General features: G+C 40.7%; 1 protein-coding gene, 2 long non-coding RNA genes and 2 gene segments (V, D, J or C); 1 reads left to right on the top strand and 4 right to left on the bottom strand.

The window, feature by feature from the left end:
* Window positions 1-63089: 63089 nt before the first annotated feature.
* LOC115114382 (uncharacterized) lies at window positions 63090-81821 on the bottom strand. The gene is made up of 4 exons (XM_065013605.1): window positions 81340-81821; window positions 80913-81216; window positions 63655-63818; window positions 63090-63536 (listed from the first exon to the last, which is right to left on the bottom strand). The coding sequence occupies exons 1-4, from the start codon at window positions 81383-81385 to the stop codon at window positions 63163-63165; spliced, it is 888 nt and encodes a 295-aa protein (XP_064869677.1). The 5' UTR covers window positions 81386-81821; the 3' UTR covers window positions 63090-63162.
* Window positions 81822-87057: 5236 nt separating this feature from the next.
* On the bottom strand, window positions 87058-105349 carry LOC135565712 (T cell receptor alpha variable 13-1-like). The segment is given in 3 exon segments: window positions 87058-87209; window positions 104642-104869; window positions 105334-105349. Coding segments are annotated over 3 exon segments (396 nt in total).
* Window positions 98776-101869, top strand: LOC135565685 (uncharacterized). Its single transcript, XR_010461783.1, has 2 exons — window positions 98776-101287; window positions 101380-101869. It is a non-coding gene; the product is annotated as an uncharacterized LOC135565685 (long non-coding RNA).
* Window positions 99032-101364, bottom strand: LOC115114838 (uncharacterized). Its single transcript, XR_010461784.1, has 3 exons — window positions 101167-101364; window positions 99296-99706; window positions 99032-99118 (listed from the first exon to the last, which is right to left on the bottom strand). It is a non-coding gene; the product is annotated as an uncharacterized LOC115114838 (long non-coding RNA).
* Window positions 105350-124468: 19119 nt separating the features above from the next.
* LOC135565711 (immunoglobulin kappa variable 3D-11-like) lies at window positions 124469-125709 on the bottom strand. The segment is given in 3 exon segments: window positions 124469-124605; window positions 125023-125193; window positions 125699-125709. Coding segments are annotated over 3 exon segments (309 nt in total).
* Between the last annotated feature and the right edge of the window lie 18470 nt (window positions 125710-144179).

Genomic DNA, 144179 nt, shown 5'->3' with positions numbered 1-144179 from the left:
CTTAGCTCCTCCTATTCAGTAAATGGACCCACATTACATTAACATTATAATCTGTGATGAACAAATATGACTTAATTGATGGATAATCATGAACATGATCTCTGATTGGATAGGGGGGAACACATTGATGGGACAGTAGTGGAGAGGGTAGTAAGTTTTAAGTTCCTCGGCATACACATCACAGACAAACTGAATTGGTCCACCCACACAGACAGCATCGTGAAGAAGGTGCAGCAGCGCCTCTTCAACCTCAGGAGGCTGAAGAAATTCGGCTTGTCACCAAAAGCACTCACAAACTTCTACAGATGCACAATCGAGAGCATCCTGTCGGGCTGTATCACCGCCTGGTACGGCAACTGCTCCGCCCACAACCGTAAGGCTCTCCAGAGGGTAGTGAGGTCTGCACAACGCATCACCGGGGGCAAACTACCTGCCTTCCAGGACACCTACACCACCCGATGTCACAGGAAGGCCATAAAGATCATCAAGGACAACAACCACCCGAGCCACTGCCTGTTCACCCCGCTATCATCCAGAAGGCGAGGTCAGTAGAGGTGCATCAAAGCTGGGACCGAGAGACTGAAAAACAGCTTCTATCTCAAGGCCTTCAGACTGTTAAACAGCCACCACTAACATTGAGTGGCTGCTGCCAACACACTGACTCAACTCCAGCCACTTTAATAATGGGAATTGATGGGAAATGATGTAAAATATATCACTAGCCACTTTAAACAATGCTACCTAATATAATGTTTACATACCCTACATTATTCATCTCATATGTATATGTATATACTGTACTCTATATCATCTACTGCATCTTTATGTAATACATGTATCACTAGCCACTTTAACTATGCCACTTTGTTTACATACTCATCTCACATGTATATACTGCACTCAATACCATCTACTGTATCTTGCCTATGCCGCTCTGTACCATCACTCACTCATATATCTTTATGTACATATTCTTATCCCCTTACACTTGTGTCTATAAGGTAGTAGTTTTGGAATTGTTAGCTAGATTACTTGTTGGTTATTACTGCATTGTCGGAACTAGAAGCACAAGCATTTCGCTACACTCGCATTAACATCTGCTAACCATGTGTATGTGACAAATACAATTTGATTTGATTTGATTTACATATGCTTGCCTATTACATGGTGTTACTAGTAGGACTTTATTATAGTCAGGTTATTGTAGTGTTTCTGGGTTTCCTGTCACTGTGGGCCTCGGACACAGTAGTACAGAGCAGAGTATGTCACTTTACCAGAGGAGATCCATGCAGGTTCTCTCCTTGTTCAGTGTAACAGACAGTAGAAAGTCTTGCGGATCACCTCTCACTTCATATGGATTATTGTTAGTTGTTACGAAGTAAAGGAATTGGAGACCTGATCCAGAGTACTGTCTGTACCACAGCAGAATATCTGATTTTACTGTATAGTTACAGGAGATCTTAACTCTGGTACCCTCTAAATAATACTCCTCAGGACTGGTTGGAGTAATATCATCCTCTAAAGTATCACCTGTGAAGGAGAAGAAAACAAGCATGAGACTAAACATGAAAACCTCTTATTTTATATTTGAACGCATCAACACTTATTTTAGATTCAACATAACACCAATACAAATTGACAGATTATAGAGTACTTACATGCAACTACTAAAAGCAAAATAAATGTAGGTTGACATTATGGCTGAAACTGGAATATCCAAAAAATACAGATATTTTTGTTTTCATCTTTATAGGTATAATCTACAGTCTAAATCTGCAACACATTCAGATACCCAAATTAGTTTCTGTCACTTTTTAATTTGTTCATTTGTTTCAACAAATAATTCACTATCCATTTCTACCCTACATGTATATGTCTGCGTTTGGCTTTCAAGTCTGTGTCTTTGGGTTATCAAACGCGACAAATTCCGTCTGAAATGCAGCCAAAATTCTAGGGGATGCGCATCAAAACTTCAAAATTACATATTATATGTAGACTACACTGGTCATACTAAGTGCAGAATCAAGCTTTAGGATGTTCTAAACGTGCAAAACAATTCTCAGCTTGAACAGACAAACTGACATAGTTTGGTGAATCCTGGAACAAAGAGAGCTCCAGACCCGACGCGCGCATGGGAGTACATGTATTTTCGTGTGACCCGAAGCTTTTAGCCCGCCAAAGGGCGAGGGAGTGCGCGATTCTCACAATGAAACATCCCATTGAAAGGAGACATCGCTGAAGAGATAGAAACTGTTCCCAGATCCGTAGCAGGTTGGGAAGGGTGGGGGCGATGACGTCAAAGTTGGCCCAACTTTCCTGATGACAAGAGAGAGTTTGGGAGAATGGCTGCCCTGAGAGTTCTGCTTTACATACAGACATAATTTGAATGGTTTTAGAAGCTTTATAGTGTTTTCTATTCAATAATAATTATTATATGCATATATTAGCAATTTTGGACAGATTTTGTTTCTGTTTACTATGGGCACGCAATTCCTCCAAAGGGGGCAGTATTCAGCCTAGCCCTAACAGGTTTTAACCTCTCTAGGGTATGTGGGATGCTAGCGTCCCACCTGGCCAACATCCAGTGAGATTGCAGAGCCAAATTCAAATACAGAAATACTCATTATAAAAATTCAGAAAAGATACTACTATTTTACATAGGTTTAACGATTAACTTCTTGTGAATCCAACCACGGTGTCAGATTTACTTGCTTTACGGTGAAAGCATACCTTACGATTATTTGAGAACATAGCCCAGCAGACAAATCATTACAAACAGTAACCAGCCAAGTAGAAGAGTTAAACATGTCAGAAATAGAGATAAAATTAATCAATTACCTTTGATTATCTTCATATGGTGGCACTCAGAAGACATTCATTTATTCAATAAATGTTCCTTTTGTTTGATAAAGTCTCTCTTTATATCCAAAAACCTCTGTTTTGTTTGTGCGTTTTCTTCAGTAATCCACAGGCTCAAACGCAGTCACAACAGCCAGACAAAAAAATCCTAATTGTATCCATAAAGTTCATAGAAACATGTCAAATGATCTTTATATTCAATCCTCAGGTTGTTTTTAGCCTAAATAATCAATAATATTTCAACCGGACAATAACGTAGTCAATATAAAAGGCAAACAAGAAAGGCACTCTCTCGGTCGTGCGCATGAAAAGGCTCTGTGACACGGCAGGATCCACTCATTCAGACTGCTCTTACGCCCTCATTTTTCAGAATACAAGCCTGAAACAATTTAAAGACTGGTGACATCTAGTGGAAGGCATAGGAATTGCAATTTGAGTCCTAAGTCAATGGATAGTGTAATGGCATTGAATAGAAAACTACAACAACAAAAAATCCTACTTCCTGAATGGATTTTTCTCAGCTTTTCACCTGCCAAATCAGTTCTGTTATACTCACAGACACTATTTTAACAGTTTTGGAAACTTTGGAGTGCTTTCTATCCACATCTACTAATTATATACATATCCTATCTTCTGGACCTGAGTAGAAGGCAGTTAATTTGGGCACGCTTTTCATCCAAAATTCCAAATGCTGCCCCATACCCTAGAGACATTAATCCTCTAAGGAATCAAAACAACAAAACAAATGTCTGGTGAAATTGTCAACAAATACCTGGTGAAAAGCAAACATTCCAGAGGAAGAACTTTATACCCAATGGTCAAGCATGGTGGGGGTAGTGTGATGGTTTGGGGATGCTTTGCTGCCTCAGGACCTGGACGACTTGCCTCAATAGAAGGAACCATGAATTCTGCTCTGTATCAGATAATTCTACAGGAGAATGTCAGACCATCTGTCTGTGAGCTGAAGCTGATGCACAGCTGGGTCATGCAGGAAGACAATGTTTCAGAACATATAATCAAGTCTACAAGAAAATGGAAAAAAATGCAACACTTTTGAAGTTTTGGAATGTCAAAGTCCAGACCTAATGCCAATTGAGATTTTGTGGTGGGAATTGAAACGAACAGTTCATGCTTGAAAACCCACAAATGTTGCTGGGTTAAAGCAGTTATGCATGGAGAGACGGATCAACAACTACAGGAAGCTGGGGTCATTTCAGCTAAAGGTGGCACAACTAGTTATTGAGTGTAAGGGGAAATTACTTTTTCACACTGGCGCATTGGGTATTGCATGACTTTGTTTATGAAAATAAATGAAACAAGTATTTTGTTGTTGTGTTATTTGTTCACTGAAGTTCTCATAATCTAATTTCAGGTTTTGGTTGAAGATCTCATAACATTCACTATAAATGTTTTTTTTGCAAAAGTAGAGAACATTTTAGCAGCGGCAAATACTTTTTCACGGCACTGTATTTCCCCTTAAATATGCAATATGTAGAAATCATTCTGCCATTTCCTGGTTGCTAAAATTAGAATAGTTTGCCGAATTTCAGTTTATGTGACAAAACAAGCAATCATTGTGTAGAGTACCATCTAAATCACTGTGAAATATATTTTATATAACCAAAAATATTGTATTTTCAGGAGTTTGAAGCTGGTGTACAAAACCGAAAGTAAAAGATGCAAAAACTAACGGGGAGAATAGAAATAGCGTACATAGAAAAGATTTACCACTTCTTAGACCTGCTTTGAATGAGAATGACAGATCTATAACTCACATTTCTATGTGAATAAGACAACAATCGGCCCCATCAAGTGCATTTGGTGTGTCATCATAGTGGTCTCTGATTCTGACTTGTGTTCGGACTCACTCAGGCAGAACAAACTTAAACTTGCGCCATTTTTCAATGCTGAATTGAATGTCATTAAGAAAACAGAAAGGTGTCATAATGTAGTTCTTAATCTAATCTGGTTACAATATTTTTCTGGTAATGTAACTTATTACAGTTACAGTTTTTTGTAATCAGTTACTCCACAACCCTGGGGGTGGTAGACAACCAAATGTGTTGGAGTGTGTCCCTTTCAATCCTTACATTGTAGAAGTGATGCTACAAATACACTCCATTCATGTTATAAATGCATTATGAAGACAATGACAGTTGATCTGGAAATGAAGCCAGGGTTAGGGTTATGGCCAGGGTTAGGGTTGATCCGGGGTGTGTACAGGAAGCTGTGTTTTGGACATATTCATTAATGTGCCTGTTGATAACTTTCTCACCTTAATCAGATGTTACATATCTTTGTACGGTGTGTCTAAGTTTCCTGTCACTGTGGGTCCTCAGAGCAAAGTAGTACAAAGCAGAGTCTGTCACTTCAGCAGAGGATATCTCCAGATACACAAGTTTGGCCTTTTTATCATGTTCCAGAGTAAACTCTGGTGTTTTGCAGACATTAACTGGATGTACCAGAAGAGATCAGGAGATGGACTACTGGTAGTGTAGTTACAGCTGGGTGTTACTAGTCCTCCGATAAGGGCAGTAACATGTCCACTCTGCTGGTCAACAGACTCTTCACATCTGCACTCTGAAAAAAAAGTTATAATAATTTTGTTTAATAATCAATCATATGTAATAACTTATTAGCTAAAATTCTGACAAAGAGAATAGGAAGGAGAAGCAGTATACTGTACCAAAATAGCATGCAGCCAGGATAAGAAAAGTATTCCCAAGCCAATGTGCATTGTGATATAAGGATAGAGGAAGAATAGACTGTTATAGACTTTATGTTCCATCCACTGTAGCTGAGAAGTCTCATAATTGTGGGGCTCTGCAGTATGGGAGGAGCTTATTGTATATTCAATTGTTTAGTTGAAATGTTGGGGGAAATGATACCATACCAAAATGTGCAAAGGTATGCCGAGTGCATCATTTAACTTTGGGTCATACCATGGATCATTAAGCTATCTGATTTGGAATTTTTGAACCCCTTTAGGTATACAAAAATAACAAGATGTTTTGATAGCCCAAATGGTACGCTACAAACAGAAGTTGGCACATCGACAGTGAGAGTCTCATCTTTCCATAGAGTGGTCACATACATATTTTAGGCAAAACCGTTCGGACACTATCAGTTCCTCTTGTCATGTTATTCATTGCATACCTTAGAGAGCTATTTATAACTTGTCAGCAAATGAACAGATCAACAAGCCCATGTCAGCTAAGTTTTTATTATTATGTTTTTTAGCCCATTCATTTTTTTGTCACTCAAATATCACATGAATAAACATCACGTGATGTTCCACAATGCTGGAATGGGGTCGCCGATTGAAAATGTTTGGGATCCCCTGCTAAAAGAAGCAAAACAACACCACAAATGTTCTTCATTCTGTATTTATTCAGACTAGTATCTTTGATCATGTTATATCAAAACAGGAAAAAAATGTCAAGTATTATTTCCTCAGTAATATTTAAGTTAAATGTGTTTTCTTGCTTCTTTTTCAATTAATGTGGATATTCAGGAAAAAAATGTATGTATTAATGTACTCTAAATAGTAACTGATTGATCAAAATACAATGCACTGTTCACCCTCAAGTGTCTTGTCAGGTTTTTGTACAGTGTGTCTGGGTTTACTGTCACTGTGGGCTGCAAGGCACAGTGGTACAGAGCAGAGTCTTCCAATTCAACAGAGGAGATCATCAAGTCAACACGGGTCTTCTCTTCATTCAGTCTACCAGTGTGTCGTGGAGTCGTTATGGATGTATTCTGTACATACATGCTGCTTTGTTGGATCCAAAGAAAACATTCTGGTCTGGATCCGGGGTATTGACGGTACCATTGCAAATTGAAAATGTTGCCCTTGTAGTTGCAGGAGAGAGTGATGTCTGTTCCTTGGAGAGCATTGACTTCAGGCTTCAATGGAGTTATTTTTTCCTGCTCCACACGATCAGCTGCAACAACATAAGTATTGTCATTGTGTTAATGTTAATTTCGAAAGAGAAAAAATATGTGGATTAGGTGCCCATAAAGTATAACAAGAGAAAGAATTTAAACTTTCCAATAAAATACCACTTAGTTTGCAATGCAATCATTCATTGAAAAAGCAATGTCACTGTATTCAAAAATGTTATTTGGTTTAACCTGAGTATTCAGCACTCACCTATAAACGCTGAGAGGAGCAACAGTAATATGAGTGACATCCTGACACAGACTAGATAAACTAACTGAGAGATAAGACAGTGAGAAAGCTGAGTAGATCCTCTACAGAGACATCCTCATGGTTGCAGGTATACCCAGCCTATACCAGTGTTTGACTATGAGGCCCCTCCTCTGATAACTGGATATGTAACTCTTCTTCTGTGGTTTGTGGTTAAGGGTTTTCAGTTCCTATTGGCCTCCTCCTTAGATTATTTTAGACCTAAATCCAATCTGAAAATGTCATATTTTTGTTTGTTTTTTCAAAAGATCCACAAAACTATACAATGCTATACTATATATATATATATATATATATATATATATATATAGCCATAGAGCCCACAGTGACAGGAAACACTTCCTCCTACAAAACTCTGACAGCCTGACACAAATTATATATATCTGCAAATTTGTGTCAGGCTGTCAGAGTTTTGTAGGAGGAAGTGTTTCCTGTCACTGTGGGCTCTATGGCTCTATTGCACAGTAATACAGAGCAGAGTCTGTTACCTCAGCAGAGGACATCTTGAGATCCACGCAGTCAGTTTGAACCTGAGCTGACATGTGAGGAGGGACAGGTTTCTGGACATATCATGATTTTGTGATGAGAATCAGGAGCTCTCGTTTAGACCTGGGATACTAACTATACCACTGTAGATTGTCTACAGAGCCAGTGTAGCTGCAGGATAGTGTGATGGTATCACCCTCCACACCACCCACCATAGGCCTAGTGGGTTTGTCATCTTCAGAACTGCTACTTGTCAAGAAAGAAAAAAAGATGCTGCTGTTTTGCTAGCTTTTTTGACAACTATCAAATATATGCTGGAGTTAAATTAAAATGATGAAATTTAATCAAATCCAATTATTGGTCACATACACATGGTTAGCAGATGATAATGCGAGTGTAGCGAAATGCTTGTGAATACATCACTGACCCAAAAATACATCACTCACCAACAAGGACTGAGAGGAGGAGAAATTATGAAAGCAACAACATAGCTGATAGATAAAGTATACAAACGTTTCTAACACAAAACAGGCAGAGTTGAATATCTCTCTCTTTAGCTATCTTTCACCATTGATGATTGGATACAATGTTGTAGCTCCACCCACTGCCAAAAACGGGTTGGTGAACAACCGCATTTCGTTATGTGTGTGCCATGCAATCCTTACCTTAATCGTAGGATTGATGCATTCATTCATTTTTAACCTCATAGTCCACCAATACCGTATGCGGGTTCGTGACTAGGGCTCAAGCTCATTAGCATAACGCACAATGCGAAAAAATATTCCTAAAAATATTTAACCTCCACACATTAACAAGTAAAATAGCTCAAATGAAAGATAAACAAGTTGTTTATCTACCCAGCAAGTCAGATTTCTAAAATGTTTTACGGCGAAAACATAGCACATATTTATATTAGATCACCACTGAAATAAAAAGGCAAGCGGCGGCCATTTTGTCCCAGAAAAAATAAAATTTAAAAGTAGGATTAAAAAATAAATAATTCACTAACCTTTTGAAAATCTTCATCAGATGACAGTAATATTACATGTTACACAGTACATTTAATTTTTTTTCAATAATCTGCTATATAATATCCATAAATCTCGGTTGACAACATTTTTAAAAAAAACATGCTACTCAAATGTCAGGAGAAATGATGATAGCTCCGACAGATAACGTCAGATAACAAGCAATAAACATGACTAAATATACATGTTCTACATATAGTTACAAAGATACACTTCTTCTTAATGCAACCGCTGTATTACATTTATTTTTAACGTTACAGACATCGTTCACTTGGCTATACTAGGAGTCGGCGCTCCGATATTAGCAGTACGTTTGGAGTCCACAGAAACCCAAAATAACCACATAAATATTCCCTTACCTTTGATGTTCTTCCATCAGAAGACGTAGAAGGAGTCATACTTACCCAATACATTGTTTGGTTTCACGTTGTGTGTCCCTGTATTAGCATATGCTAACAGCTTCAGCTGGAATGCATCAAAAATGACTTCTGGTCCAGCACTCTGCGCATTAAAACTTCCAATTTACATATTATATGTCGATTAAACTGGTCAAACGATGTGCAAAATCGAGCTTTATGATGTTTTTAGCATGTAGAACAAAGGACAGCGCTAACAGACAAACCGGCTTCGAATGCTGCATGTTGGAAAAAGACGTACTCCAAATCGGCCGCGCTCAATAGAGTGCCCGGTTTTGAGAGGCACACGCGGAATTTCGAGCCAAAGGTGCAGGGCTCGTGCGATTCTCACAGTGAACGCGCCATTTGAAAGCAGACATCGCGCTGAACTGACAGAGACTGTCCATGGATCCGTAGCTGCCTGGGAAGGGTGTTGGCGATGACGTCAAAGTAGACCCAACTTTTCCATTGTTGACAGAGTGTTTGGGAGAATGGCTCTCCTGAGACTTCTGCATTACATACAGACATAATTTAAACGGTTTTAGAAACTTTAGAGTGTTTTCTATTCAATAATAACTTTTATATGCATATATTAGCAATTTTGGGTAAAAATATTTTCAGTTTTCAGGTACGCACTTTCTCCAACAGGGGCAGTATAGAGCAGGAGTTCTAAGAGGTTAACAATGCTACTTCATTCATGTTATACTACATTGTGAAGAAAAAAAGGTTCAAATCAATACAGTGCAATTGTTGCTGTGTTTTGTATTTTATTTCATTTAACTTTGTTATTTTGTTACATTTATTTCTTATACTTTTTGTTACTTATTATTATTTTTAATGAAGTTTGGGAAAACTTTTAACTTATATCTTATGATATCTTGTACACTTCTTTTTTATAATGGTTTGTGAACGCTTTTAACTGATATCTTGTACACTTCTTTTTATAAAGCTGCTTTTGAGTGTTCAGAGATAAAATACTGTAGATCTTCTGACTGTCATGGAAGTGACTAGTCTCCAGAGGTGTAGGAGTATGAAACGAGGATATTTGATAAAGTGGTACTCCATTCATGTTATATGTCATTATGAAGAAACTAGTTAAAATCCCCAAATACTTATAAACTATACAATAGCCAAAACATTAAGATAAAAGAAGGACAGGAATACAGTAATTTACAGAACAGAAAGTAAAATAACTCAGTAGAGAACCATTATATTGTAGCTGAGGTTATATGCTGGAGTGAAGTCCAACACAGTTTTTTTTACAGGATAACTGATTTTCTTGAAACTACAGTAGGACGCACCCCCCTGCACAGAGCAGAGTCTGTCACTTCAGCAGAGGAGATCTCCAGATCCACACAGGTTCTCTCTTTATTCAGATTAACAGACAGTCGAGGGTCATCAGGTTCAGCTCTACATACAGAGGGCTTTAAGGTGACTGTAGTTTAGAGCAGGAATTGCGGTGCTGATCTGGGATATTGACGATACCATTGAAAATAGTCTACTGAGTCAGAGTAGTTACAAGACAGTTTAACATTGCTTCCTCCATGCCATGTTCTGTCTCTGAAGTTGGTTTTATGTCATTCTCATAACTGCCACCTGTAATAAAGTTAAGTTTAGATAAACATGTTCAGTTCACGGGACATTATTACATACTATGTGTCATCTTCAAAACAAGTGAAATTATAATCAGTCATTTGCATTTCTTCTAGGAAGTGCTATTTTCAAATGACACTTGACAGTTACATTAAATAAACTAAAAATATGTCATGTAAGACTAGGTCCCACCAACAAGTGCAGAGAGGAGAAACACTGGGTAGAGAAACATGGTGATGGGTGTAACAGTGTGTTATCAGGAGGCAGAACTGAAGACATCCCACTGTTCCAGTCAGTTAGAGGAGAATCATCTCTCCACCTCTCATCTTAGCTCCTCCTATTCAGTAAATGGACCCACATTACATTAACATTATAATCTGTGATGAACAAATATGACTTAATTGATGGATAATCATGAACATGATCTCTGATTGGATAGGGGGGAACACATTGATGGGACAGTAGTGGAGAGGGTAGTAAGTTTTAAGTTCCTCGGCATACACATCACAGACAAACTGAATTGGTCCACCCACACAGACAGCATCGTGAAGAAGGTGCAGCAGCGCCTCTTCAACCTCAGGAGGCTGAAGAAATTCGGCTTGTCACCAAAAGCACTCACAAACTTCTACAGATGCACAATCGAGAGCATCCTGTCGGGCTGTATCACCGCCTGGTACGGCAACTGCTCCGCCCACAACCGTAAGGCTCTCCAGAGGGTAGTGAGGTCTGCACAACGCATCACCGGGGGCAAACTACCTGCCTTCCAGGACACCTACACCACCCGATGTCACAGGAAGGCCATAAAGATCATCAAGGACAACAACCACCCGAGCCACTGCCTGTTCACCCCGCTATCATCCAGAAGGCGAGGTCAGTAGAGGTGCATCAAAGCTGGGACCGAGAGACTGAAAAACAGCTTCTATCTCAAGGCCTTCAGACTGTTAAACAGCCACCACTAACATTGAGTGGCTGCTGCCAACACACTGACTCAACTCCAGCCACTTTAATAATGGGAATTGATGGGAAATGATGTAAAATATATCACTAGCCACTTTAAACAATGCTACCTAATATAATGTTTACATACCCTACATTATTCATCTCATATGTATATGTATATACTGTACTCTATATCATCTACTGCATCTTTATGTAATACATGTATCACTAGCCACTTTAACTATGCCACTTTGTTTACATACTCATCTCACATGTATATACTGCACTCAATACCATCTACTGTATCTTGCCTATGCCGCTCTGTACCATCACTCACTCATATATCTTTATGTACATATTCTTATCCCCTTACACTTGTGTCTATAAGGTAGTAGTTTTGGAATTGTTAGCTAGATTACTTGTTGGTTATTACTGCATTGTCGGAACTAGAAGCACAAGCATTTCGCTACACTCGCATTAACATCTGCTAACCATGTGTATGTGACAAATACAATTTGATTTGATTTGATTTACATATGCTTGCCTATTACATGGTGTTACTAGTAGGACTTTATTATAGTCAGGTTATTGTAGTGTTTCTGGGTTTCCTGTCACTGTGGGCCTCGGACACAGTAGTACAGAGCAGAGTATGTCACTTTACCAGAGGAGATCCATGCAGGTTCTCTCCTTGTTCAGTGTAACAGACAGTAGAAAGTCTTGCGGATCACCTCTCACTTCATATGGATTATTGTTAGTTGTTACGAAGTAAAGGAATTGGAGACCTGATCCAGAGTACTGTCTGTACCACAGCAGAATATCTGATTTTACTGTATAGTTACAGGAGATCTTAACTCTGGTACCCTCTAAATAATACTCCTCAGGACTGGTTGGAGTAATATCATCCTCTAAAGTATCACCTGTGAAGGAGAAGAAAACAAGCATGAGACTAAACATGAAAACCTCTTATTTTATATTTGAACGCATCAACACTTATTTTAGATTCAACATAACACCAATACAAATTGACAGATTATAGAGTACTTACATGCAACTACTAAAAGCAAAATAAATGTAGGTTGACATTATGGCTGAAACTGGAATATCCAAAAAATACAGATATTTTTGTTTTCATCTTTATAGGTATAATCTACAGTCTAAATCTGCAACACATTCAGATACCCAAATTAGTTTCTGTCACTTTTTAATTTGTTCATTTGTTTCAACAAATAATTCACTATCCATTTCTACCCTACATGTATATGTCTTGTCTATTGAAGGTAACCTAATAATGAACATGTTTCTCTTAGGGGATGTCAGTATTTTCAGTTCACATTTTTGTACAGTGTGTCTGGGTTTTGTTTCATTGTGGGCTTCAGGGCACAGTAGTACAGAGTAGTCTGTCTCTTCAACAGAGGAGATCTCCAACTGTCAGCTATAAAAGGCTAAACCTTTCCTTTACCTCAATTAAATAACAGCTCCCCTTGGCTTAAAAAACGGCACGCAACAAGTACTGTACACACGCACCCATGTGCACACACTGTTTTGCAAGGGTCCTGTGTATACCCTGTTGTCACAGTGGGCCTCAGAGCACAGTAGTACACAGCAGAGTCAGACAGTTGCAACCTCTGAATCGTCAAGGGGACTGATTGTGTTTTGGCATAAAGACTTGCGTTGAATCTCTCCTTGAACCCTGCAGCATTGTCTCCAGATCCAAAAGAATAGTCTCAGCATATGTTTAGGGAAGTCATTTGCTTCTTGTTCGTAGCAATTTAGATATGCATTATTAGCAGTGGTGTTATATTGACAACTCAGTGTTACCAGTCCTCCTTCGGTAGCAATCACACCTCCTGGTTGCTGTTGAACATGGTCTCCTGTACACTCTGGAAGACAAAAAAAGATAAAGTGAGTGATAATGAAAGATAAAAAAATCAAAAATGAAAATTAGATAGATGATTATTATATAAACAAATGAGAGAAAAGGGTCCATCATACCGAAGCAGAATACATGAAGATCCAGCCAGATGATCAGACAGAGTAACGTGGTTATGCAGATCACACTGAGAGTGACTGTGAGTTACAGTAAGAGGTAGAGATCCTCTCTCTCTCTTCCATGTCCATCTCAGCCTGTATATCACCATCAACTGACAGACATGAAGGAGGAGCCTGTTTAGAGAGAGACAAAGATTTAAAGACATGTATTGGTCAATATTACCTCATCAGTATTAGATATAAGCACTCTTTGCAGTTCATTAGTCAAAGTAAAAAGCTCACATGAAATGAAAGTAGCTTAAAGCAATTGTCAATTACATAAATGTTCCATGAAGTGAGTATGATAAACATATATTTTTTTTAGGTGAAAAAGTACTCATATTGTATTATAATTCAGGTCTACTTGTCACGCCATGACCTTAGAGATCCTCTTTATGTCTCTGTTGGGGTGGGCATTCTATGTTTTGTGTGCTTTGTTTTCTATTTCTGTGTGTTTGGCCGGCTGTGGTTCTCAGTCAGAGGCAGCTGTCTATCGTTGTCTCTGATTGAGAACCATACTTAGGTAGCCTTTTCCCACCTGTGTTTTGTGGGTAGTTATTTTCTGTTTTGTGTGTTTCTGCACCAGACAGAACTGTTTTGTGTGTTCCGCTTTGTTATTTTTTGTTCTAGTGTTCAGTTTTATTAAAAATCATGAACATGTACCACGCAGCACCTGGGTCCTCTTCTTCAAACAGCCGTTACACTGCTAATGTACTTAAAAGTAATCTGAAATACATATTGTGCTTTGGTCCCAATTTTTCAGTGGTTCTGTACATTTCTATGGACACATGTGAAACATGTGTAAGGAGCCTGTTTATCCTGTTGTCACAGTGGACTTCAGAGTACAGTAGTACTCAGCATAGCCAGACAGCTGCTACCTCTGGATTGTCAAGGGGACTGACTTTGATGTAACGATTGTCGTCGGGAGAAGGAGAGGAGGACCCAAGTGCAGCGTGGTACGTATCCATAATACTTTAAATCAAGATGAATACACGAACAAAACAACAAAACGACCAACGAACAGTACTGACAGGTGCAACAAACACTAACCAGAAAATAATCACCCACAACTCAAAATGGGAAAACAGGCTACCTAAGTATGGCTCTCAATCAGAGACAACAATAGACATCTGCCTCCGATTGAGTACCATACCAGGCCAAACACATAGAAAAAGAAAACCTAGACCTACAACATAGAATACCCACCCACATCATACCCTGACCAAACTAAAAATAGAAACATACAAAGAAATCTACAGTCAGGGCGTGACATTTGCTGTGAAATTCAGTCTGGCATCAAATCTGTCCTTGAACTCAGTAGCAGTTTCCCCAGGTGAAAACGTATCCCTTCTCAGCATAAACATGGGCTAGCCATTTGCTATATGTTTGTACCAGAAGAGATATGGTGATTGAGAAGTGTTAGTATAATTTAATTATGCCAATGTGCTTTCATCAATTGAAAGCCCTTCATCTATTTTATGAGAATTTGTAAGATTTCTTGTTGCATAAAATAGACGCAGACCAGTCTTTAAATAATAGGTAATAGAATTTATTATCGGAGCGCGCTCCCACTCAAAGCAAAAGCATCAGTTTAAATACAGATCATGACGTCATTTCACTGTCTTAAACGAAACCCCCCTCTCGACAGGACAAAGTAAGGTGAAAAGTTAATTCTAACTTACTAACACACTCCCAGATAACTTAGGACCCCTCAACATTATCGATCACCACTGAACTGACAGGTTTAATTAACAGAAACCCTAGGAATGCACCCTCTGCCTAATCTAAAAACCCCAGAGCTAAGTTTCAGGTTGGGTCAACCATAGGCTAACGACCTTATGTGTTTACACAGTCTACGACCCATTTGTTCCTGCCCAGTTGGAATGGTGTTCATTAACATTCTATTCCTCCTTGTCCTGTCACACAATTTCTTCTTATGAACTCATATTGTTAATCAGATATAATATAACAGAGTATAAGTATACTTACAGTTCCATTTAAAATGATTTGTTCAGTCATATTAATCATAATTTCCAAACAGAAGTTTTATCAAATAGACAAGTGAGTGTTGTTGGGTGTCCTTCTACAGCCATTACCTCTTCTGTTGACTGTGCTACATTCTCTTCTGCACCCTGAAAAGAAAGATACATATATCTTCACAACATATAATGATAATGTATATAAATCAACTGAACAAATGCACAGAAAGAGACAGATGAACAGAGTGATGTTATACCAAAGCAGCGTGCAGCCAGAACATGCAGGATCAGCCAATTTCTCATGACTAGTCAGTCAGTTTGAAGTGGAAAAGGTAAGGAGCAGAACAATGCTGATCTATCACAGAGCTTTGACACCCTCTGTCCTACTGTTGATGCTTCATGTTGTTCTGTATTACATGCAGTAGTAGACCAGGTGCCTGTCTGTATGGCATCCTCTAATTCAGTGGTGTGTGCTTTGTTAGATTTCCCCCTCCACGTTGAGTCTCATACTACACCACCAAGCCATATTGTTCCACTTAATCATATTCCCAAGTGATTATCCAGCCAAAATGTTTTAAAAAACTGCCTACGGTAAGTGAAATTGAAGACTACTGATTGAAGAGTGAAGAATACATATTTCTCACAGTGCATTTAATATGACGACAGAGAAACACCAGACCACCTGGTGATTGAACACAGCACAGGTGTGACCACAGTTCTCTGATCTCAACTTTTGCCATCATGACATCAAATGTGGTTGATGGTAAATTATGATTTCCACTTCATCAAAGCCTTTTGGTCTGCAGGTTTTTGTATGGTGTACTATGCACTATGTATCACTGGGTATAATCCCCGAGAGCACAGTAGTAGAGAGCTGTGTCTGCCAGGGTTAGACTTGTTATCATCAGTTCAGTTGATTCCCGGGATGTTGTGGATTGATATCTCTTATCAGGGATGTGTTTAATGCTCCTTGATCTGGCACCTTTATACAGTAGAAACTGAGGAGCCTGGTTTGGATAATGCCTGTACCAGTAAAGGGAAATATAATCGCTGCTTGTTTCATATGTACATCTCAGAGACACTGATGATCCCTCAGTGGGGGTGTACTCCTCCTTGTCAGGAGTCACACTATCTCCACATACCATTCCTGCAGAGGAAAAATGCATAATTAAGCTGATTGATAACATGCTTTTTTAAATACTTTTTAGAAATCAACTTAGTTATTCTCAATTAAATGACTTTACTTCAACAAAGATGTTTTACTACCAATACCATAATTTTATAATGTGATAAAGGATGCAAGGAGTTCAAATGTTTAGGTATTGTTTACCTGTAGTCATAATCAGAATGATCAATACACTGATTGATTTCTCCATCTTCAGACTGATGTTTGCATTCATTCACTCTCCTCTGAAATATCCTTCTGTGTGTCACTGTGTGAGGTGTACAGCCCTGCTAACATCACACCCACCACAGATGTAAGGCTTGCATTTTCTGTAGGGGGGCTGTACATCCTGTTGTCACAGTGGGCCTCAGAGCAGAGTTGTACACAGCAGAGTCAAACAACTGCGACCTCTGGATTGTCAAGGGGACAGAGCTAGAAGTGAAATTCAGCTCTTCTTAAACTCATCAACATTGCTCCCTTCTGCATAACTATCTCTTCTCAGGACATACTGAATGGATCATTCAGCTATTTGATTTGGAATTTTAGAACACCTTTAGGTATAAAGTATATAACAAGATGATTGGATAAAATATAGAATGTGCTATAATACCAAAATCCCATAGAAACGGATATAATAACACGTTCATAAATGGAAAAAAATGAAGTGTCTGTCCTTTAACTCTGAGATATAAGAAAGCTCAGGAAATATATATATAGTTTTTTACACATTTAACCTCTTAAATTCTCCATCGTGTTCGTGAGAATCTACCCTTTCCACAGCGGGGTCACATTAGTGGTACGCCACAAACAGAAGTTGGCACATTGACAGTGAGAGTCTCGTCTTTCCATAGAGTGGTCACATACATTTTTTAGGCCAAAGCGTTCGGATGCTACAGACATATTTGTGAGAAGATCGATTTTCATGATGTCTCATGGTCTGACAAACACCGCTGCAGCTCGGCCATCTTCCCCTGCCGATGCAGAAGACCGCCATAGGCTGATGTGGTGCATTGAGACACAGCCCATGAAAAACCTTATATCTCCAGCTGAAAGGAATAGAAGCAACCTATGAGACTCTACTGACACATATTGACTCTCACTAGTAACTTGCCCTTGAAAATACAAGTAATGTCAAGGTTTCACCTTGTTGGGCAGAATGTTGAACACTGGATGGAACTATTGTATCATTATTATACATAGAAAAACCTTGTCACTGGACTTCATAACTGTGGAGGGCAGTCTATAGGAGGATAACAGACACAGAAGATCTGTCACAAAACTTAACCTCTTTGTTACGAATCCCTTTTGGCCCGACGGTCTAGGGGGGATGGTAATGAGACGCGTAACATAACTCATGCAAATTATTATTGTGACAAAGTAAAAGTGTACACGAAATAACCACGACAACAGAAATCTACCGTCAAACTCTAGGTTTATTTATAAACGCACGGTAATGGGGGGAGCAGGAAAAGGGGCTGAGCTGGACCCAAGGAAAGAAACAATAAGTATTCAAAAACACCCCTAAGCTAGACTAGCCTACTTTAACAACAGCTAACTAACTAAAAATACAGTGGGTGGTCCGCCCAGTTCTAACTAGTGTATTTAACAAAGTTCACCTACGGGTAGTGTATGCCCATGGGCGACTTGTCTTGGTTTCCCCCTTTTCCCACCAGTAACAAACAAACACCATAACCAAAAACAATACTCACAGGTGATGACAAAGTGCTATGGAGGTGCTTAAACAAAAGAGAGGTTAAGACACAAAGCGAGAGTGAAACACAGAGACCTACAGATATGGCATTTACAGAGAGATTGAGCTAGAGATTGAGCTCTAGAACAAACAAATGATGGGGTTTTTAAACCATGGGGAAGGAACTGTGATAGGGTAGGAAATAGGAGGAGGTGTGTCTTCTGATTGATGATTGATTGTTGACTGATTGGGGAGTGATGGTTTTCACCTGTGAGGGGAGAAGGAGAGAAATGAAACACACACAGGATACACACACACACAGGATAACTGTACCGTAACACTCTTACAGCTTCCCCCCTACTTTGTGCAATTTCCGCCTGAAGACATACCCAAATCTAACAGGCTGTAGCTCAGGCACAGAACCAAGGATATGCATATTCTTGGTACCATTTGAAAGAAAACAAAAGTTTGTGTACATGTGAATTGAATGTAGGAGAATATAACACAATATATCTGGTATAGATAAAACAATGGAAAAAACTGACGGTTTTTATTTTTATGTCATCTTTAAAATGAACAAGATAAAACAAACATTCAGATAGGATGATGGGGACAATTTCAGTGAAAAATATAAGAGGGCAACAGTACTTGTGCAAAGTTTCAGAACGATAACTTCCAAAATGAGTGTGCTACATGACATTTATCATGAAGTCACCCAGCTGTCCCACACAAGTAGCCCAAATGTACCCAAGTGGCCAAATTGGTGAAGGTATACATTTTGAAACAAATAACTATATACAAAATACCAAAATGTTATTCTAACACACCCCCCCAAAAAAAATTGAGAAAAAAAAGTAAAAAAAATATTGATTTAAAAAATATGGAGAAAAAAAAAATATATATACATTTACAAAATAACATGGGTAACTATTTACACACTTTCAATATCTGGAAGACCCTCAGTCCTCTATCAAATCAAATCTATTTATATAGCCCCAGCCTAAAACCCCAAACAGCAAGCAATGCAGGTGTAGAAGCTCGGTGGCTAGAAAAAACTCCCTAGAAAGGCAAAAACCTAGGAAGAAACCTAGAGAGGAGCCAAGCTATGAGGGGTGGCCAGTCCTCTTCTGGCTGTGCCGGGTGGAGATCACAGTGGTTGTAGAGGGTGCAACAGGACAGCACCTCAAGAGTAAAAATGAACAGTTTAGGGTTCTATAGCCGCAGGCAGAACAGTTGAAACTGGAACAGCGGCAAGGCCAGGTGGACTGGGGACAGCAAGGAGTCATCATGCCAGGTAATCCTGATGCATGGTCCTAGGGCTCAGGTCCTCCGAGAGAGAGAAAGAGAGAATTAGAGAGAGCATACTTAAATTCACACAGGACACCGGATAAGACTCCCATTCGGAGTCAGTGTCACTGTGAAAGAAAATGTTCAGTTAGAATAGTTTCACATATGAGCCCTGTATCAACAGGTATAATAAACAGGTATATATAGAGAGTTGAAGGTTGAATATATTAGGTTGAATATATTATTATTACCAGCTAGAACTACTGTCTTTATTATATTAAAACAGACCAGCTGTATCTACTGTCTCCATTTCACTTTGGCCATTGATGTGGTCCTGCCCTCTCCTCAACAGCCTCAAATAGGCTATTTCATGTGGGTTGGGGTGGGGCGGCAGACACACGCATCTCACATTTCATGATATTACATGTTTATATATTGCTTCTAAAATAAATAAAAAATCACAAATAATATTTTATATTATTAATTTCAAACAAGGGCATTAGCATGATAAGAACTTACCAGTCCAAAATGATGTCCTCTCCCGTTCAAAAAATATTCCTCCACAATCGCTAAATGAATCGTCCTACAACAATCTCTGTCTCACCGTCCCAATCAATTTATTCTAAAATTGTGTGTACATCTGTATATCTAGACTAAGATTTAGCTTCCCCTGACTTAGTCGCCATAATGATTGATATATAAACAGCTGAATCTGCGTGTTCACCAATCAATGCAGTGCGTAATATGTGCTTCTCCTTCCGGTATGAAAATTCAATAGCGAATGACTCTGGTTACGCTGGAGCTTACTACCTGGGTTGGTCTTGCAACACATGAACATGGCATATTGCCGTTTAGCTCAGCTCATTGGCTATCTACCCAGCTAGATTTCAAGATGATCAGTGGTCATTGGGTTAAAAGACAGTCAATCAACGAAACAGCGGGCAAATCATTGGTGCACAATGTCATGACTTGTTGTCTTCAAATCGGTTTCTTTCAGTCAATACGTCCCGCGAAATGGCCCATCATTTTTGATTGTGTTACAAACAAACCCGTTGATTGCAGTGAAACCAAACATGACTGGAAAAGTCACGTTCTGTGTGGGTTATTTACCTGGAATGTGGCGTCAAATGGAATGAGACGGAATTCACGACACAAGCGGTTCACAAAATGTTTCGTGTTAGGCTATAAAAACGGATTTTATCAAACAAAGATCATTCATTGTGTAACAATGAGCATTTGAATTGCAAACAGACGAAGATCGTCAAAGGTAAACTATTTATTTGAATGCAGTTTGTGATTATGTTACGCCTGTGCTGGTTAAAATGTTTTTTTTTTATGGGGCTCTATGCTCAGATAATCGCATCATATTATTTTGCAGTAAATCCTTTTTTAAATCTGACAACGCAGTTGGATTAGCAAGATTCTAGGCTTTCGATACATGTGAGACACTTGTATTTTCATGAATGTTTAATATGACTATTTATGTAGCGATCACCGTATGTTGTGGAATCAAGGTCCTAAACGATATCTTAACCGCCATCGATAAGAAACATTACTGTGCAGCCGTATTCATTGATCTGGCCAAGGCTTTCGACTTTCGTCAATCACCACATCCTCATCGGCAGACTCGACAGCCTTGGTTTCTCAAATGATTGCCTCGTCTGGTTCACCAACTACTTCTCTAATAGAGTTCAGCGTGTCAAATCGGAGGGTCTGCTGTCCTGACCTCTGGCAGTCTCTATGGGGGTGCCACAGGGTTCAATTCTTGGACTGACTCTCTTCTCTGTATACATCAATGATGTCGCTCTTGCTGCTGGTGAGTCTCTGATCCACCTCTACGCAGACGACACCATTCTGTATACTTCTGGCCCTTCTTTGGACACTGTGTTAACCTGTTACGTCGAGCAATCCCGTATCCGGGAGCGTAATTATAGCCTCAAGCTCATTACCATAACGCAACGTTAACTATTCATGAAAATCGCAAATGAAAGGAAATAAATATATTGGCTCACAAGCTTAGCCTTTTGTTAACAACACTGCCATCTCAGATTTTCAAAATATGCTTTTCAACCATAGCTACACAAGCATTTGTGTAAGAGTATTGATAGCTAGCATAGCATTAAGCCTAGCATTCAGCAGGCAACATTTTCACAAAAACAAGAAAAGCATTCAAATAAAATCATTTACCTTTGAAGAACTTCGGATGTTTTCAATGAGGAGACTCTCAGATAGAAAATGTTCAGTTTTTCCAAAAATATTATTTGTGTAGGAGAAATCACTCCGTTTTGTTCATCGCGTTTGGCTAAGAAAACAAATGAAAATTCAGTCATTACAACGCCAAACTTTTTTCCAAATTAAATGGTCAAATACACGCAGCTGGAGATTACGCAATAATTGCAACGGAGGACAACAAGCGGAGCACCTGGTAAATGTAGTCTCTCATGGTCAATCTTCCAATGATATGCCTAAAAATACGTCACAATGCTGCAGACACCTTGGGGAAACGACAGAAAGTCTAGGCTCATTCCTTGCGCATTCACAGCCATATAAGGAGACATTGGAACAAAGCGCATTCAAAATCTGGGGCATTTCCTGTTTGAAATTTCATCTTGGTTTCGCCTGTAGCATCAGTTCTGTGGCACTCACAGATAATATATTTGCAGATTTGGAAACGTCAGAGTGTTTTCTTTCCAAAGCTGTCAATTATATGCATAGTCCAGCATCTTTTCATGACAAAATATCTTGTTTAAAACGGGAACGTTTTTTTATCCAAAAATTAAAAGAGCGCCCCCTATATCGAAGAAGTTAACAACCCTCCAGGCAAGCTTCAATGCCATACAACTCTCCTTCCATGTCCTCCAATTGCTCTTAAATACAAGTACAACTAAATGCATGCTCTTCAACCGATCGCTGCCTGCACCTGTGCCCGCCTGTCCAACATCACTACTCTGGACGGCTCTGACTTAGAATACGTGGACAACTAAAAATACCTAGGTGTCTGATTAGACTATAAACTCTCCTTCCAGACCCACATCAAACATCTCCAATCCAAAGTTAAATCTAGAATTGGCTTCCTATTTCGCAACAAAGCATCCTTCACTCATGCTGCCAAACATACCCTTGTAAAACTGACCATCCTACCAATCCTCGACTTCGGCGATGTCATTTACAAAATAGCCTCCAATAACCTACTCAACAAATTGAATGCAGTCTATCACAGTGCATTCCGTTTTGTCACCAAAGCCCCATATACTACCCACCATTGCGACCTGTACGCTCTCGTTGGCTGGCCCTCGCTTCATACTCGTCGCCAAACCCACTGGCTCCATGTCATCTACAAGACCCTGCTAGGTAAAGTCACCCCTTAACTCAGCTCGCTGGTCACCATAGCATCACCCACCTGTAGCACGCGCTACAGCAGATATATCTCTCTGGTCACCCCCAAAACCAATTCTTTCTTTGGCCGCCTCTCCTTCCAGTTCTCTGCTGCCAATGACTGGAACGAACTACAAAAATCTCAAACTGGAAACACTTATCTCCCTCACTAGCTTTAAGCACCAACTGTCAGAGCAGCTCACAGATTACTGCACCTGTACATAGCCCAGCTATAATTTAGCCCAAACAACTACCTCTTTCCCTACTGTATTTTTATTTTTATTTTTTTTGCACAGCATTATTTTTATTTCTACTTTGCACATTCTTCCACTGCAAATCTACCATTCCAGTGTTTTACTTGCTATATTGTATTTACTTTGCCACCATGGCCTTTTTTTTGCCTTTACCTCCCTTATCTCACCTCATTTGCTCACATCGTATATAGACTTGTTTATACTGTATTATTGACTGTATGTTTGTTTTACTCCATGTGTAACTCTGTGTCGTTGTATGTGTCGAACTGCTTTGCTTTATCTTGGCCAGGTCGCAATTGTAAATGAGAACTTGTTTTCAACTTGCCTACCTGGTTAAATGAAGGTGAAATAAATATATATTTTTTTTTTAAAGACTAGCCTGCTGGCCCTATGGAGTCGATAGGAACATTAGCCCAAGCTATTTAGGAGGGATATCACACCTGGCACAAATTATTGACTAGTTCTGTTTTTCCTGCTGAGGGGAGCCCTATACCTGCGCCGAGAGGGGAGTAGTTCAAAGCCCAGGTACAGGGGGTGGCTTGGGTCTAAAATTATTTTGTGAGCCTTACGGAGGGCCCTGATCTTAAAGATCTCATCCAGGCCTGACTGTTTGACTCCAAGTACCTTGCTTGCTGTGGTAATAATCCTTCTCAACATGTTTCTCTGGCTGACAGTGGCATTGCCAAACCAACAAACAATACAAAAAGTTTAAATACTCTCAATAAAAGATTTGTAAAACAGTCAATATAGTACAGTCTACATTAAAAGATCCCACCTTTTTGAGAAAGTAAGTCTCTGTTGGCTCTTTTTGTAGATCACGTCTGTACATTTAGTCCAATGAAGCTTATTGTCCAAAAGGACACACATATTTGTATTCCTCTACAATTTCTATATTCTGACCTCTGATAGATATTGTAGAGGTAGGTGTTGTACGCTTCCTGAAGTCTATGCACATCTCTTCGGTTTTGTTGGTATTGAGGACCAAGTGTGATTCCTCACACCACTCTACAAAGTCATCTAGGACCGGGCCATGATGTTCCTCGTCATCATGCAACAGGCTGATCATGACAGTGTCATCAGCGAACTTAACGAGACGTCTGTCAGTATGGGAACTAGTACAACTATTAGCGTACAAGATGTACAGGAGTGGGGACAAAACACATCCCTGAGGAGAGCCTGTGTTGGTTTTTCTGTATATCCGATACGCAGGGACCTATTTTGACTCGCTGTGAGCGTTGGCTCAGGAAGTCCAACAGCCACAAAACCAGCCCCCCATCTAAGGAGAAGTCACGAATGAGTCTCTGTGCAAGAATGTAAGGGTGGATTGTGTTGAAGGCAGAAGAAAAGTCAACAAACAGAACCCTGACATGGGATTTGGCACCCTCTATAGACCATGTTAAGGAGGGTAAGAATGTCATCATCAAACTGTCAGACGAGACCCCTCTGGTGTGATGTACAAGAGGAATTCTGGTCTGGATCTGGAATAATGACGGTACCATTGTAGTTGCAGGAGAGAGTGATGTCTGTTCCTTGGAGAGCATTGACTTCAGGTTTCACTGGAGTTATTGTTTCCTGCTCCATACTATCACCTGCAACAACATACTTATTGTCATTGTGTTAATGTTTATTCCTAAAGAGAAAAAAAGACATGTATTAGGTGCCCATAAAGTATGACGAGAAAGAATTGAAACTTTCCAGTAAAATTCCACTTTGCTTTTTAAATGAATGATTGCATGAAAAACTGTCACTGTATTCAAAATGTTATTTGGTTTAAACTGAGAATTCAGCACTCACCTACAAACGCTGAGAGGAGCAACAGTAATATGAGTGACATCCTGACACAGACTAGATAAACCAACTGAGAGATAAGACAGGGAGAGAGCTGATGTCACGACTCTTGTCGTCGGTGGAAGAAGTGGACCAAAGCGCAGCGTGTTAAGTGTTCATAATTTATTGTCAAAACACTTGAACAAAATAACAAAGAACAAAACAACAAAGAACAAAACAACAAAGAACAAAACAACAACGAACAAAACAACAACGAACAAAACAACAACGAACAAAACAACAACGAACAAAACAACAACGAACAAAACAACAACGAACAGTTCTGTCAGGTGCAGAAACACAAAACAGAAAATAATCACCCACAAACACAGGTGGGAAAAGGCTGCCTAAGTATGATTCTCAATCAGAGACAATGATAGACAGCTGTCCCTGATTGAGAACCATACCCAGCCAAAACATAGAAATACAAAACCTAGAAATAAGAACGTAGAATGCCCACCTAAATCACACCCTGACCAAACCAAATAGAGACGTAAAAAGGCTCTCTAAGGTCAGGGCGTGACAGCTGAGTAGATCTTCTCCAGAGACATCCTCATGGTTGCAGGTATACCCAGCCTATACCAGTGACCATGAGGCCCCTCCTCTGATATCTGGATATGTAACTCTTCTTCTGTGGTTTGTGCTTAAGGGTTTTCAGTTCCTATTAGCCTTCCTATTGGCCTTCTTCTGTTTTTGCTGTAGTCTTTGTTTTTTTTGTTTTTTAATAGATCCACAAAACTATACTATACCATATATACCATCTGAAAATATGTATCAGACTGTCAGCTTTTTGTATGAGGAAGTGTTTCCTGTCACTGTGGGCTCTATGGCTCTATTGCACAGTAGTACTGAGCAGAGTCTGTTACCTCAGCAGAGGAGATCTCCAGATCAACGCAGTCGGTTTGAACCTGAGCTGGAAGGCGAAGAGGGACAAGTTTCTGGACATGTCCTGATTTCGTGATGAGAATCAGAAACACTGGTTTAGACCTGGGACACTGACTATACCACTGTAGATTGTCTACAGAGCCAGTGTAGCTGCAGGATGATGTGATGGTATCACCCTCCACACCACCCACCATAGGCCTAGTGGGTTTGTCATCTTCAGAACTGCTACTTAGTAGTACAGAGCAGAGTCTGTCACTTCAGCAGAGGAGATCTCCAGACCCACACGGTTGTTCTCTTTTTCATGTATGAGGGTCCATTTTGTGCTTTCAGTGTTGGTTATGATCCCAGAGTAGTCCAGTATGAGGAACTGTGGAGAGGATCCAGAGTGCTGGAGGTACCATAAGAGACTGTTGGTTAATTAATGAGCTGTTGTATCTACAGGAGAGTTTAACACTACTACCCTTATAACATCCACTACATCTCTGTCTGGACTAATTATGTCTTCAACACTTGTACCTGTAAAAACGAAAAACATGTATTACTGAGTCAATGTAGACAGTGTACAGTATATACACACTTGGTGTTTCAAAGTGTATTACCTCTTGATATTTATAATACCATATTGTAATGAATACTTAACAGTGTACATTCTGTTAGTACACATTCGGTAAATGGAGAGTGAATTCTTACCTACAAGTGCACATAAACAAGACTGGATAGAGCAGCATCATAGTCTCTGGGTGTTAGACAGACTTCTCTGTAAAATGATCTTGTCTTGGAACATTCACTCTCTGGTTGAATCAGTTCCACTCATTACATGCTATGTGTAACACTAAGCTCCTCCTCTTGACATAATATAATGGGTGCATGTTGACTCCACTTGATGGCATTATTGTAAAAAAAAACTTGAACTACAGAGCAGAAATGTTCTCTCAGGCAATGTTAGGTTTTTGTACAGTGTTTCTGGGTTTCCTGTCACTGTGGGCCTCAGAGCACAGTAGTACATAGCAGAGTCTGTCACTTCAGCAGAGGAGATCTTCAGATCCATACGTTTGGCATTTTTGTCATGATTTAGAGTGAACCCTGGTGTAATATCTGTATATTCCACAACCAGTAACCGTGGTGCTGATTTGGGATGTTGTCGATACCATTGAAGAGTGTCACCAGAGGTGTAGTTACAAGAGAGAGTAACTCTGTCCCTTTCTGAAGCCACTTCTACATCAGTGTAGGGTGTTAATTCCTGTTCAGAACTGACACCTGTAAAAACATGATATTGTATATATTACTTTAAACCCACATGGAAGATAAAATTAATTCCAAATGCAGTGTGAAGATGAAAAGTATTCAAAGTAAAAAAACATGTATCCTCATATTGTGCATTATCTTCATGATTTTTGATTTGAAAAATAATACCTCTCAACATAATCACACTCAGTTTGAATGAAAATGTAATTACTTACCTATCAAGTCAAAGAAGAGTAATAATGAACAGAACAACATTGTAGATGGCAGGATGTGTAGAAGAAGCACCAACTGCTGATGAAAAGCACAACATCAACTGGCTATGATCTTCATGGTAGTATCATGTCTTATCTTGAGGATTCATGATCTAATCCTGAGTTTTATACTCTAGCTCCTCCTACTGACAATTTAGAATCAAATACGTTTCATATGGGGCGGCAGGGTAGCATAGTGGTTAGAGTGTTGGACTAGTAACCGAAAGGTTGCAAGTTCAAACCCCCGAGCTGACAAGGTACACATCTGCCGTTCTGCCCCTGAACAGACAGTTAACCCACTGTTCCCAGGCCTTCATTGAAAATAAGAATTTGTTCTTAACTGACTTGCATGGTTAAATAAATATACATTTGATTTATTCACTAGAGAATCCACTTGATGGCACTGTGGTCTAATAGAAGACTGCAGATGCTTGTAAATCCATGAAATTCAGCTCACTGTTGAGTCAATAAGATATGCAGTGCAGAGTGTTGTATGGTTTATGTACAGTGTTTCTCAGTGTCCTGTCATTGTGAGCTCTACAGTACAGTAGAACAGAGCAGTCTCTCACTTCAACAGAGGAGATCTCCAGATCTACACAGGTCTTCTCTTTGTTCAGTTTAACCACGTGTGTTCGCTTGTTTTGTTCTGTTCTGTAGTTTCGACACAATGATTCGTCTGACAAACAAAGCACTTTGTGTCCTGCAGGCCCAGGCATGGATCAAACCTGGCGAGATATTCAATAACGTCATCTTCACAAACAAATCAACCGTGGCCCTTGAGCAATTTGCTCAAAATTGCTACAGCTAAAAAAGGAAGAATATCAAGAAGATTAATGAAAGCATACAGATGTTGATGAAGAAATGCTGTTTTGAGTTAGAAATGTAACACTTTAGAGTACTTAAGTATCGAATACATTTCAAATTAGCACACATATGTAGACCTAACCACACCCACATCCGTTCCACACATCGAAAGGGATTGGAGGCGAAGGAAAAACAAGTGCTACCAAATATAACAATATGCATTTCATAAATATTAAAATAAAGTGTATACATAAAACGTATTAAACACTTCTGTAAAATTACAATGAGAAAATCAACCTACCAAGCAAGTTTTCATAGATCACTGTAAGAAAAATGTCAGAGTAATTTGAAATAGGGGCATAATTCATGTTCAAATTTACAACATAACATACATAGGCATTTCATCATTAATACCTTTAGAAAATCCCAAAACATTCTCTTTTACTCAGAGTTTTATTTATATCACCTCCCCTGTCTGATATCTTAACTTTCTCTTATGTCACAAAATCTAAAATGTAGAAATGTCATGTTTTAGGTCATTAAAATGTACTGCAACTGGATAATCTCTATCATTTCTCCTAATTTAATTTTTATGTTCACTGATTCTCTGTTTTTAGAGAACGAGACGTTTTCCCACACAGCACAGCCCACAAGGACATTTAATAATGTAAATAACATGGGTGGTGGAGCACGTAATAATGTCATATATTTGGAACTGTTTTCCTGTATGTGGGTGGCAGAAATATTTACACTTAATCCTTTTGTTGTACTGTGTGTACCCTCTGCATTTATAGCTTGGAAGATGGCGTGAAAGAGCCTGGCAGATTTTCTTTTGAGGCTGGCAGTTGGCATGGACCAATTTATTGCATCAATTGCGACCTCTCCTATATACAATAGGTGGTGGATTCCTAAATTCAGCAGGCAAAACTGGGTCAGATGACAAAACATGCCAGTGTTTCTTGATGTAGTTGTGAACATTACAGAGTGTTCTTTAGCTTTAGCGGGTCTTTTTTGTAGGAGTTAATCTTGTGTTTTCTTCAATGCCAAATTAAGAGCTTCATCCACATATTTTGGAGAATAGCCTCTTCTTAGAAACCTATTGCGTGCTGCTTTTTCTAGATAGTCCTGAAAATTATTTGTTGCAAGTTGGGGAGGGGGTTTCCACAACTAGCTCAAGTTGGGGAGGGGAGGGGGGGTTCACACCTAGCTAGGCTATTAGTAAAGTTTGAATAGTCTATTGTTCAGCTAATAGCCCACCTGTTATGCTTGTGAAAAACAAATAATAATTATTTTCCCCTTTCCACATGTTAAAGATTCCAATTGATAAAGTGTTTTTAACCACAATTGTCCCCAACCCCAATTAATACATTTGGTTTACAGTCGGCAGCGTGCTGGACTTCGGGCTAGAATGTTGAGGGTTTGAAACCTGCTCCCTGCTTGTTTCATTAAATTATTATGCCAGTCTCAGAGCAAATAGCCAGGAGCAGGAGTGGTAAACACTGTTGAAGTGTATTGGATAAGGCTGGAATAAAACTTGCTAAATAGCGATTTTTCGTAAATGAACTTTGACAAAAAAATGGCAATTAACTAACATACTCCTCTCAATTGTACATTTTTTTCTTGAATCGGTATGATGTTATAATTACTTACATTTGCTTCCCGTAATGTTTTGTAAGCCATCTTTGCTTAAGTCACCAGGGATGGGTGGCCCGCTTCAAATTCGTCATTGGAACCACTCAATATGATTGGTCATATAATACCTTGCGATCATATAATACCTAACTCCCCCTTGTGGTGGTCTGGAGCAATGAGGCCGTGATGTTGGGTACCTCTAAGTTCCGCGGTGTAAGCTCGCAACTTTTAAAGGAGGAACCACTGTATAATACGAAAGTCCAAAAAACATGCCTCTGTACAAAAGCTTTAAATCACAGTGAATTTTATTTCACCATGTCAGCCTGTTAAGCAAGAGTCATAGCTTAGCTACTTCAGAGTAACCAGTAAGTAATTACCACTAGTAAACGAGTAGGCGGCACAGTGACTCACTGCTCTCTGCCATCTTGTCAATGATGTCATTTTTGTCAAGTCCCATAAGAATATCCTTCTCTGTTGCCATAAAAAGGAACGCTTCTAGGTTCTCAAGTGAGGGAGGTTCATAGGTGGTTCTTCACAAATTTCAGGGTGGAGAAGGTCCTCTCACAAGCCACCTGAGTGATGGAAAGGTTGAGGAGGAACTTGTAGCCCAAACCAATGATGTGATACTCATCCGTGAGCAGATTGTACTGAGACAGGAGAAGATAGCAGCATATTGGGTGGTTTTTACATGAGGAACAACTTGTGCTCACCATCTCCACACTTTCATCAGGATCCTCAAAGCCTTCCCCTGATTTATCACTGGCGACGGCAGCCCTGGTGTTGTACTCCATCAATGCTTACTGTTTCAGTCTTTTCCACTGTTGTGCAAGGCTGATCAGTTCAGCCTGCAATGCCCCAACAGTGGCATGTTCATCAAATTCCAGTAAGCATTTGCTGAGCTCCTTCATGGCTGTCTTTGGAAGGCCCTTTTCACTGATCTCAGGAAAATGATTTGAATTCATGCAGGAGACATCTGCACACAGCACTGCATTTGCTGCATAATGGCAGTGAATACTTTCAACAACAGTGTCCAGTACCACATTGTGGATCTTGAATTTGTAATCCATGTCTGCATTAAGAATGGGCTCATCTTCTGCCAACTCACCTGGTTTTCTCTTCTTTTTTGTTCTCTTCTCTCGGAGAGCAGTCTGAGCTTTGGCATCACAGTCCTACTACTCCTCCAGAATGCCATTGGCCCACTCAACAAAGTTGTCTGCTGCCCTCTTCACACCCTCAAAGTCTTGGGCACACTTTCTCAGGTTATCCTCCATTCCCGTTACCAAGTGCTGTGCTGTTATGATATCCATGCCACTTGTTTGCAAGTATTTAGAGAGAGGGGACTTCTGCTCAAAAACCCTGAGAAAAACCTCAGCTGTAAGTAGTTTTAGGAGAGCATCCCTGTACCCTTGGGCCTTGCCACGGATGGTAGGTTTTAGGGTCACATCCTTTTCAATTATTTCCAAGTGATGACTACATCTGTATAAACTGCACGGTTAGGCTTTGCAAAGCTTCCAAATACTTTCCTCAAATCCTTGTCTTTGGCCAAACAGCGTGTTTCACCAATTTCATCAAGCCGTCTGTGTCTCCTGTCCTCACTGGTTTCCTCCCATAGCTTCATGCGCTTGTAGGAATCTTGAGCGAACACTGCAATGTCATTACACGTATGTAAACCATGACCATATCCTCCCACTCATGCACTGTGCAGTTTTCAGAGCCATCCCCCCTAAAGTACACTGGCTCCCTGAGAGCCCTGGAGCTGCATGCATTCCCCATAACATTGTTCCCAAGATGTCCAACAATTGCCTTTGACTCCAAACAGGAGGCAATGTTTTCCCCAATGGAATGACCTGTACAATCTGCTGTACAATGTCTGCTATGAAATCCATGGATACCTCGCCACTCCCTGTATTTGGCAAACCTTTCATTCACATCCGTGGGCGTTTCCATGGGGAAAATATCATCAAAACTCCCAAAACCCTCCATTTTAGGCATAGGTGTAGAAGCAACTTGAATTTTGGCTGAACCCCTACCAACAGATGGTGACAGATTAAATGTCAGGAAATCTCTAACTCTCCCAACACCTTGTAACTTAAAACTTCTTAACCTCTCTGAGCACGGAACCCGGTAGCGGGCTGAAATTCCACAACATACGGTGATCGCTACATAAATAGTCATATTAAACATTCATGGACATGCAAGTGTCTCACGTTTATCGAAAGCCTAGAATCTTGCTAATCCAACTGCGTTGTCAGATTTAGAAAAGGATTTACTGCAAAAGAATACGATGCGATTATCTGAGGATAGAGCCTCATAAAAAAAAAACTATTTCAACCAGCACAGGCGTAACAAAATCACATACTGCATTAAAATAAATAGTTTACCTTTGACGATCTTCGTCTGTTTGCAATCCCAATGCTCATTGTTACACAATGAATGATCTTTTGTTTGATAAAAATGTGTTTTTATAGCCTAACACAAAACATTTTGTGAACCGCTTGTGTCGTGAATTCCGTCTCATTCCATTTTCGACGACACATTCCAGGTAAATAACCCACACAAAATGTGACTTTTCCAGTCATGTTTGGTTTCATTGCAATCAACTGCTTTGTTTGTAACACAACCAAACCTGATGGGCCATTTTGCGGGACGTATTGACTGAAAGAAACCGATTTGAAGTAATGACATCACTGTGCACCAATGATATGACCACTGTTTCGTTGATTGACTGTATTTTAACCCAACGACCACTGATCGTCTTGAAATCTAGCTGGGTACATAGCCAATGAGCTGAGTTAAACGGCAATATGCAATGGTTGTGTGTTGGAAGACCAACCCATGTCGTAAAATCCAGCGTTACACATAATACGCACGCATGTTGCGCACAGCATTGTTTTCGTAAACGTGCAGATTCAGCTGTTTATATATCAATCATTATGGCGACTAAGTCAGGGAAAGCTAAATCTAAGTCTAGATATACAGATGTACACAATTTTAGAAGAAATTGATCAGAAAAGTAAGACAGAGATTGTTGTAGGACGATTCATTTAGCGATTCCCAAGTGGAGGAATATTTTTGGAACGGAGAGGACATGTTTTGGACTGGTAATTTCTTCTCATGCTGATGCCCTTGTTTGAAATTATTAATATAAACTATTATTTGTGATTTATTTCATTTTATAAGCAATATATAAAAATGTAATGCAATGAACTGTGTCTGCCGCCCCACCCCAACCCACATGAAATGGCCTATTTGAGGCTGTTGAGGGGAGGGCAGGCCCACAACAACGGCCAAAGTGAAATGGAGACAGTAGATACAGCTGGTCTGTTGTAATATAATAAAGACAGTAGATCTAGCTGAAATGTCATAATATAAAAGAGACTAGATCTAGCAGGTCAATAATAATATATTCCACCTTATGTTCCCTTTACTCTATATATACAATGGGGCAAAAAAGTATTTAGTCAGCCACCAATTGTGCAAGTTCTCCCACTTAAAAAGATGAGAGGCCTGTAATTTTCATCATAGGTACACTTCAACTATGACAGACAAAATGAGAAGAAAAAAAATCCAGAAAATCACATTGTAGTATTTTTAATGAATTTATTTGAAAATAAGTATTTGGTCACCTACAAACAAGCAAGATTTCTGGCTCTTACAGACCTGTAACTTCACCTTTAAGAGGCTCCTCTGTCCTCCACTCGTTACCTAATGGCACCTGTTTGAACTTGTTATCAATATAAAAGACACCTGTCCACAACCTCAAACACTCACACTCTAAACTCCACTATAGCCGAGACCAAAGAGCTGTCAAAGGACACTGAAAACAAAATTGTAGACCTGCACCAGGCTGGGAAGACTGAATCTGCAATAGGTAAGCAGCTTGGTTTGAAGAAATCAACTGTTGGAGCAATTATTCGGAAATGGAAGACATACAAGAACACTGATAATCTCCCTCGATCTGGGGCTACATGCAAGATCTCACCCCGTGGGGTCAAAATGATCACAAGAACGGTGACCAAAAATCCCAGAACACACGGGGGGACCTAGTGAATGACCTGCAGAGAGCTGGGACCAAAGTAACAAAGCCTACCATCAGTAACACACTACGCCGCCTGGGACTCAAATCCTGCAGTGCCAGACGTGTCCCCCTGCTTAAGCCAGTACATGTCTAGGCCCGTCTGAAGTATGCTAGAGAGCATTTGGATGATCCAGAAGAAGATTGGGAGAATGTCATATGGTCAGATGAAACCAAAATATAACTTTTTGGCTAAAAACTCAACTCGTCGTGTTTGGAGGACAAAGAATGCTGAGTTGCATCCAAAGAACACCATACCTACTGTGAAGCATGGGGGTGGAAACAAACTGCCCCAAAGCATGATTTCTGCCAAGGGACCAGGACGACTGATCCGTGTAAAGGAAAGAATGAATGGGGCCATGTATCGTGAGATTTTGAGTGAAAACCTCCTTCCATCAGCAAGGGCATTGAATATGAAACGTGGCTGGGTCTTTCAGCATGACAATGATCCCAAACACATCGCCCGGGCAACGAAGGAGTGGCTTAGCCAGTCTCCAGATCTCAACCCCATAGAAAATCTTTGGAGAGAGTTGAAAGTCCGTGTTGCCCAGCAACAGCCCCAAAACATCACTGCTCTAGAGGAGATCTGCATGGAGGAATGGGCCAAAATACCAGCAACAGTGTGTGAAAACCTTGTGAAGACTTACAGAAAACGTTTGACCTCTGTCATTGCAAACAAAGGGTATATAACAAAGTATTGAGAAACTTTTGTTATTGACCAAATACTTCCACCATAATTTGCAAATAAATTCATTAAAAATCCTACAATGTGATTTTCTGGATTTTTTTTCTTCTCATTTTGTCTGTCATAGTTGAAGTGTACCTATGATGAAAATTACAGGCCTCTCTCATCTTTTAAGTGGGAGAACTTGCACAATTGGTGGCTGACTAAATACTTTTTTGCCCCACTGTATATCTGTTTATTATACCTGTTCCTACTCACTTTACAGCAGAAAGAGACTGCTATGGCACCTGGCATCAGCAGCACAATATTGTTTTGAGCTTTGGCAAAGTGGGTGGGGTTATATCATTCCTGTTTGGCCCTGTCCGGGGGTCTCATCGGATGGGGCCATAGTGTCTCCTGACTTCTCCTGTCTCAGCCTCCAGTATTTATGTGTCGGGGGGCTAGGGTCAGTTTGTTATATCTGGAGTACTTCTTCTGACTTATCCGGTGTCCTGTGTGAATTTAAGTATGCTCTCTCTAATTCTCTCTCTCTCTCTCTCTCTCTGAGGACCTGAGCCCAGGACCATGCGTCAAGACTACCTGGCGTCAAGACTACCTGGCATGATGTTAACCCTCGCAAGGCTGCAGGCCCAGACGGCATCCCCAGCCGTGCCCTCAGAGCATGCGCAGACCAGCTGGCAGGTGTGTTTACGGACATATTCAATCAATCCCTATACCAGTCTGCTGTTCCCACATGCTTCAAGAGGGCCACCATTGTTCCTGTTCCCAAGAAAGCTAAGGTAACTGAGCTAAACAACTACTGCCCAGTAGCACTCACTTCCGTCATCATGAAGTGCTTTGAGAGACTAGTCAAGGACCATATCACCTCCACCCTACCTGACACCCTAGACCCACTCCAATTTGCTTACCGCCCAAATAGGTCCACAGACGATGCAATCTCAACCACACTGCACACTGCCCTAACCCATCTGGACAAGAGGAATACCTATGTGAGAATGCTGTTCATCGACTACAGCTCGGCATTCAACACCATAGTACCCTCCAAGCTCGTCATCAAGCTCGAGACCCTGGGTCTCGACCCCGCCCTGTGCAACTGGGTACTGGACTTCCTGACGGGCCGCCCCCAGGTGGTGAGGGTAGGCAACAACATCTCCACCCCGCTGATCCTCAACACTGGGGCCCCACAAGGGTGCGTTCTGAGCCCTCTCCTGTACTCCCTGTTCACCCACGACTGCGTGGCCACGCACGCCTCCAACTCGATCATCAAGTTTGCGGACGACACAACGACACTACAGTGGTAGGCTTGATTACCAACAACGACGAGACGGCCTACAGGGAGGAGGTGAGGGCCCTCGAAGTGTGGTGTCAGGAAAAATAACCTCACACTCAACGTCAACAAAACTAAGGAGATGATTGTGGACTTCAGGAAACAGCAGAGGGAACACCCCCCTATCCACATCGATGGAACAGTAGTGGAGAGGGTAGCAAGTTTTAAGTTCCTCGGCATACACATCACAGACAAACTGAATTGGTCCACACACACAGACAGCATCGTGAAGAAGGCACAGCAGCGCCTCTTCAACCTCAGGAGGCTGAAGAAATTCGGCTTGTCACCAAAAGCACTCACAAACGTCTACAGATGCACAATCGAGAGCATCCTGGCGGGCTGTATCACCGCCTGGTATGGCAACTGCTCCGCCCACAACCGTAAGGCTCTCCAGAGGGTAGTGAGGTCTGCACAACGCATCACCGGGGGCAAACTACCTGCCCTCCAGGACACCTACACCACCCGATGTTACAGGAAGGCCATAAAGATCACCAAGGACATCAACCACCCGAGCCACTGCCTGTTCACCCCGCTATCATCCAGAAGGCGAGGTCAGTACAGGTGCATCAAAGCTGGGACCGAGAGACTGAAAAACAGCTTCTATCTCAAGGCTATCAGACTGTTAAACAGCTGTTAAACAGAGTGGCTGCTGCCAACACACTGACACTGACACTGACTCAACTCCAGCCACTTTAATAATGGGAATTGATGGGAAATTATGTAAATATATCACTAGCCACTTTAAACAATGCTACCTTATATAATGTTAGTTACCCTACATTATTCATCTCATATGCATATGTATATGCTGTACTCTATATCATCGACTGCATCCTTATGTAATACATGTATCATTAGCCACTTTAACTATGCCACTTTGTGTACATACTCATCTCATATGTATATACTGTACTCGATACCATCTACTGTATCTTGCCTATGCTGCTCTGTACCATCACTCATTCATATATCCTTATGTACATATTCTTTATCCCCTTACACTGTGTATAAGACAGTAGTTTTGGAATTGTTAGTTAGATTACTTGTTGGTTATTACTGCATTGTCGGAACTAGAAGCACAAGCATTTCGCTACACTCGCATTAACATCTGCTAACCATGTGTATGTGACAAATTTGATTTGATTTGACTCCTTGCTGTCCCCAGTCCACCTGGCCTTGCTGCTGTTCCAGTTTCAACTGTTCTGTCTGCGGCTATAGAACCCTAAACTGTTCATATTTACTCTTGCGGTGCTGTCCTGTTGCATTCTCTACAACTACTGTGATTATTATTATTTGAACCTGCTGGTCGTCTATGAACGTTTGAAAATCTCGGCCATGTTCTGTTATAATCTCCACCCGGCACAGCCAGAAGAGGACTGGCCACCCCTCATAGCCTGGTTCCTCTCTAGGTTTCTTCCTAGGTTTTGGCCTTTCTAGGGAGTTTTTCCTAGCCACCGTGCTTCTGCACCTGCATTGCTTGCTGTTTGGGGTTTTAGGCTGGGTTTCTGTACAGCACTTTGAGATATTAGCTGATGTAGTACGAAGGGCTATATAAATACATTTGATTTGATAGAGGACTGAGGGTCTTCCAAATATTGAAAGTGTGTAAATAGTTACCCATGTTATTTTGTAAATGTATATATTTTTTTCTTCATATTTTTTTCTCCATTTTTTGGAGGGGTGTGATAGAATACCATTTTGGCATTTTGTATATAGTTATTTGTTTCAAAATGTATACCTTCACCAATTTGGCCACTTGGGTACATTTGGGCTACTTGTGTGGGACACTTGGGTGACTTCATGATAAATGTCATGTAGCACACTCATTTTGGAAGTTATCATTCTGAAACTTTGCACAAGTACTGTTGCCCTCTTATATTGTTCACTGAAATTGTCCCCATCATCCTATCTGAATGTTTGTTTTATCTTGTTCATTTTAAAGATGATGATACAACAAGAAAAAAGAAAAAACAGATGTTTTTTTTCATTGTATTATCTAAACCAGATCTATTGTGTTATATTCTCCTACATTCAATTCACATTTACACAAACTTCAGAGTGTTTTCTTTCACAGAATATGCATATCCTTGCTTCTGGGCCAGAGCTACAGGCAGTTAGATTTGGGTATGTCTTCAGGCGGAAATTGAAAAAAGTAGGGGGGTAGATCTAAGAGGTTTTAAGGCTAGGGGGCAGTATTTTCACGTCCGGATGAAAAGCATGCCCAAAGTAAACTGCCTGCTACTCAGTCCCAGAAGCTAGAATATGCATATAATAGATGCATATGGTAGATTTGGAAAGAAAACACTCAAGAAAAATGTAAACTGTTAATATTATGTCTGTGAGTATAACAGAACTTATTTGGCAGGCGAAACCCCGAGGACAAACCATCCAGGAAAAAAATATTTGAGGTCACTCTTTTCAAAGTTTTTCTATGTGGATCTAGATGTCTAAGGCACTTGCTTGCAGTTCCTATCACTTCCACTAGATGTCAACAGTCTTTAGAAATTGGTTGATGTTTTTCCTTTGAGAAATTAAGTAGTAGGGCTGTTCAGAACGAGGGTCGAGTCTAGTGTACTGTTGTGGTTGGGGCGCACAACCTGAAAGCTTGCTCCGCTTTGTTTTCTTCCGGTATTGAACATAGTTTATTCCGTCTTAAATTTGATTGATTATTTACTTTTAAAAATACCTAAAGTTGGATTTGGAAAGTTGTTTGAAATGTTTGGATCAAGTTTACAGGTAACTTATTAGATACTTTGTAGCCATGTTGCGAGAGTTGGAACCAGTGTATTTTCAGAATCAAATGTGCCAAATAAATGGACATTTTGGGGATATAACGACAGAATTAATCGAACATAATGACCATTTGTGATGTTTAATGGACATATTGAGGTGCCAACAGAAGAAAATCTTCAAAGGTAAGTAAGGCATGACTTATATCATTATTTCCGACTTTTGTGTTGCGCATGGCGGGTTGAATTATGATTTTCGTAGTAGTTACCAAAATAATACAGCAATTACAATATACAATATATTTTTTTACAATTTACCTGATAAAACAGCAAAAGAATTGCACGTCATGCAATGCACAGCTCACCATCCAACTCTGCACTCACGCACTGTACAAAATATACGAGCCCCCCCACCAGACACAGTAAGTTGGGGCTGCAGGGAAGCCTATTGGTTAGAGCGTTGGACTAGTAACCGAAAGGTTGCAAGTTCAATTCCCTGAGCTGACAAGGTACAAATCTGTCGTTCTGCCCCTGAACAGGCAGTTAACCCACTGTTCATAGGCCGTCATTGAAAATAAGAATTTGTTCTTAACTGACTTGCCTGTTTAAATAAAGGTAAAATAAAAAATAAAAAAAGTTACTAGCTAGCATTAGCTGGAATTCTCTACAACAAAAGGCAGAACAAATATGCACAAAAAACGCTCCATCTTATGTGTGATTTTCTAATAACATTTACAAACAAATTGATATAAATTGTACATTCAAATCATCACTTGCGAGTATAAAAATCACATTTGACAGTACAGTGCTTTGCAACCAACAATTTACCGCTGGTTTGGTGCTTGTTCACTGGGACGATTCTAACTGAAACATCCTCCCTCGTAACCAAGCCACGAAAACAAGACCAAACTAAAACCAAAAACCCATTGGTTTAACAATAAAGTGGCAAGGGAAATCACCAATATAACCCTATTAAATATAATAATGATACAATAGTTCCATCTACTGTTCAACATTCTTCCCAACAAGGTGAAACCTTGACATTGCTTGGGCAAGTTTTCAAGGTCAAGTTACTAGTGAGAGTCAATACGTGCCAGTTAAGACTCATCAATTTGCTACTGTTCCTTTAAAATGCATGCAGAATGTCAACATTACAGGTATCTGTGTTATAGAAAAATATCTCCCATCAAACAGAATATTTATTCATTATGATGTAACCATTTCTTGTCACAATTACATATTCTATTTGTACTACTTTTAATACCAATTTGCATTCATTTTATATGAACAAACTGTGGTTCTCCAAAGTGCATGCAGCCAGAGTCAACTGTATTTATGACTAAATTGTGTAGATCAATGTGTAATATGGGGCTAATAAACAATTGAATATGTTCCCTTGAGGCATTCCCTTTAAAGTCCGAAGCAGTGCATCAGACACATACAAGAACACAGACAATTCAATAATATCAACAATTTAAATTAAATTAACTGTAAGAGTGCATTTAATAACTATAATAGCGTGAAAACAGTGCTAAGAGTTGGTCAAGGTTAAGGTCGGCTCTAGCCCAATTCTAACGCTAGCTTCTTGTCCATCTACTGAATTGACCATAACCCTATAATTAACCCTAACCCTCGCCTCAGTTGGCACAAATAATTAAATACATTAGGAGAAGCAGGATTATGAGGCTGGCAGTTTTCTACTTGATTTACTGCAGGCAGGAGTGAGAGGATTATTTTATGGACCAAATGGAGAGACAACAACCCATGTGTAACAGGCTACATGGTGAAGCCGATGACCATAATTTACGTTAATGTGCGGTGAAATGACAGGGATGAAGATAATGATTGTATCCTGTGTCAATCAGTGGTTTTATAGTAAAGCAAACCTTTTGTGGCATTGGGCAGTATAACACTGGTCTATATTGGACTGGTCGTAGGCTACTGTCCTACTATCCAGGTCTGTACCCAAACAATTTGAACCTCTACTTTAAAAAATCCACCTCTCTAAAAACAAGTCTCACCGTTGCCGCCTGCTATAGACCACCCTCTGCCCCCAGCTGTGCTCTGGACACCATATGTGAACTGATTGCCCCCCATCTATCTTCAGAGCTCGTGCTGCTAGGCGACCTAAACTGGAACATGCTTAACACCCCAGCCATCCTACAATCTAAGCTTGATGCCCTCAATCTCACACAAATTATCAATGAACCTACCAGGTACCACCCCAAAGCCGTAAACACGGGCACCCTCATAGATATCATCCTAACCAACTTGCCCTCTAAATACACCTCTGCTGTCTTCAACCAAGATCTCAGCGATCACTGCCTCATTGCCTGCATCCATAATGGGTCAGCGGTTAAACGACCTCCACTCATCACTGTCAAATGTCATCCTGTCAGTAGAGGATGCCTGGTTATTTTTTTTAAATGCCTTCCTAACCATCTTAAATAAGCATGCCCCATTCAAGAAATTTAGAACCAGGAACAGATATAGCCCTTGGTTCTTCCCAGACATGACTGCCCTTAACCAACACAAAAACATCCTATGGCATTCTGCATTAGCATCAAACAGTCCCTGTGATATGCAGCTTTTCAGGGAAGCTAGAAACCATTATACACAGGCAGTTAGAAAAGCCAAGGCCAGCTTTTTCAAGCAGAAATTTGCTTCCTGCAACACTAACTCAAAAAGGTTCTGGGACACTGTAAAGTCCATGGAGAATAAGAACACCTCCTCCCAGCTGCCCACTACACTGAAGATAGGAAACACTGTCACCACTGATAAATACACTATAATTGAGAATTTCAATAAGCATTTTTCTACAGCTGGGCATGCATTCCACCTGGCTACCCCTACCCCAGTCAACAGCACTGCACCCCCCACAGCAACACGCCCAAGCCTTCCCCATTTCTCCTTCTCCCAAATCCAGTCAGCTGATGTTCTGAAAGAGCTGCAAAATCTGGACCCCTACAAATCAGCCGGGCTAGACAATCCGGACCCTTCCTTTCTAAAATTATCTGCCGAAATTGTTGCCACTCCTATTACTAGCCTGTTCAAACTCTCTTTCGCGTCGTCTGAGATTCCCAAAGATTGGAAAGCAGCTGCGGTCATCCCCCTCTTCAAAGGGGGTGACACTCTTGACCCAAACTGCTACAGACCTATATATATCCTACCCTGCCTTTCTAAGGTCTTCGAAAGCCAAGTCAACAAACAGATTACCGACCATTTCGAATCTCACCATACCGTCTCTGCTGTGCAATCTGGTTTCAGAGCTGGTCATGGGTGCACCTCAGCCACGCTCAAGGTCCTAAACGATATCTTAACCGCCATCGATAAGAAACATTACTGTGCAGCCGTATTCATTGATCTGGGCAAGGCTCTCTGTCAATCACCACATCCTCATCGGCATACTCGACAGCCTTGGTTTTTCAAATGATTGTCTCACCTGGTTCACCAACTACTTCTCTGATAGAGTTCAGTGTGTCAAATTGGAGGGTCTGTTGTCCGAACCTCTGGCAGTCTCTATGGGGGTGCCACAGGGTTCAATTCTTGGACCGACTCTCTTCTCTGTATACATCAATGATGTCGCTCTTGCTGCTGGTGAGTCTCTGATCCACCTCTACGCAGACGACACCATTCTGTATACTTCTGGCCCTTCTTTGGACACTGTGTTAAACCCACATGGAAGATTGAATTAATTCCAAACGCAGTGTAACGATAAGAAGTATTCAAAGTAAAAACATGTATCCTCATGTAGTGCTTCATGATATTTGATTTGAAAAATAAATACCTCTCAACATAATCACACTCATTTTGAATGAAAATTTCAGTACTTACCTTTCAAGTCAAAGAAGAGTAAAAGTGAACAGAACAACATTGTAGATGGCAGGATGTGTAGAAGAAGCACCAGCTGCTGTTGAAAAGCACAGCATCAACTGTCTATGTTCTTCATGGTAGTATCGTGTCTTATCTTGAGGATTCATGATCTAATCCTGAGTTTTTTTACTCAACCTCCTCCTACTGACAATGTAGAATCAAAGATGTTTCATATACATTTGATTTTTTCACTAGAGACTCCGATTGATGGCACTGTTGTCTAACAGACGACAGCAGATACTTGTAAATCCATCAAATTCAGCTCACTGCTGAGTCAGTAAATTTTGCATCACTGTGGACGTCACAGCACAGCAGTATAGTGCAGAGTGTTGTATGGTTGTTGTACAGTGTTTCTCAGTTTCCTGTCACTGTGGGCTCCTGGATACTGTTTATACCACAAAACACTGTATGCTGAGTGTAGTAGCAGGAAAGCTGAACATTACTGCCCTCCTCTTCATACACTTCATGTTGGTTTGTCTGGAAGGTCTGCTGAAAACTGTCACCGACAAATATGAATAGGTGACAGATCAATTACGAGAGAAATGTATTTGAAATTAGGAAATATCTTCGTATTTATTCCTTAATCCAATAGCGCAGATAAACTATAAATTAACCGAAACAATGTTGTAAAAATAATGACAGTAATACATTAATTTACTATCCTGTCAGAGCAGAAAGTAAAATAACTCCGTAGAGAGCCATTGTTGCTGAGGTTATATGCTGGAGTGAAGTCCCAACACAGTTTTTTAATAAAAGATCATACATTTTCTTGAACCTACAGTAGGATGCCCCACCTCTGCACTAAAATATGCACAAGACGTGTTTATCATGAGCTGTCAGGTTTTTGTACAGTGTTTCAGGATTTCCTGTCACTGTGGGCTCCAGGGCGCAGTAGTACAGAGCAGAGTCTGTTACAACAGCAGAGGAGATCTCCAGATCCACACGGGTTCTCTCCTTATTCAGTTCAACAGACAGTCGTGGGTATGGAGGAGTAGCGTTCACTACAAAGGGGTTCGAGGAGACTGTAGTGAGGAGGAGGAAGATGGGAGATGATCCAGGGTACTGATGATACCACTGGAGAGTACTAGCAGAGGAGTAGTTACAGGACAGATTTATGACATCACCCTCCAACCCAAACACCTTATCTGTTGTTGGAGTAATGTCATTCCCTTGACAGCCACCTGTAAAACATTTATGAAAACAATATTTTTTATTTGGAAATGATCATAAAATTCAACTCTTAATTCAGTGAAGTGTATTAAAAATGTGTAAAAGATCCTTCACAGTAATATTACTCCAGGCTCCAGTAATTACATTGGATGTGTAATTAGATATGAAGAATAGTATCAAACTCACCCACTAGTGCATATATTAAAATGTATCCTAGTAGCATGCTTGTAAGTGTTACTTGACACAGTGAAAAGAGTGAACACAAGTATAATTATGACAAAATGACTCCCCTGGTTTCTCACTGCCAGCTACAGTATAACATGCATTTATCTTCCTCCGCCTCAATTATGTAACACCTCCCCTTAAAAAACATCACACAACACAAAATACTTTACACACGCACGTACACACGCACAGCATTTTTGTAAAGGGGCAGTATATCCTGTTGTCACAGTGGGCCTCGGAGCACAGTAGTACACAGCAGAGTCAGACAGCTGTAACCTCTGGATCTTCAAGGGGACTGATTTTGCTGTGACATTCAGATGGGCATCAAATCTCTCCTTGAACTCAGTAGTACTGTCTGCATGTGAACATTTCTTCTCAGTATAAACATGGAGTTGATATTTGCTAGTTGTTTGTACCAGAAGAGATATGGTGATTGAGAAGTTGCATCAAACAGACAAGTGAGTGTTGTTGGTTGTCCTTCTACGACCATTACATCATTACAAATTACATCACTACAAATTAAATTAACAAATGCGCAGAAAGAGACAGATTAACAGAGTGATGTTATTCCAAAACAGCATGCAGCCAGAACGTGCAGGATCAGCCAATTTCTCATGACTAGTCAGTCAGTTTGAAGTGGAAAAGGTAAGGAGCAGAACAATGCTGATCTATCTATCACAAAGCTTTGACACCCTCTGTCCTACTGTTGATGCTTCATGTTGTTCTGTATTACATGCAGTAGTAGACCAGAGGGAGGTGTCTGTCTGTATGACATCCTTTGATTCCGGGGTGTGTGTGCTTTGTTAGGTTGCCCCCTGCAGGTTGACTTTCATACTACACCACCAAGGTGTGTGAATTGTGAATAGGGCCATCAATAAATAACAATAGTTTTGCACATGGTCATATTCCAAAGTGATTATCCAACCAATATATTAAAAAAACTGCCTACGGTAAGTGAAATTGAAGACTACTGATTGAAGAGTGAAGAATAGATATTTCTCACAGCGCATTGAATATGACGACAGAGAAACACCAGACCACCTGGTGATTGAACACAGCACAGGTGTGACCACATTTCTCTGATCTTAACTTCTGCCATTATGACATCAAATGTGGTTGATGGTTAATTATGATTTCCACTTCATCAAAGCTTTTTGGTCTGCAGGTTTTTGTACAGTGTATTATACACTTTGTATCACTGTGCTAAGAGCACAGTAGTAGAGAGCTGTGTCTGCCAGGGTTACGCTTGTTATGACCAGTTCAGTTGATGTCTGGGATGTTGTGGATGTATATCTCTTATCAGGGATATGTTCTTCAGAGCTCCATGATCTGGCACCTTTATACAGCAGAAACTGAGGAGCCTGGTAAGAATAATGCCGGTACCAGTAAAGCCAAGGATATTCACTGCTTGTATCATATGAGCATCTCAGAGTCACAAGTTCTCCCTCTGTTCTGATCACTTCATTATTTACAGGATTAATGTGATCCCCAGCAATCTGTCCTGTAAAGAAAGAATAGTGAAATTGTAACAAAGTGTAAAAGATATGTGCTGTAGATATTGGGGTGGAAATGTATTAACTGTAAATATATATTATTAACAAAGTAAAAGGGACAGAAAACATATTACACATTCCCACATGATATAAAACATGATATTACATATTGTTTACCTGAGGCTAGAATGAGAACCAGTATCAGAGAGTTCTCCATGTGGAACATAGAAATACCAGATCAGATCTCAGCCTTGGTTTCTGGATTCTGTTGCTGCATTGCTTGATGCGGATAGTTTTCTGCAGAGAGAAAGGGGATGTACCTTACCCAGACAGGAAATGTTGTGTTGTATATGACATAAAAAATTTAATGTCTATATGCATGCATGTGTGTCTTATGTTTTTGTACAGTGTTTATGGGTTTCCTGTCACTCTGGGCTGCAGAGCACAGTAGTACAGAGCAGAGTCTGTCTCTTCAGCAGAGAAGATCTCCAGATCCACACGTTTGGCTACGTTGTCAATGTTAACTGACAGTTGAGGAAAGACCTTCATGCCATTTTGAGTGTCTCCTTTTCATTCTCATATTAGCTGCTCCTCTAAACACAACTCATTTTTTCAGAGGATCTTCTGAAGTGAATGAATAATAGGAATAAAAATGCATTTTCAAATGCTTTGTTTTCCATCTTTATAACATTCTCTATTTTTAGTAATATAAGTTTCTCTATGCTAAATGTGTTTTTACTTACTCTAAACAGCATGTGTTACCACAATAATCACATCTACAGACCCTCTGTTGACAAGTAATTTATCACTGTATTACTTGTTGTACATCCTCTCAGAAGCTCTGTATCACTGGGCGTCCTTCAGGGAACAGTAGCAGAGAGCCGTGTCTGCCAGAGTTACTTGTTTTATCTTGAGTGTAGTTTACGTTTGGGACGTTGTAGATTCATATAGATGATTAGAGATAAAGTCAACACTATATGCTCTGGCACCTTTATACAGTAGGTACTAAGGTGCCTGGTTAGGGTATTTTTGGTACCAGTAAAGGTAGATGTTACTGCTGCTTGTTTCATATGTACATATCAGAGACACTGATGATCCCTCAGTGGGGGTGTACTCCTCCTTGTCAGGAGTCACACTATCTCCACATACCATTACTGCAGAGGAAAAATACATAATAAAGCTGATTAAAAACACATTTAAATTACTTTAATTAATCAAAAGAGGCTTTACTACCAATACCATAATGTAATAATCTGATTATAAGGATGCAAGGAGTAAAAATGTTGAGGTGTTGTTTACCTATAGTCATAATCAGAACGATCAAAACACTGATTGATTTCTCCATCTTCAGACTGATGTTTGCGTGCATTCACTCTTTATGTGATGTACTGGGTCGTTCGCACTACCATCTGTAGCGCCTTGCTGTCGGAGGCTGAGCAGTTGCCATACCAGGCAGTGATGCAACCAGTCAGGATGCTCTCGATGTTGCAGCTGTAGAAACTTTTGAGGATCTGAGGACCCATGCCAAATCTTTTCAGTCTCCTGAGGGGGAATAGGTTTTGTCGTGCCCTCTTCATGACTGTCTTGGTGTGCTTGGACCATGTTAGTGTTTTGGTGATGTGGACACCAAGGAACTTGAAGCTCTCAACCTGCTCCAGTACAGCCCTGTCGATGAGAATGGGGGCGTGCTCGGTCCTCTTTTTCCTGTAGTCCACAATCATCTCCTTTGTCTTGGTCACATTGAGGGAGAGGTTGTTGTCCTGGCACCACACAGCCAGGTCTCTGACCTCCTCCCTATAGGCTGTCTCATTGTTGTCTGTGATCAGGCCTACCACTGTTGTGTCATCTGCAAACTTAATGATGGTGTTGGAGTCATGCCTGGCCGTGCAGTCATGAGTGAACAGGGAGTTCAGGAGGGGACTCAGCACACATCCCTGAGGGGGCCCCTATGTTGAGAATCAGCGTTGTGGATGTGTTGTTACCTACCCTTACCTGGGGGTGGCCCGTTTGAAGGTCCAGAATCCAGTTGCAGAGGGAGGTGTTTAGTCCCAGGGTCCTTAGCTTAGTGATGAGTTTTGAGGGCACTATGGTGTTGAACACTGAGCTGTAGTCAATGAATATCATTCTCACATAGGTGTTCCTTTTGTCCAGGTGGAAAAGGGCGGTGTGGAGTAAAATACAGATTGCATCATCTATGAATCTGTAGGGGCGGTATGCAAACTGGAGTGGGTCTAGGGTTTCTGGAATAATGGTGTTGATGTGAGCCATGACCAGCCTTTCAAAGCACTTCATGGCTACAGACGTCAGTGCTACGGTTCAGTCGTCATTTAGGCAGGTTACCTGCACAGGGACTATTGTGGTCTGCTTAAAATATGTTGGTATTACAGACTCAGACAGGGAGAGGTTGAAAATGACAGTGAAAACACTTGCCAGTTGGTCAGCGCATGCTCGCAGTACACGTCCTGGTATTCCGTCTGGCCCTGCGGCCTTGTGAATGTTGACCTGTTTAAAGGTCTTATTAACATTGGCTGTGTAGAGCGTGATCACACAGTCTTCCAGAACAGCTGGTGCTCTCATGCATGTGTTTCAGTGTTATTTGCCTCGAAGCAAGTCTAGAAGTAGTTTAGCTCGTCTGGGAGGCAGCTCTCGGCTGTGATTCCCTTTCGTAGTCTGTAGCGGTTTTCAAGCCCTGCCACATCCGACGAGCATCAGAGCCCTTGTAGTACGATTTGATCTAAGTCCTTTATTGATGCTTTGCCTGTTTGATGGTTTGTCGGAGGGCGTAGAAGGATTTCATATAAGCTCCTGCTCCTTGAAAGTGGCAACTCAGGCCTTGAGCTCAGTAGGGATGTTGCCTGTAATCCATGACTTCTGGTTGGGGTATGTTTGCACTTTTTCATGAAGCCAATGACTGATGTGGTGTACTCCTCAATGCCATCAGAGGAATCCCAGAACATATTCCAATCTGTACTAGCAAGACAGTCCTGCAGCTTACGTCCTTTGTCTCCTCATCATACTCGCCCTGGAGTACGTGTCCCCAGTCTAGTACGTCCTGTGCCTCCTCCCTGTACTCGCCCTGAGGTGTGTGTCACCAGCCCGGTGCCACCTGTATTGGCCCCACGCACCAGGCCTCCCGTATGTCTCTCCAGCCTGGTGAGTCCTGTGCCTGTTCCCAGAATGAAGCCTCCAGTGGTGATCCATGGCAGGAAGCCTCCAGTGATGATCCATGGCACGAAGCTTCCTGTGATGATCCATGGCAAGAAGCATCCAGTGATGATCCATGGCAAGAAGCCTCCGGTGATGATCCATGGCAAGTAGCCTCCAGTAATGATCCATGGCACAAAGCCTTCAGTGATGATCCATGGCAAGAAGCCTCCAGTCCGGGGCCTGCAATGAGGGTCCCCAGTCCGGGGCCAGCAACGAGGGTTCCCAGTCCGGGGCCCACAACGAGGGTACCAATTCCGGGCCCCGCAGAGAGGGTCCCAGTCCGGGGTCGGCGACTAGGGTCCCCGCACCAGAGGTGCCACCAAAGTGGGGTGAGCCAGAGGTGGAGCGGGGTCTACGTCCCGCACCAGAGCCGCCACCGTGGATAGATGCACACCCGGACCCTCCCCTACAGGTTCAGGTTTTGCGGCCGGAGTCCGCACATTTGGGTGGGGCAGGGAGGGGTACTGTCATGCCCTGACCTTAGAGATCCTTTTTATGTCTCTATTTGGTTTGGTCAGGGTGTGACTTGGGTGGATATTCTATGTTCTGTTTTCTTGGTATTTCTATGTTTTAGCCGGGTATGGTTCTCAATCAGGGACAGCTGTCTATCGTTGTCTCTGATTGGGAATCATACGTAGGCAGCCTTTTTCCCTTGTGTCATTGTGGGAAGTTGACTTTGTTAGTGGCACTATAGCCCTAGTATGCTTCACGGTTGTTTCTTTGTTTCTTGTTTTGTTGGCGACATTTACAATAATAAACGAAAATGTACGCTCACAACGCTGCACTTTGGTCCACATCTTTCCAGGAAGACGGCCGTGACACATCGTTAATATATTAAATAATATATTTTCTAATGTATTTGATGAGGTTTTACTACTCTATCTTGGAAAATTGTGTTTTTCTATTATTTATGTATTCAAATGCTACAGTTTTCTTAAAAACGGAACATGTGTAATTCAGAAGTGTCAACCAAGATTGACATTTCAGAGGTGTTAGGTTCTATCTGTAATTGCAACACCCTAAAGAAACTGACTTACAAATGTCTCAGGACTTTTATACTCTGCACTTTAGGTACCTTTAAGGTGAAAATGTTATTTTGTTATGAAAGAAGAATTAATTATAAAACAGTTCTGAGATCTCGAATGTGAAAACTTTGGTGCAGAATTACTTTGCTTTGCGCAAAAAGAATCTTAAAGTCCCATGGTCACAAAATGTCAGGATTCCAGTAACATCAGGATATTGAGAAAAATATAATGAGAGCCGTATCCTACCACAAATAAGTGCAGCAAGAAGAACAGAGTTCCACAGCCAATGTCCCATAATTATCATAGGATACAAAGAGCAAGACAAACTGATGTCACAATATAGAAACTGATGTGCTCTCTTGGTTCCTGTCTTTGTAGCAGCACAGGCCTAGACCATGCAGCACAGCACAGAGGGAAGTCATTTTAGACTAGAAAGCAACACTTACATGGTAATGTGGCCTCCTTGTGGTTGATGCTGGCTTTTCCATTACTCTGTACACGGTGCTGAATATTGCTTTTTCTAAATTAATCTAAGTAACACTACAAGGCTAACTCTAAAAATAAAACAATGTTCTATTTTCTAATCCATGACATATTGTAATGGCATTTTAATGTATCTTACATCTACATTTACAACCTGGTCTCAGAGCATTTCATAATGTCCTGTAAGTAAATCTGAACCACTCCATTTAGTATATGTTACAGTTTGTATTCTATTTACTAATTTGTGGATGTCAATCATCCATTTTGAAGATATGTTAATACTTACAATTCGTATAATATGCTACGAATAAGAAAAAATACAATATGTTACTAATTTGCAAAATGTACAATGTGTTATTAATTTGCAAAATGTATGATGTGTTATGAATTTGCAAAATGTATGATGTGTTGTGAATTCCAATTTGCTGTGGCTGTTGTTAGCTACAGTAGGTGACTAGGTGGCTAACACCAACGTTAGCTAGCCGGCTAACATTTAGCTTGATTAGGGGTTAGGGTTAGGAGCTAGGTTATAGGTTAGGATTAGGGGAAGGGTTAGCTAAAAGGGTTAAGGATTTGCCTTAAGTAACTTTCTGTCTTATGTAACCATACCAAACATAACATTTCAAGATAATTTGAGTGTCTTGGATTTACATTTACTATGCTACATTTAGAGCTGAATTGGAAGAGGTAGCTTTATTGGCATAAAAAACGACTTACTCTACAATCATCATCATCATCATCATCATCACTATGATTGTCATAATCTGCTACAACTAGTCTTGGTAGTATCAGGGAGGTAGTTAGAAGGTTACTGTGTCAAAGGTGATGTTGTATACTATACAGACAGGTGTATTGTCATTATGTAGCTCAGTATGTTTTTGTAAGGGGTTGTGTATCCTGTTGTCACAGTGGGCTTCAGAGCACAGTAGTACACAGCAGAGTCAAACAGCTGCACCCTCTGGATCGTCAAGGGGACTGATTTGGAGTTGGCATCTAGATCAGCATGAAATCTCTCCTTGAACTCAGTAGAATTGTCCCCAGTTCCAAATTTTTGCCGCATAAGCATATACTTGGGGTAGTCGTTTGCTCGCTGTTTGTACCAGAATAGATATGGACTTGGATTGTCTGTTTCATAATGACAGACAAGTGTTATTTGTCCTCCTTCAGTAGCAGTCTCAACTCCTTTTGTCTGTAACACTCTGTCTCCTCTGCATTCTGGAGAGAAATTTTAAAAGTTGAAAAAGAAAGGGTGTTTGATGATTTATACCCATTAAATCATTGGGAGCATAAAGATTGAACTAATTTCTCTATTTTTCATTACAAAATCAAGGGATAATTAAAGCAATGACAGTAAACAAATATATATTTTCTTTCATACCCCAGCAAAATGCACAAAGAATCAGAATCATCTTCAGCCAAGATTCCATGTCTACTGTGAGATGGGTAGGTAAGGGGAGAGCAAACACACTTGTATCTGTCAAAAGCTTTTGAAACCACTTTTAACTCTGCCTTAGGAAGCATTGAGGAGGAGCTTCCACTAGGCTCTCTAAGAGTCTTATATCACACAAACAAAACATTTTGTAATGAGGCTGTATATCCTGTTGTCACAGTGGGCTTCAGAGCACAGTAGTACCACGCAGAGTCAGACAGCTGCAACCTCTGGATCTTCAATGGGAATTGCTTGGTGTCTGCATCGAGACGGGCTTTAAATCTGTCCTTGAACTCAGTGGAATTTTTACTTCCAAAAGGAAAACGGCCCAGCGTGAACTTTGGGAAGCCATGTAATTCATGCTTGTACCAGAACAGGTAGAGATTTATAGTATCATCTGCATCAAATTGACAGCCCAGTATTATCTGTTCTCCTTCAGTAGCGATCACATCCCCTGGTGGCTGAATGACTGAGTCTTCTCCTCTGCATTCAGGAAAATAATTTAATACACATTTGTATTAGGAGGAAATACTCAAGCAACATGATTGAGGGAATAAAAATATATGAATGGTAGCATTGTACTGAAAAATATGTTTGAAAAAAGAAAGGGATTAGAGCAAAGGCAGTAAACAAATGAGTAAAATATTATTATAATACCATAACAAAATGCAGCAAGAATCAGTCATTTACTCAGCCAGGCTCCCATGTCTGCTACTGTGAGATCAATGGGAGAAGATTAAAACCACTCGGATGTAGCTAGACCGTGATGACAGCATGAAATCCTTGTCTCCTCCTTTTTTAGTGTATTGTCAAACATTGAGAACCCTGAGGCAAACACTCTACAGAGCTAGATGTGAAATTCAGGCTGGAATGAAACCTCCACTGGAACTCATCAGTATTGCTCCTTTCTGAATTATGATCTCTTCTCAGGACATACTGAGGAGAGTCCCTAGTTAACTGGATGTACCTGGACTGGAGTACTGGTAGTGTAGTTACAGTCCTCCTTCAAGGGCAGTAACATATCCACTCTGCTGGTCAACAACCTCTTCATCTTCACAATCTGATTTTAAAAAAAAAGTATTATACATAATATGCTATGGTGCATAGAATGAGAGTGTAAAAAGGAGAAGCACTCTACCGTATCAAAATAGCATGTAGCCAGGATAAGTAAAGTATTCCTAAGCCAATGTGCCATGATGATTCATGTATAGAGGAAGAATAGACTGTTACAGACTTTATGTTCCATCCACTGTAGGGGCTTTGCAGTAGAGGAGAAGCTTATTGTATATTCAATTATTTAGTTAATCAGCAAGAGGGATTCCTTATTAAATTTGATATATTTGGAACCATGAAATATCTTGTTTACATAATGTTATCTTCTTATACAAGTCATTTGAACATTTAATTTGTCAGTTGTTTTGGGGTTTGAAGTAATATATTTACTGTTCAGGCCAAATTCACAAAACCTTAAGAAGAAATTTCTTATTAACTGCCATTTTGTCCTTAACTATATACTTAAGAAGAAAATTAAGCAAAGTTGCTATTCCTCAACAAAGTTATTGGAAATGGTGTTATGCAGGTGAGTGAGGACCCAAAAGCGGTTTAACAAAAACAGAGTCCTTTAATGTCAAAACACAGGGAAGACATAGATCCTCTTCAGATGTATAGAATGGCAAAAATAGACAACCCGCAGAGAGGGCGACAAATGAATCATAAAGTCCTTCTGATATTTACAGAAGAGTCCCCTTCTTAGCAGCAGAGGAGAATAGCAGGGTTAGCGGCGACAGACTGCTGGTCTCTCTGGGTAGGCGCGGGTTGTAGAGGACAGAGGTACCTGATCACACGTAGCATCAGATGAACAGGCAGATTCCGACAGGACGGGACAAGGGTGAAGCAAACGAGACGATAGTTTGGTTCTGGCATGAGAAACTCAAACGAGAATCTGACAAAGACAGAAGCAGGAACAGAGAGAGAAATAGAGACCTAATCAGAGGGAAAAAGGGAACAGGTGGGACAGCTAAACCCTTCTCTTGTGCAGACTGGGCCCTGTGGGAGAGCATTCTAAAAATACATTATAAATAAAAACATTCATGTAAACCTTCTTTTTGAAAAGCTTTTAATTACATATTTGACAATAATGAATATTAGAATAATAATTTTTGAAATGGTCATAAAATCAAATGATGACAAGGCTAAATGTATTGATTAAAAAAGTTATTAAGATAACAATAGTCATAAAACAGAATAATCAAACAGGAATATTTAGTGATTCAAAGCTTACTATGATACTCTAATTAATAGATGGAAGTTCTTTGGGTAGCTGCTAGAGAGAGGGAGAACCCACAGAGGCATCTCAGAGATCAGATGGATCCTCTATATGTCCCTGACCATGTTCTACTGAGGCAATATTGAATACCACGACACTCTATCATGTACTTGGGTGACCTTCTAAATGAAAACGTAAAAAGAAGGACCATGAGATCTTGCCCTCTTCCAATCATCCTACAATCATGAAAGCCCTGAGATTCCTGTCACTGTCCCTTGCCATATCCCTGACGGCAGAGACAGACTCGGCCTCTCTCGCCCATCCTCTCTTTTTGGTCTCTGCAGTGACCCCGCAGTTATCATGTCTCCCCAATAGCAACCTTTTCCTGGCTGCTATTTCCTCCACCATAATTTCAAGCTCTAGTTTGCTGAAGTTTTTATTGCACTTTCATTGGTTATCCATTTTTGGTCTTGATATACTGGTCTGTTGTGTGTGTCTGTAAAGAGTTCGCTAGCCAAATAAAAATGTTTTCTTCTCCTGCTGTCTTCTCCTGCCGTACATACCTACACGTACGCTACGGTCACAAGATGCAGGCCTCCTAATTTTCCCTAGAAATTCTAAGCAAATAGCTGGAGGCAGGGCTTTCTCATACAGAGCTCCATTTTTATGGAATGGTCTGCCTACCCATGTGAGAGACTCAGACTCGGTCTCAACCTTTAAGTCTTTAGGTCATATGATTGAGTGTAGTCTGGCCCAGGAGTGTGAAGGTGAACGGAAAGGCTCAAGAGCAACAAAACGCCCTTGCTGTCTCTGCCTGGCCAGTTCCCCTCTCTCCACTGGGATTCTCTGCCTCTAACCCTATTACAGGGGCTGAGTCACTGGCTTACTGGTGCTCTTCCATGCAGTCCCTAGGAGGGGTGCGTCACTTGAGTGGGTTGAGTCACTGACGTGAGGGTTATGGTCAATTCAGTAGGTAGACAAGAATCCCAACTTCAACTGGTCTGGGCAGATGTCAGACATTGTGTATGGCATTATTGTCACGCCCTGACCTTAGAGCTTTTTATGACTCTATTTGGTTTGGTCAGGGTGTGATTTGGGTGGGCATTCTGTTCTTTTTTCTATGTTTTTGTATTTATTTGTTTTGGCCTGGTATGGTTCTCAATCAGGGACAGCTGTCTATTGTTGTCTCTGATTGGGAACCATACTTAGGTAGCTTTTTCCCACATGGTTTTTGTGGGTAGTTAATTTCTGTTTAGTGTTTGCACCTTACAGGACTGTTTCGGTTATTTTCTTTGTTATTTTTGTTATAGTGTTCAGTTTTAACCTCTTCAGTCGACCCTCTACTTTTTTGAACATTTTGTTAAAAATCGCGCAACATTTCAGCGCCCTGCTACTCATGCCAGGAATATAGTACGTTCATATGGTTAGAATGTGTGGATAGGAAACCCTCGGACGTTTTCAAAACTGGTTAAATCACGACTGTGGCTATTACATAACGTGCGTTACATCGGAAAGCGCAGGAAAACCTGATCACAGAAAATGGAAATAAATATCCTTGCGCCACTTCCAGCAATTGTTAACAGTGAGCCGAATTAGATAAGACCGAGCATTCAACTCCCACAGCATCCCCATGTTGTCGAGTATCTTGTGAATTTAATCATCTTTGATTCTTGGTTGAACCGAAAGAGGGGCACCGCTTACCTCCGGTCTCCGCCCAGATCATTCCGGAAGAGCTCTCTCCTGAAATTTTTTCCAAGACGACAGCTAATGATATTTACATCGCCTACGGATGATTTTTATCGCTTATTAACGTTTACTAATACCTAAAGTAGCATTACAAACGTATTTCGAAGTGTTTTGTGAAAGTTTATCGTCTACTTTTTGAATTAAAAAAATGACGTTACGTTGTGAAATCGCTGTTTTTCGTTTATCACACAGTCTACATATAACGATATCTTGGCTTTATATGGCCCGATTTAATCGAAATAAAGACCCAATAGTGTTTATGGGACATCTAGGAGTGCCAACAAAGAAGATGGTGAAAGGTAATGACTGTTTTCTATTTTATTGTGCGGTTTGTGTAACGCCGAAATGCTAATTATTTTGTTTACGTCCCCTGCTGTGCTTTTCTGTTGTAGTGTATTGGTGCATGCTATCAGATAATAGCTTCTCATGCTGTCGCCGAAAAGCATTTTAAAAATCGGACTTGTTGCCTGGATTCACAACGAGTGTAGCTTTAATTTGATACCCTGCATGTGTATTTTAATGAACTTTTGAGTTTTAACTAATACTATTAGCATTTAGCGTAGCGCATTTGCATTTCCAGAGCTCTAGTTGGGACGCAAGCGTCCCAAGTAGAGGCAACAGGTTAATAAGGAAAGCATGAACACTTTGGTCCGATGATTCCTCATCTTCCGACGACGAATACCTTGACAGAACAACCCACTACCAAAGGACCAAGCAGCGTGGTATGGAGGAGCAGCGGTTTCAGAACTCCTTGACATGGGAGGAGATATTGACGGACAGGGACCTTGGAGACAGGCTGGGGAATATTGCCACACGAAGGAAGAGCTGGAGGCAGCTAAAGCTGAGAGGTGGCGATATGAGGCAAGGCAGCGCAGCAGGCACGAGAGGCAGCCCCCAACATGTTTTTAGGGGGCACACAGGGAGATTGGCGGAGTCAGGCGATAGACCTGAGCCAACTCCCCGTGCTTACCGGAAGCAGCGTGGTACTGGTCAGGCACTGTGTTATGCAGTGAAGCGCACAGTGTCTCCAGTGCCCGCTCATAGCCCGGAGCGCTATATGCCAGCTCCCTGCAAGTGCCATGCGAGATTGGGCATCCAGCCAGAGCGGATTGTGCCAGCTCAGCGCGTTTGGACTCGGGTGCGCCGTTTTGGCCCAGGGTATCCTGCGCCGGCTCTGCGTACTGTGTCTCCGGGGCGTGGGGACAGTTCAGTTCGTCCTATGCCTGCGCTCCGTCCGTGCCGGTCTAAAGTGGGCATTGAGCCTAATGGAGAGGTGGGAGTGGTAAGCACCAGATCTCCAGTGCTCCCCCACAGCCTGGTTCGACCTGTGCCTGCACTCTAGAGGGGCCGGGCTAAAGTGGGCATTCAGCCTGGAGGAGTGGTGCCAAGGCTGCGCACCAGAGCTCCAGTGCTCCCCCACAGCCCGGTTAATCCGGTGCCTCCTTTACGCACCAGGCCTCCTGTAGGTCTCCCCAACCTGGTGGGCCCTGTGGCAGCCCCAGGCACCAGGCTGTCTCTGCGCCTCCTCCCTCCAGAGTCGCCCTCCAGTCCAGACCCTCCCGCGACGCCCTCCAGTCCGGAGCCTCCAGTGTCACCCTCCAGTTAGGAGCTTCCAGCGACGCCCTCCAGTCCGGAGCCCTCAGCAAGGGTGCTCAGTCCGGGGCCCGCTACGAGGGTGCCCAGTCCGGGGCCCGCTACGAGGGTGCCCAGTCTGTGGCCTGCTACGAGGGTCCCCAGTCCAGGGTCGGCGGCGAGGGTCCCCGCTCTAGAGGCGCCACCTAAGTGGGCCAAGCCAGAGGTGGAGCGGGCTCTACGTCCCTCACCAGAGCCGCCAACGCGGAGAAATGCCCACCCAGACCCTCCCCTATAGGTTCAGGTTTTGCGGCCGGAGTCCCTGACCTTAGAGCTTTTTATGTCTCTATTTTGGTTTGGTCAGGGTGTAATTTGGGTGGGCATTCTATGTTCATTTTTCTATGTTTTTGTATTTCCTTGTTTTGGCGGGGTATGGTTCTCAATCAGGGACAGCTGTCTATCGTTGTCTCTGATTGGGAACCATACTTAGGTAGCTTTTTCCCAAATGGTTTTTGTGGTTAGTTCATTTCTGTTTAGTGTTTGCACCTTACAGGACTGTTTCGGTTATTCTCTTTGTTATTTTTGTTATAGTGTTCAGTTTTAATAAAGAAAGCATGAACACTTACCACGCTGCGCTTTGGTCCAATGATTCCTCATCTTCCGACGACGAATACCTTGACAATTATGTTGATGAGCGTTTTGCTGATGCCAACATTGTGAACAGAGTGCCCAATGGTGGGGTTGGGGTTATGGTATAGACAGGCATAAGCTATGGACAATGAACATAAATGCATTTATTGATGGAATTTTAATGCACAGAGATACCATGACGAGATGCTGAGGTCCATTGGCATGCCATTCATCCGCTGCCATCACCTCATGTTTCAGCATAATAATGCACAGCCCTATGCCGCAAGGATCTGTATGCAATTCCTGGAAGCTGAAAATATCCAAATTCTTCAATGGCCTGCATATTCACCAGACATGTCACATATTGAGCATGTTTGGGATGCTCTGGATCAACGTATGTGTTCCAGTTCCCTCAAATATCCAGCATCTTCGCACAGACACTGAAGAGAAGTGGGACAACATTCCAAACGCCACAATCAACAACCTGATCAACTCTATTTGAAGGAGATGGGTTGCACTACATAAGGCAAATGGAGTTCACACCAGACACGGACTGTTTTTCTGATCCTACTTCCTTTTTAAGACTGAGACGCTCTCCAATACAACCCAACATTGCAGAATTATGTTCATCCTTTCAAGCACACCCTTCTCATTAACCTGTGGTGAGTTATTCCCAATTTTCAATGAACAATAAGGTTTTATATGTAAGATGGTTAAATATAGAGAAAAAATATTGATTTGTGCCCTGGTGCTATAAGAGCTCTTTGTCACTTTGATGTTTCATGGTCTGACAAACACAGCTGTAGCTCGGCCACCTTCCATCGTAGATGCAGAAGACCGCCATAGGCTGACGTGGTAGAATGAGACGCAGCCCATACGACAAAACTGATATCTCTAGCTTAAAGGAATAGAAGCAAACTATGAGACTCCGCTGACACCCATTGACTCTCACTAGTAACTTGCCCTTGAAAATACAAGCAATGTCAAGGTTTCACCTTGTTGGGCAGAATGTTGAATACTGGATGGAACTATTGTATCATTATTATACATAGAAAAACCTTGTCACTGGGCTTCATGACTGTGGAGGGCAGTCTATAGGAGGAGGACACACAAAGAAGATCTGTCATATAACTGATCAGGACGCAGAGAGAACATCTCATTGGTTGTGGCTGAAGAGTGAGAAGCAGTGGACGAGCCACCTGGCTCACTTGGGCCTAATCAACCCGTCCTTCAGAAGGGGTAGTGGACAGCACATGTAGGATAAGAAGGTTCCTCATTTGAAGATCATCCAGGAGCTGCAGAAATGGCTGTGTGTGGGTATATAAAAAATATAATACTTTATGCACATTTTAATGTTGAGGAACTTCTGAGAATAAAGACACTAAATCCTCACATGAATAATGAATTATTATATATGCACAAACTTTAATTACTTTTTATATCTAGTGACCAGTCAGTTGGCTTCAGGTATGCTCTTCTAAAGAGTGCAGTACATTGATTTACCACCAGAGGACCAAACCACTGAGCAAGTCCATGTTGAGAATGATGACATCATATAATCCATGCATATTGTATGTATATGATGTGGTTAAGAGTTCTAACTGTAGCAGAATATAAATACACATCAAATTGGAGGGAATTTTCTGTCACTGTGGGTCTCACAGCACAGCAGTACAGAGCCGAGTCTGTCACAGCTACGGCCCACGCTTGGATTGCATCCTACCTGACAGGTCGCTCCTACCAGGTGGCGTGGCGAGAATCTGTCTCCTTACCACGCGCTCTCACCACTGGCGTCCCCCAGGGCTCTGTTCTAGGCCCTCTCCTATTCTCGCTATACACCAAGTCACTTGGCTCTGTCATAACCTCACATGGTCTCTCCTATCATTGCTATGCAGACGACACACAATTAATCTTCTCCTTTCCCCCTTCTGATGACCAGGTGGCGAATCGCATCTCTGCATGTCTGGCAGACATATCAGTGTGGATGACGGACCACCACCTCAAGCTGAACCTCGGCAAGACAGAGCTGCTCTTCCTCCCGGGGAAGGACTGCCCGTTCCATGATCTCGCCATCACGGTTGACAACTCCATTGTGTCCTCCTCCCAGAGCGCTAAGAACCTTGGCGTGATCCTGGACAACACCCTGTCGTTCTCAACTAACATCAAGGCGGTGGCCCGTTCCTGTAGGTTCATGCTCTACAACATCCGCAGAGTACGACCCTGCCTCACACAGGAAGCGGCGCAGGTCCTAATCCAGGCACTTGTCATCTCCCGTCTGGATTACTGCAACTCGCTGTTGGCTGGGCTCCCTGCCTGTGCCATTAAACCCCTACAACTCATCCAGAACGCCGCAGCCCGTCTGGTGTTCAACCTTCCCAAGTTCTCTCACGTCACCCCGCTCCTCCGCTCTCTCCACTGGCTTCCAGTTGAAGCTCGCATCCGCTACAAGACCATGGTGCTTGCCTCACGGAGCTGTGAGGGGAACGGCACCTCAGTACCTCCAGGCTCTGATCAGGCCCTACACCCAAACAAGGGCACTGCGTTCATCCACCTCTGGCCTGCTCGCCTCCCTACCACTGAGGAAGTACAGTTCCCGCGCAGCCCAGTCAAAACTGTTCGCTGCTCTGGCCCCCCAATGGTGGAACAAACTCCCTCACGACGCCAGGACAGCGGAGTCAATCACCACCTTCCGGAGACACCTGAAACCCCACCTCTTTCAGGAATACCTAGGATAGGATAAAGTAATCCTTCTCACCCCCCTTAAAAGATTTAGATGCTCTATTGTAAAGTGGCTGTTCCACTGGATGTCTTAAGGTGAACGCACCAATTTGTAAGTCGCTCTGGATAAGAGCGTCTGCTAAATGACTTAAATGTAAATGTAATGTCACTACAGCAGAGGAGATCTCCAGATCCAAACGGTTTATCTCTTCATTCAGTTATTTGAGTGGTCAGTGGATCTGCTAACTTTATCATCTCTGAACCTGAGATGTACAGGAGTAACTCTGGCCTTTGTGCTGTGTCTTGGTGATACCAACAGACTTTATCTCCACCAGTAGATGTCCTGGAGTAGTTGTAAAACAGGGTATCAGGGGTTCCCTCTAAACAGTAATCTCTTTCCTGAGTGGAGTGAGGTCCTCACAACTGACACCTGCATAGAGAATGGTTTTATTACACATATATTTAATTGTTGAATAAAATACATTGAAATTGAATTGAATTCATATTGGCAAGTATGGCAATGGAGTGTATTGCATTGTATTGTCACGTATTGTATCACCTACCCATAAATATGGTCAGGAAAAACACTGAATCCAGCAACACCATATTAGATGAACATTGAATTTTAATAGTATTGGCATGTATGACAATGCAGTGTATTGCTTTGTATTGTATTGTCATGTATTGTATTGCATCATCTACCAATAAATATGGTCAGGATCAACATTGAATCCAACAACACCATCTTGGATAAACAGAGACAAACTGACAGAAAGATCTCAGCAGTCTCTGAAAGTTTCCTCCTGTTTTTATGTTTCTATACTGTTGTTCATCTCCTCCTGTTTCATAAGTCCCTCCCCTTAACATACCTTAACCTCTTCAACCTATGGGGGCGCTATGTCATTATTGAATAAAAAAACGTGCCCGTTTTAAGCGCAATATTTTGTCACGAAAAGATGCTCGACTATGCATATAATTGGCGGCTTTGGAAAGAAAACACTCTGACGTTTTCAAAACTGCAAAGGTATTATCTGTGAGTGCCACAGAACTCATGCTACAGGCAGGAAATTAGCAGAATTTTTTAGGCTCTGTTTCCCATCGTCTCCTTATATGGCTGTGAATGTGCCATGAATGAACCTAAGCCCTCTGCCGTTCGTCCAAGATGTCAATGCGCCAGGAATGAGCCTGCCCTTTGTGTCGTTTCTCCAAGGTGTCTGCAGCATTGTGGCGTATTTGTAGGCATATCATTGGAAGATTGACCATAAGAGACTACATTTACCAGGGGTCCACCCGGTGTCCTGTGTCGAAATTATTGCGTAATCTCTAGGTCCATGCGCGTTCCATTTCTTCAGAAGAGAAAGTCAACTGCCACGATGGATTTATCGTCGATAGATATGTGAAAAACACCTTGAGGATTGATTCTAAACATCGGTTTGCCATGTTTCTGTCGATATTATGGAGTTAATTTGGAAAAGAGTTCGCGTTTTAATGACTTAATTTTCGTTTTTTTTCTTACCCAAACGTGATGGAGAAAACGGAGCGATTTGTCAACACAAATAATATTTTTGTAAAAACTGAACATTTGCAATCTAACTGAGAGTCTCCTCATTGAAAACATCTGAAGTTTTCAAAGGTAAATGATTTTATTTGAATGTTTTTCTGGTTTTTGTGAAAATGTTGCTTGCTGAATGTCAGGCATAATACTATGCTAGGCTATCAATAGTGTTACACAAATGCTTGTTTTGCAATGGTTGAGAAGCATATTTTTGACAGTGTTGTTAACAAAAGGCTAAGCTTGAGAGCAAATAGATTTATTTCATTTCATTTGCGATTTTCATGAATAGTTAACATTGCGATATGCTAATGAGCTTGCGGATAGAATTACACAATCCTGGATACAGGTTTCTTTCGTAGCTAAACGTGACGCAGAAAACGGAGCGATTTGTCCTAAACAAATAATATTTTTGTAAAAACTGAACATTTGCTATCTAACTGAGAGTCTCCTCATTGAAAACATCTGAAGTTCTTCAAAGGTAAATGATTTTATTTGAATGTTTTTCTGGTTTTTGTGAAAATGTTGCCTGCTGAATGCTAACGCTAAATGCTACGCTAAATGCTACACTAGCTATCAATACTGTTACACAAATGCTTGTTTTGCTATGGTTGAGAAGCATATTTTGAAAATCTGAGATGACAGTGTTGTTAACAAAAATCTAAGCTTGAGAGCTAGCATATTGATTTCATTTCATTTGCGATTTTCATGAATAGTTAACGTTGCGTTATGGTAATGAGCTTGAGGCTGTATTCACGATCCCGGATCCGGGATGGCTCATCGCAACAGGTTAAGGAGCAATAGCATTCTCTAAACTGTCATCTGTATAAATAAAGGGTAGTTGTAATGCACACGTTAGTGAAAATAAAATTTAACTGAAAATATATACTTTTTTAACGCATCAATATCAGGAAAGTGTCACTTACCTACAAATGTGCAGAGCAGCAGCACTGCATGTAGAAACATAATCTTGGCGATCTCTGAATATTTACTCCTCTCTTGCCTGCATGTAGCTCCTCTGCTTCTCATAGGTTTCTTTCCAAAGCACTTGACATGTTTTTGTACAGTATTTCTGGGTTTCCTGTCACTGTGGGCTGCAAGGCACAGTAGTACAGAGCAGAGTCTGTCACTTCAGCAGAGGAGATCTCCAGATCCACACAGGTCTTCTCATCATTTAGTTTAACAGACAGTCGAGGGTGGGTCGATTCATTATGTGTCTTTAACCCTCCTTCAGTGAGTAGAAGCAGAAATTCTGGTTTTGTTCTGGGGTATTGTTGGTACCACAGTAAAGTATCAGTACTGTAGGAGCCAGTGTAGTTGCAGGATAAAGTAATGCCTTCACCCTCATAAACACGCTCTTCAGTTGTGGCTGATATTATTTCCTCCTCATAACTGCTACCTGAAATAAATCATGTTAAACATGTTTCGAATTAATCATATTGCAGTTCATGTACCGTAAATGCTATATAGACATATGTCTGCAATCCAAACCTGCAGTGCAGAACCTATGCACTTACCAAAGAACATTGAAAAAAGCAAAATTGCATAAAACATCTTTATGGTGTCTGAATGACTGGCTTCATGCATTGTCAGGTAAGAGTGTATCACTATCCTCTCCTCAAACATATTGTAGACTACATACTGTACTGTCAAAGCACTCATTGACTTTGAAGCTCCACCTCTACACTAAAGGTAGTTGGGTATTTGAGTTCAACTGTCTTTCTGGGTTGGATTGCTGCTAAATGCCATCTTCATGAATTTGCAGTAGTTCTGAATATAAAAATTCAGCTCATGACTGCCCTCTATTGGTATTGTCTCAAAATGTATGAATAAGACAATTACTACCCTTTTTCCTCTAAGGAAGCAGAACAGCAACAAATGTTCTTCATTCTGTATTTATTCAGACTAGTATATTTGATCATGTTATATCATAACAGGAACATGCAGACAATATCAAGTATTATTTTCTGAATAATATTTACATCAAATAACAGTTATTTATTCTTTTTCAATGGATGTTGTGATGCAAGGAAAAATATACAGTTTCATTCAAAAGATTGGACACACCTACTCATTCAAGGATTTTCCTTTATTTTGACTATTTTCTACATTGTAGAATAATAGCAAAGACATCAAACCTATGAAATAACACATATGGAATCATGTGGTAACATGAGTCTTCAAAGTAGCCACACTTTGCCTTGATGACAGCTTTGCACATTCTTGTCATTTTCTCAACCAGCTTCATGAGGAATGCTTTTCCAATGGTCTTGAAGGAGTTCCTACATATGCTGAGCACATGTTGGCTGCATCTCAAATCATCTCAATTGGGGTGAGGTCAGGTGATTGTGGAGGCAAGGTCATCTGATGCAGCACTCCATCACTCTCCTTCTTGGTCAAATAGCCTTTAGACTGCCTGGAGGTGTGTTGGGTCATTGTCTTGTTGAAAAACAAATGATAGTCCCACTAAACACAATCATCAGACCAAAGGACAGACTTCCACTGGTCTAATGTCCATTGCTCTTGTTTCTTGGCCCAAGCAAGTCTCTTCTTCTTATTGGTGTCCTTTAGTAGTGGTTTCTTTGCAACAATTTGACCATGAAGGCCTGATTCACGCTGTCTCCTTTGAACAGTTGATGTTGAGATCTGTCTGTTACTTGAACTCTCTGAAGCATTTATTTGGGCTGCAATCTCCGGTGCAGTTAACGCTAATGAACAGAAGTCAACAAAAAAGGAACATTTGTCCTCTAGTGCCCCCCAACGTCAACATATGTGAAAACATCATGTTTTATAGCAAAATAATATTAGCGATTTTAATGAAGCTGATGTTACAATAATGTTCATCATGTGATTAGAGAATTACCAGCAAAAAGTAAGTACAGGACAGCATACTGATACAGTCTCTGATTTGAGTCATTTGTTCCCAAGGTTACTGCTGCACCTTCAAAGCTATGTGCTTGCAATTTAGGCCAGTGTTTCCCAACCACAAGAGTTTACTACTGGTCCTTGGCATAACAAGTCAAATAAAAATCCCCAAGCACATGGTGTTGGGTAGATGGTTTTGGGAACCCCCGATTTTGATGAGTAACTTGGTCCTCAGAGTGGATATTCTGGGAGGCATTCAATGTATCTATTTCCAAGAAGACATTTGGAACATCTCAAAGGTGTATTTACATTTTTGGGGGAAGCTTAGGTTTAAGCAAGGCCCATTAAAAATTCTTATGGCTGAGATCCCGCTAACGGGATCGATATGACAACAGCCAGTGAAAGTGCAGGGCGCCAAATTCAAACAACAGAAATCTCATAATTAAAATTCCTCAAACATGCAAGTATCTCAAACCATTTTAAAGGTAATCTTGTTGTTAATCCCACCACAGTGTGCAATTTCAAAAAGGCTTTACCGCGAAAGCACCACAAACGATTATGTTAGGTCACCGCAAAGTCACATTTTTCCAGCCAAAGAGTGGAGTCACAAAAATCAGAAATAGAGATAAAATGAATCACTAACCTTTGATTGTCTTCATCAGATGACACAAATAGGACTTCATGTTACACAATACATGTATGTTTTGTTCGGTAAAGTTCATATTTCTATAAAAAAAATCTCAGCATACATTGGCGCGTTATGTTCAGTAGTGCCAAAAACATCCGGTGATTTTGCAGAGAGCCACATCAATTTCCAGAAATACTCATAATAAATGTTGATCAAAGATACAAGTGTTATACATGGAATTTTAGATCCACTTCTCCTTAATAGTTTCAAGTGGTTAACAAGTCCAATACAGCAAATGAAAGAAAAATATCTTGTTAATCTACCCTTCATGTTTTACAGCGAAAACATAACATACTGTATATTTATGTTAGATCATCAACAAATAAAAAAAAAACACAGCCATTTTTCCCTGCCAAAGATAGAATCACAAAAGCAGAAATGTTGATAAAATGAATCACTAACCTTCGATAATCTTCATCAGATGACACTAATTAGGACATCATGTTACACAATACATTTATGTTTTGTTCGATAATGTGCATATTTATATCCACAAATCTCGGTTTACATTGGCGCCATGTTCAGAAATGCCTCCAAAATATCCGGAGTAATTACAGAGAGCCACGTCATATAACAGAAATACTCATCATAAACTTTGATGAAAGATAAATGTTTTACATATGATTAAAGATACACTTGTCCTTAATGCAACCGCTGTGTCAGATTTTTTTGTTAACTTTACGGAAAAAGCATACCATGCAATAATCTGAGACGGCGCTCAGAGGTACACAACATTTCTCCGCCATGTTGGAGTTAACAGAAATACGAAATTACATCATAAATATTCCCTTACCTTTGATGATCTTTCATGAGAATGCAGTGCCAGGAATCCTAGTTCCGCAAATAATTTGTTGTTTTGTTCTATAATGTCCTTTACTAGTGTCCAATTAGCTACTTTAGCTAGCACGTTTAGTTCACATGTCCCAACGCTAGCGCCATAATAATAATATGCATATATTACCAATATTAGACACCACCCGATGTTACAGGAAGGCCATAAAGATCATCAAGGACATCAACCACCCGAACCACTGCCTGTTCACCCCGCTATCATCCAGAAGGCGAGGTCAGTACAGGTGCATCAAAGCTGGGACCGAGAGACTGAAAAACAGCTTCTATCTCAAGGCCATCAGACTGTTAAACAGCCACCACTAACATTGAGTGGCTGCTGCCAACACACTGTCATTGACACTGACCCAACTCCAGCCACTTTAATAATGGGAATCGATGGGAAATGATGTAAATATATCACTAGCCACTTTAAACAATGCTACCTTATATAATGTTACTTACCCTACATTATTCATCTCATATGCATACGTATATACTGTACTCTACATCATCGACTGCATCCTTATGTAATACATGTATCACTAGCCACTTTAACTATGCCACTTTGTTTACTTTGTCTACATACTCATCTCATATGTATATACTGTACTCGATACCATCTACTGTATGCTGCTCTGTACCATCACTCATTCATATATCCTTATGTACATATTCTTTATCCCCTTACACTGTGTATAAGACAGTAGTTTTGGAATTGTTAGTTAGATTACTTGTTGGTTATCACTGCATTGTCGGAACTAGAAGCACAAGCATTTCGCTACACTCGCATTAACATCTGCTAACCATGTGTATGTGACAAATAAAATTTGACTTGATTTGATTTGATTTATTAGCATCTGGGACAGAGTAGGAGGCAGTTCACTATGGGCCCACAATTCATCCAAAGTGAAAATGCTGCCCACTATCCCTAAAAAGTTTACATAAATCTTCAATAATGTTCCAACTGGAGAATTTCTTTGTCTGTAGAAATGCAATGGAACGGGAGCTACCTCTCACGTGAACGAGTGTCACAAGCCGGTGGCACTCTGCCAGACCACTGACTCAAACAGCCCTTATGAGCCCCTCCTTTACAGTAAAAGCTTCAAACAAGTTTCTAAAGACTTTTGACATCTAGTGGAAGCCTTAAGAAGTGCAACATGACCAATATCCCACTGTAACTTCAAAAGGGGCTGAGTTGAAAATTGACCAACCTCAGATTTCCCACTTCCTGGTTGGATTTTTCTCAGGTATTTGGCTGCTATATGAGTTCTGTTTTACTCACAGACATCATTCAAACAGTTTTAGAAACTTCAGAGTGTTTTCTATCCAAATATACTAACAATACGAATATATTATGCATATATTAGCAACTGGGACTGAGTAGCAGGCCGTTTACTCTGGGCACCTCTGGGCACCTTATTCATACAAGCTACTCAATACTGCCCCCAGCCATAATAAGTTTTAACAAGATACATAAATGTGCAACACTGGGAATACCAGCAAGGACCTTGGCTCCTTTAACTTGTTATGGCTGCAATCCCGATATCGGGATAAGTGTCATCAACAACCACTGAATAGCATAGCGCTACATACAATAAATATTACTATAAATATTTATATTCATGAAATCACAAGTGCAATATGGAAAAAACAAAGATTTGCCTTTTGTTAATCCACCTGTCGTGTCAGATTTTGAAAATATGCTTTACAGCGAAAGCAATCCAAGCGTTTGTGTAAGTTTATCGATCGCACGATAAAACATTAAGTACACTTAGCTTCATCTAGCTCGGTCACGAAAATCAGAAAAGCAATCAAATTAATCATTTACCTTTGATGATCTTCGGATGTTTTCACTCACGAGACTCCCAGTTACACAACAAATGTTCCTTTTGTTCCATAAAGATTATTTTTAGATCCAAAATACCTCTGTTTGTTTGTCGCGTTATGTTCAGAAATCCACAGGAAAGAGCGGTCACGACAACGCAGACGAAAATTCCAAATAGTTTCCATAATGTCCACAGAAACATGTCAAATGTTTTTATAATCAATCCTACTAAAAGTATTTAGTCAGCCACCAATTGTGCAAGTTCTCCTACTTAAAAAGATGAGAGATGCCTGTAATTTTCATCATAGGTACACTTCAACTATGACAGACAAAATGAGAAGAAAAGAATTCCAGAAAATCAATCATTGTAGGATTTTTAATGAATTTATTTGCAAATTATGGTGGAAAATAAGTATTTGGTCACCTACAAACAAGCAAGATTTCTGGCTCTCACAGACCTGTAAGCTCTTCTTTAAGAGGCTCCTCTGTCCTCCACTCGTTACCTGTATTAATGCCACCTGTTTGAACTTGTTATCAGTATAAAAGACACCTGTCCACAACCTCAAACAGTCACACTCCAAACTCCACTATGGCCAAGACCAAATAGCTGTCAAAGGACACCAGAAACAAAATTGTAGACCTGCACCAGGCTGGAAAGACTGAATCTGCAATAGGTAAACAGCTTGGTTTGAAGAAATCAACTGTGGGAGCAATTATTAGGAAATGGAAGACATACAAGACCACTGATAATCTCCCTCGATCTGGGGCTCCACGCAAGATCTCACCCCGTGGGGTCAAAATGATCACAAGAACGGTGAGCACAAATCCCAGAACCACATGCGGGGACCTAGTGAATGACCTGCAGAGAGCTGGGACCAAAGTAACAAAGCCTACCATCAGTAACACACTACGCCACCAGGGACTCAAATTCTGCAGTGCCAGACGTGTCCCCCTGCTTAAGCCAGTACATGTCCAGGCCCGTCTGAAGTTTGCTAGAGAGCATTTGGATGATCCAGAAGAAGATTGGGAGAATGTCATATGGTCAGATGAAACCAAAATATAACTTTTTGGTAAAAACTCAACTCGTCGTCTTTGGAGGACAAAGAATGCTGAGTTGCATCCAAAGAACACCATACCTACTGTGAAGCATGGAGATGGAAACATCATGCTTTGAGGCTGTTTTTCTGCCAAGTGACCAGGACGACTGATCCGTGTAAAGGAAAGAATGAATGGGGCCATGTATCGTGAGATTTTGAGTGAAAACCTCCTATCAGCAAGGGCATTGAAGATGAAACGTGGCTGGGTCTTTCAGCATGACAATGATCCCAAACACACCGCCCGGGCAATGAAGATGTGGCTTCGTAAGAAGCATTTCAAGGTCCTGGAGTGGCCTAGCCAGTCTCCAGATCTCAACCCCATAGAAAATCTTTGGAGGGAGTTGAAAGTCTGTGTTGCCCAGCAACAGCCCCAAAACATCACTGCTCTAGAGGAGATCTGCATGGAGGAATGGGCCAAAATACCAGCAACAGTGTGTGAAAACCTTGTGATGGCTTACAGAAAACGTTTGACCTCTGTCATTGCCAACAAAGGGTATATAACAAAGTATTGAGATAAACTTTTGTTATTGACCAAATACGTATTTTCCACCAAAATGTGCAAAGAAATTAATAAAAAATCCTACAATGTGATTTTCGGGATTTTTGTTCCTCATTTTGTCTGCCATAGTTGAAGTGTACCTGTGATGAAAATTACAGGCCTCTCTCATCTTTTTAAGTGGGACAATTTGTGGCTGACTAAATACTTTTTTGACCCACTGTATATTATCGATAATATATCAACCGCAAATGTCTTTCACAGTGGGAGAGGAAAAAGCAATACCTATCCAAATTCTGTTGCGCGAGCAAAAGTCATGTGACCACTTGACGCAATGTTATCGTTCTGTCTCATTTTTCAAAATAAAAGCCTGAAACTATGTCTGAAGACTGTTGACACCTTGAGGAAGCGATAGGAAAAGGAATCTGGTTCATATAGAAGCCACTTCCTGTTTTGAATTTCCTCAAGGTTTCGCCTGCAATATCAGTTCTGTTATACTCACAGACAGTTTTGTAAATTTTAGTGTTTTCTATCCAATACTAATAATAATATGCATATATTAGCAACTGAAACTGAGGAGCTGGCCATTTACAATGGGCACCTTTTCATCCAAGCTACTCAATACTGCCCCTGCAGCCATAAAAAGTTCATGCACAAACACCTTCAGCACATGCTGAGCGAAGTACTCTTGGATTATGTTGTCGTCAGCATCCTGAGAAGTAAAAAACTAAGTAAATGTACATAGCAAGGTCCACTATATCCATGAAATCAAGATGTGCAACTTGAGGGAGAGAGAAGAGGGATAAAAAAGGGACATACCTAAATCAATAAAGCTATGAAATAGAAAATAAAAAATTTAAAAATCCTCGAAAAGGTCCTCGACCCTTTCACCAGAATATGATCAGGCCACGGATCACCCAGTCTCTTCTTTCTTATCTGGTGTTGCACTGTCATGCGGGAATAAAAATAATTGTATTTACTACAGGCAATTAAATAAATGTCACCAAATGTAATTATTGTCTGTACTGTGAATGTCTCGAGTGCAAACCCTGTACTGCGCTTCTAGGATACCCTGCCACTCCTCCTTTGCAGCACCTCCAGGGCCGGCCATTTTTCGTTGAAGGCACTCACAGGAGGGCTCTGCACGGTCTTGGCCATTTATTCACTAACACTGTTGCTGTGGTCTCCTTTTTGCACTTCGCTGAGTAGCTCTACTCACTCCTTCTGTAGTGTCTCACCAATAGGATGGGGCGGGAGGTAATTTACCTTCTTTTTTACATTCTTGGCAGATGTCACACCCTGATCTGTTTTACCTGTCTTTGTGATTGTCTCCACCCCCCTTCAAGTATCGCCCATCTTCCGCATTATCCCCTGTGTATTTATACCTGTGTGCTCTGTTTGTCTGTTGCCAGTTCATCTTGTTTGTCAAGTCTACCAGCGTTTTTGTGTCAACTCCTGCTTTTCCCCAGTCTCTCTTTTCTCGTCCTCCTGGTTTTTGACTCTTGCCTGTCCTGACCCTGTACCCAGCATCCTGACCACTCTGCCTGACCCTGAACCTGCCTACCGTCCTGTACCTTTGCCCCACCTCTGGATTACCGACCTCTGCCTGACCTGACCCTGACTGCCGTCCTGTACCTTTCCGCCTGTTGCTGTAATAAACATTGTTACTTAAACACGGTCTGCATCTGGGTCTTACCTTGATAATGATGGGGTCAAACTGCAGTCATGATAGGGGCTGCACCAAATGTTTGATGTATTAAAATAATTGAGTATGCTTATCTTGTATTATCCCACTGTTCCTAGGCCATCATTGAAAATAAAAATTTGTTCTTAACCAACTTTCCTAGTTAAATGAAGGTATAATGAATTTACACAAATGAATCCTACAGACGAAGAACCACTGTACTAGTTTTTAAGAACCTGCTAATTGAAATGTAATTGTTTTGGTCAGGTTGTTCAGGAAAGGTTAGGAGTTCAAACTGAGGCAGGTGAGGTTGCAGTGTCTCCAGATCAGGCCACTGAGGCTAGGTCTCCTTTAGAAGATGGAAGAGGGAAGCATAGCAATAGGTAATGCGCTATGGATTCCAGCCTGGATTATTTCACTATAGCAGTGCTCTAAAAAATCTTCTAAACATTAACATAGAGTATCGAATGGATGAATAGCGAATTCTGAAACAAAAATATACAAATGTTTCTTACTTTTAAACAAAATGATGGTAACTAAGCTGTCCAACTACAACCTCAGCATTGAGGACTGAGTGCCAAGCTGCATATTGAAGTGGGTGAAGACAAAATTCACGCCACTCACCAAACCAGAGGTGCGCAAGTTGATCATCTTTAGTGACGGATGCTGTGGGCAGAATATCAACTGGCGGATGCTCAATCTGATGGCGATGCTCGTCTCTATGGGTTACTTTACCCAAGTTGAGCAGAAGTTCATGGTCTCTGGTCATTATTTTCTTCCTTGTGATCGATCTTTTGCCACCATCGAGAAGAGGCGCAAAGTGTCAGTCCTTCATACACCTGATGATGTTTCAAAGATGATACTTGAAGCACAACCAGCAAAACCATTCAAGGTGATGAGGATGCAATGTGAAGACTTCAGGCACCTCCTGGCCTGACTCTCTGCGGTCTGTGACAACCCTCCCACTCTGTCTGCCGTGTTCTCTCTTTGTTCTTGTTTCCTTATTAGGATGCCGGTGGGCGGAGTTGGGAGAGTCGTCAGCTACATGGGAAACACCTGGGCCAGGTGTGTCCCAGGATAAATAGACCTGTTCCACATTCATGAAAGAGACTCTCTCCATGCAGACACCTTTCTAGATTTTGTTGTGTTTCTTGGTGACTTTTTGGTTGTTTGCTTTGGCACCTTTCAACACCCTGCATTATCACATTCATGCATGCAAAACACTCACTTACACTACTGATTACTGATTACACACACCATTGTATATTGTACTTAGTTTACTTTATTTAATAAATATATATTTTGTTACTCCTTATCTCCACGTTGGCTCCCTTTTGTTACGGGCTTTGAGCCGGTTCGTGACAGGTCATTAAAGATCCCATGGCACTTATTGTAAGAGTTGGGGTGTTTACCCCGGTGTCCTGGCTAAATTCCCAATCTGGTCATCAAACCATCACGATCACCAAATAATCCCCAGTTTACAATTGGCTGATTCACCCCCCTCCTCTCCAGGCCGTTCCTGCAAATGAGAATGTGTTCTCAGTCAACTTACCTGGTAAAATAACAGATAAATAAATAGAAACTGCCTGTAGCTCAGGACCTGATGCAAGGATATGCATATTCTTGATACCATTTGAAAGGAAACACTGAAGTTTGTGGAAATGTTAAATTAATGTAGGAGAATATAACACATTATATCTGGTAAAAGATAATACAACGAAAGAAACATACATTTTTGGTATTATTTTGTACCATCATCTTTAAAATGCAAGAGAAAGTCCAAAATCCATTTTTTCCAGCCCAGACGCAATTTAGATTTTGGCCACTAGATGTCAGCAGTGTATGTGCAAAGTTTTCTACTGATCTAATGAACCATTGCATTTCTGTTCAAAATGTTGAATCAAAACTGCCCAAGTGTGCCTAATTGGTTTATTAATACATTTTCAAGTTCATAACTGTGCACTCCCCTCTGACAATAGCATGGTATTATTTCACTGTAATAAATACTGTAAATTGGACAGTGCATTTAGATTAACAAGAAATTACCCTTTCTGCAAATATCAGATATGTCTATGTCCTGGGAAATTTTAATGTTACTTACAACCTCCTGGTAATTGCATTAGCCTACGTTAGCTCAACCATCCCGCAGGGGACCCACGGATCCTGTAGAGGATAAAATAACTGTTGTGTAAACAATATGATTATATTATCACCTTCCACTATATAAGGAACATGTAACCATTTCCTCTTCAAGCTCCTTCTCTGACTGCGATCAGAGACGGATCTACCTGCCAGCTGCTTGCATTAAAATATTTACTATTATACAATTAAATGAGTCCCATATGGAGGCGCACAATTGGCCTAGCGTCGTTAGGTTTTAGCCGGGGTAGGCCGTCATAGTAAATAAGAATTTGTTGTTCTTAGACAGTGCCTTCAGAAAGAATTCATACCGATTGACTTTTTCCAATTTATTTTGTGTTACAGCCTGAAATAGAATTGGATTAAATATATATTTTTCTCACATATGTACACAAAATACACCATAATGAAAAAGTGAAAACATGTTTTTAGAAATGTTTGTAAATTTACTGAAAATTAAATACAGAAATATGTCCACAGTGCAAGGTGTTCTACATTGGACGGACAAAGATACACCTTCAGGACCGCTTAGCGGAACACAAGTATGCCATATGGGTAGGCAATGAAGACTACCCAATGGCAAGGCACTACAAGTGCTTATGCCACGGCAACCCTGCCTCCTTACAAGCTATGGGTATTGATCGTGTTCTGGCCTCAATTAGAAAAGGGACCGTCTTAATCAGCTAAACCAAAGGGAAGGTTTGGGGATTTACAAACTACAGGCCACTAAGGGTCGTAAGATGTTCCTTTGCTGTCATCTAGTGGAACTTTTGCTCTGTTGCCCTCGGGCATGTTTAGACAGTTGTGGTCCATGTTTGCTGTATTCTGGTGTACTGTGAAATATATGATATCCTATTCATAACACTTGTGTATAGTATTGCTTACTAGGTGTTTTCCAGTGAATTCAGTAACAACTCTTCAAATCAGGGTTGATTGGAAAAAGACGACATTGTATTATCATATCTTTGTACTCCCGACAAAGGCCATGCAGCCGAAATGCAGTGTTTAAACTTTGTTTCCATTGAACATGGCATACAAATTAATTAATTTTAATTAACTATATGAAGAGTGCCTTGGTCCTCCTTTCTTTTTGATGACCAAATTACCCCTTTTGGCAAAGAGCACCTTCTGTCTACGAAAATCTACTATTGTGTACCTTAGCAGCACTTCCATTCCTTCCTATTTCTACAGAAATATCTCATTTACATAAGTATTCAAACCCCTGAGTCAAAACATGTTACAATCACCTTCGGCAGCAATTAAAGCTGTGAATCTTTCTGGGTAAAGCTAACATGTTGACCACACCGCTCGCAAGCGTTGCAAAACAAATTTACACATACATGTTATTCAATCACTTCATTCAAACTGCTCACGCGCGCCAACGAGAGTCTGTGTAGCCAAGAGCTAAAATAGAACTTTGTTTAGGAATTACATCCACAGTGATTGGATATGAAAAATAGCACCCACTATTGCTAATATTAAAATGTATCCTAGTAACATGCTGGTAAGTGTTATTAACTACCGCTAAGCGGTAGGGGCAGTATTTTTTTTTTTTTTTAAATGTACCCATTTGAAACTGCCTATTTCTCAGCCCCAGAAACTAGAATATGCATATAATTGTCAGATTACGATAGAAAACACTCTAAAGTTTCCAAAACTGTCAAAATATTGTCTGTGAGTATAACAGAAAATCCACCCAGGAAGTGCCTCTTATTTTGAAACTTCTCTGTTCCTATGCATGCCTATCCTCCATTTAAAGGGATATCAACCAGATTCCTTTTTCTATGGCTTCCCTAAGGTGTCAACAGTCTTTAGACATAGTTTCAGGCTTTTATTTTGAAGAAATGAGCGAGAAAGATCACATTGCGTAAGTGGCTAGGTGGGGGCTCTCAGAGTAAAGCGGCCATTGTTTCTCCCTGTCCTATTGAAAAACCTACACTCCCGGTTGATATATTATCAAATATATATTTTAAAAACAACCTGAGGATTGATTATAAAAAACGTTTGACATGTTTCTGTGGACATTATGAATATCATTTGGAATTTTCGTCTGCGTTGTCGTGACCGCTCTTTCCTGTGGATTTCTGAACATAACGCGACAAACAAATGGAGGTATTTTGGATATAAAAAAATAATCTTTATGGAACAAAAGGAACATTTGTTGTGTAACTGAGAGTCTCGTGAGTGAAAACATCCGAAGTTCATCAAAGGTAAACGATTAATTTAATTGCTTTTCTGATTTTCGTGACCAAGCTACCTGATACTAAGTGTACTTTATGTTTTGTCATGCGATCGATAAACTTACACAAACGCTTGTATTGCTTTCACTGTAAAGCATAATTTCAAAATCTGAGACGACAGGTGGGTTAACAAAAGGCTAAGTTGTGTTTTGCAATATTGCACTTGTGATTTCATGAATGTGAATATTTTTTTGTAATATTATTTGACTGTGGCGCTATGCTATTCAACGGTTTCTGATGACAATTATCCCGCTTAAGGAATGAGCAGCGTCATGAAGTTAACACAGTGAAAAGAATGAACACAGGTATCGTTATGACAAAATCACTTCCCTGGTTTTCTCATTGTCAGCTATTAAAGCCATTTCCTTTCCTCTGCCTCAATTATGCAACACCTCACCTTGACTTAAAAAAACGTCACACAACACACACTCCCACGTGCCGATGGTGTTTTTGCAAGGGAGCTGTATATATTGTTGTCACAGTGGGCCTCAGAGCACAGTAGTACACAGCAGAGTCAGACAGCTGTAACCTCAGTCAAGGGGACTGATTGTGTCTTGGCATTTAGACTTGCATTGAATCTCTCCTTGAACCCTGCAGCATTGTCTCCAGACCCAAAAGAAAAACGGCTCAGCATATTGTGGCAGACCAGGGGGTTTCAAGACGTTTACATAAATCAGACACGGACAGAGTATGATTAGCTCGGTTTCAAGTGTGTTTATAAAATAATAAATCAAAAAGAAAAGGATAGGTCTCCCCCATGAGACCCTCTCCGGAATACCGTCTTCTGGGCCCCGGGTCTTGCTGTCGGGAACACAAACTCAACTCCCTCGTCTTAGCTCAGGTAACCGTCTTCAACTACATTGAAGTCACCTAACTTCCCCCAGTCCTTCCCCTGTGTGCTACCCTTCTGTCAGCTTTATGGGCCTCGCACAGCTGGTGAGCAATCCGCCCTTGATTGCTCACCAGCTCCCAATCAGCCCCAATTAGTCCTGTCCGGAGAGCCCGTCGAGGCATGGCACGTCCAGCAGTGGAGCCACCGCCTCGTGATGTGTACTCCATCTGTTACCAGGCCTCGACGAGTCTCCCCCTGGTGGCTGACCTACTGTATGCCACAATATGTTTAGGGAAGTCATTTGTTCCGTGTTTGTAAAAATATAGGTATGCATTATTAGCACTGGTGGTGTAATATTGACAATTCAGTGTTATCAGTCCTCCTGTAGAAATCAGACCTCCTCGTTGCTGTTGGACATGGTCTCCTGTGCCCTCCGACGTTTAGCTCACATGAAAAGGAAGGTAGCCTAAAGCAATTATCAATTACATGGCACACCATCCAGGACAATGGATCGGATCCCAGCCGGCAACCCAAAACAACGGCGCCGCAGAAGGGGCAGACGGAGAGGTCTTCTGGTCAGGCTCCGTGGATGGGCACAACGCGCACCGCTCCCGAGGATACTACTCGCCAATGTCCGGTCTCTTGACAACAAGGTAGACAAAAGATTATCTACCAAGAGAATTCTCTACGATAATAATCACAGTCGTGTATATTCCCCCCCAAGCAGACACATCAACAGCCCTGAAAGAACTTCAGTCGACTCTATGTAAACTGGAAACCACGTCCTGAGGCTTCATTTATCGTAGCTGGGGATTTTAACAAGGCTAATCTGAAAACAAGGCTCCCTAAAGTCTATCAGCATATCGTTTGCACTACCCTGGCTGGCAAAACCCTGGATCATTGTTATTCTAACTTCCGCGATACATATGAGGCCCTCCCCCGCCCTCCTTTCGGGAAAAGCTGACCACGACTCCATTTTGTTGCTCCCAGCCTATAGACAGAAACTAAAACAAGAAGCACCCACGCTCAGGTCTGTTCAACGCTGGTCCGACCAATCGGATTCCACGCTTCAAGATTGCTTCGATCACGTGGACTGGAGTATGTTCCGCATAGCGTCGAACAACAACATTGAGGAATACGCTGATTCGGTGAGCGAGTTCATTAGCAAGTGCATCGGTGATGTTGTACCCACAGCATCTATTAAAACATTCCCCAACCAGAAACCGTGGATTGATTGCAGCATTCGCGCAAAACTGAAAGCGCCAACCACTGCTTTTAATCAGGGCAAAGTGACTGGAAACATGACCGAATACAAACAGTGTAGCTATTCCCTCCGCAAGGCAATCAAACAAGCTAAGTGTGAGTATAGAGACAAAGTAGAGTCGCAATTCAACGGCTCAGACACGAGAGGTATGTGGCAGGGTCTACAGTCTATCACAGCCTACAAAAGAAAAACCAGCCCCGTCACGGACCACGATGTCTTGCTCCCAGACAGACTAAACAACTTATTTGCTCGCTTTGAGGACAATACAGTGCCACTGACACGGCCCGCTACCAAAACCTGCAGACTCTCCTTCACTGCAGCCAACGTGAATAAAACATTTAAACGTGTTAACCCTCGCAAAGCTGCAGGCCCAGACGGCATCCCATGCCTCATTCTCAGAGCATGCGCAGACCAGCTGGCTGGTGTGTTTACGGACATATTCAATTAATCCTTATCCCAGTCTGCTGTTCCCACATGCCCACAAGGGCCACCATTGTTCCTGTTCCCAAGGAAGCTAAGGTAACTGAGCTAAATGACGACCGCCCAGTAGCACTCACTTCCGTCATCATGAGGTGCTTTGAGAGACTAGTCAAGAACCATATCACCTCCACCCTACCTGACACCCTGGACCCACTCCAATTTGCTTACCGCCCCAATAGGTCCACAGACGATGTAATCGCAATCACACTGCACACTGCCCTAACCCATCTGGACAAGAGGAATACCAATGTAAGAATGCTATTCATCGACTACAGCTCAGCATTTAACACCATAGTACCCTCCAAACTCGTCATTAAGCTCGAGACTCTGGGTCTCGACCGCGTCCTGTGCAACTAGGTCCTGGACTTCCTGACGGGCCGCTCCCAGGTGGTGAGGGTAGGTAACAACATCTCCACCCCGCTGATCCTCAACACTGGGGCCCCACAAGGGTGCGTTCTCAGCCCTCTCCTGTACTCCCTGTTCACCCACGACTACGTGGCCATGCACACCTCCAACTCACTCATCAAGTTTGCAGACGACACTACAGTGGTAGGCTTGATCACCAACAACGACGAGACAGCCTACAGGGAGGAGGTGAGGGCCCTCAGAGTGTGGTGTCAGGAAAATAACCTCACACTCAATGTCAACAAAACAAAGGAGATGATCGTGGACTTCAGGAGACAGCAGAGGGGACAGTAGTGGAGAGGGTGGAAAGTTTTAAGTTCCTCGGCGTACACATCACGGACAAACTGAAATGGTCCACCCACACAGACAGCGTGGTGAAGAAGGTGCCGCAGTGCCTATTCAACCTCAGGAGGCTGAAGAAATTTGGCTTGTCACCAAAAGCACAAACTTTTACAGATGCACAATCGAGAGCATCCTGTCGGGCTGTATCACCGCCTGGTATGGCAACTGCTCCGCCCATAACCATAAGGCTCTCCAGAGGGTAGTGAGCTCTGCACAACGCATCACCGGGGGAAAACTACCTGCCCTCCAGGACACCTACACCACCCGATGTCACAGGAAGGCCAAAAAGATCATCAAGCACAACAACCACCCGAGCCACTGCCTGTTCACCCCGCTATCATCCAGAAGGCGAGGTCAGTACAGGTGCATCAAATCGGGGACCGAGAGACTGAAAAACAGCTTCTATCTCAAGGCCATCAGACTGTTAAACAGCCATCACTAACATTGAGGGGCTGCTGCCAACATACTGACTCAACTCTAACCACTTTAATAATGGAAAAATGTGATGTAATAAATGTATCACTTGCCACTTTAAACAATGTCACTTTATATAATGTTTACATACCCTACATTACTCATCTCATATGTATATAGTATACTCTATACCATCTACTGCATCTTGCCTATGCCGTTCGGCCATCATTCATTAATCTCTTTTTATGTACATATTATTATTAATTCCTTTATACTTGTGTGTACAAGGTAGTTGTGAAATTGTTAGGTTAGATTACTTGTTAGATATTACTGCATGGTCGGAACTAGAAGCACAAGCATTTCGCTACACTTGCATTAACATCTGCTAACCATGTGTATGTGACAAATAAAATTTGATTTGATTTGACATGAATGTTCCATGAAGTGAGTATAATTAACATATTTTTTCATTCCATTTCTCCTAAATGGCACCAAAAAATGGGCTAGTAACCGAATGGTTGCAAGTTCAAATCCCCGAGGTGATAAGGTACAAATCTGTCGTTCTGCCCCTGAACAAGGTTGTTAATAACCCACTGTTCCTAGGCAGTCATTGAAAATAAGAATTTGTTCTTAACTGACTTGCCTAGTTAAATAAAGGTAAAAAAACTACAACATTTAAATGAACAAATGCACAGAAAGAGACAGATGAGTGATGTTATACCAAAGTAGCCTGCAGCCAGAACATGCAGGATCAGCCAATTTCTCATGACTAGTCAGTCAGTTTGAAGTGGAAAGAGTAAGGAGCAGAAAAATACTGATCTATCTATCACAGAGCTTTGACACCTTCTGTCCTACTGTCAACCTTGGTCCACGACTGAGGGCTGATACAACTGGAAGACCAGCTACCGACTACCATCCACGGCAAGACTCTCGTACCAAACTCTACCTACTAGAGTGAAGAATAAGTCTCTCTCAAAGAGCATTGAATTGGAAGACAGAGAAACACAATATCGCCTGGTGTTTGCACACAGCACAGGTGTGACCACACTTCTCTGATCAAAACCTCTGCCATATGACATCAAATTGTGGTTGATGTATAATTATGCTCCACACAACAACAAAGCATTTTTGGTCTGCATGTTTTTGTACAGCGTCTTATACATTTTGTATCACTGTGTTGAGTCAAGAGCACAGTAGTAGAGAGCTGTGTCTGCCGGGGTTAGATGTTGTATTTTCAGTTCAGTTGAGGTATCGGACGTTGTGGATGTATATCTCTTATCAGGGATATGTTCACGTGTACTCGATCTGGCACCTTTATACAGTAGAAATTGAGGAGCCTGGTTAGGATAATGCCGATACCAGTAAAGCCAAGGACGATCTTGGCTTGTATCATATGAACAGCTCAGAGTCACAGATTCTCCCTCTGACTTGATGACTTCATGGTTTAAAGAAGTAATTTCATCCCCAGCTATCAGTTCTGTGAGAAAAATAGAGTAAAACAAATTGAACAAATTATAGGAGCTACATGCTGTAATAATAATGTATATAAATAAATGAACAAAGGCAGAGAAAGAGACAGATGAACAGAGTGATGTTTTACCAAAGCAGCATACAGCCAGAACATGCAGGACCAGCCAATTTCTCATGACTAGTCAGTCTGTTTGAAGTGGAACAGGTAAGCAGCAGTACAATGCTAATCTATCTATCACAGAGCTTTGACACCCTCTGTCCTACTGTTGATGCTTCATGTTGTTCTGTATTACATGCAGTAGTAGACCATGGGGAGGTGTCTGTCTGTATGGCTTCCTCTGATTCATTTATTAGGTTGCCCCCTTCAGGTGGGATAACTACAAACAGCAATATATTTGCACTTTGTCATATTCCAAGTGCTTTTCCAACCAATATTAAGAATACCTGTCTAAATTAAATTGAAGACTACTGACTGAAGAGTGAAGAATTCATATTTCTCACAGTTCATTGAATATGAAGACAGAGAAACCCTAGTCTACCTGGTGATTGCCCACAGAACGTGGGAACGCAGTTCTCTGATCTAAACCTCTGCCATTATTATATCAAATTATATCAAATTGATCCACACAACAAATCATTTTTTGTACAGCATCTAATAGACTTCGTATCACTGTGTATATTCCCTGAGAGCATGAGAGCACAGTAGTAGAGAGCTGTGTCTGTCGGGGTTACACTTGTTACAAGCAGTTCAATTGATGTCGAGGATGTTGTGGATTTATATCTCTTATCAGGGATATGTTCACTGCTCCTTGATCTGGCACCTTTATACAGTAGAAACTGAGGAGCCTGGTTAGGATAATGCCTGTACCAGTAAAGTCAAATATAATCGCTGCTTGTTTCATATGAACATCTCAGAGATACTGATGATCCCTCAGTGGGGGTGTACTCCTCCTTGTCAGGAGTCACACTATCTCCACATACCATTCCTGCCGAGGAAAAATAGATAATAAATCTGATTGAAAATACATGCTTATTTTTCACATGTAAATTACTTACCTTTATCAAAATATGTTTTACTACCAATACCATAATGCAATAATCTGATAAGGATGCAAGGAGTTCAAATGTTACCTGTAGTCATAATCAGAATGATCAATACACTGATCATTCTGACCACAATAGTACACAGCAAAGTCAGACAGCTGTACCCTCTTAATAATCAAGGGTCTGATTTGGAGTCTGCATTGAGGGCTCCTGGGTGGCGCAGTGGTTAAGGGAGCTGTACTGCAGCGCCAGCTGTGCCACCAGAGACTCTAGGTTTGCGCCTAGGCTCTGCCATAACCGGCCGCGTGGGGCGACGCACAATTGGCCTAGCGTCGTCCGGGTTAGGGAGGGTTTGGCCAGTAGGGATATCCTTGCGCAGTGCGCGCTAACCAAGGTTGCCAGGTGCACGGTGTTTCCTCCATGCTTGGTTGGGTTGTGTATCGGAGGACGCATGACTTTCAACCTTGGTCTCTCCTTCGTCTCTCTACTAAAACAATTGGGCATCAAATCTCTCGCTGAATACAGAGGCATTTGTCGTTCCAAAAGAAAAGCGCCCCAGCGTGAACTTTGGGAAGCCATTTACTTCATGCTTAAACCAGAACAGTATCAAATGCAACAAATTGACAGTCCAGTGTGATCTGTTCTACCTTAGTAGCTTTTACATCTCCTGGTGTCTGAATGACTGAGTCTTCTCCTCTGTATTCTGGAAAATAATGTAATACACATTTGTATTAGGGAGAAAATATGAAACATATGAATTTAATACTGGCAGTGTTATACTGAAAAATATGTTTGATGAAAGAAAGGGACTGGAGCAAAGGCAGTAAACTAATATGGAAAATAATATCATACCATGAAGAAAATACAGCAGAATCAGTACATTTCTCATCAAGGAGTCCATGCCTACTGAGAGATGGGTAGGTGAGGAGAGAGCAAACTTGTGTAGAGAGGAGTTGGCAAGAGGCAGTCACAGCTTAGTGTATTGAGTTTATTAAAGCGCTATAAATATAAAAGCGGGACAAAACCAAAGGTGCAAAATAATAAAGTACACTGGAAATAGTAGGAGAGATTCCTCTCAGGAAAACAAGCAACATTTACAATGATCCACAAAGACAAATGACAGGGGAGTATATATACAGTGATAGAGTGGGAATTGGAACCAGGTGTGTGTAATGATGACGAGACAAGGTTTATGAGTGAAGGGCGTTTGCCAGCAGCAGGTTCGGCAGCAGCTAGAAGGCCGGCGACGCCGAGCGCCTGAGCTGGACAGGAAAGGGAGCCAAAGTGAAGGCTGGTGTGACAGTCATAGGCATGTGAAACCACTAATTCTGCCTTAGGAATCATTGAGGAGGAGTTTACACCAGGCTCTCTAAGAGTCTCACTGTATAACACGCTATCAAATTGTTTTTGTAAGGGGGCTGTATATCCTGTTGTCACAGCACAGTAGTACACAGCAGAGTCAGACAGCTGCAACCTCTGGATCGTCAAGGGGACAGATTTCGAGTCTTTATTGAGATATGCATCAAGTCTCTCCACAAATTCAACTGACTGGTAGTCTAAAAGAAATGTGAGATAATGTCTAGATGCTTTTTTTAGTGGGGATCAAGTTAATAACTTCACTGCCTGGGATGATGAGACAGCGGATTGCGCACTCAGATGGAACAGAGTAAATAGACATTTTAACGCCATCGATGTAGATGATGGTGGTAACTTGTGGAATGGACACCAGTTTGAATGCACTTTTCAACAATCAGCATTCAGGATTTCTGGATTGGATCACTGCTCAATGTCATCTTCATGACTTTGCAGTAGTTCTGAATAGAGACAATTCAGCTCATGGCAGCCCTCTATTGGTATTGTCTCAAAATGTATGCTCGTCACAAAAACCAATGGAGGAGAATAAGACAAGTACTGCCCTTAATCCTCTAAGGAATCAAAACAACACAATAAATGCCTGGCGAATACCAAACAATCCAGAGTAAGAACTTTATACTAATGGTCAAGTATGGTGGTGGAAGTGCGATGGTTTGGTGATGCTTTGCCGCCTCAGGACCTGGACGACTTGCTTTAACGTAGATAATTGATGAAATTGAAGACGGGATAAACAGCGTTCAATACAAAGTGTAGCGAGCGTTTCTGGTCAAGCGCCTCTATCTAACAGTACACTTCAAGTTACCCTCGTTCTGGATGGCCGTACTTCTTCATTACACAAAGGAAAAACCTCAACCAATTTCTAAAGACTGTTGACATCCAGTGGAAGCGATGGGAACTGCAAGCCCCTGCCTTAGAATGCTAGATTCCCAAATAAAGCCTATTGAAAAGAGAGTGACCTCAAAAATAAATCCTGGATGGTTTGTCCTCGGGGTTTCACCTGCCAAATCAGTTCTGTTATACTCACAGACATCATTCAAACAGTTTTATAAAGTTGTCTATCCAAATCTACTAATAATATGCATATCCTGGCTTCTGAGCCAGAGTAGCAGGCCGTTTACTTTGGACACGCTTTTCATCCGGATGTGAAAATACTGACCCCTATCCCAAAGAAGTTAATGAAGTGTGGTGGTGGTGAGGAAGGTTTGGTTTACTAAATCACTGTAAAATTGGAATCAATGGAATTTATATGAGTGGGGACACCGGTGTCGAGGTAATTGATGTAATATGTACTTGTAGGTAGAGTGACTACGCATAGATAATAACAGAGAGTAGCAGCAGCATAAAGGGGGTGCAAATATTCTGGGTAGGAAGTGCTATTTTCAAATAACACTTGACAGTTACCTTGAATAAACTAAAAGTATGTCATGTCAGACTAATACTCACCAACAAGTGCAGAGAGGAGAAACACTGGGTGGAGAAACATGGTGATGGGTGTAACAGTGTGTTATCAGGAGGCAGAGCTGAAGACATCCCACTGTTCCAGTCAGTTAGAGGAGAATCATCTCTCTACCTCTCATCTTTGCTCCTCCTATTCAGTAAATGGACCCACATTACATCAACATTATAATCTGTGATGAACAAATATGACTTAATTGATGGATCATCATGAACATGATCTTTGATCATTTGTATGCAGATGCTTGCCTATTACTGTCACGTTCTGACATTAGTTCTTTTGTTATGTCTTTGTTTTAGTATGGTCTATGTTCGTTTTTCTATGATTTGGTATTTCTGTGTTTGGCCTGGTATGGTTCTCAATCAGAGGCAGCTGTCAATCATTGTCCCCTATTGAGAACCATACTTAGGTAGCCTGGTTTCACCCTTGAGTTGTGGGTGATTATTTTCCGTTTCAGTGTTTACACCATTCGGGATGGTTTCGGTTTTCGTTTTGATTCTCTTGTTTCTTTTTGTATTTATTCGCATTAACTTACATTATGGATACATACCACGCTGCATTTTGGTCCTCCGATCCTTCCTACTCCTCCTCCTCCTCAGACGAGCGTTACAATTAGGTAGTGTTTACTAGTAGGATTTTTTTAGTCAGGTTCTTGTCGTGTTTCTGGGTTTCATGTCAATGTGGGCCTCAGAGCACAGTAGTACAGAGCAGTCTGTCACTTCAGCAGAGGAGATCTCCAGATCCAAAGGGTTTACTCTTCATTGAGTTTCGTATACATGAGTGTTCAGAGGATTTGCTTTCTTTATAAACTCTGTATCCAGGCTGCATCACATCCGGCCGTGATGGGAGTCCCATAGTGCGGCGAACAATTGGCCCAGCAACATCTGGGTTTGGTTGAGGTAGGCCGTCATTGTAAATAATACTTTTTCTGAATGCCTAGTTAAATTAAGGTTAAATACAAATAAAATAAAATAAAAACCTGAGATGTTCAGGAGGAACTTTCACCTTTTTCCTGTGTCTTGTGATACCAATAGACTTCATCTCCAGCAGTAGCTGTTCTGGAGTAGTTGTTAGACAGGGTAACAGGGGTTCCCTCTAAACAGAAATCTCTTTCTTGAGTGGAGTGAGATCCTCATAACTGACACCTGCATACAGAATAGTTTTACTACTAATGAAAATGTATTTAAATGGAATTGATTTCAAATGGACAATGTATTGCCTACCAATAAATATGGTCAGGAACAACAATGAATAGAGCAACACCATCTTAGATGACCTGAGACAAACTGACAGAAAGTTTCCTCCTGTTTTATGTTTCTATACTGCTGTTCAGTCAATTCCTCTACCATAAGTCCCTCCCCTTAACATTCAGTAGGTATGTTACTTATGTATGTCATACAAGATGTCTGTTTCCTTCCATGGTTCTTGACAGGTTTCTGAGTTTCCTGTCACTGCGATCTCCAGGGCACAGTAGTACAGAGCAGAGTTTGTCACTTCAGCAAAGGAGATTTCCAGATCCACACGTTTGGTCTCTGAATCAATATAACCTAACAGACTATCAGGCTACCAATTCCCTTGGAAGTCTGTATCTATCATCCATAGATGGAATATTGTCATTTTCCCAGCACTGGTTTGATGATAGCAGTAGAATCTATTTCCAATTGTAGAAGTTGAGCAGTAGTTGTAGGACACGTGACAGTGGTTCCCTCCAAGCCATGCACTTCGTTTCTTAAAGGAGCGATAGCATTCTCTAAACTGTCATCTGTATAAATAAAGGGTAGTTGTAATGCACACGCTAATGAAAATAAAATGAAATGTAAAACCTAATATCCTTTTATGTGTGTCACTTACCTACAACTGTACAGAGCAGCAGCACTGCATACAGAAACATAATTTGGCTATCTATGATAATTTATTCCTCTGTTGCCTAGCTGTATCTTAATTCATTTCTGCTTACTGTAGCTCCTCCCCTTATCATTGGTTTCTTGCCAAGGCACTTGACAGGTTTTTGTACAGTGTGTCTGGGTTTCCTGTCACTGTGGGCTCCAGGGCACAGTAGTACAGAGCAGAATCTGTCACTTCAGCAGAGGAGATCTCCAGATCCATGCGGTCGGTTTGAACCTGAGCTGACATGCGAGGAGGGACAGGTTTCTGGACATATCCTGATTTAGTGATGAGAATCAGGAACTCTGGTTTAGACCTGAGATACTGACTATACCACTGTAGATTGTTTACAGAGCCAGTGTAGCTGCAGGATAATGTGATAGTATCACCCTCCACACCACCCACCATACGCCTAGTGGGATTAATGTCATCTTCAAAACTGACACCTGTCAGAAAAGTAAAAACGTGTTGCTGTTTTGCTAGATTTTTTGACAACTATCAAATATGTTATGGAGTTGGAATTAAAATCATGAAATTGAATACAGCACTCACCAACAAGGACTGAGAGGAGAAATGATGAAAGCAACAACATAGCTGATAGAGTATTTAAAAGACTATGACACAAAAGAGACAGAGTTGAATACCTCTATCTTTCAGTCTTGCTGATTGGAGAAAATGTTGTAGCTCCACCTACCACCAAAGACAGGGGCTGTTGAACATCCAAATTTGTTTCTGTGTGTGCCATGCAATCCTTGTTTAATGTTAGTATTGATGCATTAATTTATTTTTAACAATAGTACTCCATTCATGTTTTATTGCATTTTGAAGAAAAAGGTTTTAAATGAGTACAGTTCAATTGTTGCCGTTTTTGAATTTTATTTAACTTTGGTATTTCATTATAATGAATGTCAAATATATTTTAAAAAACACTAACAAGACATCTCAAATTAAATTATAAAAAGAAGTGTACAAAACATACGTAAAAAAAACACAAAAAAACAATATAGATCAATTGTTTTTTAAAATTTAGTTTCACTGTTATTTTAAAAATTGTATTATTCTTTTAGTTAATTGTTATTTTTGAAAGGAGGTTTGGGAATATTGATAACTTGTACACTTCTTTTTATAAAGCTCCTTTTGAGTGTTCAGAGATAAAAGACCGTAGTTCTTCTGACTGGCATGGAAGTGACTAGAGCAGGGGTGGGAAAACTGTCTCAAGGGCCATATTCAGCTTTTGAAACCAAGTGAAGGGCCACATACTATATGCTTGACAAAACATATGAAGCCTTTGTTTACGTTGACACACGACCAGTAGTGTACTGTAGGTGTGCACATGCTGCTAAGATGCAGAACAATTCTGTCACTGTACTATCTCTACCCACAATCAGACTGACAGCCACAAAAAGGGCAAAGTTTTTAAATATGAAAAAACATGTTTATATGACTGGAAACTGCAGACGTCTGTTAAACTCTTTCGGCTAGACAAACCGTTAGCAGCACACCGACAACATCAGGTGAAATTGCAGAGCGCGAAATTCAAAATACAAAAATCGGATTATTAAACGTTCAAGAAAATACAAGTGTTTTACATAATTTAAAATCTTAACTTCTTGTTAATCCAGCCGCTTTGTCAGATTTCACAAAGGCTTTACGGCGAAAGCATACCCTGCGATTATCTGAGGACAGCGCCCAGCGTACAAAAGCATGTAAAACATTTTCCAAACCAGCAGAGGTGTCACCAAAGTCAGAAATAGAGATAAAATAAATCACTTACCTTAGGTCTTCCTCTGTTTGCAATCCCAAGGGTCCCAGCTACATAACAAATACTCAAAAACACTGCATCCTATTGGCACACACATACCTCAGAAGCTACAAAATACTTAACAAAACCTGTCTCTGAGCAACAACCGTCACTTGCCATACCAATAAGCTTTCTCTCTGAGCAATGGAACACTGACTTTTATACAGCTGGAGAAGGAGTCTGTAATTGCAGACAGCTGTCTCCCTGACGAGAGGGCGTGGTCAGCGCCAATCTGCAATGGGGCAGACCAATCAGCTGCTTGGGAGAATCCAGGAAGCCACTTCCTAAAATACAGACACATACATACAAACCCACAACACAGAAACTGGGAACGTAACATGCCCATCCCCAGTTACTAAACCCGTGATAGAGCGTTGGCAACATTCGCCGAACCCTTCACATGCTGAATATGTATATTGTATCTTTATACAATCAGAGCCCACCGCATAAGGCGAAGGTTCTGATTGTACATTTGCTTCAAAAACACCAAAGGATTATGGTCCGTGAAGACCAGTACAGGCAAGGCACTGTAGCCCACATTTACCTCAAAAAACTGTAAGGCAAGCAATAAAGCCATCGTCTCTTGTTCAATGGTGGAGTACCTTGACTGACACGAGTTGACCTTACGGGAGAAGAAACTGATGGGCCGATCCACTCCCTCTTCATCTTCTTGCAAGCGAACTGCACCCACCCCCACTATACTAGTGTTTACCTCCAACTTAAAGGGTTTGTCAAAGTTGGGGGCGGCAAGCACTGGGACACTACAAAGTAGTGCTTTGGCGGACTCAAAAGCATAGTTACATTCTTGGGACCACTTAAATGGTACTTTGGGACAAAGCAGAGATGTAAGGGGAGCAACTACCGTCAAAAAATTCTTACAGAACGTACGATAGTAGCCTACCATCCCCAGAAATCTGCGCAACTGGCGGCGAGTTGTGGGAGCAGGAAAGCAACAATTGCTTCCACTTTGCCAGTTACTGGGCACACTGATGTCAGACCACCTGCTTTCCTAAATAAGTCACAGTAGCCTTCCCAAACTCACACTTGGCCAAAATTAGGGTTAAAGAAGCATTCTCCAACTGCTGAAACACACTTTTGAAGGTGGAGAGATGATCAGACCAAGTAGACGAATGAATCACCACATCGTCAAGGTAAGCAGTACAATTTGGCACATCCGCGAACACAATGTTAACTAGGCGCTGAAAAGTAGCAGGTGCATTATACATTCCAAAGGGCATCACAGTGTATTCTACGAAGTTATCAGGCGTAACTAAATCCGCGATGTCAGAAGCTCGAGAGGTCAGAGGCACCTGCCAATAACCTTTTACCAAATCTAACTTACTAACGTAAGCAGCAGAGCCAATTTTATCAATGCAGTCATCTAAAGCGAGATAGAGGAAAAGATTCAGACTTTGTAACCACATTTACGTGACAATAGTCCGTACATAAGCGGGACATACCGTCAGGCTTAGGAACAAGAATACACGGGGAACTCCAGGAGCTGTTACTGGGTTTTGCCATGTCATTCAGTAATAAATAAGCTACCTCACTTTTCATTTACCTCCCTTTTCTTAGAGTTAACCCGGTACAGATGCTGATGTTTAGCAGCAGCGTTCCCAACATCCACGTCATGTTCCAAGATGGACGTGCGACTTGGAACATCCTGAAACACATTGAGAAAACTATTTAACGATAGGATAAGATCATCATTGAGAGGGTAACTTTTTCAGCATCTCCGAATTACATAAGCATTCACACTGCTGTAACGTATGGCAGGACTCCAACCCGTCCTCCTCATCCTCCTCCTCTAGGTCCCAGCCAGGCTTTAACACCACCGCAGCCACACTGGAGACAGCGGGCTGGACCAGCTTACTTGAGGAGCTGTCTGGAGAGTCACGTATATAATATGCTTTCAGCATGTTAACCTCTCTGGGAACGTTCGGGACGTGAGCGTCCCACCTCTCAACAGCCAGTGAAAGTGCATGGCGCCAAGTTCAAAACAACAAAAATCCCATAATTAAAATTCCTCAAGCATACAAGTATTTTACACCATTTTAAAGATAAAATTCTCGTTAATCCAGCCACAGTGTCTGATTTGAAAAAGGATTTACAGCGAAAGCACCACAAACGATTATGTTAGGTCACCACCAAGCCACAGAAAAACACAGCCATTTTTCCAGCCAAAGAGAGGAGTCACAAAAAGCAGAAATAGAGATAAAATGAATCACTAACCTTTGATGATCTTCATCAGATGACACTCATAGGACTTCATGTTACACAATACATGTATGTTTTGTTTGATAAAGTTCATATTTATTTCAAAAAAAATCGGAGTTTACATTGGCGCGTTACGTTCAGTAGTTCTAAAACATGCGGTGATTGTGCAGAGAGCCATATCAATTTACAGAAATACTCATAATAAACATTGATTAAGATACGACTATTATACAATTAACTTTAGATAAACTTCTCCTTAACTTCTTATAGCTGGGGGACAGTATTGAGTAGCTTCGATGAATAAGTAAATGGCCTGCTCCTCAGTCTCAGTTGCTAATATATGCATATTATTAGTAGTATTGGATAGAAAACACTCTAAAGTTTCTAAAACTGTTTGAATGATGTCTGTGAGTATAACATAACTCATATGGTAGGCAACATCCTGAGGAGAAATCAACACAGGAAGTGAGAAATCTGAGCTTGGTATGTATTCGCCACAGCTCCCATTGAAATCCCCTTGATATATTAATGATGTTGCACTTCCTAGGGCTTCCACTAGATGTCAACCATATATAGAAATTTGAATGAGACTTCCACTGTGTTGTGGGACTGAATGAGAGCAGAATCTATCAGGTGACTGCCAGTCAGCCATTTTCTGATCACGCGCATTCCTCATGGTATCCACTTGCGTTCCATTGCTCATCAAGACACAAAGGAATACTCTGGTTGGAACTTTATTGAAGCTATATGTTAAAAACATCCCAATGATTGATTCTGTACTTAGTTTGAAATGTTTCTTCGACCTGTAATATAACTTTTTGAAGTTTGTGTCTGACGTAACGCTGACCAGAATGAGCGTTTGGATATGTATACCAAACGCACTAACAAAAGGAGGTATTCAGACATAAATAACGGACATTATCGAACAAAACATGTATTCTTCGACCTGTAACATCACTTTTTGAAGTTTGTGTCCGACGTAACGCTGACCAGAATGAGCGTTTGAATATATATACCAAACGCACTAACAAAAGGAGGTATTCGGACATAAATAACGGACATTATCGAACAAAACATGTATTGTGGACCTGGGATTCCTGGAATGCATTCTGATGAAGATCATCAAAGGTAAGGGAATATTTATCATGTGATTTCTTCTTTATGTTGACGCCAACATGGCGGCTATTGTGACTATTTTTCTGAGCGCCGTCTCTGATTATTGCATGGTTTGCTTATTCCGTAAAGCTTTTTTAAATCAGAAGCAAACGGTTGCATTAACCTCTAGTGACACCCCATCCTGTGAATGGGACCATTGTCGAATGGGACCATTGTCATCATCTGACACTAATTAGCATAACGCAACGGACATAAATCTTCCTAGAAAATCACAAGTGAAATATATTGGAACACAGCTTAGCCTTTTGTTAACCTCTTACCTCCACCCGACACGCAGGCGTCCCATCTAGACATCTGGAAATGCAAATGCGCTACGCTAAATGCTAATAGCACTCGTTAAAACTCAAACGTTCATTAAAATACACATGCAGGGTACTGAATTAAAGCTACACTCGTTGTGAATCCAGCCAACAAGTCAGATTTTTAAAATGCTTTTCGGCGAAAGCATGAGAAGCTATTATCTGATAGCATGCAACACCCCTAAAGACCCGCAGGGGACGTAAACAAAATAATTAGCATAGTCGGCGCTACACAAAATGCAGAAATAAAATATAAAACATTCATTACCTTTGACCATCTTCTTTGTTGGCACTCCTAGATGTCCCATAAACATCACTATTGGGTATTTTTTTCCCATTTAAATCGGTCCATATATAGCCTAGATATCGATCTATGAAGACTGTGTGATCAAGGAAAAAAACAGCGTTTTATAACGCAACGTCATTTTTTTAAATTAAAAAAGTCGACGATAAACTTTCACAAAACACTTCGAAATACTTTTGTAATGCAACTTTAGGTATTAGTAAACGTTAATAATCGATCAAATTGATCACGAGGCGATGTATATTCTATAGCTGTACGTCTTGAAATAATGTCCGGGTAAATCTCAACCAAAATATCCGGTCGGAGACCGGAAGAAATGGACTGCCTCTTGTCCGTTTGACCAAGAAACAAATCCTAGGCAAATGACAAGACTGTTGACATTGTGTGGAAGCTGTAGGTATTGCAACCTCGGCCCCATTTAATGTGGTTTCTATTCAACAATTCGTTCAAGTGGCGCATGGATATATTTTCCCATTTTCAGTGATCAGATTTTCCTGCGCTTTTCGATGAAACGCACGTTCTGTTATAGTCACAGCCGTGATTTAACCAGTTTTATAAACGTCTGAGTGTTTTCTATCCACACATACGAATCATATGCATATACTATATTCCTGGCATGAGTAGCAGGGTGCTGAAATGTTGCGCGATTTTTAACAGAATGTTCGAAAAAGTAGGGGGTAGGATTATTTAATCACCCTGTCATCTCAGATTTTCAAAATATGCTTTAGAGCCAAATCTAGACAAGCGTTTGTGTAAGTTTATCGATAGCCTTGCATAGCATTATGCCTTGCTAGCAGCAGGCAACCTTGTCACGAAAATCAGAAAAGCAATCAAATTAAATCGTTTACCTTTGATGAACTTCGGATGTTTTCACTCACGAGACTCCCAGGTAGATAGCCAAAGTTCATTTTTTCCCAAAAGATTATTTTTGTAGGCGAAATAGCTCCGTTTGTTCTTCACGTTTGGCTGAGAAATCGACCGGAAATTGCGGTCACGACAACACCGAAAAATATTCCAAATTAGCTCCATAATATCGACAGAAACATGGCAAACGTTGTTTAGAATCAATGCTCAAGGTGTTTTTCAAATATCTATTCGATAATATATCCACCATCCATTGGTTTCTCAGTAGAAGCGATTGGAATAATGGCTACCTCTGTACTTTACATGAGATTTCTCCGGGAGCATCATGTTACCACTTGCGCAATGTAGCCCCCCTACGGGTATTCTTCAACATAAATGCGTAATACTACGTCACAATGCTGTAGACACCTTGGGGAATACGTAGAAAGCGTAAGCTGGTTCATAGCACATTCACAGCTCAATGGGGACTCATTGGCACGCAAGCGCTTTCAAAATATGGGGCACTTCCGGATTGGATTTTTCTCAGGCTTTCGCCTGCAACATCAGTTCTGTTATACTCACAGACAATATCTTTACAGTTTTGGAAATGTTAGAGTGTTTTCTATCCAAAGCTTCAATTATCAATTATATGCATATTCTAGCATCTTGTCCTGACAAAATATCCCGTTTAAAACAGGAACGTTTTTTTCTCCAAAAATGAAAATACTGCCCCTAGAGTCGCAACAGAACCTCTACGGGATCGGTGTCCCCACCGCGGAACGGTTGAGGTAACACAGGCTATTTTGATTAGCATGAGGTTGTAAGTAACACAACAATTTCCCAATAGATAGACATATCTGATATGGGCAGAAAGTGTAAATTCTTGTTAATCTAACTGCACTGTCCAATTTACAGTAGCTATTACAGTGAAAGAATACCATGCTATTGTTTGAGGAGAGTCCACAGTAATGAACTTGGAAATGTATTAATTAACCAATTAGGCACATTTTGGCAGTCTTGATACAATGTTTTGAACAGATATGCAATGGTTAATTGCATCAGTCTAAAACTTTGCGCATACACTGCTGCCATCTAGTGGCCAAAAGCTGAACTGTGCCTGGGCTGGAATAATACAATATGGCCTTTCTCTTGCATTTCAAAGATGATGGTAAAAAAAACATTTAATAAACACATTTTTTTTTCTTTGTATTATCTTTTACCAGATCTAATGTGTTATATTCTCCTACATTTCACATTTCCACAAACTTCAAAGTGTTTCCATTCAAATGGTATCAAGAATATGCATATCCTTGCTTCAGGTCCTGAGCTACAGGCAGTTAGATTTGGATGTCATTTTAGGCGAAAATTTGAAAAAAGGGTCAGATTAACTTTGCCTTAGGAAGCATTGATGATGAGTTTACACAAGAGTCTTATATCACACTATCAAAACGTTTTTGTAAGGTGGTTGTACTGTATATCCTGTTGTCACAGTGGGCTTCAGAGCACAGTAGTACACTGCAGAGTCAGACAACTGTACCCTCTGGATCATCAAGGGGACTGATTTGGTGACAGAATTCATATGGGCATTAAATCTCCACTTGAATCTACTGTATCTACAGCTGAGAGAGACATCTCCTGTATTAACACACTTCTCTCTTCGACTGAGTAAATCTGTCTGCTCCTCTGCACTCCAGAAACAAAGAAGAATGCCTTGGAACTTTAAGGTTCTATCTATATAGAATATTAGTCACATAACATCTAATTGATCTTTGCATGGTTCTTCATGGTCCGTGTAGTTAGATTTTTGAAGAAGTACATTTTAAGTGAAAAAATATAAAACCTGAGAAGTTCTATCTGCATAAACCCATTTCAACATTATAAGGTTATATCTGCAATCCAATCACAAGCCTGAGCAAATACAGAAGGACCAATCAGAACACGCCTTTGCCATCTCTCTCTAGTTATGGTCTCTAAGCTGATCTAGCCAGCAATAATGGCATGCAAGTAAAAGAACAAAACTGTCAGAAGTCTTTACCAAATAAACTAACGTAAAAGATAAATAAAAAGTAAAACAATTCAACAACAATAACAAGGCTATATACAGGGGGTACCGGTACCGAGTCAATGTGCAGAGGAACAGGTTAGTCGAGGTAATTAGTACATGTAGGTAGGGGTGAAGTGACTATGCATAGATAATAAACAGCGAGTAGCAGCAGTGTACAAAACAAATGGGGGTGGTGTTAATGTAAATAATTCGGTGGCCATTTGACTAATTGTTCAGGAGTCTTATGGCTTTGGGGCAGAAGCTGTTAAGGAGCCTTTTGGTCCTAGACTTGGCACCCTCTACCGCTTGCCGTGCGGTAGCAGAGAAAAAAGTCCATGACTTGGGTAACTGGAGTCTTAGACAATTTTTTAGGCTTCCCTCTGACACCGCCTGGTATGTAGGTCCTGGATGGCAGGAAGTTTGGCCCCAGTGATGTACTAGGCCGTACGTACTACCCTCTGTAGTGCCATGAAGAGCAGTTGCCATACCAGGCGGTGATGCAACCGGTCAGGATGCTCTCGATGTAGAACTTAATTTAATTTTGTCCCCCTATTTCGTGGTATCCAATTGGTAGTTACAGTCTTGTCTCATCACTGCAACTCCCATAAAGACTCGGGAGAGGCAAAGGTTCTAGAGCCGTGCGTCCGACCGAAACACAACCCAGCCAAGCCACACTGCTTCTTGACACGTTACATACTTAATCCGGAAGCCAGCTGCACCAATGTGTCAGAGGAAACACTGTACACCTGGCAAACGTGTCAGTGTGCATTGCACCCGGCCCACCACAGGAGTCGCTAGAGCACGATGGGAGAAGAACATCCCTGCCGGCCAAACCATCCCCTAACCCAGACGACGCTGGGCCAATTGTGCGCTCTTACCGACTGTCTTGGTGTGTTTGGACCATGATTGTTTTTTTGGTGATGTGAACACCAAGGAACTTGAAACTCTAGACCCGCTCCACTATAGCCCCGCCGATGTTAATGGGGACCTGTTCGACCCCCCTTTTCCTGTTTTCCACGATCAGCTCCTTTGTTTTGCTCACATGAAAGGAGAGGTTGTTGTCCTGGCACCACACTGCCAGGTCTCTGACCTCCTCCCTAGGCTGCCTGGTAAAATAGTGTTCTTCTATTATTTATGTATTCAAATAGCTACAGTTTTCTTAAAAACTGAACATGTATTATTCAGAAGTGTCAGACAGTTCCAAGATTGACATTTTTAGAAGCGTACATTTGAATCTGTAATTGCAACACCCTAAAGAAACTGACTTACAATTGTCTCAGGATTTTAATACTCTGCACTTTAGTTACCTTTAAGGTGATAACATTAATGGGTAGTGAAAGAAGAATTCATTATTAAACAGTTCTGATATAATGTTAAAGTCCCATGGTCACAAAATATCCGGATTCCAGTAACATCAGGTATTGAGAAAAAGACAATGATAGCCATTTCCTATCAAAGATAAGCGCAGCAAGAACAACAGAGGTCCACAGCCAATGTCCCATAATTATCATAGGATACAAAGGGAAAGTCAAACTGATGTTATTACATAGAAACTGGTCTGCTCTCTTGATTCATGTCTTTGTAGCAGCACAGGCCTAGACCATGCAGCACAGCACAGAGGGGATGTTCAAATACTGTAAACAAGTCATTTTAAAGTAGAAAGCAACATTTTCTTGGTAATTTGGCCAATTTGTGGTTGATGCTGGCTTTTCCATTACTCTATACACAATACTGGATATAATGTTGCTTTTTCTAAATTCATCTAAGTAACACTACTAGGCCAACTCTCTCTAAATTAAACAATGGTCTATTTTCTAATCCATGAGATATTGTAATGGCATTTTATTGTCTCTTACATCTACCTTTACACCAGGTCTCAGAGCATTTCATAATGTCCTGTAAGTAAATCTGAACGACTCCATTTAGAATGATATGTTCGTACAATATGTTGTGAATTTGAAAAGTTTATAAGTTACAAACTCTAATTTGTTGTTGCTGATGTTAGCTAGGTGACTAGGTGACTTACACTAACGTTAGTGGATAACGTTAGCTAGACTAGGGGTTAGGGTTAAGAGTTAGGTTAGATTGTTAAGGTTAGGATTAGGCAAGGTTTAGCAAAAAGGGTTAAGGATTTGTTTTAAGTAACTTTATGTCTTCTGTAACCATACCAAATAAAACGTTTCATGCTAATTTGAGTGTCCCGGATTTACATGTACTATGTTAAGTCTAGTCTAGTCTATGACATTTAAAGCTGAATTGGAAGAGGTAGCTTTATTGACATAAAAAATATGATTATCAACATCTGCTACCACTAATCATGGGAGTATCAAGGAGATAATGAGAAGGTTACTGTGTCAATTTTAAAGAGGTGTTCAATACTGTACAGACAGGTGTATTGTCAATGTGTAGCTCAGTATGTTTTTGTAAAGGGGTTGTGTATCCTGTTGTCACAGTGGGCTTCAGAGCACAGTAGTACACAGCAGAGTCAGACAGCTGCACCCTCTGGATCGTCAAGGGGACTGATTTGGAGTTGGAATCAAGATCAGCATGAAATCTCTCCTTGAAGTCAGCAGCATTGTCCCCAGTTCCAAATGTGTACCGCAAAAGCATATACTTGAGGTAGTCGTTTGCTGGCTGTTTGTACCAGAATAGATATGGACTTGGATCGTCTGTTTCGTAATGACAGACAAGTGTTATTTGTCCTCCTTCAGTAGCCGTCTCAACTCCTTTTGGCTGTAACACTCTGTCTCCTCTGCATTCTGGAGAGAAATTATATAAGTTGAAAAAGAAAGGGTGTTTGATGATTTATACCCATTAAATCATTGGGAACATATAGAGTGAGCAACTTTCTCTGTTTTTCATAGCAACATAAAGGGATAATTAAGGCAATGGCAGCAAGCGAATCAAAAAATAGTTATCATACCCCAACAAAATGCAGAAAGAACCAGAAATTTCTTCAGCCATGATTCCATGTTTACTGTGAGATGTGTAGGTAAGGAGAGAGCAAACACACTTGTATGTGTCAAAAGATTTTGAAACCACTTCTTTAACTCTGCCTTAGGAAGCATTGAGGAGGAGCTTCCACTAGGCTCTCTAAGAGTCTTACATCACACTATCAAATAGTTTTTGTAATGAGGCTGTATATCCTGTTATCACAGTGGGCCTCAGAGCACAGTAGTACACAGCAGAGTCAGACAGCTGCACCCTCTGGATCGTCAAGGGGACTGACTTGGAGTCTGCATTGAGATGGGCATCAAATCTATCCTTGAACTCAGTGGCATTTTTACTTCCAAAAGGAAAACGGCCCAACATGAACTTTGGGAAGTCATTCACTTCAAGCTTGTACCAGAACAGGTAGATATCGTTTATATTAACGGCATCAAATTGACAGTCCAGTGTGACCTGTTCTCCCTCAGTAGCGATCACATCTTCTGGTGGCTGAATGACTGCGTCTTCTCCTCTGCATTCTGGAAAATAATGTAATACACATTTGTATTAGGAGGAAAATAATCAAGCAACATATTTGAGTGAATAAAAATGTATGAATTTAATAGTGATAGTATTACACTGAAAAATATGTTTTAAAAAAATAAATGGATTTGAGCAAAGGCAGTAAAAAAAAATGGAAAATTATATTATAATACCATAACAACATGCAGCAAGAATCAGTAAATTACTCAGCCAGGGCCCCATGTCTGCTAGTGTGAGATCAATGGGAGAATAATAAACCACTGATGTAGCTAGGCCATGATGGCACCATGACATTTTCCTCTCCTCCTCTTTTGGTGCATTGTCAAACATTGAGAATCCTGTGACAAGCACTCTACTGAGCAAAATGTGAAATTCTGCCTGGAATCAAACCTCTTCTTAAACTCATCACTATTGCTCCCTTCTGAATAACGATCTCTTCTCAGGACATACTGAGGAGAGTTCCTAGTTAACTGGATGTACCAGAAGATGCACTACTGGTAGTGTAATTACAGCTGAGTGTTACCAGTCCTCCTTCAACGGCAGTAACATGTCCACCCTGCTGGTCAACAGCCTCACCTTGCAATCTGAAAAATACAGTATATATTTTGGGGTTTTATAATACATTATATGCTTAGGTTCATAGAATGAGAGTGTAGAAAGGAGAAGCACTCCAAAATAGCATGCAGCCAGGATAAGTAAAGTATTCCTAAGCCAATGTGCCATTATGCTTCATGTAAGAATAGACTGTTGTAGACTTTATGTTCCATCCACTGTAGGGGCTTTGCAGTAGAGGAGAAGCTTATTGTATATTACATTATTTAGTTAAACAGCAAGAGAGATTCCTAGTTAAATTTGATATATTTGGAACCATTAAATATCTTGTTTACATAATGTAATCTCCTTTAAAATGATAATTTGGCAGTTTGGGGTTTGAAGAAATACATTTTGTGTTCAGGCCAAATTGAGTTCATCCGACAAATAAAATACAATTGATTTTGAATTTTAAGACCCCTTGAAGTATTACAAAAGTATAAGACAAAAACATTTTGATTAAATGTTTTTTGGTCTTACTGCAATTAGCCCATACAAATTAATTGAATGAATAACAGATGAATAACAGATGAATAACAGATTCACTACACTACATTTTCTGAAGTGTCTGTCCGATATCTCAGAGAAATAAGAAAGATCAGGAAACAGTTTGTTGTTTTTTACATGTGTTTTTTGGCATTAAACAGTCTCCATATATACTTCTATTTATTTTTTCAACTGGTACTGTGGGACCTTCAGATGAGTCTTGAGGCCTTTGGGCATCCTAGACCAAAACAACTAACATATACGTTTTCGTGAGTCTCACATTAACACGGAGTGGTTATATTAGTGTATACCCCAAACTGTTCTGATGCTACAAACAGAAGTTGGCAAATAGGCTGTCCCAAGACGCTTGTGTGGGTCAAAGATTAAAACGGACAACACCATTGTGCCATACTAGTTTGTAGGCCGTTCGGACGCTACACATTATTTTGTGAGAAGACCAATTATTGGGATGTCTCATGGTCTGACAAACATAGTTCTAGCCCTGTCACCTTTCACTGCAGACACATCCAATGCACCACAGATGCATCCAATGCAAAAAAACAGATATCACTAGCTTAAACTGACAGATTTTTATGGGGATTTTTTTTATTATGCTCATTAGATTTCCATGGGGGCACTGACATCAAATATATATATATATATATTTTTAAACAGTAGTCAAGTTAACTGATGATTGGTTTTATGATTGAAGCCAATGACTTACCCTGGATGCAACAATGATCCTAATCCCTGTCTCCGAGGTGCATATTAACGTAAATGTTGGGCAATGACATCACCATGCAGTGGTGTAAAGCGTTTAAGTATAAATTCTTTAACGTATCTGCACGGTAAGATGTATATTTTTGACATATTTTACTTCACTACATTCCTAAAGAAATTAATGTACTTTGTAATCCATATATTTTCACTGAAACCCAAAAGTACTCATTACATTTTAAATGCTTACCAGGACAGGAAAATGTTCCAATTCACACACTTGTCAAGAGAACATCCCTGATCATCCCTACTGCCTCTGATCTGGTGTAACGGTCGTCGTATGAAGAAGGTGTGGACCAAAGCGCAGCGTAGTAAGTGTTCATGTTATTTTTATTTAAACTGAACACAAAACAAAATAACAAAGAGAATGAACGAAAACGAAACAGTCCTGTCCCCCCCAAAGGTGCGGACCCCGGCCGCAAAACCTGACTCTAAAGGGGAGGGTCCGGGTGGGCCTTCTTTACGGCGGCGGCTCTGGTACGGGATGTGGACCCACTCCAGCTCCAGCTTGGCCCACTTAGGTGGCGCCTCTGGAGCAGGGACCCTCGCAACGGGCCCCGGACAGGAGGGCGACTCTGGCAGCGCCGGACAGCAGGGCGACTCTGGCAGTTGTTCACACCAGATACTGACTGGTTTTCTGATCCTACTTTCTTTTTAAGGTATCTGTGACCAACAGATGCATATCTGTATTCCCAGTCATGTGAAATCCATGAATGAGGGCCTTATGAATGTATTTCAACTGACTCATTTCCTTATATGAACTGGAAAAAGCTTGTGTGTATATTTTTGTTCAGTGTGTAAAATAATTGCAAATTGTGAATACAAGAAGCACAAAAATAATATGCAATTTTGACAAGAAAGGGTTAAAACACAATAAATGTATATTCTGTTTGGTGGGGGAAATTATTCTACAACACAGACACCTGTAGTGTTGACATGCTGCATGCATCATTGAAAAGAATAGGAGCAAATTGATGATTCTTTACTGACACCTATTGACTCTCACCAGTAACTTACCCTTGAAAATACAAGTAATGTCAAGGTTACACCTTGTTGGACAGAATGTTGAACACTAGATGGAACTATTGTATCATTATTAGACATAGATTTGCTTTTGAGTGTTCAGAGATTGAAGACTTGTTCTTCTGACTGTCATGGAAGTGACTAAAGTCTTCAAAGGTGTAAGGATAATTAGGAGTATAAAACTAAGGTATTTGATGCAGTGCTATTCCATTCATGTTATACTTCAATATGAAGAAACAAGTTAGAAATTAATAACTGATCTTGACATGAAGCTAGGGTTAGAGTTATGGGTAGAACAGAGGTGGTTAGAGTTGAGGACATATTCATTCTTCTGCCTGTTGATAACTTTCTCCCTGTCATCTGATGTTCTAGGTTTTTGTACATGTCTCTGGGTTTCCTGTCACTTTGGTTCTCAGAGCACAGTAGTAGAGAGCAGAGTATGTTACTTCAGCAGAGGAGATCTCCAAATCCACATTTGGCATTTTTGTCATGATTTAGAGTGAACCCTGGTGTAATATCCACATACTCCATAATCAGTAACTGGGGTGCTGATTTGGGATATTGTAGATTCCATAGAAGAGTGTCACCAGAGGAGTAATTACAAGAGAGAGTAACTCTGTCCATTTCTGAAGCCACTTCTACATCAGTGTAGGGTATTAGTACCTGTTTACAACTGAAACATAAAACATATGTAATATATAATCATTGAAACCCACATGGAAGATTGAATTAATTACAAATGCAGTATGAAGATAAAAACTATTCAAAGTTTTTTAAAAACACGCATCCTCATTTCATGCATTATTATGATAATCTTCGGTTGGAAAAATAAATACACCTTAACATAATCAAAATCAGTTTAAATGAAAATGTTATGACTTACCTATCAAGTCAAAGAAGAGTAACAGTGAACAGAACAACATTGTAGATGGCAGGATGTGTAGAAGAAGCACCAGCTGCTGATGAAAAGCACAGCATCAACTGTCTATGTTCTTCATGCTAGTATCATGTCTTATCTTGACAATTCATAATCTAATCCAAAAAAAGTTATTGGTCACATGCACATGTTTAGGAGATGTTGTTGTGGGTGTAGCGAAGTTCTGACAGTGCAGCAATATCTAACAAGTAATGCCTAACAATTTCACAACAAATGGAAAGGAAAGGAAAGGAATGGAATTAAGGATATATAAATGTCGATGTCAGAGCGGCATAGACTAAAATACGGTAGAATAGAATAAAGTATATACATATGAGTTGAGTAATGGAAGATATGCAAACATTATTAAAGTGATATTGTTCATAATCCAATCCTGAGTTTTATACTCTAGCTCCTCCTGTTCATAATATTGAAACAAAGACGTTTTATGTGTACATTTAATTGCATTTTGCAAATAATGTATGTATTAAATGCTCCACTTGATGGTGTGGTCAAACAAAATACATCCAATGCATGCAAATCTATAACTAACTGACAGGTCTGTATTCTGCTCAGTGCAGAGTCAGTGAGTTACAGTATGTGTCACTGTGGCCGTCACAGTACAGTAGTACAGAGCAGAGTCTCTCAACGTCAACAGAGGAGATCTCTTGATCTGTACAGGTCTTCTCTTTGTTCAGTTTAACAGTGAGGTGAGAGGATGGAGGTTTAGCTCTCACTACAGTCCTAGAGGCATGGAGGATGAAGAGGAGGACTTGGGGAGCTGATCATGGATGCTGTTTATACCACAGTACACTGTATGCTGAGGATTAGTTGCAGGAAAGCTGAACCTTCCTACCCCCCTCTTCATACACTTCTTGTTGGTTTAGCTGGATGATCTGCTGAAAACTGTCACCTGCAAATGTGAAGAGGTGTTGGATAAATCACAAGGTAGATGTATTTGAAATGAGGAAAGATCTTGGTATTTACTCTAAAATCCAATAGCACGGGGAAAACTATGAATTAGCCTAGTTAAAAGAATAAGAGGAATACAGTACTTTACTAACCTGTCAGAGCAGAAAGTAAAATAACTTAGTAGAGAATTGTATCGTAGCTGAGCTTACATGATGGAGTGAAGTCCAACACAGTTTTTAAATGAAAATACTTTTTTTTAAACTTAACTAGGAATCCCCACCCCTTCCCTAAAATATGCATAAGTGGAGTTTATCATGACCTGTCAGGTTTTCGTACAGTGTTTCTGGATTTCTTGTCAGTGGAGCTTCAGGACGCAGAAGTACAGAGCAGAGTCTGACTTCAGCAGAGGAGATCTCCAGATCCACACAGATTCTCTCTTTATTCAGATTAACAGAGAGTTGAGGGTAACCATGTTTAGCTCTTATTATAGAGGGCTTTGAGGTGACTGTAGTGTAGAGGAGGAATTGGAGACCTGATACAGAGTACTGTATAGTTACAGGAGATCTTAACTCTGGTACCCTCTAAATAATACTCCTCAGGACTGGTTGGAGTAATATCATCCTCTAAAGTATAACCTACAAGGGCTGAAATCAGTAGAATATAACAGAGCAGCATCATGGTCTGTGTTACAGAACTGAAATTAATGTGTTATTGAAAAACAGCAAAGCCAAAACTCTGCTGTGACTCTGAAATGATAAGTAGGCATATACAATATTGCGCCTCCTCTATACATAGGTTTTTATACACAACCAACAGGTTTCATTCAGTTTGACTGACAGTCGAGGATCCAGACCTGGAGCCCGTGATGGAGACCCGACACCATGCAGGATAAGCAGGATATACTGAGGAGCTGATCCAGGGTCCTGGAGATACCATTGAAGAGAGACTGCAGATGAGTAGGTGCATGAAAGTGTAATATTACTACCTGCTGGAGCACACACCTCCTCTCTGATTGGTTCAATGGTCTGACCATTACTGTCACCTGCAAGAGATGCAAAATACGTTATTCTTCTATTATTACTTATTATTATTATTATTATTATTATTATTAGATCTATTTTCAACACAACAACACTTAGTTTAGATTCAACATAACACCAATAATAGTAGATTACTTTTGTGCAACTACTAAAAGCATAATAAATGTTGCGATTGACATTGTGACTGAATCTGGAAGTTAGAATGATAACACACAGCACAGCAAGATTTGTGTATTCTAGTTTTGAATGGACCATCTCTTCTCAAACCCAAAATGCAGAGAGTTGTCAGATGAGCAGAAGTAACAGCAGACTTCTTGTTGCTGCTTGATTCCACTGTCACATCCTCAAAATGCAGGGCAGCACTGAAATATGATTACCTTAGTCTCCCCCTTTAAATTAGATACAACTGTGTTATTTATCTCCATATATTTGATTGCTTTTAGGTCAACAGAGTTGGCAGAAGGACCTGACCTGTCTACCATGATGTCATGGGGGAAAACATTGCTAGAAGGGCATATCTGTAAAATCATTATTTTGTTAAACATGAGGCAATTCATTCATTCACTTTCTTTTCATCCTCATATCTAGAATCTACAGTATACATCTGCAACATATTCAGATCACCGAATGAGTTTCTGTCACTTTCTCATTTGTTTCAACATTTTATTATTTTATATCGAAAATAATTCACTGTTCATTTCCATTTCCATTTATATTTTTTGTCGACTGAAGGTAACCTATTAATGAAAATGTTTATCTTAGGGGATGTCAGTGTTTTCAGTTTAGATTTTTGTACAGTGTGTCTGGGTTTTATTTCACTGTGGGCTTCAGAGCAGAGTAGTACAGAGTAGAGTCTGTCACTTCAGCAGAGGAGATCTCCAGATCCACACCATTGTCCTCTTCTTCATGTATGAGGGTCCATTTTGTACTATCAGTGTTGGTTATGATCCCAGAGTAGTCCAGTATGAGGAACTGTGGAGAGGATCCAGGGTGCTGGAGGTACCATAACAGACTGTTGGTTAATGAGCTGATGTATCTACAGGAGAGTTTAACACTACTAACCTCCGTAACGTCCAGTACATCTCTGTCTGGAGTAATTATGTCTTCAACACTTGTACCTGTAAAAAATAACAACATGTATTACTGAGTCAATGTAGACAGCGTACAGTTTATCCACACTTGGTGTTTCAAAGTGTATTAACACTTGATTATGATAATACCATATTGTAATGAATACTGGACAGTGTATATTCTGCTAGTGGAGAATTTATTCTTACCTACAAGTGCACAAAAACAAGACTGAATAGAGCAGCATCATAGCCACTGGGTTTTAGTCAGAGACTTCTCTAATGATCTTCTCTTGGAACATTCACTCTCTGGTTGAATCAGTTACACTCATTACATGTTATGTGTAACACTAAGCTCCTCCTCTTGACACAATAGAATGGGTGCATGTTGACTCATTCTTGATGGTACTATTGTCAAATGAAACTTGGGACAGAGCAGAAATGCTTTCTCAGGCGATGTTAGGTTTTTGTACAGTGTTTCTGGGTTTCCTGTCACTGTGGGACTCAGAGCACAGTAGTACATAGCAGAGTCTGTCTCTTCAACAGAGGAGATATCCAGATCCACACGGGTCTTGTCTTTGTTCAGTTTACCAGAGAAGCGAGAGTCAAGAGAATCAGCTCCCTGTCCAATCCCACTGTAGTGTGGGATGAGCAGAAGGTATTGGGGAGCTGATCCTGGAGACTGTTTATACCATAGTAGAGTGTTTGCTGAGGAGTAGTTGCAGGAAAGAAGAACATTACTACCCACTTCTGCATACACTTCATGTTGGTTTGGCTCTATAGTCTGCTCATAGGTGTCACCTGCAAATGGGAAGAGATGAACATTAAGTCATTTTTTAAATTGAAATAAACATGTATTTTTGTAGTTTTCTAAACAGAAAACATGACACTACTTTGAAAGCCATAACTTACCTATTACTGAGAACATAATAAATGACCAGATAAACAACATGGCTGGGGTTGGAAGTCAAACTGACTAATAGCACAACAGAAGCTGACTTCACTTGCAAGGTATTCAGTTGATCATTTCTGCTTAGTTTACCTACAAGCTCCACCCCTAAGCACAGTTGCTTTTGTGAATCTCAATCTCTCCTTTCCTCTCATTTGTCCTCTCCTTTGTGATACTGCATCTCTCTTTGCATGTTGTATGAATCACATATGAAAGGTTTGTATACAGTGTTTCTGGGTTTCCTGTCACTCTGGGCTGCATGGCGCAGTAGTACAGAGTACAGCAGAGTCTCACTTCAGCAGCGGAGATCTAAGGTTCTATCTATATAGAATATTAGTCACATCATGTCTAATTGATCTTTGGATGGTTCTTCATGGTCTGTGTAGTTAGACTTTTGAAGTACATTTTAAGTGAAAAATCATATAAACTGGGAAGTTCTATCTGCATAAACCCATTTCAACTTGGCGGTATAAGGGTCTATCTGCAATCCAATCACAGGCAAATACAGACGGACCAAATACAGACGGACCAATCAGAACATGCCTTTGCCATCTCTCTCTCTAGGTATGGCCTCTAAGCTGATCTAACCAGCAATAATGGCATGCAAGTAAAAGAATAACAATGTCAGAAGTCTTTACCATATAAACTAACGTAAAAAATAAATAAAAAGTTAAACAATTAAACAACAATAACGAGGCTATATACAGGGGGTACCGGTACCGAGTCAATGTGCAGAGGAACAGGTTAGTCGAGGTAATTAGTACATGTAGGTAGGGGTGAAGTGACTATGTATTGATAATAAACAGTGAGTAGCAGCAGTGTACAAAACAAATGGGGAGGTGGTGTCAATGTAAATTGTCTGGTGGCCATTTAATTAATTGTTCAGGAGTCTTATGGCTTTGGGGTATAAGCTGTTAAGGAGCCTTTTGGTCCTAGACTTGGCGCTCCGGTACCGCTTACCGTGCGGTAGCAGAGAAAAAAGTCTATGACTTGGGTAACTGGAGTCTTAGACAATTATTTGGGCTTCCCTCTGACACCGCCTGGTATGTAGTGTGTGTAAATGACACAACGACAACATTCCAGTTTAACAACGTGTACTATACTGTATGAACACACTACAAGGTAGCCATTCCACTCAAGGCTAGGTCCATCAACAACCAAACTTCCCACGAAGGCACACTCTTGACAGAGTGATGATAGGCAAGTACTCCAGTCACATTGCTGTCTTGATCAAGCCAATAGAAGACTGCAGGATCCACTTGAGACATTTTTCCTCCTGTATTCAGAATTGTTGCCTTGACTTTGTTGTACCAGTAAAGTGATGCATCTGCCAGTCCATACACACACTGTTTTAGTTTCCACAGTGTTCCTTCGCTCTTAGCTTCAGGCAGAGGTCGGATGTGAATGTCCCTTGACAGCTCTGTTCCCTGCAAAAATGCAGATTTGATGTCTATGGAATTAAGTTTCCATTTTTTCTGGCAGATCACTGTCACCAGTAATCTAAGTGACTTTGAGGCACATGTTGGTGAGTCTTTTGGGAGTTCTTTAGCAGCCAGCTCCTGAAAACCTCTAGCCACTAGACATGCTTTAGGCACTATTCTAGTTAAGGATTCTTTAAGGGTACAAACCCACCTTGTTGAGACACATTTTTGGCCAATGTCTTTGACTTCCTCAAACACTCCATTTTTCCTCCAATTACTGAGCTCATCTAGCTTAGCTGAGTCAAATGACACGTCCTTTGTTTTAAGTACATCATCATTTTGAATGTCATTCTGTTTTTCTCGATTTTCCATTGGTTCAATTATGAGATTATCTACAAGTGACAGGTCAGCTGACCCTGTTGTACCAGAAAGTGTAGCTGGTTCAGAGTACTGCAAGTTGTACCAGTTCTGGTGTTTTCCTTTTGCTTTACCTGCTCGTCCAATGACGTTTGCTGTATGTGGAATACCACTTTCTCTGTCCATGTATTGAACAGTTTGTCCAGTTTTCAGATTGGAACAACCATGTTGTCTTAACACATGTGGCTGTTGTTGAATGTTTTCCTCATTTGAACGCTCAACAGTATTATCTGAGGCATGGTTGAAGGTCTCTGCTCCATTTCCTGTGTCAGTTTCAGTGTCCATATCATTGGATGTGACATCTGGTAGGTTTGTGTCTGTTACTGTGTCCTTTTTGTCATTTTCATTAGGAGACTGATTCTCAGCAACAGCCCCTCCATCTTGTTGATCATTTACTTTCCGCAATCTTGAGTGATGCACCCTCACAGTGGTGCCTCCGTGCCCCACAAATATCATCACGCCATCTTAGCCAATGACTACTCCCGGTCCTTTCCGCTCTTGACAGTCAACTCGTTTATAGTACACTTTGTTTCCAGTTTCGTACTTCTCATCGATGGGTCGTAGCTGTTTACGCAGAGCCCTGCGAATTCTCTCTGAGCACTCTGCTTCAGTGAACGCTTTTCTTGCTGCATGTAGTGCTGAAAGGTGCTTTGTCCATCAGAATCTAATTTTTACATGGACTCTGTGGGATGCCTTTGTCTAAAATGTTTACACAATAGTGGCCCGAGGTAGTAAATTCAAGAGTCACTGGTTGTTAAAACATCCCTGCCTTGTCATTTTTATGTCTAGTACAGCCCATGCCTTCTTGAGGAAACTTTGCTTAATAGTAAGGGGATATCTGTAGGGACCACATCTGTTTCAATGTGACACTTAGTCTGACCGATTTTTGCTGGTATCTTAACTCTCTTGGTGGAATGGACGATACTCCCATCTCCAAATTTGAAAGCGCTGTTGCTTTGTGTGTCAATCATATTTTGTACTTCTTTCATATTTAGTTCACTGACATAGCTATCAAGCCATTTTGCACCACACACTGTCCATGTACATGCAGTATCAATCACAGCAGATCCTAAGGATTCAACTATAAAAATATCAGTATCAGAAGCAGATTCGTTTGAAAACAGTGCAATGTTACACTGCTCTATCTCTGTGTTTACATTTTCCTCTGTTAGTTTAACTTGTTAATTTTTATGAGGACAGTATTTGTGCTTTGACAAATAGCACATTTTGATCTCCTTCCATATTTGTCCAGCGGATTTGTGCCGGGAAATGTCGCCCTCTTTTGGTTGTCTTGAGAATGCGACTTGTAGGCACCTTTTCTCTGCTGCTCACTGTAATATGCTGTGTCACTCACTTGCATTCCATTTGCTATTGGCACGACATGCGTCTTTTCACCAAAAATGATTTTTAGTGCCGACTTCATTGATGCAAAAGTCAGCACAGTACAAGCAGTCAAAGCTAACTGTTACTCTCTACCATCTAGACAGGCAGTATCTAGCAACTTGAAAGCTAACACTGCATCCGGGAGAACCATGTCGTACTTGCGCATCCTATTGTACCTCTGTTCGAAATCAATGATGTAGTCCGTCATTGCAACCAAAGTATCTCTCGTAACACTGTCAAAGTTTGAATATGCCTTGTAGGCACGGTTTTTCTCTTCTTTATGAAATACAGAATCCAGTGCTCTGATCAAAGTTCCCATACCCATATCCTTGTTCAAATCGTCAACAGATATTTTTGCTGTATCTCTCGCTCTTCCTTCGAGCGATAATACCACCGCAAGTAATTGCTTTTTCGCGTCCAGATTAGTAACCCGTGTCCAGATTCCAAGTTCATTTTTCCATCTTCCGTACAACCTCTTCTCGTCGAAGCGAGGTGGCACATTGTAGTTATTAGCCATCCTCTGCTACCAATGTTAACTCGAAATGACACAACGACAAGGTTCCAGTTTAACAAAGTTTACTATACTGTATGAACACACTACAAGGTAGCCATTCCACTGAAGGCTAGGTCCAACAACAACCAAACTTCCCACGCAGGCGTACTCTTGCCTGAGTGATAGCCCCATAATAACAGAAATATAGGGATACTTAAAACATGAATTTACCAATCTCCCTCTTTTCTTTCAAGACAAATAAAGCATTAACAACATAATTAAATGTCCAAGTATTATTCATGTAGGTCCTGTATGGAAGTTTGGAACAAAATGAACATTTGATGTCTAACTGGGAGTCTCGTGAGTGAAAACATCCGAAGATCATCAAAGGTAAACGATTAATTTGATTGCTTTTCTGATTTTCGTGACCAAGTTACCTGCCGCTAGGTGTACATAATGTTTTGTTAGTATATCGATAAACTTACACAAATGCTTGTAGTGTCACCCTGAGACGACAGGGTGATTAACAAAAGGCTAAGCTGTGTTTCGCTATATTTCACTTGGGATTTCATGAATATGAATATTTTCTAGTAAGATTATTTGACCGCTGCGCTATGCTATTTAGTGTAGTTGATGACAGTTATCCCGGATCCGGGATGGGTGGTTCCAAGAGGATTAGGGAAAGGTTTAGCAAAAAGGGGTAAGGATTTGCATTAAGTAACTTTCTGTCTTATGCAGACATATATTTCATTCTAATTTGAGAGCCACGGATTTACAATTACTATGTTAAGTCTAGTCTATGAGACTAGGCTGACATTTAAAGCTGAATTGGAAGAGGTAGCTTTATTGACATAAAAACTATAATTATCATCATCTGCTACTACTAGTCTTGGTAATATCAAGGAGATAGTGAGAAGGTTACTGTGTCAATTTTAAAGTGGTGTTGCATACTATACAGACAGATTTATTATCATTGTGTAGCTCAGTATGTTTTTGTAAAGGAGTTGTATCTCCTGTTGTCACAGTGGGCCTCAGAGCACAGTAGTACACAGCAGAGTCAGACAGCTGCACCCTCTGGATCGTCAAGGGGACTGATTTGGAGTTGGCATCTAGATCGGCATGAAATCTCTCCTTGAACTCAGTAGCATTGTCCCCAGTTCCAAATTTGAACCGCATAAGTATATACTTGGGGAAGTCGTTTGCTCGCTGTTTGTACCAGAATAGATACGGACTTGAATCATCTGTTTCATAATGACAGACAAGTGTTATTTGTCCTCCTTCAGTAGCCGTCACAACTCCTTTTGGCTGTAACACTCTGTCTCCTCTGCATTCTGGATAGAAAATATATAAGTTGAAAAAAGAAAGGGTGTTTGATGATTTATACCCATTAAATCATTGGGAGCATGTAGAGTGAGCAACTTTCTCTATTTATCACAACATAAAGGCATAATTAAAGCAATGGCAGTAAGCAAATAAAAAAATAGTCATCATACCCCAACAAAATGCAAAAAGAATCAGAATATTCTTCAACCATGATTCCATGTCTACTGTGAGATGGGTAGGTAAGGAGAGAGCAAACACACTTGTATGTGTCAAAAGCTTTTGAAACTACTTCTTTAACTCTGCCTTAGGAAGCATTGAGGAGGGGCTTCCACTAGGCTCTCTAAGAGTCTTACATCACACTATCAAATAGTTTTTGTAATGAGGCTGTATATCCTGTTATCACAGTGGGGCTCAGAGCACAGTAGTACACAGCAGAGTCAGACAGCTGCACCCTCTGGATCGTCAAGGGGACTGACTTGGAGTCTGCATCGAGATTGGCATCAAATCTATCCTTGAACTCAGTGGCATTTTTACTTCCAAAAGAAAAACGTCCCAGCATGAACTCTGGGAATCCATTTAATTCATGCTTGTACCAGAACAGGTTGAGATTATTAATATTAACTGCATCAAATTGACAGCCCAGTGTGACCTGTTCTCCCTCAGTAGCGATCACATCTCCTGGTGGCTGAATGACTGAATCTTCTCCTTTGCATTCTGGAAAATAATGTAATACACATTTGTATTAGGAGGAAAATAATCAAGCAACATGATTGAGTGAATAAAAATGGATTAATCTAATAGTGATAGTATTGTACTGTAAAATATTTTTTTTTAAAGAAAGCGATTGGAGTAAAGGCAGTAAACAAATTAGAAAAATAATTTTATAATACCATAACAACATGCAGCAAGAATCAGTAAATTACTCAGCCAGGGTCCCATGTCTGCTACTGTGAGACCAACAGGAGAAGAGTAAAACCACTCTGATGTAGCTAGGCCATGATGACACCATGAAATCCTTCTCTCCTCCTCTTTGTGGGCATTGTCAAACATTGAGAATCCTGAGGCAAACACTCTACAGAGCTAGATGTGAAATTCAATATTTATCCCATACAAATGTATTGAATAACAGATTCACTACATGGAACAAAATATACAGTAGTCCGTCGAATAAACCAAAAGGACGTTTTTTTTCCTGAAGTGTCTGTACGATATCTGAGAGAAATAAGAAAGATCTGGAAACACTTTGTTGTTCTTGTTTTTTGGCACTAAAAAGTCTCCATATATACTTCTATTTATTTTATCAACTGGTACCGTGGGACCTTCAGACGAGTCTTGAGGTCTGTGGTCATCCTAGACCAAAACAACTAACATATACGTTTTTCGTGAGTCTCACATTAATTTATGAGTTCTCACCTTTCTACGGAGGGTGTGTAGCCCAAACTGTTCTGATGCTACAGACAGAAGTGGGCAGATAGGCTGTCCCAAGACGCTTGTGTGGGTCAAAGATTACAACGGACAACACCGTTGTGTTCTCCAGAGTCTCATCTTTCCATAGAGGGGTCATACTAGTTTGTAGGCCGTTCGGACGCAACAGATGATTTCGTGAGATGACCGATTATTGGGATGTCTCATGGTCTGACAAACATCGTTCTCGCTCTGTCACCTTTCACTGCAGACACATCCAATGCACCACAGATGCATCCAATGCAAAAAAACAGATATCACTAGCTTAAACTGACAGATTTTTATGGGGATTTTTGTATTATGCTAATTAGATTTCCGTGGGGGCACCGACATCAAAAATATAGATTTATTTTAAACAGTAGTCAAGTCAACTGATGATTGGATTTATGATTGAAACCAATGACTTACCCTGAATGCAACCATGATCATAATCCCTGTCACACCAGATACTGACTGGTTTTCTGATCCTACTTTCTTTTTAAGGTATCTGTGACCAACAGATGCATATCTGTATTCCCAGTCATGTGAAATCCATAGACGAGGGCCTTATGACTTATTTCCTTATATGAACTGGAAAAAGCTTTGAAATTGTTGTATGTTGTGTTTCTGTTTTTGTTCATTGTGTAAAATCATTTCACATTGTGAATACAAGAAGCACAAAAATAACATGCAATTGTGACAAGAAGAGTTAAAACACAATAAATGTATATTCTGTTTGATGGGGGAAATTATTCTACAACACAGACACCTGTAGTGTTGACATGCTGCATGCATCATTGAAAAGAATAGGAGCAAATTGATGTTTCTTTACTGACACCTATTGACTCTCACCAGTACAAGCATTGTCATTGTCAAGTTTTCACCTTGTTGGGCAGAATGTTGAACACTAGATGGAACTATTGTATCATTATTAGAAATAGATTTGCTTTGAGTGTTCAGAGATAAAATACTAGTTCTCCTGACTGACATTGGAAGTGACTAGAGTGTTCAGAGGTGTAAGGATAATTAGGAGTATAAAACTAAGGTATTTGATGCAGTGCTACTCCATTCATGTTATACTTCAATATGAAGAAACAAGTTAGAAATTAATAACTGATCTTGACATGAAGTTAGTGTTAGAGTTATGGGTAGAACAGAGGTGGTTAGAGTTGAGGACATATTCATTCTTCTGCCTGTTGATAACTTTCTCCCTGTCATCTGATGTTCTAGGTTTTTGTACATGTCTCTGGGTTTCCTGTCACTTTGGTTCTCAGAGCACAGTAGTAGAGAGCAGAGTATGTTACTTCAGCAGAGGAGATCTCCAAATCCACATTTGGCATTTTTGTCATGATTTAGAGTGAACCCTGGTGTAATATCCACATACTCCATAATCAGTAACTGTGGTGCTGATTTGGGATATTGTAGATTCCATAGAAGAGTGTCACCAGAGGAGTAATTACAAGAGAGAGTAACTCTGTCCATTTCTGAAGCCACTTCTACAACTCTGCTTCCCTCTGAATAATACTCCTCAGGACTGGTTGGAGTAATATCTTCCTCTAAAGTATAACCTACAAGGGCTGAAATCAGTAGAATATAACAGAGCAGCATCATGGTCTATGTTACAGAACTGAAATTAATGTGTTATTTAGAAAACAGCAAAGCCAGAACTCTGCTGTGACTCTGAAATGATAAGTAGGCATATACAATATTGCGCCTCCTCTATACATAGGTTTTTATACACAACCACCAGGTTTCATTCAGTTTGACTGACAGTCGAGGATCCAGACCTGGAGCCCGTGATGGAGACCCAACACCATGCAGGATAAGCAGGATATACTGAGGAGGTGATCCAGGGTCCTGGAGATACCATTGAAGAGAGACTGCAGATGAGTAGGTGCATGAAAGTGTAATATTACTACCTGCTGGAGCATACACCTCCTCTCTGATTGGTTCAATGGTCTGACCATTACTGTCACCTGCAAGAGATGCAAAATATGTTATTCTTCTATTATTACTTATTATTATTATTATTGATCTATACATCAACACTCAGTTTAGATTCAACATAACACCAATAATAGTAGTTTACTTTTGTGCAACTACTAAAAGCATAATAAATGTTGCGATTGACATTGTGACTGAATCTGGAAGTTAGAATGATAACACACAGCACAGCAAGATTTGTGTATTCTAGTTTTGAATATACCATGTCTTCTCAAACCTTTGAAGCCCCACCCCAAATACAGAGAGTTGTCAGATGAGCAGAAGTAACAACAGACTTCTTGTTGCTGCTTGATTCCACTGTCACATCCTCAAAATGCAGGGCAGCACTGAAATATGATTACCTTAGTCTCCCCCTTTAAATTAGATACAACTGTGTTATTTATCTCCATATATTTGATTGCTTTTAGGTCAACAGAGTTGGCAGAAGGAACTGACCTGTCTACCATGATGTCATGGGGGAAAACATTGCTAGAAGGGCATATCTGTAAAATCATTATTTTGTTAAACATGAGGCAATTCATTCATTCACTTTCTTTTCCTCCTCATATCTAGAATCTACACTATACATCTGCAACATATTCAGATCACCAAATGAGTTTCTGTCACTTTCTCATTTGTTTCAACATTTTATTATTGTATATCGAAAATAATTCACTGTTCATTTCCATTTCCATTTATATTTTTGGTCTACTGAAGGTAACCTATTAATGAAAATGTTTATCTTAGGGGATGTCAGTGTTTTCAGTTTAGATTTTTGGACAGTGTGTCTGGGTTTTATGTCACTGTGGGCTTCAGAGCAGAGTAGTACAGAGTAGAGTCTGTCACTTCAGCAGAGGAGATCTCCAGATCCACACCGTTGTCCTCTTCTTCATGTATGAGGGTCCATTTTGTACTATCAGTGTTGGTTATGATCCCAGAGTAGTCCAGTATGAGGAACTGTGGAGAGGATCCAGGGTGCTGGAGGTACCATAACAGACTGTTGGTTAATGAGCTGATGTACCTACAGGAGAGTTTAACACTACTAACCTCCGTAACATCCACTACATCTCTGTCTGGAGTAATTATGTCTTCAACACTTGCACCTGTAAAAAAGAAAAACATGGATTACTGAGTCAATGTAGACAGCGTGCAGTATATCCACACTTGGTGTTTCAAAGTGTATTAACACTTGATTATGATAATACCATATTGTAATCAATACTGGACAGTGTATATTCTGCTAGTACACATTCAGTTAATGGAGAATTTATTCTTACCTACAAGTGCACAAAAACAAGACTGAATAGAGCAGCATCATAGCCACTGGGTTTTAGTCAGAGACTTCTCTAATAATCTTCTCTTGGAACATTCACTCTCTGGTTGAATCAGTTATACTCATTACATGTTATGTGTAACACTAAGCTCCTCCTCTTGACACAATAGAATGGGTGCATGTTGACTCATTCTTGATGGTACTATTGTCAAATGAAACTTGGGACAGAGCAGAAATGCTCTCTCAGGCGATGTTAGGATTTTGTACAGTGTTTCTGGGTTTCCTGTCACTGTGGGCCTCAGAGCACAGTAGTACATAGCAGAGTCTGTCTCTTCAACAGAGGAGATATCCAGATCCACACGGGTCTTCTCTTTGTTCAGTTTACCAGAGAAGCGAGAGTCAAGAGAATCAGCTCCTGTCCAGTCCCACTGTAGTGTGGGATGAGCAGAAGGTATTGGGGAGCTGATCCTGGAGACTGTTTATACCATAGTAGAATGTTTGCTGAGGAGTAGTTGCAGGAAAGAAGAACATTACTACCCACTTCTGCATACACTTCATGTTGGTTTGGCTCTATAGTCTGCTCATAGGTGTCATCTGCAAATGGGAAGAGATGAACATTAAGTCATTTTTTAAATTGAAATAAACATGTATTTTTTGTAGTTTTCTAAACAGAAAACATGACACTACTTTGAAAGCCATAACTTACCTATTACTGAGAACATAAGAAATGACCAGATAAACAACATGGCTGGGGTTGGAAGTCAAACTGACTAATAGCACAACAGAAGCTGACTTCACTTGCAAGGTATTCAGTTGATCATTTCTGCTTAGTTTACCTACAAGCTCCACCCCTAAGCACAGTTGCTTTTGTGAATCTCAATCTCTCCTTTCCTCTCATTTGTCCTCTCTTTTGTGATACTGCATCTCTCTTTGCATGTTGTATGAATCACATATGAAAGGTTTGTATACAGTGTTTCTGGGTTTCCTGTCACTCTGGGCTGCAGGGCGCAGTAGTACAGAGTACAGCAGAGTCTCACTTCAGCAGAGGAGATCTAAGGTTCTATCTATATAGAATATTAGTCACATCATGTCTAAATGATCTTTGGATGGTTCTTCATGGTCTGTGTAGTTAGACTTTTGAAGTACATTTTAAGTGAAAAATCATATAAACTGGGAAGTTCTATCTGCATAAACCCATTTCAACTTGGCGCTATAAGGTTCTATCTGCAATCCAATCACAAGCAAATACAGAAGGACCAAATACAGACAGACCAATCAGAACACGCCTTTGCCATCTCTCTCTAGGTATGGCCTTCGGGGCGGCAGGGTAGCCTAGTGGTTAGAGCGGTGGACTAGCAACCGGAAGGTTGCGAGTTCAAACCCCCGAGCTGACAAGGTACAACTCTGTCGTTCTGCTCCTGAAGAGGCAGTTAACCCACTGTTCCCAGGCCGTCATTGAAAATAAGAATGTGTTCTTAACTGACTTGCCTGGTTAAATAAAGGTAAAAAAATTTTTTTTTTTTTAAAATTAAAATAAGCTGATCTAGCCAGCAATAATGTCATGCAAGTAAAAGAACAACAATGTCAGAAGTCTTTACCAAATAAACTAAAGTAAAAAAAAAAGTAAAACAATAAAACAACAATAACGAGGCTATATACAGGGGGTACCGGTACCGAGTCAATGTGCAGAGGAACAGGTTAGTCGAGGTAATTAGTACATGTAGGTAGGGGTGAAGTGACTATGCATAGATAATAAACAGCGAGTAGCAGCAGTGTACAAAACACAATCAGCTCCTTTGTCTTGCTCACATTGAGGGAGAGATTGTTGTCCTGGTACCACACTGCCCGGTCTCTGACCTCCTCCCTATAGGCTGTCTCATCATTGTTGGTGAAGTCCAGGATCCAGATGCGGAGGGAGGTGTATAGAGGGAGTGCAATTGGGTCATTTTGTATCTGTTGGGGCGGTATGCGAATTGGAGTGGGTCTAGGGTGTCCGGGAGGATGCTGTTGATGTGAACCATGACCAGCCTTTCAAAGCACTTCATGGCTACCGACGTGAGTGCTACGGGGCGGAAATCATTTAGTCAGGTTACCTTCGCTTCCTTGTGCACAGGGACTATGGTGGTCTGCTTGTTGTCACATCGTTGTTCAGAGATGATAGTAATTTGTCTGATGATGGTAATATATTTCCTAACATATATGATGAGGTGTTACTACTCTTATTTTTTTAATTGAACCTTTATTTAACAAGGCACATCAGTTAAGAACAAATTCTTACTTTCAATGAGGGTCTAGGAACAGTGGGTTAACGGCCTTGTTCAGGGGCAGAACGGCAGATTTTAATCTTGTCAGCTCGGGGTATCCATATTTCAACCTTTCGGTTACTAGACCAACACTCTAACCACTAGGCTGCCTGGTAAAGTAGTGTTCTTCTATTATTTACGTATTCAAATTGCTACAGTTTTCTTAAAAACTGTATAATTCAGAAATGTCAGATAGAACCAAGATTGACATTTCAGAGACGTAAGGTTTTATCTGTAATTGCAACACACTAAAGAAACCGATTTACAAATAGGATTTTAATACTCTGCACTTTAGTTACCTTTAAGGTGATAACATTAATAGGTTGTGAAAGAAGAATTCATTATAAAACAGTTCTGATAGAATCTGTAAGTCACATGGTCACAACCTGTCAGGATTCCAGTAACATCAGGTATTGAGAAAAAGTTAATGAGAGCCGTATCCTACCAAAGATAAGTGCAGCAAGAAGAACAGAGTTCCAAGCCAATGTCCCATAATTATCATAGGATAGAAAGAGCAAGTCAAAATTATGTTACTATATAGAAACTGGTGTGCTCTCTTGGTTCCTGTCTTTGTAGCAGCACAGACCTAGACCATGCAGCACAGCATAGAGCGGATGTCCAAATACTGTAAACAAGTCATTTTAAAGTAGAAAGCAACATTTTCTTGGTAATGTGGCCAACTTGTGGTTGATGCTGACTTTTCCGTTACGCTGTACCTAATACTGGATATAATGCAGCTTTTTCTAAATTCATCTAAGTAACACTACTAGGCCAACTCTATAAATTAAACAATGGTCTATTTTCTAATCCATGAGATATTGTAATGGCATTTTATTGTCTCTTACATCTACCTTTACACCAGGTCTCAGAGCATTTCATAATGTCCTGTAAGTAAATCTGAACGACTCCATTTAGTATGATATGCTACATTGAAAAATGCTATGTACTAATTTGTGGATGTCTATCATCCATTTTGAAGAAAATTTTAATAAATACAATTTGTATGATATGCTACTATTTTTGCAAAACATACAATATGTTAAGAATTTGCAAAACATACAATATGTTAAGAATTTGCAAAACATACAATATGTTAAGAATTTGCAAAACATACGATATGTTATGAATTTGCAAAACATACGATATGTTATGAATTTGCAAAATGCATGATATGTTACGAATTCCAATTTGTCGTGGCTGATGTTAGCTAAGTGACTAGGCGGCTGACACTAACGTTAGTTAGCTGGAAAACATTAGCTAGGCTCGGGGTTAGGGTTAAGAGTTAGGTTAGATTGTTAAAACCTCTTGAAGCTAGTAAACTGCCTATTTCTCAGGACCAGATAATAGAATATGCATATAATTGACAGCTTAGTATAGAAAACACTCTAAAGTTTCCAAAACTGTAAAAAATATTGTCTGTGAGTATAACAGAACTGATATTGCAGGCGAAAGCCTGAGAAAAATCCAATCAGGAAGTGACTCTTATTTTGAAACCCCTGTCTTTCTTTGCATCCCTATTGCCAATTGAAAGGGATATCAACCAGATTCCTTTTTCTGTGGCTTCCCTAAGGTGTCTAGAGCCTTTAGACGTAGTTTCAGGCCTTTATTTTGAAGAATGAACGTAAACGTTCACATTGCGTAAGTGGTCAGTTGTTGGCTCTCAGTGTGATTTTTGCGCAAAACAGAGAGGTAGCCATTTTTCCTCCCAGGCCTTAGTGTAAAGCAACTGTCCCGGTTGATATATCATTGAATAGATATTTGAAAAACACCTTGAGGATTGATTATAAAAAAACGTTTGCCATGTTTCTGTCGACATTATGGATATAATTTGGAATTTTTGTCTGCGTTGTCGTGACCGCTATTTCTGGTGGATTCCTGGGCATAACGCATCAAACTAACTACTAGGTATTTGGATATAAAAAATATCTTTATGGAACAAAATGAACATTTGCTGTCTAACTGAGAGTCTCGTGAGTGAAAACATCCGAAGATCATCAAAGGTAAACGATTAATTTGATTGCTTTTCTGATTTTCGTGACCAAGTTACCTGCCGCTAGGTGTACATAATGTTTTGTTAGTATATCGATAAACTTACACAAACGCTTGTATTGTCACCCTGAGACGACAGGGTGATTAACAAAAGGCTAAGCTGTGTTTCGCTATATTTCACTTGGGATTTCATGAATATGAATATTTTCTAGTAAGATTATTTGACCGCTGCGCTATGCTATTTAGTGTAGTTGATGACAGTTATCCCGGATCCGGGATGGGTGGTTCCAAGAGGATTAGGGAAAGGTTTAGCAAAAAGGGGTAAGGATTTGCATTGAGTAACTTTCTGTCTTATGTAACCATAGCAAACATCTATTTCATTATAATTTGAGAGCCACGGATTTACAATTACTATGTTAAGTCTAGTCTATGAGACTAGGCTGACATTTAAAGCTGAATTGGAAGAGGTAGCTTTATTGACATAAAAACTATAATTATCATCATCTGCTACTACTAGTCTTGGTAATATCAAGAAGATAGTGAGAAGGTTACTGTGTCAATTTTAAAGTGGTGTTCTATACTATACAGACAGATTTATTATCATTGTGTAGCTCAGTATGTTTTTGGAAAGGGGTTGTATCTCCGGTTGTCACAGTGGGCCTCAGAGCACAGTAGTACACAGCAGAGTCAGACAGCTGCACCCTCTGGATAGTCAAGGGGACTGATTTGGAGCTGGCATCTAGATCGGCATGAAATCTCTCCTTGAACTCAGTAGCATTGTCCCCAGTTCCAAATTTGAACCGCATAAGTATATACTTGGGGAAGTCGTTTGCTCGCTGTTTGTACCAGAATAGATATGGACTTGAATCGTCTGTTTCATAATGACAGGCAAGTGTTATTTGTCCTCCTTCAGTAGCCGTCACAACTCCTTTTGTCTGTAACACTCTGTCTCCTCTGCATTCTGGAGAGAAATTATATAAGTTGAAAAAAGAAAGGGTATTTTATTATTTATACCCATTAAATCATTGGGAGAATATAGAGTGAGCAACTTTCTCTATTTATCACAACATAAAGGGATAATTAAAGCAATGGCAGTAAGCAAATAAAAAAAATAGTCATCATACCCCAACAAAATGCAGAAAGAATCAGAATATTCTTCAACCAAGATTCCATGTCTACTGTGAGATGTGTAGGTAAGGAGAGAGCAAACACACTTGTATGTGTCAAAAGCTTTTGAAACTACTTCTTTAACTCTGCCTTAGGAAGCATTGAGGAGGGGCTTCCACTAGGCTCTCTAAGAGTCTTACATCACACTATCAAATAGTTTTTGTAATGAGGCTGTATATCCTGTTATCACAGTGGGGCTCAGAGCACAGTAGTACACAGCAGAGTCAGACAACTGCACCCTCTGGATCGTCAAGGGGACTGACTTGGAGTCTGCATCGAGATTGGCATCAAATCTATCCTTGAACTCAGTGGCATTTTTACTTCCAAAAGAAAAACGTCCCAGCATGAACTCTGGGAATCCATTTAATTCATGCTTGTACCAGAACAGGTTGAGATTATTAATATTAACTGCATCAAATTGACAGCCCAGTGTGACCTGTTCTCCCTCAGTAGCGATCACATCTCCTGGTGGCTGAATGACTGAATCTTCTCCTTTGCATTCTGGAAAATAATGTAATACACATTTGTATTAGGAGGAAAATAATCAAGCAACATGATTGAGTGAATAAAAATGGATTAATCTAATAGTGATAGTATTGTACTGTAAAATATTTTTTTTAAAGAAAGCGATTGGAGTAAAGGCAGTAAACAAATTAGAAAAATAATTTTATAATACCGTAACAACATGCAGCAAGAATCAGTAAATTACTCAGCCAGGGTCCCATGTCTGCTACTGTGAGACCAACAGGAGAAGAGTAAAACCACTCTGATGTAGCTAGGCCATGATGACACCATGAAATCCTTCTCTCCTCCTCTTTGTGGGCATTGTCAAACATTGAGAATCCTGAGGCAAACACTCTACAGAGCTAGATGTGAAATTCAATATTTATCCCATACAAATGTATTGAATAACAGATTCACTACATGGAACAAAATATACAGTAGTCCGTCGAATAAACCAAAAGGACGTTTTTTTCCTGAAGTGTCTGTACGATATCTGAGAGAAATAAGAAAGATCTGGAAACACTTTGTTGTTGTTGTTTTTTGGCACTAAAAAGTCTCCATATATACTTCTATTTATTTTATCAACTGGTACCGTGGGACCTTCAGACGAGTCTTGAGGTCTGTGGTCATCCTAGACCAAAACAACTAACATATACGTTTTTCGTGAGTCTCACATTAATTTATGAGTTCTCACCTTTCTACGGAGGTGTGTAGCCCAAACTGTTCTGATGCTACAGACAGAAGTGGGCAGATAGGCTGTCCCAAGACGCTTGTGTGGGTCAAAGATTACAACGGACAACACCGTTGTGTTCTCCAGAGTCTCATCTTTCCATAGAGGGGTCATACTAGTTTGTAGGCCGTTCGGACGCAACAGATGATTTCGTGAGATGACCGATTATTGGGATGTCTCATGGTCTGACAAACATCGTTCTCGCTCTGTCACCTTTCACTGCAGACACATCCAATGCACCACAGATGCATCCAATGCAAAAAAACAGATATCACTAGCTTAAACTGACAGATTTTTATGGGGATTTTTGTATTATGCTAATTAGATTTCCGTGGGGGCACCGACATCAAAAATATAGATTTATTTTAAACAGTAGGCAAGTCAACTGATGATTGGATTTATGATTGAAACCAATGACTTACCCTGAATGCAACCATGATCATAATCCCTGTCACACCAGATACTGACTGGTTTTCTGATCCTACTTTCTTTTTAAGGTATCTGTGACCAACAGATGCATATCTGTATTCCCAGTCATGTGAAATCCATAGACGAGGGCCTTATGACTTATTTCCTTATATGACGTGGAAAAAGCTTTGAAATTGTTGTATGTTGTGTTTCTGTTTTTGTTCATTGTGTAAAATCATTTCACATTGTGAATACAAGAAGCACAAAAATAACATGCAATTGTGACAAGAAGAGTTAAAACACAATAAATGTATATTCTGTTTGATGGGGGAAATTATTCTACAACACAGACACCTGTAGTGTTGACATGCTGCATGCATCATTGAAAAGAATAGGAGCAAATTGATGTTTCTTTACTGACACCTATTGACTCTCACCAGTACAAGCATTGTCATTGTCAAGTTTTCACCTTGTTGGGCAGAATGTTGAACACTAGATGGAACTATTGTATCATTATTAGAAATAGATTTGCTTTGAGTGTTCAGAGATAAAATACTAGTTCTCCTGACTGACATTGGAAGTGACTAGAGTGTTCAGAGGTGTAAGGATAATTAGGAGTATAAAACTAAGGTATTTGATGCAGTGCTACTCCATTCATGTTATACTTCAATATGAAGAAACAAGTTAGAAATTAATAACTGATCTTGACATATTCATTCTTCTGCCTGTTGATAACTTTCTCCCTGTCATCTGATGTTCTAGGTTTTTGTACATGTCTCTGGGTTTCCTGTCACTTTGGTTCTCAGAGCACAGTAGTAGAGAGCAGAGTATGTTACTTCAGCAGAGGAGATCTCCAAATCCACATTTGGCATTTTTGTCATGATTTAGAGTGAACCCTGGTGTAATATCCACATACTCCATAATCAGTAACTGTGGTGCTGATTTGGGATATTGTAGATTCCATAGAAGAGTGTCACCAGAGGAGTAATTACAAGAGAGAGTAACTCTGTCCATTTCTGAAGCCACTTCTACAACTCTGCTTCCTCTGAATAATACTCCTCAGGACTGGTTGGAGTAATATCATCCTCTAAAGTATAACCTACAAGGGCTGAAATCAGTAGAATATAACAGAGCAGCATCATGGTCTATGTTACAGAACTGAAATTAATGTGTTATTTAGAAAACAGCAAAGCCAGAACTCTGCTGTGACTCTGAAATGATAAGTAGGCATATACAATATTGCGCCTCCTCTATACATAGGTTTTTATACACAACCACCAGGTTTCATTCAGTTTGACTGACAGTCGAGGATCCAGACCTGGAGCCCGTGATGGAGACCCAACACCATGCAGGATAAGCAGGATATACTGAGGAGGTGATCCAGGGTCCTGGAGATACCATTGAAGAGAGACTGCAGATGAGTAGGTGCATGAAAGTGTTATATTACTACCTGCTGGAGCACACACCTCCTCTCTGATTGGCTAAATGGTCTGACCATTACTGTCACCTGCAAGAGATGCAAAATATGTTATTCTTCTATTATTACTTATTATTATTATTAATAGATCTATTTTCAACACATCAACACTCAGTTTAGATTCAACATAACACCAATAATAGTAGTTTACTTTTGTGCAACTACTAAAAGCATAATAAATGTTGCGATTGACATTGTGACTGAATCTGGAAGTTAGAATGATAACACACAGCACAGCAAGATTTGTGTATTCTAGTTTTGAATATACCATATCTTCTCAAACCTTTGAAGCCCCACCCCAAATACAGAGAGTTGTCAGATGAGCAGAAGTAACAACAGACTTCTTGTTGCTGCTTGATTCCACTGTTACATCCTCAAAATGTAGAGCTGCACTGAAATATGATTACCTTAGTCTCCCCCTTTAAATTAGATACAACTGTGTTATTTATCTCCATATATTTGATTGATTTTAGGTCAACAGAGTTGGCAGAAGGAACTGACCTGTCTACCATGATGTGATAGGGGAAGACATTGCTAGAAGGGCATATCTGTAAAATCATTATTTTGTTAAACATGAGGCAATTCATTCATTCACTTTCTTTTTCATCCTCATATCTAGAATCTACAGTATACATCTGCAACATATTCAGATCACCGAATGAGTTTCTGTCACTTTATCATTTGTTTCAACATTTTATTATTGTATATCGAAAATAATTCACTGTTCATTTCCATTTCCATTTATATTTTTTTGTCTACTGAAAGTAACCTATTAATGAAAATGTTTATCTTAGGGGATGTCAGTGTTTTCAGTTTAGATTTTTGTACAGTGTGTCTGGGTTTTATTTCACTGTGGGCTTCAGAGCACAGTAGTACAGAGTAGTCTGTCACTTCAGCAGAGGAGATCTCCAGATCTCTAACACTTGATTATGATAATACCATATTGTAATGAATACTGGACAGTGTATATTCTGCTAGTGGAGAATTTATTCTTACCTACAAGTGCACAAAAACAAGACTGAATAGAGCAGCATCATAGCCACTGGGTTTTAGTCAGAGACTTCTCTAATAATCTTCTCTTGGAACATTCACTCTCTGGTTGAATCAGTTATACTCATTACATGTTATGTGTAACACTAAGCTCCTCCTCTTGACACAATAGAATGGGTGCATGTTGACTCATTCTTGATGGTACTATTGTCAAATGAAACTTGGGACAGAGCAGAAATGCTCTCTCAGGCGATGTTAGGATTTTGTACAGTGTTTCTGGGTTTCCTGTCACTGTGGGCCTCAGAGCACAGTAGTACATAGCAGAGTCTGTCTCTTCAACAGAGGAGATATCCAGATCCACACGGGTCTTCTCTTTGTTCAGTTTACCAGAGAAGCGAGAGTCAAGAGAATCAGCTCCCTGTCCAGTCCCACTGTAGTGTGGGATGAGCAGAAGGTATTGGGGAGCTGATCCTGGAGACTGTTTATACCATAGTAGAGTGTTTGCTGAGGAGTAGTTGCAGGAAAGAAGAACATTACTACCCACTTCTGCATACACTTCATGTTGGTTTGGCTCTATAGTCTGCTCATAGGTGTCATCTGCAAATGGGAAGAGATGAACATTAAGTCATTTTTTAAATTGAAATAAACATGTATTTTTGGTAGTTTTCTAAACACAAAACATGACACTACTTTGAAAGCCATAACTTACCTATTACTGAGAACATAAGAAATGACCAGATAAACAACATGGCTGGGGTTGGAAGTCAAACTGACTAATAGCACAACAGAAGCTGACTTCACTTGCAAGGTATTCAGTTGATCATTTCTGCTTAGTTTACCTACAAGCTCCACCCCTAAGCACAGTTGCTTTTGTGAATCTCAATCTCTCCTTTCCTCTCATTTGTCCTCTCTTTTGTGATACTGCATCTCTCTTTGCATGTTGTATGAATCACATATGAAAGGTTTGTATACAGTGTTTCTGGGTTTCCTGTCACTCTGGGCTGCAGGGCGCAGTAGTACAGAGTACAGCAGCGTCTCACTTCAGCAGAGGAGATCTAAGGTTCTATCTATATAGAATATTAGTCACATCATGTCTAAATGATCTTTGGATGGTTCTTCATGGTCTGTGTAGTTAGACTTTTGAAAAGTACATTTTAAGTGAATAATAATATAAACTGGGAAGTTCTATCTACATAAACCCATTTCAACTTGGCGCTATAAGGTTCTATCTGCAATCCAATCACAAGCAAATACAGAAGGACCAAATACAGACAGACCAATCAGAACACGCCTTTGCCATCTCTCTCTAGGTATGGCCTTTGGGACGGCAGGGTAGCCTAGTGGTTAGAGCGTTGGACTAGCAACCGGAAGGTTGCGAGTTCAAACCCCCGAGCTGACAAGGTACAACTCTGTCGTTCTGCTCCTGAAGAGGCAGTTAACCCACTGTTCCAAGGCCGTCATTGAAAATAAGAATGTCTTAACTGACTTGCCTGGTTAAATAAAGGTAAAATTTAAATATATATTTTTTTTAATTAAAATAAGCTGATCTAGCCAGCAATAATGTCATGCAAGTAAAAGAACAACAATGTCAGAAGTCTTTACCAAATAAACTAAAGTAAAAAAAAAAGTACAATAAAACAACAATAACGAGGCTATATACAGGGGGTACCGGTACCGAGTCAATGTGCAGAGGAACAGGTTAGTCAAGGTAATTAGTACATGTAGGTAGGGGTGAAGTGACTATGCATAGATAATAAACAGCGAGTAGCAGCAGTGTACAAAACACAATCAGCTCCTTTGTCTTGCTCACATTGAGGGAGAGATTGTTGTCCTGGTACCACACTGCCCGGTCTCTGACCTCCTCCCTATAGGCTGTCTCATCATTGTTGGTGAAGTCCAGGATCCAGATGCGGAGGGAGGTGTATAGAGGGAGTGCAATTGGGTCATTTTGTATCTGTTGGGGCGGTATGCGAATTGGAGTGGGTCTAGGGTGTCCGGGAGGATGCTGTTGATGTGAACCATGACCAGCCTTTCAAAGCACTTCATGGCTACCGACGTGAGTGCTACGGGGCGGAAATCATTTAGTCAGGTTACCTTCGCTTCCTTGTGCACAGGGACTATGGTGGTCTGCTTGTTGTCACATCGTTGTTCAGAGATGATAGTAATTTGTCTGATGATGGTAATATATTTCCTAACATATATGATGAGGTGTTACTACTCTTATTTTTTTTATTGAACCTTTAGTTAACTAGGCACATCAGTTAAGAACAAATTCTTACTTTCAATGAGGGCCTAGGAACAGTGGGTTAACGGCCTTGTACAGGGGCAGAACGACAGATTTTAATCTTGTCAGCTCGGGGTATCCATATTTCAACCTTTCGGTTACTAGACCAACACTCTAACCACTAGGCTGCCTGGTAAAGTAGTGTTCTTCTATTATTTACGTATTCAAATTGCTACAGTTTTCTTAAAAACTGTATAATTCAGACGTGTCAAATAGAACCAAGATTGACATTTCAGAGACGTAAGGTTTTATCTGTAATTGCAACACTAAAGAAACTGACTTACAAATAGGATTTTGATACTCTGCACTTTAGTTACCTTTAAGGTGATAACATTAATAGGTTGTGAAGGAAGAATTCATTATAAAACAGTTCTGATACAATCTGTAAGTCACATGGTCACAACATGTCAGGATTCCAGTAACATCAGGTATTGAGAAAAAGGTCATGAGAGCCGTATCCTACCAAAGATAAGTGCAGCAAGAAGAACAGTGTCCCATAATTATCATAGGATAGAAAGAGCAAGTCAAAATGATGTTACTATATAGAAACTGGTCTGCTCTCTTGGTTCCTGTCTTTGTAGCAGCACAGACCTAGACCATGCAGCACAGCATAGAGCGGATGTCCAAATACTGTAAACAAGTCATTTTAAAATAGAAAGCAACATTTTCTTGGTAATGTGGCCAACTTGTGGTTGATGCTGACTTTTCCATTACGCTGTACCTAATACTGGATATAATGCAGCTTTTTCTAAATTCATCTAAGTAACACTACTAGGCCAACTCTATAAATTAAACAATGGTCTATTTTCTAATCCATGAGATATTGTAATGGCATTTCATTGTCTCTTACATCTACCTTTACACCAGGTCTCAGAGCATTTCATAATGTCCTGTAAGTAAATCTGAACGACTCCATTTAGAATGATATGCTACATTGAAAAATGCTATGTACTAATTTGTGGATGTCTATCATCCATTTTGAAGAAAATTTTAATAAATACAATTTGTATGATATGCTACTATTTTTTCAAAACATACAATATGTTAAGAATTTGCAAAACATTTACATTTACATTTAAGTCATTTAGCAGACGCTCTTATCCAGAGCGACTTACAAATTGGTGCTTTCACCTTATGACATCCAGTGGAACAGCCACTTTACAATAGTGCATCTAGGTCTTTTAAGGGGGAGAGGGGGTGAGAAGGATTACTTTATCCTATCCTAGGTATTCCTTAAAGAGGTGGGGTTTCAGGTGTCTCCGGAAGGTGGTGATTGACTCCGCTGTCCTGGCGTCGTGAGGGAGTTTGTTCCACCATTGGGGGGCCAGAGCAGCGAACAGTTTTGACTGGGCTGAGCGGGAACTGTACTTCCTCAGTGGTAGGGAGGCGAGCAGGCCAGAGGTGGATGAACGCAGTGCCCTTGTTTGGGTGTAGGGCCTGATCAGAGCCTGGAGGTACTGAGGTGCCGTTCCCCTCACAGCTCCGTAGGCAAGCACCATGGTCTTGTAGCGGATGCGAGCTTCAACTGGAAGCCAGTGGAGAGAGCGGAGGAGCGGGGTGACGTGAGAGAACTTGGGAAGGTTGAACACCAGACGGGCTGCGGCGTTCTGGATGAGTTGTAGGGGTTTAATGGCACAGGCAGGGAGCCCAGCCAACAGCGAGTTGCAGTAATCCAGACGGGAGATGACAAGTGCCTGGATTAGGACCTGCGCCGCTTCCTGTGTGAGGCAGGGTCGTACTCTGCGGATGTTGTAGAGCATGAACCTACAGGAACGGGCCACCGCCTTGATGTTATTTGAGAACGACAGGGTGTTGTCCAGGATCACGCCAAGGTTCTTAGCGCTCTGGGACGAGGACACAATGGAGTTGTCAACCGTGATGGCGAGATCATGGAACGGGCAGTCCTTCCCGGGAGGAAGAGCAGCTCCGTCTTGCCGAGGTTCAGCTTGAGGTGATGATCCGTCATCCACACTGATATGTCTGCCAGACATGCAGAGATGCGATTCGCCACCTGGTCGTCAGAAGGGGGAAAGGAGAAGATTAATTGTGTGTCGTCTGCATAGCAATGATAGGAGAGACCATGTGAGGTTATGACAGAGCCAAGTGACTTGGTGTATAGCGAGAATAGGAGAGGGCCTAGAACAGAGCCCTGGGGACACCAGTGGTGAGAGCACGTGGTGAGGAGACGGATTCTCGCCACGCCACCTGGTAGGAGCGACCTGTCAGGTAGGACGCAATCCAAGCGTGGGCCGCGCCGGAGATGCCCAACTCGGAGAGGGTGGAGAGGAGGATCTGATGGTTCACAGTATCGAAGGCAGCCGATAGGTCTAGAAGGATGAGAGCAGAGGAGAGAGTTAGCTTTAGCAGTGCGGAGCGCCTCCGTGATACAGAGAAGAGCAGTCTCAGTTGAATGACCAGTCTTGAAACCTGACTGATTTGGATCAAGAAGGTCATTCTGAGAGAGATAGCGGGAGAGCTGGCCAAGGACGGCACGTTCAAGAGTTTTGGAGAGAAAAGAAAGAAGGGATACTGGTCTGTAGTTGTTGACATCGGAGGGATCGAGTGTAGGTTTTTTCAGAAGGGGTGCAACTCTCGCTCTCTTGAAGACGGGAGGGGACGTAGCCAGCGGTCAGGGATGAGTTGATGAGCGAGGTGAGGTAAGGGAGAAGGTCACGGAGATGGTCTGGAGAAGAGAGGAGGGGATAGGGTCAAGCGGGCAGGTTGTTGGGCGGCCGGCCGTCACAAGGGGCGAGATGTCATCTGGAGAGAGAGGGAGAAAGAGGTCAGAGCACAGGGTAGGGCAGTGTGAGCAGAACCAGCGGTGTCGTTTGACTTAGCAACGAGGATCGGATGTCGTCGACCTTCTTTTCAAAATGGTTGACGAAGTCATCTGCAGAGAGGGAGGAGGGGGGAGGAGGATTCAAGAGGGAGGAGAAGGTGGCAAAGAGCTTCCTAGGGTTAGAGGCAGATGCTTGGAATTTAGAGTGGTAGAAAGTGGCTTTAGCAGCAGAGACAGAGGAGGAAAATGTAGAGAGGAGGGAGTGAAAGGATGCCAGGTCCGCAGGGAGGCGGAGTTTTCCTCCATTTCCGCTCGGCTGCCCGGAGCCCTGTTCTGTGAGCTCGCAATGAGTCGTCGAGCCACGGAGCGGGAGGGGAGGACCGAGCCGGCCTGGAGGATAGGGGACATAGAGAGTCAAAGGATGCAGAAAGGGAGGAGAGGAGGGTTGAGGAGGCAGAATCAGGAGATAGGTTGGAGAAGGTTTGAGCAGAGGGAAGAGATGATAGGATGGAAGAGGAGAGAGTAGCGGGGGGAGAGAGAGCGAAGGTTGGGACGGCGCGATACCATCCGAGTAGGGGCAGTGTGGGAAGTGTTGGATGAGAGCGAGAGGGAAAAGGATACAAGGTAGTGGTCGGAGACTTGGAGGGAGTTGCAATGAGGTTAGTTGAGGAACAGCATCTAGTAAAGATGAGGTCGAGCGTATTGCCTGCCTTGTGAGTAGGGGGGAAGGTGAGAGGGTGAGGTCAAAGAGGAGAGGAGTGGAAAGAAGGAGGCAGAGAGGAATGAGTCAAAGGTAGACGTGGGGAGGTTAAAGTCGCCCAGAACTGTGAGAGGTGAGCCGTCCTCAGGAAAGGAGCTTATCAAGGCATCAAGCTCATTGATGAACTCTCCGAGGAACCTGGAGGGCGATAAATGATAAGGATGTTAAGCTTGAAAGGGCTGGTAACTGTGACAGCATGGAATTCAAAGGAGGCGATAGACAGATGGGTAAGGGGAGAAAGAGAGAATGACCACTTGGGAGAGATGAGGATCCCGGTGCCACCACCCCGCTGACCAGAAGCTCTCGGGGTGTGCGAGAGCACGTGGGCGGACGAAGAGAGAGCAGTAGGAGTAGCGGTGTTGTCTGTGGTGATCCATGTTTCCGTCAGAGCCAAGAAGTCGAGGGACTGGAGGGAGGCATAGGCTGAGATGAACTCTGCCTTGTTGGCCGCAGATCGGCAGTTCCAGAGGCTACCGGAGACCTGGAACTCCACGTGGGTCGTGCGCGCTGGGACCACCAGATTAGGGTGGCCGCGGCCATGCGGTGTGGAGCGTTTGTATGTGTGCAGAGAGGAGAGAACAGGGATAGACAGACACATAGTTGACAGGCTAGAGAAGAGGCTACGCTAATGCAGAGGAGATTGGAATGACAAGTGGACTACACGTCTCGAATGTTCAGAAAGTTAAGCTTACGTAGCAAGAATCTAATTGACTAAAATGATTAAAATGATACAGTACTGCTGAGGTAGGCTAGCTGCGTTGTTGACACTACCCTAATCAAGTCGTTGCGTTGAGTGTGAAGTTTCTACAATGCTGCTTTTCGGGGGCTAGCTGGCTAGCTAGCAGTGTTGGTTACGTTACGTTGCGTTAGGAGAACGACAATAGCTGGCTAGCTAACCTAGAAAATCGCTCTAGACTACACAATTATCTTTGAAACAAAGACGGCTATGTAGCTAGCTATGTAGCTAGCTACGATCAAACAAATCACACCGTTGGGACTGTAATGAAATGAAATGAAAATATGATACTACCTGTGGAGCGAAGCGGAATGCGACCGGAATGCGAAAGTTCTATTCAGTAGACGTTGGCTGGCTATTGGCTAGCTAGGAGTGTCTCCTACGTTAAGGACGACAAAATAGCTGGCTAGCTAACCTCGGTAAATTAAGATAATCACTCTAAGACTACACACTCTAACTACACAATTATCTTGGATACGAAGACAGCAAAGACAACTATGTAGCTAGCTAACACTACACTAATCAAGTCGTTCAGTTGAGTGTGATAGTTACTACAGTGCTACGGTAGACGGTGAACGTGTTGGGCAGATAGGCGACGAAATACGATAATTACGCAATTATCTTTGATACAACGACGACTATGTAGCTAGCTAAGAAGAAATTGCTAAGATTAGACAAATCAGACCGTTGTACTATAATGAAATGTAATGAAATGTAATGAAAAAGTTATACAACCTGCAGACCGAAGCGCGGATGCGACCGGCTCGCTCCAACCCGGAAGTATATCGCAAAACATACGATATGTTATGAATTTGCAAAATGCATGATATGTTACGAATTCCAATTTGTCGTGGCTGATGTTAGCTAGGTGACTAGGTGGCTAACAATAACGTTAGTTAGCTGGAAAACATTAGCTAGGCTCGGGGTTAGGGTTAAGAGTTAGGTTAGATTGTTAAAACCTCTTGAAGCTAGTAAACTGCCTATTTCTCAGGACCAGATAATAGAATATGCATATAATTGACAGCTTAGGTTAGAAAACACTCTAAAGTTTCCAAAACTGTAAAAAATATTGTCTGTGAGTATAACAGAACTGATATTGCAGGCGAAAGCCTGAGAAAAATCCAATCAGGAAGTGACTCTTATTTTGAAACCCCTGTCTTTCTATGCATCCCTAATGCCCATTGAAAGGGTTATCAACCAGATTCCTTTTTCTGTGGCTTCCCTAAGGTGCCTAGAGCCTTTAGACGTAGTTTCAGGCCTTTATTTTAAAGAATGAGCGTAAAAGTCCACATTGCGTAAGTGGTCAGTTGTTGGCTCTCAGTGTGATTTTTGCCCAAAACAGAGAGGTAGCCATTTTTCCTCTCGGTCCTAGTGAAAAGCCAACTGTCCCGGTTGATATATTATCTAATAGATATTTGAAAAACACCTTGAGGATTGATTATAAAAAACATTTGCCATGTTTCTGTCGATATTGTGGATATAATTTGGAATTTTTGTCTGCGTTGTCGTGACCGCTATTTCCGGTGGATTCCTGGGCATAACGCATCAAACTAACTACTAGGTATTTGGATATAAAAAATATATTTATGGAACAAAATGAACATTTGCTGTCTAACTGGGAGTCTCGTGAGTGAAAACATCCGAAGATCATCAAAGGTAAACAATTAAATTGATTGCTTTTCTGATTTTCGTGACCAAGTTACCTGCCGCTAGGTGTACATAATGTTTTGTTAGTATATCGATAAACTTACACAAATGCTTGTAGTGTCACCCTGAGACGACAGGGTGATTAACAAAAGGCTAAGCTGTGTTTCGCTATATTTCACTTGTGATTTCATGAATATGAATATTTTCTAGTAAGATTATTTAACCGCTGCGCTATGCTATTTAGTGTAGTTGATGACAATTATCCCGGATCCGGGATGGGTGGTTCCAAGAGGATTAGGGCAAGGTTTAGCAAAAAGGGGTAAGGATTTGCATTAAGTAACTTTCTGTCTTATGCAGACATATATTTCATTCTAATTTGAGAGCCACGGATTTACAATTACTATGTTAAGTCTAGTCTATGAGACTAGGCTGACATTTAAAGCTGAATTGGAAGAGGTAGCTTTATTGACATAAAAACTATAATTATCATCATCTGCTACTACTAGTCTTGGTAATATCAAGGAGATAGTGAGAAGGTTACTGTGTCAATTTTAAAGTGGTGTTGTATACTATACAGACAGATTTATTATCATTGTGTAGCTCAGTATGTTTTTGTAAAGGGGTTGTATCTCCTGTTGTCACAGTGGGCCTCAGAGCACAGTAGTACACAGCAGAGTCAGACAGCTGCACCCTCTGGATCGTCAAGGGGACTGATTTGGAGCTGGCATCTAGATCGGCATGAAATCTCTCCTTGAACTCAGTAGCATTGTCCCCAGTTCCAAATTTGAACCGCATAAGTATATACTTGGGGAAGTCGTTTGCTTGCTGTTTGTACCAGAATAGATACGGACTTGAATCATCTGTTTCATAATGACAGACAAGTGTTATTTGTCCTCCTTCAGTAGCCGTCACAACTCCTTTTGGCTGTAACACTCTGTCTCCTCTGCATTCTGGAGAGAAAATATATAAGTTGAAAAAAGAAAGGGTGTTTGATGATTTATACCCATTAAATCATTGGGAGAATATAGAGTGAGCAACTTTCTCTATTTATCACAACATAAAGGGATAATTAAAGCAATGGCAGTAAGCAAATAAAAAAAATAGTCATCATACCCCAACAAAATGCAAAAAGAATCAGAATATTCTTCAACCAAGATTCCATGTCTACTGTGAGATGTGTAGGTAAGGAGAGAGCAAACACACTTGTATGTGTCAAAAGCTTTTGAAACTACTTCTTTAACTCTGCCTTAGGAAGCATTGAGGAGGGGCTTCCACTAGGCTCTCTAAGAGTCTTACATCACACTATCAAATCGTTTTTGTAATGAGGCTGTATATCCTGTTATCACAGTGGGGCTCAGAGCACAGTAGTACACAGCAGAGTCAAACAGCTGCACCCTCTGGATCGTCAAGGGGACTGACTTGGAGTCTGCATCGAGATCGGCATCAAATCTATCCTTGAACTCAGTGGCATTTTTACTTCCAAAAGAAAAACGTCCCAGCATGAACTCTGGGAATCCATTTAATTCATGCTTGTACCAGAACAGGTTGACATTCTTTATATTAACTGCATCAAATTGACAGCCCAGTGTGACCTGTTCTCCCTCAGTAGCGATCACATCTCCTGGTGGCTGAATGACTGAATCTTCTCCTTTGCATTCTGGAAAATGATGTAATACACATTTGTATTAGGAGGAAAATAATCAAGCAGAGTGAAAAAAAATGGATGAATCTAATAGTGATAGTATTGTACTGTAAAATATGTTTTAAAAAAGAAAGCGATTGGAGTAAAGGCAGTAAACAAATTAGAAAAATAATTGTAAAATACCATAACAACATGCAGCAAGAATCAGTAAATTACTCAGCCAGGGTCCCATGTCTGCTACTGTGAGACCAACAGGAGAAGAGTAAAACCACTCTGATGTAGCTAGGCCATGATGACACCATGAAATTCTTCTCTCCTCCTCTTTGTGGGCATTGTCAAACATTGAGAATCCTGAGGCAAACACTCTACAGAGCTAGATGTGAAATTCAATATTTATCCCATACAAATGTATTGAATAACAGATTCACTACATGGAACAAAATATACAGTAGTCCGTCAAATAAACCAAAAGGACGTTTTTTTCTGATGTGTCTGTACGATATCTGAGAGAAATAAGAAAGATCTGGAAACACTTTGTTGTTGTTGTTTTTTGGCACTAAAAAGTCTCCATATATACTTCTATTTATTTTATCAACTGGTACCGTGGGACCTTCAGACGAGTCTTGAGGCCTGTGGTCATCCTAGACCAAAACAACTAACATATAAGTTTTTTGTGAGTCTCACATTAATTTATGAGTTCTCACCTTTCTACGGAGGGGTTATATTAGTGTGTAGCCCAAACTGTTCTGATGCTACAGACAGAAGTGGGCAGATAGGCTGTCCCAAGACGCTTGTGTGGGTCAAAGATTACAACGGACAACACCGTTGTGTTCTCCAGAGTCTCATCTTTCCATAGAGGGGTCATACTAGTTTGTAGGCCGTTCGGACGCAACAGATGATTTCGTGAGATGACCGATTATTGGGATGTCTCATGGTCTGACAAACATCGTTCTCGCTCTGTCACCTTTCACTGCAGACACATCCAATGCATCACAGATGCATCCAATGCAAAAAACAGATATCACTAGCTTAAACTGACAGATTCTTATGGGGATTTTTTTATTATGCTAATTGATTTCCGTGGGGGCACCGACATCAAATATATAGATTTTTTTTAAACAGTAGTCAAGTCAACTGATGATTGGATTTGTGATTGAAACCAATGACTTACCCTGAATGCAACCATGATCATAATCCCTGTCACACCAGATACTGACTGGTTTTCTGATCCTACTTTCTTTTTAAGGTATCTGTGACCAGCAGATGCATATCTGTATTCCCAGTCATGTGAAATCCATAGATGAGGGCTTTATGAATGTATTTCAACTGACTTATTTCCTTATATGAACTGGAAAAAGCTTTGAAATTGTTGTATGTTGTGTTTCTGTTTTTGTTCAGTGTGTAAAATCATTGCACATTGTGAATACAAGAAGCACAAAAATAACATGCAATTGTGACAAGAAAGGGTTAAAACACAATAAATGTATATTCTGTTTGGTTGGGGGAAATTATTCTACAACACAGACACCTGTAGTGTTGACATGCTGCATGCATCATTGAAAAGAATAGGAGCAAATTGATGTTTCTTTACTGACACCTATTGACTCTCACCAGTACAAGCATTGTCATTGTCAAGTTTTCACATTGTTGGGCAGAATGTTGAACACTAGATGGAACTATTGTATCATTATTAGAAATAGATTTGCTTTGAGTGTTCAGAGATAAAATACTAGTTATCCTGACTGACATTGGAAGTGACTAGAGTGTTCAGAGGGGTAAGGATAATTAGGAGTATGAAACTAGGGTATTTGATGCAGTGCTACTCCATTCATGTTATACTTCAATATGAAGAAAACAGCTTGAAATTAGTAACTGATCTTGACATTAATTTAGGGTTAGAGTTATGGGTAGAAAAGAGTGGTTTAGTGTTTAGGACATATTCATTCTTCTGCCTGTTGATAACTTTCTCCCTGTCATCTGATGTTCTAGGTTTTTGTACATGTCTCTGGGTTTCCTGTCACTTTGGTTCTCAGATCACAATAGTACAGAGCAGAGTATGTTACTTCAGCAGAGGAGATCTTCAGATCCGTATGTTTGGCCTTTAGTCATAATTTAGAGTTAACCCTGGTGTAATATCCACATACTCCATAATCAGTAACTGTGGTGCTGATTTGGGATGTTGTCGATACCATAGAAGTGTTACCAGAGGTGTAGTTACAAGAGAGAGTATCTCTGTCCCTTTCTGAAGACACTTCTACATCAGTGTAGGGTGTTAATACCTGTTCACAACTGAGACCTGTAAAACATAAAACATATATTATATTTAATACTTTAAACACACATGGAAGATTGAATTAATTACAAATGCAGTATAAAGATAAAAACTATTCAAAGTTTTTTAAAAAAACATGCATCCTCATTTCATGCATTATCATTATATTCTTTGATTTGAAAAATAAATACCGCTCAACATAATCAAAATCAGTTTAATTGAAAATGTAATTACTTACCTATAAAGTCAAAGAAGAGTAACAGTGAACAGAACAACATTGTAGATGGTGAGGTGTGTAGAAGCACCAGCTGCTGATGAAAAGCAAATCTTCAACTGGCTTTGATCTTCATGTCTTATCGTGAGGATTCAAATCAAATCAAATAATATTTTATTGGTCACATAAGCATGTTTAGCAGACGTTATTGCGGGTGAGGCGAAGTGCTTGTGCTTCTAGTTCCAACAGTGCAGCAATATCTAACAAGTAATGTCCAACAATTTCACAACAAATACCTAATACACACAAATCTAAATAAAGGAATGGAATTAAGAATATATAAATATATGGATGAGCAATGTCAGAACGGCATAGACTAAGATACTGTATAATAGGATAGAATACAGTATATACATATGAGATGAGTAATGTCAGAACGGCATAGACTAAGATACAATAGATAGTATAGAATAAAGTATATACATATGAGTTGAGTAATGGAGGATATGTAAATATTATTAAAGTGACATTCATAATCTTATCCTGAGTTTTATACTCTAGCTCCTCCTGTTCATAATGTTGAAACAAAGGCGTTTTATGTGTACATTAAACTGCAATTTACAAATAATTTATGTATTAAATGCTCCACTTGTGGTGTTGTGGTCAAACAAAATACATCCGTGGCATGCAAATCTATAACTAACTGACAGGTCTGTATTCTGTTCAGTGCAGAGTCAGTGAGCTACAGTATGTGTCACTGTGGAAGTCATAGTACAGTAGTTCAGAGCAGAGTCTCTCACTTCTACAGAGGAGATCTCCAGATCCACCCAGGTTTTCTCTTTGTTCAGTTTAACAGTGAGGTGAGAGTATGGATGTTTAGCTCTCACTACAGTCCTAGAGACATGGGGAGATGGGGAGAGGACTTGGGGAGATGAACCAGGATACTGTTTATACCACAGTACACTGTATGCTGAGGAGTTTTTGCAGGAAAGCTGAACATAACTGCCCTCCTCTCCATACACTTCATGTTGTTAGGTAGATTAATCTGAATTAAGGAAAGATCTTGGTATTTATTCTAAAATCCAATAATACTGATAAACTATACATTAGCCTAAAAAAATGCTTAATAGAAAATACAGGAATAGAGTAATTTACTAACCTGTCAGTACACAAAGTAAAATAGTTGTGTAGCTTATTTTTATTACTTACGGTGAGTAGTAAGACAAAGCCCTGCCCTAAAATATATATATATTTTTAATTTTACCTTTATTTAACCAGGTAGGCCAGTTGAGAACAAGTTCTCATTTACAACTGCGACCTGGTCAAGATAAAGCAAATAGACGTGCAGATGATGATGTGCAAGTACACATACTGGGGCGCAAAAGAGAAAGAAGATATATAACAATATGGGGTTAGTTAGGTGTGCTATTTACAGATTGGCTGTGTACGGGTACAGTGATCGGTAAGCTGCTCTGACAGCTGATGCTTAAAGTTAGAGGGGGAGATGTAAGTCTCCTGCTTTAGTGACTTTTGCAATTCGTTCCAGTCATTGGCAGCAGAGGACTGGAAGGAAAGGCGGCCAAAGGGAGTGTTGGCTTTGGGGATGACCAGTGATATATATCTGCTGGAGCGCATGCTATGGGTGGGTGTTGCTATGGTGACCAGTGAGCTGAGATAAGGCAGGGCTTTACCTAGCAAAGACTTATAGATGACCTGGAGCCAGTGGGTTTGGTGACGAATATGTAGCAAGGGCCAGCCAACGAGAGCATACAGGTCTATGGGGCTTTGGTCCCAAAACGGGGGCAATCAATTCACATATGGTGTCCAGGGCACAGCTGGGGGCTGAGGTGGGTCTATAACAAGCCGCAACGGTGAGAGACTTGTTTCTGGAAAGGTGGATTTTTAAAAGTAAAAGCTTGAATTGTTTGGGCACATACCTGGAAAGCATGACAGCCTGCAGAGTTTGGCAGTTCTATCTTGTCGAAAGATGTTATATTTGGGGATGGAAATTCAGGATATTTGGTGGTCTTCCTAAGCCAGGATTCAGACACGGTTAGGGCATCCAGGTTGGCGGAGTGTGCTAAAGCAGTGAATAAATCAAACTTGAGGAGGCTTCTGATGTTAACATGCATGAAACCAAGGTTTTTACGTTTACAGAAGTCAACAAATGAGAGCGCCTGGGAAATGGGAGTGGTGCTTGGGGCTGCAATGCCTGGGTTAACCTCTACATAACCAGAGGAACAGAGGAGGAGTAGGATATGGGTACGGCTAAAGGCTATAAGAACTGGTCGTCTAGTGCATTCGGAACAGAGTAAAAGGAGCAGATTTCTGGTTTTGTAGGAAAATATTCAAGGAATAATGTACAGACAAGGGTATGGTAGGATGTGAGTACAGCAGAGATAAACCTAGGCATTGAGTGACAATGAGAGAGGTTTTGTCTCTAGAGGCACCAGTTAAGCCAGGTGAGGTCACCGCATGTGTAGGGGGTTGGACAAAAGGGCTATCTAAGGCCATTTGGAGCATCATGCTCTATATTACAGATCAGACAAGAATGTGTTATTTAGAAAACAGCAAAGCCAAAACACTGCAATGGCTCTGAATTGATAAGTAGGCATATACGATGTTGTTCCTCCTCTTTACATAGGTTTTGAAACACACCCACCAGGTTTTCTATCAAAAGAAAAACCTTGAGATGCACCATCTCCTGTAGATCATGTCTAGTACGTATAGAATGTGTCGGGTTAGGTTTCTGTAAAGAGTTTGTTGGTTTCTTTTCACTGTGTGCGTCAGTGCATAGTAGTAAATAGCAGTCTTTCTCTTTAGCAGAGGAGATCTCCAGATCCACACGGGTTCTCTCATCGTTCAGTTTAACAGACAGTCGAGGGTCTTCAGGTTTAGCTTTCACTACAGAGGGGTTTGAGGACACTCCAGTGAGGAGGAGGAAGATGGGAGATGATCCAGGGTACTGTTGATACTACTGGAGAGTACTAGCAGAGGAGTAGTTACAGGACAGATTCATGACATCACCCTCCAACCCAAACACCTTATCTGATGTTGGAGTAATATCATTCCCATGACTGCCACCTGTAAAACATTCATGAAAACAGGAATTATTATCAGGAAATTATGATACAATTCAAATCATTATTCTGCTAAGTGTATTCAAAATGGACAAAATTGCCTTCACAGTAATATGACACCAGTCTTCATTCACAGTGATTGGATATGACAAATAGCATCAAACTCACCCACTAGTGTTAATTTTAATATTGATCCCAGTAACATGCTGGTAAGTATTATTTAACACAATGAAAACAGTGAACTCAAGTATAGTTATGACAGAATGACTCCCCTGGTTTCTCACTGTCTGCTTTAAAAGCCATTTCCTTTCCTCTACTTCAATTATGTAACATCTCCCCTTGACTTAAAAAAAGGCACACAACACAAAGTACTTGTCAAGAACCGGCTCATAGCCCATAACAAAAAGGGAGACAACGTGGAGATCAAGGAATAACAATAACATATGTATTAACTAAAGTAAACTATAAACAAGTAACAATGGTGTGTGTAGTCAGTAGTGTAAGTGAGTGGTTGCATGCATGTGATAATGAGGGGTGTTGAAAGGTGCCAAAGCAAACAAACAAAACTGCCACAAAAACTGCCACAAAAAATGCCGCAACCAAAATCCAACAGCGTGTTTGCATGGAGAGAGTCTCCTCAATGAATGGGGGAAGGTGTATTTATCCCCCAGGCAGACCCGGGGCCAGTTGTGTCCCATTCCCCTGATGACCCTCCCGGCTCTGCCCACGGAAATCCTATTAAGGTAAACAAGAGTAAAGAGACAGAATTTGGCACAGTGGGAGGGTCGTCAGGGTACTGTACACACACACCCACGTGCACATACAGAGTTTTTGTAAGTGGGCTGTATATCCTGTTGTCACAGTGGGACTCAGAGTACAGTAGGACAAAGCAGAGTCAGATAGCTGCAACCTGGATAGTCAAGGGGACTGATTGTGTCTTGGTATTTAGACAAAAAAAGCAGATACGGATCCATCAGCCATTAAGGCAGCAGTTGTTAAAAGAGGAAGTTGAAGGATTGTCAGTCTAAGAGCACCAGTGAAAGAGTGGGGGCTCATCCGGGATCCACGTGCAAATGTATTAGGTCAGTTAGACACCGACACAGGAGTAGGGGAATGGGACTTTACATGGAAGCAAATAATGGAAAAGCTATGTAAAATAAAAATACATCAGTTTAAAAATGATTGTGGAACCCTGGAACCAGAGTTTGCACACAAACTAATTGGAGGAGTACATGAGCCAGTGAAGCAATACAAAATAGCCAGACACGAGCTGAAAGAGGCCTTAATTAGCTTGGCAGAGCTGGAACAACAAGGAAAGATTGAAAAGATAACCAACCCAGTTACTAATACACCTATGCAATGTGTACCCAAACCAGATAAAACAGTAAGACTGGTGTTTAAAACCTCTTAAGACTCTAGGGGCAGTATTTCATTTTTGGATAAAAAGACGTGCCCGTTTTAAGCGCAATATTTTGTCACGAAAAGATGCTCGACTATGCATGGAATTGATAGCTTTGGAAAGAAAACACTCTGACGTTTCCAGAACTGCAAAGATTTTCACTGTGAGTGCCCTAGAACAAAACCTTCAGGCAAAACCAAGATGTTTCAGCAACCAGGAAATGAACAGGATTTCCGAAGCTACGTTTTCCATGATCTCCTTATATGGCTGTGAATGCGCCAGGAATGAGCCTGCACTTTCTGTCGTTTCCCCAAGGTGTCTGCAGCATTGTGACATATTTGCAGGCATATCATTGGAAGATTGACCATAAGAGACTACATTTACCAGGTGTCCCGCACGGTGTCCTGCGTGGAAATTGGTGCGTAAAACTCAGCTACTAGTATTTTTCCATGCGATTCTGAGAACAAGGCAAGCTTCCAGGAACGGCATTTCAATGAAGAGATATATGACAAAATACCTTGAGGATTGATTCAAACAACGTTTGCCATGTTTCAGTCGATATTATGGAGTTAATTCGGAAAAAAGTTCGACGTGTAGGTGACTGAATTTTCGGTTAGTTTCGGTAGCCAAATGCATAGTAACAAACGGAACGATGTGTCCTACACAAAGAATCTTTCAGGAAAAACTGGACATCTGCTATGTAACTGAGAGTCTCCTCATTGAAACATCTGAAGTTCTTCAAAGGTAAATTATTTTATTTGATTCCTTTGCTGGTTTTTGTGAATATGTTGCGTGCTAAATGCTAACGCTAAATGCTAAGCTAGCTATCAACACTCTTACACAAATGATTGATTTTCTCTGGTTCAAAAGCATATTTTGAAAATCTGAGATGACAGGATTGTTAAGAAAAGGATAAGCTTGAGAGCAGGCATATTTATTTCATTTCATTTGCGATTTTTAGAAATCGCTAACGTTGCGTTATGGTAATGAGCTTGAGGCTGTAGTCAGGAACCCGCATGCGGGGGGGGGGGTGTAGTATGGAGTTAATTTTAAGGCCTTAACAAGTCCAATACCTCAAATGAAAGATAAACACCTTGTTCATCTACCCAGCGTGTCAGATTTTTAAAATGTTTTACAGTGAAAACACAGCACATATATATATTAGACCACCACCGAAAC

This window comes from Oncorhynchus nerka, linkage group LG9b (genome assembly GCF_034236695.1).
Source record: "Oncorhynchus nerka isolate Pitt River linkage group LG9b, Oner_Uvic_2.0, whole genome shotgun sequence".
Taxonomy (NCBI): domain Eukaryota; kingdom Metazoa; phylum Chordata; class Actinopteri; order Salmoniformes; family Salmonidae; genus Oncorhynchus; species Oncorhynchus nerka.
Note: the sequence above shows the minus strand (reverse complement) of the source record. Positions and strands in the feature narration are given on the sequence as shown.

What these genes read in the sequence shown, in the direction of transcription:
- LOC115114382 (XM_065013605.1), bottom strand. Translation starts at nt 81,385, where the DNA reads ATGAGAAATTGGCTGGTCCTGCATGTTCTGGCTGTATGCTGCTTTG. An exon ending in TCTGGCTGTATGCTGCTTTG is followed by an intron (nt 81,217 to 81,339) that starts GTAAAACATCAC and finishes TTTTTCTCACAG; the next exon opens with AACTGATAGCTGGGGATGAA. An exon ending in TGTGCTCTTGACTCAACACA is followed by an intron (nt 63,819 to 80,912) that starts GTGATACAAAAT and finishes CCTTTAGTGTAG; the next exon opens with AGGTGGAGCTTCAAAGTCAA.